The sequence below is a fragment of the Argiope bruennichi genome, chromosome 2 (genome assembly GCF_947563725.1).
Source record: "Argiope bruennichi chromosome 2, qqArgBrue1.1, whole genome shotgun sequence".
NCBI classification, from domain to species: domain Eukaryota; kingdom Metazoa; phylum Arthropoda; class Arachnida; order Araneae; family Araneidae; genus Argiope; species Argiope bruennichi.
In genome coordinates, this window is record NC_079152.1 from 117,841,254 (window position 1) to 117,985,432 (window position 144,179).

The following is a 144,179-nucleotide window of genomic DNA, read 5'->3' on the forward strand; positions in this document are numbered from 1 at the left end:
TAAAAAGGTCCAGAGCATTATCTTCCAGGCAAGATTAATGGAAAATGGATAATGATGTAGATTGTTTATTTTCTATTTAGAGAGTCCTTCACAAATAGATCAACTGGTCAAATTCTTACACAAAAAGCGTTTCAGATTGAAACACCAATCAATTCTGCCATTATAAGAATTAGCCATCGTTGTGGTGTCTATTTCTTCAGTATAATTAAAATACACGCAAAGTGGTCTAAGAATTCATTAAGATAATGCTTTCGGATTTAAAATTGTTTTCTAGAGGGAAAATTTATGATTATTGGAGGAGGCTATCATTTTAATGACACCACTTTGTTCAATGTCTGTAACATAATGAAGTCTTCAAACGTTTCGAAATAGATACAGAGAAGTATCTTTGGGGGAAAGATTGATGAAAAGATTGAGAATGCAAATACCAGTGTTCATTTTTAACTTAGTTCACAGATGAATTTTCTGTTTAAAGTTGAACATAAAAGATGTAATGGAAATTAACATCAGTCAATTGCAAATTAACAAATATCACGGGACCCATTTCTTTGTGGCATCTAAAATGCAGTTGGAGAGCACCAATGGAATAGGTAAAAGAAAATGTCTTTGGTTGCAAAATTGATTTTCTAAAGATAAAACTTATGAAAGGTGGCGAGCCATTTTATTCACTAACCGCTTTTCTGAAACGATAAGATTTTGAAAAATTTCACAGAATTATATTTCCATCAAAAGGTAGGAACAATTGTAGAATAAAAATATAAATGTATTTCTTATTTGCTTTTAACTGTTTTCATAATTGAAATTGATTTAAAAGCGTGCACTCAAAATTATAATATATTATTCCTGCTTTAAGTAAATTATTTCTAAAGAGTCGCTCACTATCAGTTAATAACTGAAATAAAGTAAATTAGAATTTTCAAATTTTTATGTAAAAAAACTAAACCATTATTCTTTTTTTAATAAATGTTTACAGGCAACAGTAGAACAAATTAGGCATGCCGTTAAATAAATTAAGCATTAAAAACAATAGCAATAAACGTTGCTAACTATATTATTGCTGCAATAAAAGGCTTATTTTACACCAGATATATTATTTAATTGGGGGAAAAAGTTTTATCATTGCTTTAATCTATTTAAAAGTTTCCGAATCATTGACATATTTATACTCAACTAAAATTTTAAATGTCAAATTCATATAAAAATGTTATGGAGACATTGAAATTCCTCTGAACAAAAACAATGTGTATATGTATCCATTGGTGCACTAGAATAAGAGTGTTAATTGCAAAACAGCTAAAGATGAACTCAGATGTAGCTTTCTAAAGCATTACTTTGTTTGAAATTCATCCAAATTTATTCTCAGTTTAAAGATTTTTTCACAGTATGAATAATTTGCTGACGATTTGCAACTAAAAAAAAATAGTGTTCGAAATACCTTCCAGAATAGATGGATCATTGGAATTACGAAATGTATCCTTAAAAAAAAAAAGGTTAAAAATAATAAATGAAATATTTTAAATTTTTCAATCCCAGAGGTTTATTCTAAAATCTATAAGAGTAAATAGAAAATAACTAAAATAATAGCAATAATTTCAGAGCTTCAACATTCTCGTTTCTCAACTACTCAATCTTCTCAATTTATCAATCAGAGTTGCCATCTAGTGTCGGTATTTTACATTAATTTCTCAGGTTGTTCTGTTCAATTAATTTTTCTTAGCGTCGAATAACATGTTTTTGGAAATAATTGAACTCTTCAAACCAATGCTGTAGAAAAACTTTTTTAAACAATGAATATTTTTCCGAATGTGTAAGTTGGAAAGAATCAATGATACAGAATTGGTATACATGGGAAAGAAGGGCGAGGGTTCTAATATTATGAAAAGAATTCATCAACATAGCATGTGTGTTTAAGATTAAATCCGCTAGATGAAAATTTTTGATTATAGACGAAGTGCAATATTGAATAATTCAGTTACTTAATTTGGTTCTCTACAGTTATAAAATTAAACACTGGCTAGCATGTTTTATCACGGAATTAAATTAATAATATAATAAACTATTGATCCTATAATTCTATCAACCATTATAATTCCATCATCAGAAATATAATAAAGATAATATCTGAATCATGAACTTTTGAATAAAATACTTTATTGAAGATATAATATTTTGTATTTTATATGCTAAATCAACGTGTATGGTGATAGTAGCCGAAAAAGAATAATTGACTTTTGAATAAAATAATTTGTTAAAGTCATAATATTTTCACGCTAAATCAACGTATGTAGTGATCGGAGCGAAAAAGAATAGTAAGACGTGGACGTTATTTCCCAGTCACATCGCAATCACCATTCTCACAAAACTATACCTATTTTTATTCTAATGCATTTCGACACCTATTTTTTAGTCAAATTAATATTGGCATATGTTTTTTTTTCTTTCAAGCTAAGAAAACTTCATAAAAATACAAGAGAATCCTTACTATTACGACTATATTAAGTTAAGACTGTTAAAAACTATATTAAGCGCCGAAAGATTCTATAACGTCGTTCGCAACAGTTGCGTGAAGAGCCAACAAAGATATATCGCTGCGTATGCGATGGCGTCATATTTTTCAACATATATACAAGTGAAAATACAAGTTGAAATACAAGTGACATTAATTCGTTCTTCTTTTATTTCATAACATGCATCTTTTTTAATTTTATAAATATTCTTATTTTGTACTTATGAGCTTTTTCTCATACCTTACCAAATTCGTTAAATTGGTCCAGTATATTTTTTGCTTTGGTATGATACTTTCAATTAGCACTAAAAGGGTTAAAATTTTAATATGTTAAAGCAAAAAATAGCTTTCTTTTCTCTTCTTAATGCAATTCTGGATAGTTCAATAGACATTAAAATTATCAATAGACATCAACATTATCGTTTCAATATACATTCAATAGACATCAACATTATCGTTTCTCAACTACTCAGTCTTCTCAATTTATCAATCAGAATTATTACTCTAGTGTCGGTAATAATTCTGAGTAGATACTCTATTGTCGGTAAGAGTTATCTAGTGTTAACAAGATTCATTTTAAAAACTAGCTTTAAATCTTTTCTGTATTAAGTTATTCTGCAAGCATTATAGGAACCACATGTTCTTCAAAAATTTGATAGTTAAATATAGCACAACCATTAAAAGCTTTATCCTATTTTTTTTAATATTTGTCTTATGTATTGTAAATAGAAAATAATCTTTTTTTTTTCGATTCAGCAATTAACATTGTGTGAAATATAAGTAAACTCTCTTGGAAATAAGCAAGGACTGTAAAGAAAAATTTATGAACGGATGTAAAATCAATTTGATATATTTATATAGTCACATAATATAATGAAGATAAAATATTAAACCATTTGTGTTTCCCATTTTCGATTAATCACAATTCAGGGATTGTGTCCTGATTTTCGACTTAATTGTTTGTATAAAAAGAATTATATTATATTAAATGTATTTTAACGTTGTTTTTTATTTTATGATATAATACACCTCAATATAACACATATGATACAAAAAATAAGAACATAAGATAAGATATATGATACGAACATAACTCATGTGCTAAGAAGGAAATAGCATATATGATGCAAGAAAATTTACATTTCTTATATTTGATAAATTTAAATATTGAACTTTTTTTATATTTCATAATTTTTATGCCTTAATCGAAATATGCCTAGATATAATTTAAGAATAATCATTCAAATCCTTCCTGTCATAAATTTGATTAAAGTCAGTGAATACGTAAAAAACTGAATTTTGGCAAAAATGTCTTTTTTTTATTATTATTATTATTCAATATTTTTAATTTTTGAACAGTCTTCTGCCTAAAACGATTTGAATTTATTATTTGGGATATAACATTAATTTTTTTTTTATATTTACATAATGTATGTTTTAGTACTATATTTTACATTTTAAACTGTGATTTTCTCAAAATTTAAATTTGTCAAAATTTTCTTACGCAAAACATCGTAAATTAAAATTTAATGCATATTTTTCGTTCAAACATGGTATAATAATTTCTCAATATGTTCTGTAGTTCTTGAACTAAAGAGTAAGTAATTCGTTCGTTTCAAAATATTCTATAGTTATTTTAATGCTTCAGATTGAGAAAAAAAAATTTGAAATTTCATGTTATTTATCAGTTGAATTTCAATGCTGAAGATCAGATAGAAAGGGAGTTCCAATTTTTAGTTCAGGAATTTTGAAATATATTAATTAAGCTGTCTATAAGATTTTGAACAAAACACTTTATAAACTTTTAAACTAGAAGGATTTTGTTTTATATCTCTTAACCTACCTCCCCAATTTTTTTTTCTTCTAATTTTTAAAAGTTTTATGATATTTAGCAAGCATATTTTGGTTCTATTGATGATTTAGCAAACATTATTAAGCAAACATTAAATAATATTATAGCATTTTTAGAAACTTTCATCCCTAATGTAGTCATATATTTTAATACAGTAATTAATATGTATATGACGTCACCTAAAACTATAATGTGATTTAAAATTGTATTATTTTATAAATTATTAAATAATGAAGGATAGATTTAATGGTACATTTTTGGAATTAAAATTAATGAATTAAGCTAAACTGCATGATGGAAAAAACTAAAATTTACATTTCTGTAATATTTACTCTAATGATATGCTTGATTTTGTTGACTTAGATTCAATAAATCTTCTATAAAGTTCTAAAGATGCAAACGTTGCCAGTTATATCTAATATTTATGAACATTTACAATTATGTTTATCCGATACATTTTAATAATAGTTCCATCCAAAGAAATATAAAATCAACTCCCAATTCTTGACAATAAATAAATAATCAGCTTTATGTAATAAAAAGAAGCTTTTATTCCACTCAAAATATGTTCGAAATACTTTCATTGCAACCAAATTAAGGCATCTGTATACTTTAGAAGCCATGATTATCCAACACAGTTGGTTAGTGAAAGGACACATTTATATTTATTAATAAATGGTGGCTTCTCAACGGACTTAATCTATGATTCCACCAAATGAAAAGAAAAATAATCTCTATCTTTAAAATGATATTTAACTAGTCAACTTTACAAAATAATGATAAAAAATTCATTGTAATCAAAGTTTATCCAAAATATTCTTATCGCACGTAAATTATACCACCTTTCCTCGCAATCCTCGAATATAATATCTAGTCACAGGGTCAGGAGAGGAAAGGGTTCCACGGGATAAGCCCCTAAAAACAGAAACGACAGGCGAAGTTCCAGCCAATGGACAGGCAGAAAGCGTGACGAGCTTTACGCAAATGGATCCGTTCCGCTCTGCCCATGGTTCGAATTTAAAATCCATTCTGGTCAAGCATCGCACACTCGATCCGGACTTTTTTTTCGCAAATGATTCAGCGCTTTTACACCTTTAGAGGGTTGTACTGTTTCGATTTTCTGCAGCAGATCGATTAGGATTGAAAATATCAGCTTGAGGTGATTAAAATATAAAAAAAATAAATAAAACGTTTTGCATCTCAGTTTGCATGTCTTTCTGTAACATAAAACTCTACAGTGATTTGATTTGTTATATTAAATATATACCTATAAATTTAGTGCTTAACTCTTTACAATTTTTTTCATTTGTTGAATATTTCTTCACTGCTTTTATGTGATTTGTTATATAATTCCTTCTTACTAATTATTTTTGTATTATTTCATTAGTTAATCATATACAGGGTGTCCCTGAATTCTTTAGCCAAACTTTAAGGACAAGTAAAATACATATAAAGAAGCCTTTTTTTGTATAGCAACGTGAGGTCGGAAAAAACAAAATTGACGAAGAAATGAAAAAAAAAAAAAGCTTTTTACTTATATAATATTACAGTGAGTGAGTGGTGGTACATTTGAGTGCGCAAATGTATCACTACCAATATCGATGCAGGCCTAGTAGTGTCTAGCAAGTGATTGGGGTACTCTTTCGAGGATGCCTGGTGTTTCAAGAAAAGTTGCAGCAGCAATTGAAAATTTTTCAATGAGGTTATCCTCAGAGTAATTGGAATTACTTAGCATTTTCCGCCTTTCCTGTACTTATTTTCCCGTACTTGTTCCGATGCCATATTACTATACAAAAAAAAAAAAAAAAAAACTTCTTTTTATATATTTGACCTACCCTTAAAGTTTAGCCCATGAATTCAGGGACACCATGTGATTTTTTATCAACTAGAAGCTGTGCCCATTTGTGTGTCTGGGTACCCACAGACTGTTATTCTGTTAATAGTATATTAGATTCGATTGTTTCAGTTTTATTAATGAAAGTTGTTAAAGGTAATCTCAGGCACAATGGCATGGTGTTTAAAAAATAAAAAAAGGAAATTTTTATGAATAAAAAAAAACGTTACTTGTGCTCAAATTAAAACTAATAACTAAAATGAAAGGAATAATAAAAAAGGAATGAAGGAAAGTGAAAGGAATAATGATCTTCTAAAGGAATGATGGTCTAATAAAAAATGCAGTGCCAAATACAATATTTAAAAAATGCAGAACTAAAATAGGAAAGGAGAAAGAATAATGTATCAATGAAATATAAAATAACAAAAATTGCAGCCCTCAGCTTATTGAATTTTGTTACAATCCAGCATAAAATAATAAAATAAAATAATAATGTAAATAAAACAGGAAGTTTACAATCCTATAACTAATTTCTATTCATGATTAGCTTTATTAGCACCCCAATAGATCAATCAGTTACTTAATGCTAGAACAGAAGTCGGCATGAAAAGTATGAAAATTTAATTGCTAATCACATTATATAGCACAAATAAAAATATGTACAAAAACTGTGTTCATGATGATATATATAAAATCAATCTATTTAGTAATCAATTTATTAGAAACAACAGCAAAATAAAAAGTCATCATGAATACATCTAATACTTTTTATTTCAGCGTTGAAATTTAACTAAAAATTACATCATATTGTACAAATAAAAATATGTACAAAACCTGTGATATGAAATATGTACAAAACCTGTGAAAAGATGTATGAACAAAAATGTACCTTGTACGAAAAAAAAAAAAACATTTATTTATAGCAACACCATTTATTTAAAAATAGCTATGGATTTTGAAAATTGTTGATGCTTGGAAGATCTAATTTGAAATAAAACAGCTTAAAGTACAAATCAGTATCTTGTAAAAATATAAACGCAAAAAAAAGCAATGAAGGATACCTAAAAAGCAGTTAAAAATTGTCATAATGTGCATTTTATCATTTTGGAATTATCAGAATAAAATAGTGCTATACTCTCTGTTGCACTTACTTTAAAAAGAATTTCTCATTGTTGCTGTGTCCAGAAATTTTTTTCCGTATGCAAACTCCTAAGCATTCCTGTTCCATCAGCATCTACAACTGCATCTACAAATGCCATGCACCAACAGATTTTTTAAAACATGTTAGACTTACCAAAAATTTTAATGAAAAATAAAGAATTAAAAGAATGCCCTGTACCTTCTATGAACACTGCGATAAAATGGAGATAAGTTGTACCAATATTAAATTTATATATGAAATGTTGATGGATCTACGACCACAATTAGGAAAACGAAAAAGAATGCATAATTTCTTCGACTGCCATTTTACCGTTTTAAAATTTTTAATAAAACTCTATAATTAAAAAAAATGAAGTTATTTTTCTATTTTCACTGATATATTTTTATTATTATTTTCTTATTTATAGTGTGGAATTAAGAGGTAGAGAAAAAATGTAATAATTTGATGGAATATTTTTGTGTTGCAAAACCATAAGTTGAAAACGAAGAAATCCTGGTTTGGAAGGATTAAACTGCAAAAGAGCAGTGCTATTTCATAGTTGCATGTAAATAGCAAAGTGTTGATGGAACTTAAAGGTTCTAGAATGCAAAATTTTGAGTCTCATAAATTTAGTAATAGTAATATATAAAATGTAAAAAAGTATATAAAAAATATAGGGCCAGGCTATCATCGTGAATGCTATGTAAGAAATCTACGGGGCAAAAACTTTTGTAAGTTGCTTTCATCAAATAATAATCAATATTTTATATAATCAAATATATTTTTTTATATTATTAACCATAAATGATACCTGCATTTCGATAGTATTGAAACATTGATAATGCGTTTTCTACTTGATTTATAAGCTAAAATAAGCCAGAATGGTTCAAAAGACCATCTTGATTTGATACATTTTATTAAATTTCTCAAAATTATTAGAATTTTCTCCCATTATCTTTGAGAATCAACCCAGCTACTTGATTTAAGAGCTTATAAAAAGAGAGAAAACACTTACTGAATTTTGAGGAAGGCTATAGTGATTCCACAAACTTTTTGATAAAACTAAATTTTGTTTTACAATCATTTACAAGTACACGCAGTCATTACAAAAATTTTACAACCATGCTTTCACAGAAATATATATTAATTTTTTTTAAATTTACTTAGTAAAAATGTGTTTGATTTAATATCTTTTACGCTTTAAATTGCATTCAGTGTGTGAATAGAATATCTTGTAGGATAGCGAGAGGTGGATGACGGATACATGGATACTCCGATTTTCAATATTTCAGATGGAGGAGACGTACGAATAGAAAGACCTAAGCTTCATCTGAATATTTTTAAACATCAGACATCGATGAATAAGAACGAGAAGAAATAAAATAGATACTAGGTCCCGGATTTTATTTGTTTTTGCTATGCCACACAATATTAACAATAGATATACAAAAAGTCATTATATTTAGCTGTGTCTTTTGATTCCATTAATGCTTTATTATTTTTTTATGGTATGTTTAGGAATATTTTCTGTTCAGAGTCGAAACAGGCAATTATTTTCAAGCCCAAATCAGATCGTGTGAACATAAAAAAGAAACTAAGAAAATCAAACAGCACCAAACCATCGCTCTGAGTCCTTCATTCCTCTCTGGCATTTGCCATAGCATTTGCAGTCCGAAAAAGACGCCCCCTCCCCCCTCTTACGCGAAATCTCTCTGTCCCCAAATGCAAACGACCGTATCATTTGTAGCTCACTAAACTCCAGACCCAATAAACGTTCGGCAGAAAGCGTCATTACTTGAGTTTTATAGTGATTGACTCCGCGGCTGAGTATCTTTCCTCTGCGCCACCATTTACCCGGTAATAGCGGGCGAAGGATTTAAAAATGACAAGCCATTTCTTTCTTTTCACTAGGAATAATATCCTTGAAGCGGACATCTTTTCCAAGGCAGGCCGGGCCCTGTGTTCGAACAGGGATATTTACTCGAGTTACATGGGAATAAGATCGGTGAAAAATGGACCGCTTTATGACTCTTAAGTTTTAGAAGGCTTAGATAACTCCAGGAGGAAGGGCATAGATGATGAATGGCCAGAATTAGATAAAGTAGAGACGCTAAGCTCTTTTGTTCTTGCCTGGCCGGAAAGATCTTTTTAATCGCTGTGGAATTTGGGAGAAAAAAAATGGTGTGTCATTTCGATAAAAATAGCGTGTAAGATTTTATAAAAGGCTACATATTCAATCAAATGGTGGGCAATTTTTATTAAATGAGCTATATCTACTGGATATTTTCGTATTCAAGTATATTTTTTTACTCTTCTTAACATTTACTTCTCTTTTCCCGCCCCCCCTAACTTTTCACACTATCTTAAACTATCTCTTTTTTTCCCTCTTTTTTACGTTCTCGAATAATGGTTTAGGAAAGTTTAGTAATCGTCAAAAAATTCGAACGACGAAAATTCGATTTTGACGAATTCCACGTTTTAGACTCGTGAGTTCGAAAAACACATTTTTAGAATATATCTGTCCGTCTGTCTATGACAAATATAACTCAAACACGCTTTGAGCTAGAAGGATGAAATTTAGTATACAGTCTTTACACCAAATTTTCAGATTTCTATCAAATTTTGAGTAAAATATATTTTAAGGAAGGCCAGCTGTTCGAATATAGAGGCCGCGGTGGCCTGGTGGTAAGGTCTCGGCTTCGGAACCGGAGGGTTTCAGGCTCGAGACCCGATTCCACCGAAGAACTGTCGTGTAAAGGGGTCAGTTGCACGTTAAATCCGTCCTGACCAAACGTTCTTCCCCTGGTGTGGTGTGGAGAGGGGGGTGCAGCTCAGGTGTCGTCCTCGTCATCTGACCGCGGTTCAAAATGACGAGGTCCGTCCCAAAATAGCCCAAGTGTTGCTTCAAACGGGACGTTAATATAACTAAACTAAACTGTTCGAATATAGGTTAGCACGATAATTGCAAAATGAAGAGAACTAGATATCAATAATATTTGGTGAACAGATTATAGGGTAAGACACCTGCCAAATTATGTGCCAAAACCAAATACGGGTTGACTGTGTGTCGGCCTGTATTTTCAGAAAAATGTAAACGCACCATTCAAAAACGCAGTGACTTAAATATATCAAATTTGGTATGGGATTTTGTGACGATAAGTGCAGTCTTGTGTCAAATCTTTGTTTCAATTTGTTTAGAAAAGCATTTCTAAAGCATGAATTTTATTTTCAGACACTACTAATCGCATGTCAGGTTTAAACGCCAAAAAACTCGCCCAGAATCCCACGATAGATTCAGTAAAAAGGTTAAATTCAAACCAAAAGTTAATATTTAGTAAATATTGTACGCCACTGCCATGTAAGACTTTCTCTGGCATGACAAGTTTATTAGGGAGTATGCGAGAAACTTTTTTTATAAAGTTAGAATATCTGTATATGAAAATATTGATTGTTTTACAATAATAATATTCAAAACTTCTTAAACGGGCACAGATTTGAATGCAGAAAATAGAATCGTTTATTTATTTATTTAAAAGTTGGAGCGGCAAGAATATTTTGCAAAATATTATTCTTTGGAATTAAAGGACTTTATAAAATTTAAACTATATAACTTTTTAAAAGTATATTTATAGACTGAAATCAACTAAAATATTATTATTGACGTCATTTAAATTCTTTTGAAAATAAAACTGAAAACAAAACAGCGAAATTTTTGTTGAATAATTCTTTGAAATATTATATAAATTATGAAAATTATTCTGTAAAGTATATAAGATTTCCATACCAGATGACTCTGCTTTCAGTATTCATATTTTTTAAAAAAATGCACGATTTCAGTAAAAAGCGTTTTTATATTAATTGCAATTTAATTATTTCTTTTTTAATTTAAAATTGAAATGTACAGGAGCTGATAGAAAACGATATATATATATATATATATATATATATATAATAAAAGTTTCCTTGACTGTTGGATGGTATGTTCTGGCCTTTTCGTTTTTAATTTTAATTTTAGTGCTAGTTTTTGTTTTTATTGTTATTTTTGTTATTGTATTTTTACTTTGTTGTGTTTTTTTCTTCTAATTTGTTATTTTGTATTTCCTTTCTGTTAAAATGGTATATCTCTTGAGCATAATTTCAGGGGATTTTCGGGTCACGAGGAATCATTATTAGACAATGTCTGTATGTCCTCACAGAAAAAAGCCCTTTCTTTGAATGCCTGCCTGAGGGGTGACCCTTGAAAAAGTCTTCAGGCCGGATTCTTTTTTTATATTTTTTTTATATTTTTTTAATAATTTTTTTGGTTTAATTTTTATTTGATTTTTTGTTTTTCCTATTAACTTGATTCTAATACTTTTGTACATACATATATATATATATATATATATATATATATATATATATATATATATATATATATATAGTACAATGAACAGAATGGCTTAAGGCCTCTATAATAATATGAGTGAATTATATGACTATCAAAATTTAAAGCTAAGTAATATTTTCACGATGAAGCTATTAAGAAACCAAGTTACATAAAATATTTGATTGAACATTTTAACAAGCTTTAATACTGGCGAACCAGCTAGTCGTTATAGGCGGTTAGTTTTTAATATAAATAGAGATAAAAATCACAACAAAATTTTTTGCTGATTTATTGTCTGGTATCCTATAAAAGACCTCAGAAATGTGTGAAGTAGAAATCATTTCATGCTTTGCTGGCTATTTTTCGGTGTTGAATAGTATGTTTAGCTATTCTATAAAATGCCGGAATTCAAACTTTACCGGTAATACACATAAGTGATCCGATATTGTGATGCAATATAAGTGATCCGATAGTGAAGTTCATTGAACTTCATGAATTTCATCCTTGATAAGGATTTGACGATAAGTATTCAGTTTATTTATCGATATATATATATATATATAGAACCGAACTATAGAATAGCAAGTTTTAAAATGAATGCAGTTTTACAATGGATTATATTTTAATATTATTAATGCATACACTCAATAGATGCTACTTTTCTTTCTGGTATTGTAAAAATATAAAATATGATAATTCAACAAATAATTTTTATTTTAAACAAAATAGATCAATAACACATTTCTTATCATTTTTATATCAAGTGTTTGGTATTGATTCCAAAAAAAATTAATTCTAATATTGATGTGTAATCCAAAATGGAGATAGTTTCTTACAAATCATATGGTTTTACATTTCAATACTGATAAATTTCTAACATCACTACTTTTTGATAAATATTCCCTGCATAGTAATGACTTTCTTACTTCAAATAATAATTTTGATTAGAAGATTAGATTTGATTAGAAGATTACTACATGAAACAGATTATCCTCATTTATTCACTTGAAACCACTGAGCAAATTTTATCTTGATTCATTTGGAGAATTACATTCAAGAGCTTTCATTTTAATTTTTTGAGAGAGAAAAAGAAAATTATATAAAATTATTTTTCTTTTTCTTTGGTACACAACAATTGTGATTCAAATCTACATGGCTTAAGCAAATCCAGCAAAGTGAAAGAATCAAGTCTTTATTCAGTGCGTCAAGGAAACTGTGCCTCTTGGTGAAACATATACATCTGTACTAATTAGAAAGATGAAAGTGTGTGTGTTGACGCTCTAGAAGCCAAAATGTTTTATCTACAACTATAAAATTTAGCACATTTATGGCTTGTAAAATGAAATTGTACACTTCGGAACTTTTTTAAAAAAATTTTAATTAGAATCTTAATTAGAAGAAAATTGATCTGGATTTTGCAATATGTTCCACTATATATCACTAAATGAAAATAAATTGTACAACCTTTCAAAAAAATTAAAAAAGGTCATTTAAAGTAGGGAAGTTTTTTTTTTTTTCTTAACGATTTTTTTAAAATTATATTATTATCATTCTGTCTAATTTCCAACAGTAGATTACATTGTTGCCCTAAAATTTGAACCGTATCCATTTTTTTACTAAATTTTCCTCGTAGGAACACTATATCTTTTGTTTACCGCCATCTGGCGCTTAATTGATCTTGCCATGTAACCTATAGTCACTTTGTTATACCTAGACACCAAATTTTTGATATCATTTTCACCTTTCTCAAGTTAATTTGAGATAGAAGTATTTTAATGGACATTCTGTATATTCAATTGAGGAGAGAGGTGGGGCAAACGAGGTATCGATGCCCTCAATCTTAACCCTTTGAGGAATGACGCGAAAATACGGTTGAGCCACTAAGTACATCACAAACTGACTACACCAACTCGCTCTAAGGCACGCGGAAAAAAACTGAATGATAGGATCACCGCGAAAGCAAAACAGATGAGAACTGTGGTTGAGTCCTAAAGGCCAACCCTTTCTTTGGAAAGTGCATCCCGTCACTGATGGGAGGTAGTCAACCCCCACCTTTTTCTATACCCATCAGAGAGACGAGAACCAACCACCATACCTGAAGCTTCTCATACTCGTTTTTGAGATGCCCCCCCCCACAAGTGGGAGGCCGCTAAGTGTAACAAGAGGGCAAAGAACAATTGTAATAGTTATATCGTACTCCGCCACGTTTTTTACCACGCTGAGTTCATTAAGGACAAATTATTTATCCAACAATGAAGAGTTATTTCAAAAAGTAAGTGAGCATTTTTTTACTCATATCGAGGTTAAAATCTAAGCATCATTTACAGAACTAAGTTTTTTTATTAAACGTTTTATTAGCTTCATTCGCCTAATCTTTTTTATTATCGCTGATCTTATTTCTTTTTTTTATCAAACATTCCAAAAGAGGAAGAGAAATAATAATAAAAAAAAAAGGGTGGAAGAGAGAGAAAGGTTACGTAATTATCGAAGTTACTTCTACAGTTTACCACGTGCTTCGATTGAAATGAAAAAAGACTACAGCATCCTCTAATCTAGATTTCTATTTTTTTATCGTCATTTTTTCACAGACTTTTAAAGCATTCGCTTCTCGCTAGAAGATACGTTGGTTCTATCTTTCTATCTTTTTCTCACTTTGCTCACTTTTCTGCGCGCATCAAATGAAATCAAAATAACTATTGCGTCTTCTAATCAGTATTTATTTTTTAGCAAGTGATAGATGCATTCAGTTACATTTTTCTTGTTAGAAGATAGATATGTAACTGCCATTTGAGTCAATAATTATATTATAAGTGTTACCTCCGCATAATTACGGGTGAGTACACAAATTATTTCTATATCATTTTTGTCAAAATTCGTTATATAGTGAATGCTTATAAAATACATGGATTCATAATTTTATAAATAAATCCTTACATAGATTACTTTTATATCATTCGTGTCAAAATTTGTTATATAGTGAATGTTTATAAATATACATTGATTCATAATTTATAAGTATATCCTGTTTATAAATTCCTAAAAAAATATTAAATCTCCTAAAAATAAATTGATTTCTAATTTGAAATAAATGTTACATATAATATAAAGGATTCATGTTAAGATAGAACCTATCATTATTTTGCCAGCTTGAAAATCTATTTTATTTTTCAATAATTATTTTTTTTTTTATTTCATTTCATGTCAAGTTTGTAAAACAAAAACGGAAAGTTTCGAAAGCATGAAAAAATTTGCCCATGAGACTTTGATGAAATTCAAACATTTTAGACCTTTCTGTGTCTGAAAAATAATTTTGGAGTTATGAATGTCTGTGAACATGATAACTTAAAAAAGTGTAAATTTGGTATGCAGCCTTTAGAGAGAGAATTACAGATCTATATTAAATTTTTAGTGTAAACCTGAATCGTCCGTCTTTCGTATAAACTTGTCAATATACGCACTAACTCAAAAATGCTACAATCAAGAAATATTTAATATATATGAATATTTAATATATATGAACTTATTATATGAATGAGCATGAACAAATATGAATTGGGCATGTAATCTTTAAAAAGAGGATTACACATCTGTTGCAAATTTTTGGTATAAACCTGAATCGCTCGTATTTCGCATAAGCACATCGATATAAGCACTAATTAAAAATGCTATAATCTAGAAAAATTTGGCATATAAATTTTGCCCCACAATTATAGATGTGGAGCTGTTTTTAGTCTAAATCCAGCAGTAAATGAACTGTCTGTCTGTTAGAATCTATGAAAATATATTAGATGAACTGTCTGTCTGTTAGAATCTATGAAAATATATTAGATGAACTGTCTGTCTGTTAGAATCTATGAAAATATATTAGATGAACTGTCTGTCTGTTAGAATCTATGAAAATATATTAGATGAACTGCCTGTCTGTTAGAATCTATGAAAATATATTAGAGGAACTGTCTGTCTGTTAGAATCTTTGAAAATATATTAGACGAACTGTCTGTCTGTTAGAATGTGTGAAAACATAACAATTTAAAAATTCGACTAATTAAGTAAATGGATTTTATTATGATATCCAATTTGGAATTCTGAAAAAAAGTTTTTTGGTAAATAACATAAAAAATATCATATATGTGTTTTTTTAGAGTATGCGAGTTGTTTATTTAATTTATATGCTGTTTAATTTATGTATGATGATGCAATGGCATATAGCAATATTGCACAAGCAATAAGAAGAGACAAAAATGCATTAATTGATAAAATGATAATATATCTTTTTATATTTTATCATATGATATATAAATATATTTCATATATTTTATATTTTTATCATTTTAATTATAAATGATATATTATTATTAATTTATAAAATAATTCATATTAATTTAAATCAATTTATGAATGAATTAAAAATTACTAATATTGTTAGTTCCAAAACTTTTTATTTCACAGTTTTCTTATTATATTGTATGCTTTAGCTTTATTCAAGAAAATTGTATGCTTTAAAGTGTCAACAAAACATCAAATATCTTACTGAACTGAACTGAACTTACCGAGATACTGAAACCAGCTGTCTTGATGGTAGCGGGCTATTTTTTTCTATTTCCTTATTTCAGTTTATCAAAGTTTTCCACTTAAATTGTCTTATTAGAAGATTAAATTAAAATTGACAAAAAAAATCAGGCTGTGGAAATTGGGGGGGGGGAGGAAAGGGGAGGCAAGATAATATATGAAGAAAACTAAAATTTCTACTATTACGGAAGCTTTCTATTTTTAGCCGTAGGTAAGTTCAGGTGTAATGTATCTTTAAAAAATAAAAAAAGTGTAAACGATTGTATTGGTTTTGATAAATATCACCAACATAGAAAGTAGAAAAAACATTTACTTAAAAATTGACATAGAGATGGCAGCACAGATCAATAAATATATATTTGTCACTCTGCATAGCAGAAATTTGATAATATATGGCGCCATCTCTTGATTTACCATTCAATTGTTTAACAGCATTTTTTTTATTAAATTTTATTTCCTTTATGAACTAATCGAATGCTTATTATAAATACAAATTTTAATTTTGAATATTATGCAATAAAGGAAACAATCAAAACAAAGTTATTTAAGAGAATAAATATAAAAAAAGAAATTAATAAATATTGATGTTAATATAACTCGTTTTACTGATTTAAATCAATATTCATTAATATCATTAAATTTTAATATTGCTGTAATTGTGATATTCCTTTACAAATAATATTTTAAGCCTTATAGTGGATTCTTGTTATATTCTAATTATAATAAGTATATGATTAATGTTTTCGCAAAGTTTTTATTTCTCACTTAAACTTCCTTTTTTATCTCTATGACTTTCAAAGCTTTTTTAGAAAACTCATTTTCATTATTTTCGAGCTGTTGTTCGAAAAATGTTTGCAAAATTTAGTCATAGAAGGCTTTTAAAAGAAACATCAATTACCACTAAACTTAAAAATTCATAATCATTTTCGAACTGTAAGTTTAACCCATAAGCTAGGTTGAACTATCAAATAGGAAAAATGGACAAATACTTAGCATTTCCGCGACCCTAAGGACTCCCAAATTTTTTTAAAGGAAGTTTTTGTGCTTTATGTAGTTAAGAAGTGCTAAGCACTCAAATTCGCTCAAATTAAAATCAAGTATCGCTTAAATTATAGAACAGTATTCTGGCAGCATTTTTAATTAATTACCACTCTTAAGTTTTGTATATTCTAAAAGATATACTGAATTATTATATAAAAAAATGTAATTAAATAATATTTAGATTTCGTCAATTTTTTTTTTTTAATATCATGTTTAAAGTTAATTTTTTTTTTTAATTTATACCATAGGTACTGAAACCAGCTGTCTTCAAAATGGCAGGTTATTTCTTTTATTATTATTTTAATTTACCAAAGTTTGCTATTAAACTGCCTTGTTAAGAGATTAAATTAAAATCGTCAAAAAGAAATGAACCTGATTTTGGAAATTAGATATAAAGGGGGTAACCAGTCTTGCAAGTTCTAAAAGCCATACTTTCAGAGCTTAATCCGGCCCTGTGCATAAGCGGACAGTTACCAAAAGTATAATATATTTTAATATGCATCCACATACCAATGAAAATATAACGCTTTGTTAAATTAGTTACAAGGCCATTAGGAAAGTTTTAACGAAATGAAATGATTCTTTCTATTTCCTTCTTTACTTCTGAAAATTAATTTTGATTGTCCTTATTCTTCCGTGTAAGATTTTTTTAGAAAGATTGGAAAAAGGTTTACATTTTATTTACACATTTCTCGAGATTTCTCATTTAAGACTATCTTATAAAATTTATGCCGCTTTGCAGCTCTATTTCATACGGACACAGAAAGAAAGAACGATTATATTTTGTATTGCTTAGTAAGAACATTATTTTTTTTTAAGAGATATCAAATTATTTTGCGATTCCTTAGTATAATTTATGAAATAAACTGGGGGTTATACAATGAAAAACAAAGCTTTTTAAAATATCCGTTCATTAATATGCTAAAAATGAGAAAAAAACTTTTTCTAATAAGAAATATAAACATCAAAACAAATCGCTAAAGTGAAAGGCGCTGAAAAAATACTATAAAGAAAGAAGCCGTATTAAAAATCTTATGATAGAAAACTATGATCTATAGCAAATATAAAATATATTCAAAATGTGATAAATACTCTATTATATTTAAGATATCTGCCATTTTCCAATGCTTGATTTTGTCTTTTATTCTATTTTTTTTATCTGGAGTACATTCTTGTTTCTAACACATTCATAAATGTGTGTTTTAAAAAATGATTTGTTTTTAAATTTTTATTCCATTTACAAACCAAATGCATTAAAAAAGAATTCTTAATTTCATTTTCATATTATTATATTTTGGGATTAATATTTTACACTTTTAAAAAGAGGAACAAAATTAACGCTCTTGGTTCTGAAAATTGAAAAATTAAAAAAGAATGACAGAATCAAGCTTGTCATCTTTAGATGAAACTTAGATAATAAAAATTTTGCACTGTCATGGATTTGCTGTTACCAGAGACTTTATCAGATAATATTTTCAACATAAAAACTAATCTTGTTTTCATATCTTAAAAAAAATTTATCTTTCATCTGTAAAAAAAAAACAAAAAACATTGCATTATTTATTTAACTTATACAGAATAATAAGTGCCTTTTTTTACTGTACATAAGTTTACATAAGTTTCGTAATTAATTCTTAACTCAAAAATTATAAAAGAAATTTATTTTATTTAAAAAAACCTTTACTAGTTTGACATTTTAGATTTCAAAATAATAGAAAAATAATTATTCATTTAATAAGAGAGAAGTTTCTAACAAATGCGAATTATCATAAGCTAATTGTTATCAGAGATTTTAGCAAATGATTTTTCTATCAAGAAAATTAAACTTATTTTTGATTTTTAAAAACATACAGTATTATTTATTAAGCTTATATATCTTGGTTGTTGCTTTATTTATTGAAAACAATATTGCTATTCATTTCTCCAAATAAAAAAATTGTAAATGTAGTTAACTTTATTTAACAAAAAATATATGTTACTTGTTTTAAATTTTAATTTTTAATATAATAGGAGCTCAGTAAGATGTTTTAGAACTTAAATTAGACAGAATTTTCTGTTGAATGTGAGATCACTTAGAAAAAGTTACGGCTGCATTTGTTACGTAAGCATGTTGCCCCGCCTCTCACTTGTAACGCCCTCTAGCGGTATATGTAAAAAAACCGTCAGTCTTTGTAACATCATCGACGTAGCAGCACGCCAAAAGGCAAAGCTCAACCAAACTCCCGAAAGCGGAGAAACAATAAAATCTTTAAAATACAAAAAAGGTCCGTCATCATTATTGAACCTCTCCAGAATTTATATCTGAACTATGTGATACAATTTCTGTAATAATGAGTCTCTGATATATTATTACATTGCAAAATATATTCAACAGCATAATTATTGTCTGACATAGTACCGGCAAACTATTGAATGCGCTATGCACGATGAAAGATAGTTCAAACTGCTCTACGCTGCAGGCCGTTGCTACATGTCTAAAGTTATAAAATTTGACACGAAGATACTCCTTAGTTGTAGGAGTTTTCTAAGAAATGATTTTTTTTATCTTAATTATATCTTTAATAAAAAATTAATTGATTTTTAAACATTTTATATTAACAACTGATATATTTCATCGCATCGGTGGAAAAAATTACAAGGTTATATTTTCATCATTTTGAAATGCTTAAAATGAGCGTTTCAGAGAACCTGATTTTTATTTTCATGCAATTTCTCCACTACTTTTTAAATAAATTTGCAAAAATATTTTATTTTTCATTGTTTTCCTTACATGCACAAATACTTCTATGAGAGCTGGATTTTTAAAAAGGCAAAGTCGCCAGCTGCGGAAGAGGCCTTGCAACTTTGTGAGGCTCCGTTGACTCGAAATGTTTCTGTCGTATTTTCAAAGTAATTTAACTTTGCCCTTTCATTGAATTTACAAAGAAAAAGCATTCCAGCTTATTCGAAGTAAAATCACGCATCTTTTAAATTTTGGAATTAAAAGCAAATTTTAAAAATAATAAAGAAATAAACGAAACAAGCTGCAATATTCTGGATTAAAGTTTCGAATCTACTCTAAACTTTTCTTTCATAGAAATTCTATAATGAAAATATTCACATGTATACGGTAGTCATAAAAACTTTGCCGATATACGGACCTCAACCTATTCCGCTCAACCTATCTAGATGATATTTCAGATTTAACTACGCAGAGGTATGATCTCGAAATTCCCGGAACGGCAACAAAGTGGCATTGCGGTTATAGGTGCAGGAAATTTAATAATCATATGTAAAAATAAGGCATTAATATAAAGAATGTTTTAATGATAATGTAAAGATGCATTATCATTTAAAAATTTGATAATATAGTCTATAAATGATACAACAACCATTCAAATGGTATAGGCTGTCATATTATCAGTAAATTGCTTCATACGTGGTATAAAAGTCATACAAAGAGAGCTGATCAATGAACCTACAGTAGCTAGCCAAAAGCTTTGGATTATTCGGAACATGCTATCAGTATTGGTTTTCCACTAATTTGGCCACCACAAACGCATAACCAGTTTTGTAGTTTATTTCAGTACTACGACCAAAGAGAATTTTTCTCTGGACTGTAATCCTAACAAGTTCAAATTTCTTCAGTGACGTTAAAGTAAATGCCAAAAATAAATTTCACAGGAACTTATAGGAAGAAATTATAAACGGGACATGAACTTCTTGAGTACACACATCTGGAACCAGTTGCCCGAGTATATTCCCAAAATACAAGTTTCTGCCTTTGCCCTCAATTTAGTCCGGTTCAAATTTTTCTTCAGATGACATTTCTCCAGAAGCGGGTTACGGACATTTAGAATACATCCACTGGCATTATTTGTCTGCCCACCCTAAGTCAGTCAGTCATAATCTACTATTATTAACATGTTTCAGCCTATTGGAATCTGTTATGTTTTTTTTTTTTTTTTTTTTTTTTGCTGCTGTAATCCACAAACTTAATCAAGGTTTGGCTAAATAATTCATGCCATACAATTGTGCGAATAGTGCACCTGGAAACTGACATTCCTGATTAAGTATTAACCTGTGACATCAGTCGATCCTTTGATCTTCCGACGATCAGTTGGAAGACTAGCGGTTATTGTATGTCTAATATGTCGATTATAGGGTATTGTATTGTCTTTCTCCAAGTATTGCAAATGCAAGATTGCCTGCTCTGGAGGAACAACATTGCTGATGCTCTATATTTACATGAATATGTTCCCATACTCAAACCACAACCTTGAAAATTTTTTGGCTGTGCCACCGGCCCAACACTAGGCGGAATTAAAAGTGTCAAATCCATTCATGGATATTTCGATTGTGACCATTTACAAATGGTGCGTACTGTGATCTCCAAATTCCACACCCTTCATATTCCTCAATGATATTGGAGGATTTTGGCAATAGGAGGCCATAGGCACAAAATTATTTTAAATCTCCTCGTAGAAAGGACCTATTGATGGCATGAGAGTTATTGTTTATTTCTTAATATTTTATCTCGTATGTTTATGTACAAATTATAAATAAAGAGTAAAAATAATAAACGATAGTAGTTCTAAAAGAAAAAAATGGTACTACCAAAAATAAAACTGTTTGAAAATTACAAAAAACAATTTGCTCATTCAACTTCAGGGACTTCACAATCTTTATGCGCTGTTTTGAACTACTTGCAGGAAAATAAGGTACTTTCTTTGTTTATCATATTATACAGTATTGTTCATCTTGTGAAATATGTTGAATGCCTTTTTCAGAACTTGCATCAATACTATTTTAAGTCATCACTACTTAGAATGTTTACATTTTTCATTTTTTTTTAATTCATTTATTTGCATTGAAGTTTCCAGTTTTCAAATAACATCTCTTTCATTTCGATGTCTTAAAAACAGATAAAGTTATAGACTTCAGAAAGATGTGTCAAAGATGTCATATAACCTAGCATACGGCCTTTATGACATAACTCTATAGTTATGTAACAAATAATCATTTCTTCATGAAATAATAATTCACAATAAAATATTTCTAGGAAACCACTTCAATATGCGGCTGAATTACTCTACTGGTATTGCTTTGATAAGGAGCTCATTGAAAGATGTTTCTCCAATTAAAAATTGCAACTTTAAGCAAAACATTCTTGCAAATTGTGTCCGATGCAGAAGTTCCATCGCAATGGAGCAAGCAAAACCCTTTAACGAGATTCCAAGTGATCTCATCCTTCCCATCATCGGCACGATTTGGATGTCCATGCCTCTTATAGGTACTTGCATTTTTTTTTTTTTTTTTTCTTTCAAAGATTGTCTGTGATGAAGAATTAGAAAAATTATCTGTGACTAAAATTCGAAAATGAATTTATATATATTATAGTATAAAAAAAGCTTTAAAACTCTAGTAAAGTGAAAAATTATACTACTGGCAATATTCAGCTTGTAGCATGCAGTTCATTTATTTCAGAATATAATAAATAGCACGTTATCATTTTGTATTTCACATAAAATACTTACTTGCACTTAGTTTTTTGTAGAAAAAAATTCTTTAATATCGAAATCTTATATCTTTTTTTCGTGAATATCGAATTTCGTGATACTGAATTCGAATTCAACATTATTTTTATAAAATCGTTCTAATTTTCAAAATTAAGTGGAAATTAAATTTCATTAGAATTTTTTACTCGGAATTCTAATCGAATTTTAATGTCTCGAATGTAAATAATTAAATCACATCAATATAATAGGTCAAAAGGTAAAAACTAATCTATATATTGTTACGAAATTTCCCAGGGTTCGTTTGGATAGTGGAAGTTATATGGTGTGAAGAACGCTCAATCACCAGGCGGCAGTAGAAAATAAAACAACGACGTTTATTTACACGAAGACACACAGGACAGCAGCAAAGACGACAACTATATACTGCACAGATGACGATTATCTTCAGCCGAGACGTGCAGCATACAACAGCATACACAGCAGCATACAACAGATTCTACTGCAGACAGTAGCACACATCTTAGTTCAGCACTAGCTTCACTCCGTCGCTGCTCCGCTTATATCTGGAAGGCCAGTTCTTTACCGTCGGTTCCGACTACGACGATTCCACTGGTCCACGACCACTCTTCTCTGTCGCTTCCGACTACTCAATTCACCACTGGTTCACCACTACTCGGCAGCTGCAGCTCCTTCCTTTTATAGGTCTCAGGAGGCGGGGCTAGGAGCCTCTCAACCATTCAGGAACGTTCGAGGCGTATCTCCGTTCTTACTGGACGGATCGGGAAAATTCTCGACGTTTCGGTTATAATCTATTTTGGCACCAAAGTCGCCAAGTTTGTCGCCAAGCTCTGGGACCTCCTATGGAACCAGCTATGTTGGGAAGCCGCATCAAGGATTCGTAACAATATAATCATAATTTAATGATAATTTTTAAAAAAATATGCCAAATGCAAATTAAAAAATATAATATAAAAAAATATTAATGACTGCAATAAAGTAAAGAATTTCAACAAATAAAAATAGTTCAGTAGCACTGGTATATTAAAATTGTACTAGCAGGCTAAAAAATGAAATGTTAATGCTGTATTAAATCCAAATAACTAAATAAATTGGAGCAAATTTTTTTAAGACTTCCATTTAGATGCAGTGGAAGCTCCACAATGATGGTTCCAGCGTAATTTGTCATCATATTTATATCTTTTCGCCTGCTTCCATATCATTGTTCTCTTACTTTGATAACCAGAAGGAACTTCTATCTTTATTCCTCGCTAAACGGATCCAGATTGGAAATTTGTCCATGTGAGGTAGAAAAAATGCCCGTTTAATTTTCATATTAGCAATTTTTTTTCAAAATTTTAAGAATATTTTATACCAATATTTCACAGATCTATTCAATTAGTAGGGGAATATTGCCGGTATACAATTACTACTACCGGTACTGGAACTGCCGTTGTGCAACAATATACATTTCGAACCTTAGGCCCAACTATATGAAAAAAATCTAATCTTCCAGTTCATATCTTATTCCAGGATATCTTCTAGTTCATATCATATTCCAAGATATGGAGAAGGAACTGAGGAATATTATGGCAATATACAATCTATCTTCACTAAAATACGGAAGTTCACCTTCCTGTTGCTGTAAGCCGTTATTTTAACTTAAAGTTTTAGACAGTCCCCACCTTCAATCAAGATATTAAAATTTCTGATTCTTACATTGATAGGTCAAGTTTTCGTATCAAATCATTGAGTTCGTCTGATATCATTGTTGTGGAACTATTGTGGTATTACTACATTCGCTGTCACTATTAAATTCAGAGTTCTGTACATTTTCTTTTGGAGAAGGAATGTTAGATAATGGTGAGAAAACTGATGTAGAATTGATTTCAAATGAGGATGTTCTCACTTATAGTTTTATAACGATTAAAAACGTCCACTTTCACAAGACAAAAATAATAATAATAATGTTAATCAATATGTCATCTCTACATACTAATACATCAAATTGTAAACTTTTTTTTTCCGCTATTGCGATAAACACTCTATGTAAGTTTCAGAAATTTTGTGAGGAGCCCTAGGCTTTTCTTGGTCACTTAGTCGATTGTGACTGAAAATATTCATTAATATTTGACTTGTTCAATCTTTAATGAGATAATAAATATATAAATAAGGCAGGCAAAATGAAAACATAAAAATAAATCAACAACATACATTAGTGGCAGAAGGTTAAAGGATATGATAAGGATATGCATTATTTCAACAACAAAAAATAGAACTAACTGGATAAAAGTTGAAATAATTTTTATATTTACAGCTACAAGATATCAAAATCCGTTGAACTTTATTATTAATTGAAGAAAAAAAATTCGTTGAGCAGTCTAATCACAATTAACTAAATCAAATCTACATAGAATAAATTTCATAAAAAATAATTTAATAAATTTGGAATCATATCTACTTAGATTAAATTATTTGTCACATGAAATGAAATCAAACTATTATGTGATTCTAATACCAATTGGTCAGGAGTATGTAGCCAAGTCCATAGTGAAGAAAAATTATGATGTATCTTCTATTGGTCGAAAGATGTTGAACCACAAGGTTGCAGACTGACTTGGTTTCAATATATTCAGAAAGGTAAGTCCCAGTGGATCTTTGACATCCAATTTTATGTAGATTCACCAAGTAACAGATCTCTCACAAGTTCATCGGATAAACATGACGAAAATACCACCTCAAGAGAAGACCTCCAACCTCGATCAATCGTCATAACCTACCAAAAACAAAATGGTTCCAATGATTGAGATCCTTTGAATTTGTGAAGATCTTTCAGAAGACATCAACTTACATTTATGTTTTGCTTAAAAAAGATTCAAGAGTACTTCCAGCAATTTGCTCTCGTCTCTGTGATCAAGGTTAAAATATTCATCTGTTTGCCAAGTTTTGATAGTACTATTTAAAGGCTTACCGAGTAAATAATAAGTCATAAACGCTAGGTCTCTTGTTTGCACTCATATAATTTGTACGACGATATTCTTAATACATTTATTTTATTATTTTGTAAATTTAATAGATTGGATTTCAGATTTAAATCCTACTCATTATAAAGTGCTTATCCTTCACTGTGAAAATTCTAAAAACATAATATTTATCTTATATCTCCATAGGTCGGTATAACTCTGACCGACAGCAAGAAATGAATCATGATAAACGAGTACGTCTCGGGGACATTATACGAGAAAAACTTGGCCCAATAGATGCTGTGATGTGCTTTCGAGCTGAAGATTTGCAGGAGCTTTTGAGAAACGAAGGAACTTACCCTCACAGAATCGAATTCAGCACTCTCAAGGCCTACAGAGAATCCAGAAAAGAATGGTTCAAAACTTCGGGTCTCTTGGTTGAGTAAGAAAATTCAGCTTTTCTGTTACATTTATATAAAATGTCATTAAGCAAATAAAGCATCGATTATCAGATCTGACTGGGACCCTAATCAGTTCAGGTAATCGAGAGCACGATTAATAAAATCTAAATATTAAATAATGACTTCTTTTTTATCTACAAAGTCCAAAGTTGTTTTTATTCAAAATTACAAAAATAAGGTTTCGAGTACCACCAAATACTAACATTTTTACAAACTCTTTTCCGTTGATACTTTAAGAGTACTTCCAAAAAGAATATTTTTCCCTGCTCAACAACCCGAAACTTTCTGAAACATTTACAGTGTCATTTTCCCATTAAAATGCTTCACTTTATTCACTTCTCTACAGAAGAACTTCTTTTTGTTTTCTTCAAATGAGATTCCACACAAAAACGACTTTTTTAAATGCAAGTATCTTGAAAACCGTCTCCAATGGCAATAACGTCACCCTTCTCTGAAAAATTCGATGATTTTATTAAAGAGCAGTTCGATTTTCAGGAAACGACTCTGTTGACAGACATCTGATTGATAGATCGCGGCTCTATTGCCACTATTTTTACATGAAATTGATCGGAAGTCTTGATGGCCTTGTGATATTATCTCAATTTCAGGCTTAGAAGATCATATGTCGGTGATACATTTTCATGGAAGTTTTTTCCAGTGTATAATTGATGTCTAGGCTTCAAGGTCAGATGATCGCAAGTTCAAGGTATAATTCGAAGGTCTGTCCGGTGACCATCAAATATGCAATCCAGAATCAAAAGCCCTCATATTTCAAATATCTATGAAATAGTAAAATAAAAAAGAAATGTATAAGAAAATTTTAAAAATTTGTCAGTACGTCTTTAGAGGGACGGGGAGAAAAAACACAATCAATTTCACCAGAGATAGATGTATTTGATGAGTAAGAGGTCTTCTTAATTTTAGATAAACTCCACAAAGAAAGGAATACATTTCGTTACAATGTATATATGTATATTATAGCATTTATGAGTTCATTTCAATATTTAAAAAAAATGCAAGGGGATTCGAAACTATTGTTCGAAATATTGCAATGTGACAATGTTTCAGGAGCGTTGATTTATTATTTTAAAATTTACACTTATTATCGTACTTAATTTATATTAATTACGATAATATTTCGAACAAAAAATGTATTTAATATTTGTCGCTATGTACAAAAATATGAAAGTTCTTTCATACATAACAGTTTATTTTCACGTTAAATACGAGGACGACACATGAATAAAGAGACAGTAAAATATGATTACAGTACAATGTGGCCATGGATATAGAATATCATCTACAGCCACGTTACTATTTACAAAAAGGCAAACTCTGTGGCATCAGAAATAAAACTGTTTGCCAGATATAATAGCAATAGTTCTTTTTAGTAGTGTAATATAAAAATAATAAAAAACACACTGGGATACAAAAAAGAAAAAAAGAAAATACCATTAAAATACAAACATATCCAATCAAATATATATATATATGCAACATTATTTGTTGTGAAGCAGAATGCAGTTTGAAGACAGTGAAGATACTTTTAATTTCGTGACGTCGTTTTATTTCATTTTGAAGAAGCAGGCATATGTACAAGCGATGAGCACACAGAACGACACAGAAAAGGAATGTGGAAAAAGCTCTTGGGCATTTTATCCCTGGTCTTATATAACCCATGATTTTGATAGTGAAAACATTTCTTCATAGTACTAATATATCATTAAGATTCTGATAGGGATTTCTGACGCATGTCAATCACATGTAAAGGAAACACTGGGATCTTTTAAGAAAGAATGTGCTTACCGGACATTTTTTACCCTTTCACGCTGAGCGTGTGAAAGTATCGGCGTATAGCCGAGTCAGCAATTTTATAAAGCTTATCTTGAATTAATTAAGTAGAGAAAGTGGAATTGGATCACGAAATAAGAGAATATTTTTAGAATGAAGTTACTATGGGCTAAATTAATATAAAATCTTGGAAATTAATTAAATTGAAATTAAGGTTAAAATAATATTATATATATATATATATATATATATATATATATATATATATATATATATATATATATATATATATATATATATATATATATATATATATATATATATATATATATATATATATATATATATATATATATATATATAATGAAAAAAAAGTGTGATTAAGTTGTGATCATGTAACTCTGACATATAGGCTCCATCATTTTATTAACTAGACTTTTAACTTAAATACAAAAAGTAAATTCACTCAAAAATGGAAAGCCTTATGTGAATTGTTTCGAATTGTTGGATGAAATATAATTCAAACTTTTCATAAACCATAATGTTGTTTTTTTATTTATTTATTTCAGACAAGGCAAAGAGTGGCACGAGCTAAGAGCAAAAACTCAGAAGCATTTACTGAAGCCTTCAGCCATCAGAGCTTACTTAGACTCCATGCAAGATGTTTCAAGAGATCTGGTGCTAAGAATTTTCGACTTGAGAGATGAAACTAAAGAGATCCCAGACTTGTTACCTGAGCTTTATAAATGGGCACTTGAATGTATGCTTATAAATACTGATATTTGTATAAAACAAAATTGCTTTACTGAAATTCCCTCTAAATATTAATTATAATCTTTCTTAAATATTTATAACATCCCCGATGAATTATAAATAAAGTATTTCGTTTTGGTAATATCTAAAAGCATTATCAAATTGAACAGAGAGTAATCATTCACTTCAAGCAGAAGCTTCTAGAAATAACATTATCTTAAGCATTAAATTTCCATACATTAGTTTTTTACACTTTAGCATTATCTTTTTAAGCATTAAAATTATTATCTACTTAAACATTAACTTAAAGAATTATTACAATAAAGCATTTTTTTAATTCAACGTTATCTTTTTTTAAAATTTTAATATAATTTTAAGCTCCAGTTTTATCGATGATATATTTTTTTAAGCATTTTCATATTAAGCCTTAACTTAATGCTTAATTTTTTTTTTCCATTCACTATTCCATTTTGGCTACAGAAATATTCTGTGATTCTATCAATAATTTTTTTTAGATATAATGGGGGGGGGACGCTAGGAAAATGAAGAATTCATTAAAAAATAGCTAAAGGTATTTATTTTTAAAATCTGAACAAATGCTTCATATTAAAACAAATTTCTTGATTGCTTTTGTATAATAATTTCAAAGATTCCTGTAGAAACAAAAGCCGTCAGTTTTTTACGACTCCATAAGGCAACTGCGTGATTTTAGATGGACTCATTGCCATGGTTTTCTAAAACCTTGGAAATAAGTAAACCATAACATTTAGAAGACTTAATGCAGATTAAGTTAGATTGTGTGAATTGTTTAAAATTCTTTAATTTTCCCTTGAAATAAATTATCTAAATGTACGGATTAGACATAGGAAAGATAGTTGTAAAATCTTAATATTAGTGTTGATAGCATTTGGAATAATTACTAAAATTAACTTTATATTCAGTTTCAAAACAGCAATTTTGCCCCGTTTCCTCTTATTTTAATTAATTTTAACTTACTAAATTATACATTTTTTCTATTACATAAATAAGGCGTTAGTTCTAATGAAATTTGGAAGAAAATTGGCGAAAATCTAATTAAAGTATTTCTAAATCTTTGAAGGAATAGCGGAACTCAGTTACTACAAAATCAAATTGATAAAGTCTTAAAAAGCTCCACAAAACCAAGTGAGAATAGAATAATTTAAAGACATCTACGTATTAAGAGAAAATCTTATGGGGGCATACAAAGTGAAATGGCGCAATGTAATGTTAAGTTAAATCCGAAGACCATTCCGACGTCGACTGCAAGAATCTGGTCTAAAAGCAAAAAAAAAAGCAATTAAACTAAAAAAGCAATTTTTAAATTCGAAACAAAAGTTAAAAAGATTAAACTGGGCAAAACCCATGTTAAAAGGGGAAAAAGCAATAAGATAATGTGATTTGGAGTGATAACACTAAGGTTTTTTTTTTTTTTTTTTTTTTTTTTTTTTGTAGTGATGGCATAAAATACTTAGATTTCCATCTTAATTACATTACACCTTTGTTAAACACTCAGTTAGTGTTATGAACTGAAAATGTATGATAGAAACAGTTGTAGGTAGAATTTTATGATTAATGGTAATATAAATGGTTAAAATTACATAATTGAAATACTCATTTCGAAACTGCCACCATCCGAATTCGATCAGTTTCCAGACAGTGAAGAATTTATATTTCAATTGGATTTAGCTCTATGCCATATTGCCTCTTATGTAAAAACAAGTTTCAAGGTAATAGTATGTCACTTCTAGAATAACTTGAGAAAAATGCAGACCTGTACCCAATTTTAACGCCCTTTCGAGCAAACTAAAGAGATTTTTACTCAGAAAAAAACCCAGCAATTAATCCAGTCAAAATGAAACAATAGTTCAATCATGATATTATATTATAACAATTGAAGAACTATAGACATTAGTGAATATTTCACGGCCGTGATTGATTCTAAAGGTTATCCAACTAAGTAGTCATTACCATAAGTGAGAATTTTTGTATAAATCATTAATTAATAGGTTTCTTATTTTATATCAGTCATTCCAATACAAATATCCATTATAAAAATTATTTTATTAAATTTTTGGTTAAATTATCCTGAAAATTTTAAATAATTTGTGATATTTCTCTTTAAAAAATTGTTGTTATGAACTCTCAAAACGCAAAAATGGGCTTTTCCCAAAGGTTTCCTCTATTTTGAGCACCACAGTAATTAGTTGCCAGATGTCAAGTTTTTATCAAACATATACGTGTATTGTACTTGTTGTTTGGTCGGTTATTCAACAATAGTCGTGTCACCCATTTTTTTAATTATCTCAATCAGAGCTAATTTTGGGAAGAAAGTTTATGTTGCGAGTATCCTGATAAATCAAAAGGGCTTATTTTCGAAGAAACATGGTAATATTGTTGTACAGGTATTTAATACATTTACCTATTTCTCATTCAGTTCCTGCATGCCTAGGCAGAACGGGCTAGTCTGATTCTGAGAATCAAGTACATATTTGCTTAAATGCAGAAAAAAAAATTGAGAAAAAATTAGCTCTGAATTAAAATGTCGAATTTTATACACGATCTTCTTTGAACAACCACAGCTTCGTTGTTTATAATAATTCTTTTTACTTGTTAAATCATTAGCTGTATTCTTAATTAGGGTGGATAGATCATCCTTTAAAAACTATTATTAGCTTTCTCTTAGCATTTTTAGGGGTCGCGGTGGCCTGTTGGTAAGGTCTCGGCTCGTCAGCCGTAGGGTTTCAGGTTCGAGGCTCGATTCCATCGAAGAACCATCGTGTAAAGGGGTCTGATGCACGTTAAATCCGTCAAGGCCAAACGTCATCCCGCTGGTGTGGCTTAGTGTGGAGAAGGGGGTGCCACCTCAGGTGTCATCCTCGTCTTCTGACCGCGGTTCAAAATTACGAGGTCTGTCCCAAAATAATTCTAGTGCTGCTTAAAACGGGACGTTAATATAACTAACTAGCTTAGCAATTTTAACTCTTTTTTTTTTCCTTGCAGCCGTTTCTTTGGTAGGACTAGACGCAAGGCTGGGGTGTCTACAAAAAGATCTTCCAGCTGAATCTGATGGAATGCAGATGATAAATTCAGTACTGACTCAGTTTCAATGCATGAATAAACTGGAGGTGTTTGCAGGGAACATACCATTTTGGAAGCTTTTTCCAACACCTACATGGAGACGATTTGTAAAGGCTTCTGATATTTATGCCAAGTGAGCAAATCTGTATTACTCAGTTGTTGATAAATAATAAAAAAAATAACAAATTCATTATGCAGTTTTCCAGAGAAAGATATAAAGTATCTATATTCATGTATAATCGTGTTTTATACTTTAAAAATTTGCATTAAAAAGAATGGGAGGTGGCAATGGATGGAGATCATGGTGAATCATTTCCAATTTCCGGAAGGATGTTTTTATAAATTCAGTTGATTCATCAATACTGATGACTCCTTAAGTACTTGATAATCATTTAAAAATGAAAACTCAAAATTTTTCAAATATTAAATAGTAATAAATTTGGGGAGTTTCAAATAAAATTAAATCTATTACTAGAAGAAAATCATTGTTTCGGGCTCTTTTACGTACATATATTTTACTTTGATTTTAATTTTGGCCTAAGAACGATACCTTTAAGAGCATTTTGTCATGAAATCTGGTGATTTCGAGGGTTACTTAAACTTACAAACTCGGCTTATCACTTGATGTTCAGTAAAAGAATCAAACAGGAACATGTTGACTTCATGTGCAAAGTAAAACGACCATTCTGCATGAAGGTGACAACAGGTAACGCATGTCTTTCCTACAATACAGCACAATGGTCACGTGATAGCGTAACATACCTGCTGCAATGGCTGTATAGATTTTCAAGTCAATACAGAACAATGTTATTCAAAAAATAAAGGTAAAGATGGGTGATAATCTGGGAAATAAGTTTACAAGAATTTATGATATATCCTATATTCCTAAATAACTTGGAAATAATAAAAATTGTAAGCATTGAGAAAATTTTATGCATGTATATTTTAAAATCTGTTCAATCGTCTACTTAAATATGTAGGATAAAAATATTGAACTGAGCAAGGAAATAGTATGAACTTGAAAAATCAGCATGAGTATGCTATTATTTCTCATGCGATTCAATAAAAATTATCATGAAATTATGTAATTTATAAAATTTTATTTCTTATTCATTGATAGCAACGATTTACTTGAGGCGATGTATCCGCACTTAAAGGAATTGCCATTCTATGGGTTTTTTTTTTTCTTTCGTCTTGGGCGTTTCGTTATTTCTTTTTATTTCTCTTAAAAGATGCTTGATAAGGCGAAATCCATCTTCTGCACAATAAACTACCATCTCCAAGAAAATTTCTAAATGAAATATAATAATAAAATTTACAACTTCGCATAAATCATAAAAATTCCGGAAATAAATAAAAAGAAAGTAAATTTTAGAATTCTTAAAATTTAAAAAAGTTAAATCGAATTTTAAAATATACAATACAATATATAAATAAATATGAAAACATTTAAAAATATAGATAAAAATTTAATGGATTTTAAAATATAATACATGAATAATGATTTGGTGTGCATTCTGGCCTCCTGCTTGCTAGCGTGTTCTTCTCACAGAGGATCAATTAATGCTCTAAAGCAAAAAGGTTGAACTGGATTTCCTAGATTTCTGTTTGATACTTTGGCTGATGAACAATGCAGAGCAAAAAATAAACTTTCACTAATTCGTGAAAAAGTAATAGCGAATATATTTATACTTGCTCAAGCCTTCATAAAGGCAAGAAGACACCTGAGGCGCAATCTATTCCAGTTTTCTTAATTTGCATGCAATAGCATCGATCATAAAACCATTAGAATATTTCCTTCTTTAACAATGTATCAGTTTGTCAGATACATTTTATTTTTATTCTTCAGGATTTCTTTTAAATACATAAATCAATCTCTCCAGCGTCTGAAAGAGATGGAAGAAACTGATGAAAAGAAGCTTACATTACTACAAGCTATGTTAGCGAAGAAGGATTTAAGTGTGCCTGATGCAATGGTTTTTGTTGCCGATATGCTGATGGCAGGAATTGAAACTGTAAGAGCCTTTTTGAGTTATCATCTTATGTCAAACTTAAAGATTTCCGGTATTTTAACCAGAAATATTAATTTTTAAAATTTAATTTTTGTTTTTTTAACTGCATTATTTGTCTTTTTCTCCTTTAAAAAATAACACCAATGAAAGCAACAAGAGAATTAACAATATTAAAATTCTGAAACAAAAGAAAAAGGAAAGGTCATTTTTTTTTTCCCCTTCTGATTTTGATAATTTTTTAGAAATATTTTTTGCCACATTCTGTACAGTATATTTATACAGTCTACATTGTTGCATTGAATGACAAACTATTTTTTGCTGTTTCACCAAATATTTCGTAGGGTTGTTTACTTCCGTTTGTCAATACCAAGAAAGAAAGATTCTGTCTTTATCTACTCTATTTACTGGAGAAAAAAAAATGAAATTTCAGAACTGAGAAAGACAACATGCAATTAGAAGATAGATCTCAGCAGTTGGGTTTTTAATATGCCCATAATGCCATGGCCTTGACTTCATTAAATAGGTTCATACAAAAAGAACATACACAAAGTTATTAAAATACTATGACTTTTATCATTATCACAATTTAATGCTCAAAATTTCTTCTCTGAAGGAATCATGAGCAGCAAATTATGTATAAGAGATTTAATCAAAATTAACATCATCAATAATTATGTCTGTCGAGTCAATTTGATGCTAAAAATAGCTGTAGATAATAATAATTTCTTTAGCTCCATCCATTTTCGATGTTGCGTTTTTAAGAATGTGAAACAAAGGAAGTAGATTCCAAGCAGAAATTCCATTTTTAAAATTTGTTATTTTATTTAATTTTATTTGTTACTTAATTTATTATTTTAAAAACATTGCATTGAGTTAGAAGTGTTAAAACGCTGGACTTAAACAGATTACACAATTTTATATATATAGAAAGGTATTGGACGAAGTCCGTGAGTACGGGTATGAGGAAAAATACATGAATAAAAAAAATGTTTTGAGACTTGTGGTAAAATTTCATAAAAACAAATTAACTAAATAGGAAAAATGATTCGAATACAATTCGTATATACTTTTCAGAATTCTTCTTTTTCTGTGATAATTCAAAAGTACATCAATTTCTTTTAATGATATTTTTTATTTTAGTTGTTCATTTCACAGAGATATTTTGATCAAAAGCTATTCGGAAAATTTAATTGATCTCACCGTAAATGCCTAGGCTGTAGATTCTTTATACAGTCCACTCTAATCGTAGCCCATTAGCTCATTTCTAAACCGTTACAAATAGACATGTGCTCCTAGTTTGAAATATGTTTTAAATATTATAAAGAAATAAATTTTATATTTTTTGAGACAATAAAGATATTCCTGAAAGAAATTGCGATGTTTAAATTTTTATGAAGTCCAGTGTTATTAGCTATATTAGTCCTTTCGGTCTTATTAGCCTTATTTAGTAAAATATTCTTGACACACTAACACTTTACAAAAAAAAAAAAGTCTGATTACATTCCTGAGTTCATTTTCCGTCATTTAATATTGAACGGCCCCTAGTGGATATATTTTGGAGATTATAGTAATGTCACATGATAACGACGTGTTTTGCTCTGAAGATACATATTCGATTCGATTGCTAAATTTGATTTTTAAAATTAAGAGAATAAAAATTCTTTTTCAGACATCTCATTCTGTTGGCTTTCTACTCTACAATTTGGCGAGAAATCAAGATAAACAGGAAAAACTACATCAAGAAATTACTAAATTTCTCCCTACAAAAGATCTAAAAATCACCTCTCAAATTTATGAAGAAATGCGTTACCTCAAAGCTTGCATCAAAGAATCAATGAGGTAATCTAAATTACTTTCATTATTATTGTGTCTCTTTCATTTATCAGTTTTTGCTTATATTTTTCGTGTCAAGTTTTATATAATACTAGCCGCCTTTGGTTACCAGTCGGTTCGCCAATCTTACTGTTCGTTTAAATTTTAATAATTAAATATTTGACGCAATTCCTACTTTAATAGATTCTTCATCAAAATATTTTAAATCTTCAAATTTTGACAGTCATATAATTCACTCATAATATTATAAAGGCCTTCAGTCATAACGTAATATGTATTTCTCTAATTTTTTGTTAGCTCTCGTAGAATTTATGCTTTAAATTAAAGTGGAAAGAATTAATCTGCAATTAATATAATATTTTTTACTGAAACAAAGCATTTTTTTATAATATGATTACTGATAACAGAGTCACTGAGCGCTTAAATTTTATGGACACTAAAGAATATCTTTCTTAATTTCTCAAGAATTTGTCAACAAAATTTTCTCAGATTCATCATGAACAGATCGATTAATTAACAATGTTATTAATTAATCGATTAATTAACAATTATATGTTTAAATGCATCAAACGCTAAGAAAATAAAACGAATCGTTTAAAATAATCGGTCGAAAACAGGTTTTAAACAACTACTTAAAAAACGATGTACTTAAAACTATAAGCATATGCAAAAAATATGTAACTAACATAAATGCAATTTAATTACAAAAGCATGCAACTAACCTAAAAATAATTTAAATCAAGAATCATCCGTTGATAATATTGTCAACAATCAGAACACAATGCGCATGAGTGAATTTTCAACGCCAGTATGGTAACGCAAATGCGTGAATTTTTCTACGCCAGTTGGGGTAACGCTATGCAGATTAGAAATTTTTAATTTCCTTTATTCGGTGTTATTTTAATTCAAAAGTACTTCAGAATGAATCTGAAAGATCGATTCATTAACAATGTTTAATTTTAAATGCATCAAACATTAAAGAAATAAACAGAATCATTTGAAATAATTGGCCGAAAAATGCTAACCCTAGCCTCATTACTGTTGGGAAAAAAACTGAAGCCTTACTCATTTGGCGTTGGAGAAAATAAAAAGATTTTTTGGCTGGAAAATTAGTTTTTAATTAATAATTAAAATTCTATTAAAAAATTCAAAAAGGGACCCCAGGTACACATTCCCAACCTCTAAGGTATACATGTACCAAATTTGGTAGCTGTAGGTCAAACGGTCTTTTCTGTAGAGCGCCAACACACACACACATTGAGCTTTATATGTAAGTATAGATAACGTCCATTTCTGATATCCTACTACACTTTTTATTAACTTTGGATTTCAAGAAACAGAAATTTCTGAAGCTAAGAATTATATGTTCATGCCTCTATTGCGGTACTTCCCTGAGAAAATATTTCTTAAAAAAGTTTAATTAAGATCGCACAAACCGATATGGGTACTGGTAGTACTTCTTGGTTGCAACGGCGATCAAAAAGGGCTAAGAAAAAAAAATTTCGTATTTAGCAGTTTCAATCATCAAACTACATAGTATGTGATTTGCACGTTTTCCTAATAAATAATAATGCATTTAAGTATATTTTTATAATTTGGCGAAATTTTTTCTTGGCGCTTTTTTGTCGCTATTAAAACTGAGTTGTACCCAGGTCTGGTTTGATTTGGTTTGAAAAAGCTTTTTAAGATATCGACAATGCTATTAATAAGTAGCTATTTTGCTATTGCAAAATGCTATTTTTCATTAGTATCGACAAAATACTATTAATAAAACTTCTCTAATTACCAAAATACTAGAACATCAGATTCTTTTAATCCGTAAAATTGATGATATGGAACTAGGCAAATTTGCTTGTGTGACAAAATAACGCTTACAGTTGTAAGAAAATAATTTTAATAAAAACTAATATTTACAAAAAAAAAAAAAAAAAAAAAAAAAAGATTTCGGAAAGTGTTTTCTTAAATTATCGTTTGCATTTTTTCAAAAAATTCTGAAGTTGAGCTGTTTAAATTAAATCGTGTACGCGACAATGCTCATTTCAGTTGCTTTATCTCAAACTATGCAGGCACAAATAGAAATTTGTTAACATTTATTAATAGTTAATAAAATAAAAATAGTCCAGTCTTCAATAGACTATAACAATAACATACGAGCTCATTTGCAGAGCACAGGAAAAAAACTCGAAACGGCAAGCGTCCAATCGGCTGAGATTTTAGATCAAGTTCAGTAGTCGCAGTCAAAAATACTGATGATTGCCTGCCCTACTTATTCAATGAAATCACAAAAGCAACTCTTACAAAATTCCAACATCACTTATTTTCTTAAGACACAATTTTTTTAATAACCTTAATTTGTATATTAGATTCTTTCTAGTTTTCAGATTATATCCGATCCTACAATTGTAACAATATATCTTGCATGAAAATATATCTGTAATTTTTAATTTCACAATTGCATGCATCATTTAAAATGCAAATTCATTTGAATGAATTTATTAAATTCTGTTACTTATCAATTTTTTTTTTCATTTGATTTTCTGAAGTACAAATTTTAACGAAGCATTAATAGCTTAAATGCTTCACATTTCAAATTTTTTTACATTTTTTAAAATTTTATAAATTAACATAATTTTCCATTTACAATTTTTTTTAAAATAACTTATATATAACATTATTTCTTGTTTTCAGATTGTATCCTGTGATTGGCGGTACAGCTCGTACCTTAGCGAAGGATGCAGTTTTGAGTGGTTATAAAATTCCTGCAGGAACCATGGTTTTTGTTCCTTACGAAGAAATATTTACAGACGAGAGGTACTTTAAAAATCCGAATAAATATCTGCCAGAGCGATGGTTGAATAAAGCAGAAAAACCTCATCCTTATTCATGCATCCCATTTGGATTTGGACCTCGAAGCTGTATCGGAAAGAGACTAGCTGAACTAGAAATGTGCTGCTTTCTAACTGATGTAAGTGTAATGCATTTTAAAAAAGAGAAGACATTGCCTTTCTATTTGTATTTGTATTTACAGAGGAATTTCAAACAGACTTAAGGAATAATAACAGTCCATAAGACCACCCATAAATATACAAGTATATATTGTTATTGAATTGTTGCTCAGAAAGAAGTCCCACTGCGGAAGGCATAGGGGAAAGTTGTTGAAGTTGTAACCTTTAAAAAAATCACCGATTAAGGTATCCGACTAAGCTAAAAACATAAATTTGGATAAAAATGCGCATTTTTATTAATTAATTAATTTATTTTGAGTTTCAAAAAATAGGTACTTTCCTGTTTTCAATGATGTATTTATTTTGTCTCTATGACAATTAGAAGCCAAATTATAGCAAACTATTGACATATAATTGATGTTTATTTATAAGCATTTAACAACTTAAATGCATTTTCTGAAGAACAAGTTTTTTTCATAATTCTACTGTACATTAAAAAATTAAAAAATAATCAAGACCTCTTTAAGAAATTTATAATTGCTGCTAGTTATGTAATGAAGAATAATGCAATTGTGAATTTGTGAATTTGATGTAGGATTCTCTAGAAGCGATTTTATGCTTGTTTATGTAAATATTGTAGAAAAAGATTCCAGAATCTCATAGATAATTTCATATATTACACACAAAAATTTTATTTTTAAATATAATTCTTAGATAATAGTTTAAGATATATTATACATGTAATGTTGCTAAGAAAAATAAAAAGTTGTAGAAAAATAGTTTTTCTAGAAAAACCCTAATTCTTTAATAAAGTTTTGAAAATAAATACTAAAATTTACACTAAAATATGCTTTTTCTTCTAAAGTTGCATATATATTTAAATAATTTCACTTTTATTCATCATTTCATCCTTATATTAGGAAAAAAAAACTTTGTACATTTTTTTTTGAAAAGAATCCCCTTCTAACCAATTCGGATACTTTAATTAAAGATTTAAAAAGAAAAAAGAAACAACTTATTATCACCAAACTCTTAGTAAAAATCATTATTGTGCACTATAAAATTAATCCAAAAAATATATGCATTTTGAGGAAAATTACAAATTTTATGAAATCAGATTCAAATATTTATTACAATTATTATTGCTTGAAGAGCAGCGATTTCAACATTGGCATTTTCATGGAACAAGTTTCTTTTTCCTTAATATTCTAAAATGATCAATTATTATAAAGTAAAATGACAAACAATCTCACCATTTTTAACCTTATCTTCACACTATGTCATTACTTTATAGCATTTAATCATTTTTAAATAAGAAAATTAATATAACATGGATTTTCTTTTTCTTTTCAAATTGTAGGTTATCAGAAATTTCAAAGTTGAATACCATTATGAAGAAATTGGCATATATTCAAGAATGGTTAATACGCCAGACAAACCTTTGAGGTTCCGTTTTCTTGAGAGATGATTTGAAGAAGAATTTTTGCATAAAAAATGTTGTAATTGTTTTTGATAGAATCACATTTGTATATTAACTGCATACTAATGTCGAATTCATATAATAAAGTATATATAAGAACTAATGTACTTTATAAGTTTGTTCGGTAAAAAAATATATCAACATTATTCCGGCTATTCATTTTATATCCACATATTGCCACTATTATTATATTCCTAATCACAACACTACAATTAAGGCTGAGCTTATCTAGAAGTTTTATATATATAATCTCCATAAATGTAACAAGAATGTTGCATTAAAAAACATTTATCTATTTGTTATTTTTAAAAATTCAAATCAGATACTGTGTAGAGAGCCTATATTAATATAGAAACATCACCTTTAAATCTTAACTTCTAAATATTTTTAAATAAAATTATTTCTTTGAAATAAAGAAAATATAGCAGGTATAAATCTTTTGTAATATTTGCTGATTAAATGATAATCGATCAATAAATTAATTTTTTATATTTTAGTTACTGAATATGAGTGAATACACTGAAATAAACTGAAAAAAAAATCCGCATATGTGCAGATGCAAAAAAGAGAAAAAGCAATGAAGGATCGTTCGTAAAGCAATTAAAAATTACTATATTAAGCATTCACTTTTTATGTTATTGTATTGTTAACTGTTGTTATTGTTTGGTGAGCTACTTGTTCGCTGAGAATATTGGTTACATTTAATTTTAAGCCAATCGCATAGATATAGCTTCATGTTCGTGATTTCGAAAAATTATCAAATAGTAAAACCGTGTTATTTTAATTGTCTTACATACCCTTCTTTAATTTTGTATATAAACCTTATTAATGGAGACCAATCCCATGACACACCAATACACACATGAGTGCGCCTACATACTCAGGCATATTCATCTCTATTACTGTGTGTGTATGTGTGCGTGTTTGTGCTACCATTTTACAACCAGACCATTTTGCCTAAAGTTACCAAATTCGGTACTTATATACCTTGAAGGGTGAAAATGTGCATCTTGGAGCGAATTATTATTAGTTAAAAAATAAGCTAGATCTGGATGATTTTTCACTATTACTTCCTGAGATATTCCCGCACAAAAATAAATTTTACACCGTTTCAAAATTTAAAAAAAAAATGTCTTTTTATTGATATAAATTCAATAATCGTACAATTTTATTTATTTATTGTTTAACTTTTAACAATAGATTATCTTATCGCCCTGAAATTCAAACCGTTTTCATAGTTTCAATAATTTGCATAGTTCAAACTAGTTGCACGATTTTCTTCCACTGTCGAAAATTAAAAAAGAAAGGTTTTATTTGTGTAATTTGCGGGACGGATAAAAAACTGTATGTGCAATACCGTGAAATTTAAAAAATGGAGGAGCCAGACACTTACGTTTTTAAAAATGCTATGATGACATAGGATTGATCTCCATTAGAAAGGTTCATCCACACAGTAAACAAAACGTTAATAAGATAATTAAAACAGTAAAACTTTAATATTTGTTAATTTCGCGAAATCATGAACATGAAATCAGGTCTATACGATTTAAATAAAACTAATTGCGACCAATATTCCCTGCGACTGTAGTCTTTATTATAAGTAGATATAGAGATGATGCTATCCCACCTCTACTGTGGTAGGTTTGAGTACTACTTCTCTACTGGAGTGTATTTTCATAGTCTCATGGCATATGAAGAAACCAACGCCAAGTTTTGAATAAGAAGCATTGGAGAGTCGCCATAATCTCTTCTCCAAGCAAAAAAATGTATTGGATGATTAAATTTATCAGTGAAAATAGATATCTTTTCCTACCATAAACATCCAATGTCACACATTCAAAGAATTAAAATTCATTCCACATTCATTGAAATGCATTGAAACATTCCACATTCTCCACGATAATTTGCTGTTAATCTCCATAATTATATTTTAAAAAGATATTTTCTTTGTTAATATTAATCAAATTATTTTTATTGTTTTTTTAATTGTTTATATATTTGTCATATTATGATAATTCAGTGCAATAAGCACGAACCGGATTACTGATTTTTTTAATTTGTAATATCGCTCTAATTATTATTATTCCAGATATTTTTGCTATCCTATTCCAAAATAGAAAATTATACTAAATTGTTGTTCTTTATTATCATTTTTTATATGATCGTAATTTCTGTAAATACTTATTTCTGTTATATTTTTCGTAAATATTTTATTTTAATAAAATTTTCGGATCATGCCCATCTAACTATTCAGTGACCAAAATGGTTACAAATACAAGGATATGAGACGGATTTCAGATCTGTCCCCACCTCATTCTCCTACACTCAAGAGCACCAAGTATGAAAAGCTTCTCTTCACATTCTGAAAATTCCTTCATATATTTGTCAAAGATTATACAAAGAAGATCAAAGAATGTTGTAAGAGAAAACTTGCAAATTGTTTATTTATATTAGTTGATTACTATTACATACTATACTCCTATATGACTGATTTAAGAATTTGTATTCATCAGTGACAGCTGACCTTTAGAAAAATACACCACGAGAAAAATAAAATTTCTGAAATTCATAGGTTTCCACTAATTTTATAGGTACATTAAACTACCATGTAAACAATTGACATAATGAATGATTAGTCCAAGCAGCATTATTCATGCTATTATGCAATATCAGTAATCCTACAAAACATATTACGAAGTGTCCTAAAAAATATCGTAATGCAAATAAAGAAGAAAGTTTTCGAACCTTGTTTTTTTTTTTTTTTTTTTTTTTTTTTTTACATTTTAACAAAATTTTGGATTTGATTGTCTTTCTGATTCTTAGTAATTAGGTAGTCTATTTCAAATTCGTCGAACCAGTAAGGGGAAAAAAAAAAAAAAAATACCAGTTCTTAAATAAATGGATAGAGAAATGCAATAATTAAAATCCCATTTATTATATTTAAAAAAAGTTTAATACTTAAATTCTTTGGTACACTTTTATGAATATAGATTGTTTATATTCATAAACAATCTATATTCATTCTTGTTTTTACATATTAAGTAAATTTCTGCAGGAACACGTTCGTATAATACTTTTTCGCATTCATTTTTTTAAAATTTAGTCGAATAGTTACGATAATGATTCATTTTGAATGAGCATAATCTCCTGGTTAACAATATAAATTCAGATAAGCCTCTCTGTGATTCAATAAATTGAATCCCTTTCGACTATTTTGTTCTAAATTGTATGGCATAAAAATTCTTGTTGGCAACTGCCGTGACAGTATCAACTTCGCGCGAATGTGGCTAATTTTAAAACAATATGACAAAGTTTCGGTTTCGTTACCGATGAGTATGGAAAAATTACAAATCTTTTGTCGTCTTAAATTTATTTCTCAAAATCGAGCTTTCTACTCCTTCGTATTCTCCCATATTATGAAATTCAAAGGCAACAAGTGGTCTTAAAGAGGCCGCGAGGGAGATTGCTCCCTTTTTGGTACCTCCGGATATGTTGGGAGAAATGCATTCATACAAAAAAAAAAAAAAAAAGTATAGACTTTATGGTCCCCCTATCCTTTGTTGCTTGTCTGCTTATTTGAAAAACAGATGGGTATTTGAAGTGAAGCATTCCTTTTCGAGTTTTAATCCCGGTGAGTTCAAAATATGTTTCGGAAAAAAAAGTTTTTTTTCATAATGCTATGGATTTTTAAAACTCTAAAATAATAGAAATGATTTCAGAAGTTTGCAAATTATTATTTTGTTAAGGCAATAAAGATCTTTAATTTACATAATATTTTTTTATAATCCATATTAGAACAAATCATTATTTGCAGCACCTCAATATTGTAGGATGTTCTGAATGATGTTAATTATCATATCTTAACAATAGTTTTGGACATCTTTTAGTAATAAAGAACTGTTTATTAGTTTTGTTTCCTTACCTACAGTTTAATGATGAATGTGTTACTGTTGTTTTAGTGTCAGTTTTCATCTTTCCCACTGCAGTTTACTCTTATTCGCTTTTATTATTTTATTTTTGAATATATATATTTTTTTGCATATATAATTTTATATTTTCCTCATTAATTTAACTTTCACTTTCATGTTTTTAATATACCTTCTTATATTTTGCTTTGAAATTTGCCTACGTCTTTTGATTTATATAAACTTTTTTACTTAATTTTATTTTAGCATTGAAATTACAATTTTAATTAAAATCGGATTATAAATTTTTAATTTGACAAAGCAAATAAAAATTCCTCATTGCTTATATTTTGTATTTTTCTTTAATAAATGGAATACAGAAATATGTTTGCATGTCTTGTGTAATCATAATATGGATATAAATTGACTCATATTTTTAAATTTAATTTTCTGATGCATTTAATATTCTAATGAAACAGAATGAAGATTGTCTTGAAGATGAGATATTGCCATTCTTTTTCAAACTGGATTTCAGTTAAGAAATCCTTCCAGAATATCTTCAGTAAATCTTTAAGGTGGAATTCAAGTGCTCCTACCAGAGAAATTGATGCACATTCCGAATGGATAGCAGCCAAGCCCTTTTCAGAAATCCCAAGCTTGCCAATGTTACCTTTTGTTGGCACAAGGTGGCATTATTTGCCCATCATAGGTCAGTTTTAACTTTTATCAGATTTTTGATTTATATATATAATATAACATACCTGATAAAATGCTGTTGTAACCTAAGAAATGACTTATAAATGTTAAAAATTAATCTTTGCCAAAATATAGTTTGGTAACAGTTTTTTAAAAAAAAAAAAAATACTTGATTTGTTAATTAAGTTACAAATATGAAATATCTTTTTAATTATCTATCTTGTCTATAAAACAATCTGTAAATCGAAAGTGATAGAACTGCATTACTTAAAATTAATATCAAAATGGATTGTACTATTTGTATTGCTCATTTGGTGAATTTCCAATTTTATTTATGCCTTATTTTAATAGTGGGAGGGTAGATGTTATTCTGTATTTGTTATTATGCATTAGTACTAAAGGAAAAAAATTAAATTTGCTTTTTTTAATAGTTTTATTCCTTGCTAAAATCATTGTATTTAATTTTATTTAAATTTGCAAAAATTTAATATTTTTACAAATAAAGTTAATAAAGTTTAATAAATTTACTTTATAATTAATACTATTGATTTAACAAATAATATAAAAATTGAAAAAATAAAAAGATTAAGAGTATATTAAATTTTAAAAAATTGAATTTTATATATTTATGTGGCTTTATATTTGTAATTACTATTCTAAAATCTTTATATAATTTAATAAATCTTATCTTTTTAGGAAATTATCAATTAGATAGACAACATCTTGCATACAGAGAAAAAAGAAAACTGTTTGGTGATATTCATCGTGAAAAATTTGGAAAACTTGATATAATAATAACTTTCAATGCAGATGATTTTCAGACAATTCAAAGAAATGAAGGCAAATATCCATATAGAGTACAAATCGATTCTGTCGTAGCTTACAGAAAATCTAGAAAACAATGGTTCAGTACTGCAGGTCTCATGTCATTGTAAGTTTCTATTGTAATTTTTATTGATAAAATCTTTATTTTATGAAGAGAATATAAATTGTAACAAACTCTTAAAATAAAATATACTTATCTTTTTAAAAAATTCATTTAAAACAAAATAATTGCATTTTGAAATTCGGAATTCAACGTAACTGGTTTTAATAATCTAACCAAACTGCTAATCTAATATAATCTTTACATAGCCTATTAGATTTTTTAATAGCTCAACAATATATTAATTTAAATTGTTTCATGCTTTTTAACAGTTTATTCTTTTTTCTAAATATATTACAAATATTTAATTCTTTAATTTTTTTTTTTTTTTTTTTTGTATTCTTTACTTTGTCATATTTTTTCAGATATTTATTCAAAATCTTCTGTTTTAATCTAATATTTACTGTATTTTTATTTAGCTTTTCTTAATCTGATTTTTTATTAAAAGATAGTAAGTTTTATCTTTTTGCTTTGTATCAAACTTTGCTCCATTTGTAAAATTGTCCATTTGCTTTGAGTGTTGGTTTGGATGTCTTTATAAGATCAGTGTTCTAAATTGATAGATCATTGTTTTGTATTTTAATTAAAAGTTTAAAAAAATAAGGCATTTAAAGTATTTTTATTTAAATTTTTTATTGATATACTAATTATATTTTATAATTACCTGAAATAAATAAAAATACAATTCTATTGATTCTAAAAAAATATTGATTTTATCTGCATGTCTTATCAGTGTCTTCAACATCATAGTATTGCCCAAAATGTATTTCAAAAAAAATTTATTTTAAATAAGCATTATGTTGAACCTTTATTATTTACCTTAGCCAGAAATTTTCATCCAGATTTTGATTGTATGAGAAAATATTTTCAATTTGGTTTCAGGCTTTTAAATTAACTTATGTTTTTGTATAAGTCAGTAATATTCTCTCAAAAGTGAGATTTCATTATTAAATTCATCTGTTATGGGATATCTCAATAGTTGGAAATAACAATGTCGTATTTTGGTTTAATGAATTTAATTGTATAAAAATAGCTGTAGTGATTACTGCATATTAACTATCATATTGATTTTGAAGAAATCTGTCAGTTACAAATTATCTCCCAACTATTTTTGTCTTATAAATAAATTATTAAACTTTATTATCTATGTTCTAGATCTAGTATGAAATAAAGTTAATCTAAATGCTTATTACATGATTTATGTAAAGTTGTATCTTATAGACGGGGAGAAGAATGGGACCAATTAAGAAAAAAATCTCAAACCCATATTTTGAAACCAGGGCTTGTTATTAGATACCTAAATCTCTTGCTTGGAGTAGCTAAAGAAATGGCTGAAAAGATTTCAGAAATCATAGATGCAAATAATGAAATTCCAGATTTCAGCGATGAATTATATAAATGGACACTCGAATGTAAGTTTTCCTTTTATCTATAGATTATCTAAAAATCCAAATTTATTACCTTGTTTAAAACTTATATAATATAAATAAATGTATTATGGAAATAGCTTTAAAATTTTCTTTAGTAGATTTATTCCTTACAATAATATATCCCATATCTGCATCCATTTATTGGATGTTTGGCATCTGAAATGTCCTTTATGTTCCTGAACAAATCAATAAATTCTCTAAACACTATTTTCGAATCGAAAAGGGAAAAAATTCATTTTTAAAAAATTAATTTTAAAATTAGTAATATTCTTTTCAAACAAGGATCTGCAAGTTTAATTTATTGACTGCAGTCTTCATACCTTTTTATAATCCATTTTGAGGTACCGGCTGGCATGTCTGAAATCGTAAACATTTAAAATCAATTAAATCTCATGTTCTTGTTAAAATTTCAAATTATAATTGATATTTAATCTGGAAAATTTTAATGTTAAATGTGTATACTACTTCCAAATTAAACATCTAAGATTCTTCTTGTAATTTGAACTAAGGACAGTAATCAACATTATCATAGAACTAATAAGAAGTGTTGAATATTTTCATAATTTTAACAAATTAAAAAAATAATTACAATAATAGAAATGAGGAAAATTTAAGTATCGAAATATGATAGGAAACAAATAATTTAGAAATTCCAGTCCTTATGAACTTAATAATTATTACATTTGAAAGAACAATATTAAAAGTTCAAAATATTTGAAATTCTATTATTAATGTTTTTAAAAAAATTATTGTAATTTTAATAATAGTGGAAGTGATTGAGTGATAGAAATTTAATTTTTGTTACAAAAATGCATTTTTATTACTAACATTGAAAACTAATTTGAAACAAACAGTTTTTTACACAATTTTTAAGGTTATTTTTAAAATAACTTTTCAAAATTTAAATTGGTATAAAAAATTAATTTTTTAAAGTTATTTTCCAAAGTTTTCACAGATAAACATTAAATTTTTGGTGAATTTTTAATAATAAATATAATTGAAATTTTGAAAACCTACAAAGTGCATTCCTACCTTCCATAATATGTGTCAAATTTAATCGTTTTAAGTGTATTAATCTGTAAAGTACTAATATGAATTTTCTTTTATTATGGGAATTATTTATAAAATATTTTTAAAAATCCACCTTATAACTGCTAATAAAATCTTAAGATATTCATTTTCCTGTACCATTTGATCTTATATGAATTATCTTTGTCTTGTTTACAGTAACAGCCTATTACCCTATTTTGCAATATAAGTATTTCCCAGGTAAACTACAAACTCAGTTTCTTATAATCTAAATCAAAGGATCGTTTGTGTATCCTGAAATAAATCCAGAGGAAGATATTTATGAAGATGTATATCTACTGCTGTGATAATTAAATTGTGCTCTACCTGATTTTATATATGTCTCGGGCTGTTTAGGAGTTAATTTCTTAAATATTTTACTATATTTTAAGTTGGTTCAAATATTATATTGTATTGAAATTAAAGAACCTTTTTCCTTTTGTTGTTAATCTTTCATTAATTATTTAACAAAATTTTGCTTTACTAATCATTAAAATCTTCCTAGCTGTTTGCTTAGTTGGTCTGGATACTAGACTAGGCTGCTTGGAAAGAAATTTACCTGAGGATTCAGATGGAATGAAAATGATAAATGCTGTGTTGAATCAGTTTGAATGCATGATTAAATTGGAAGTATTTTCGGGTCATATACAATTCTGGAAATTTTTACCATCTCCAACATGGAGGAAATTTGTTAAAAATTCAGATATATATTCAGAGTAAGAATTTTTCACTTCTTTTGACATTTTAATTTCTGTGAAATTGAAAATATATTAAAAGAATTTTTTTTATATTGCTTTTTACTAACATTTAATAATTTCCATTTTTCAGGATTGCTTTTAAATATATAAATAAAGCTATGTCCAATTTAGAATCTATAGAAGCAAATGAAGATAAGCCTTTTACTCTACTTCAGGCAATGCTAATAGAAAAGAAATTGGATATTAGAGATATTATGGTTGTCATTGCTGATTTCTTGATGGCTGGTATTGAAACGGTAACAAAATTTCCTCTGCTTACTATTTTGCAGAATTTCTTATTCAGAAAAAACTTAATTAATCTGATTTGTGACAACTTAATTATTTTAAAATGCAATGTCAACATTTGTCTGATAAGTTTGATTTCTAATTGTTAAAATCTATATAAAAAAAACTTAATACCTTGTAAAAGAAATTTTATGTACCATGTTTCTGTATTTAATAAATTTAATGAATAATTTGATATATATATTTTATTTTGACAATTGTTTTGCCTGCATTATGTATACATAATAGACTTAACATTCATTAATGAAAAAATATTTATTATATCTTTTTCATTTATGATGGAATACTGATATGATAATTCATTTATTGAATAAAAGGCTAAAGTCAATATTAATCATTAATAACTGATTATTTTAATCTAAAATTCTTGTATTACTTATTAACTGAAAATTTAGTTAGATTAAAGATTTAGTTTTACAGTGATTTAGCATGACAATTGCATTTATTAAATATAAAGTGTTTGAGAAGTATAACTAATACTTAATGGTAAAAATAGTTTTTATCTTTTCTATTTAGACAGCACATAGTGCTGGTTTTCTTCTCTATCATCTGGCCAGAAATCCTGATAAGCAAGAAATTTTGTATCAAGAAATTGTGAAACTTCTCCCAAGTAAAGAACATAAAATTACTGAAAAAATTTACTCCGAGTTGAAATATTTGAATGCTTGCTTTAAAGAATGCTTACGGTAAATTTTTATGCAACTTTTTACATACTTTAAGGAGAAAAAAAATTATACATAATTTTTATATTTTTTTAAGTAAAAATTTAGAAATACACAACCCGGTATAAAAAAATGACTTTGTAATCTTGAAAAAAGTAATCTTATAAAGGGTGTAAAAAAAGCTTCATTTTATATTGTATAAATTCAAAATGTATTTGATGGAAGTTAGGGTTATATAAATATGTTTAATTACTTTAAAAAAATCTTGTGCAGTATTTTTAAGCATTTATGTTGCTAATATAAAATGCATTCTTTACTAAACTGGTAGATTTCCATTTGCTTCTATCAAAATTAGCACTTATTTGTTTGAATATTTAAAAGAATTTATAATCCTTTTAATACTTAAAGGTACTGTTCATTAACATAATAAAAAATGCAGTAATGGATATCATAGTCTCTTATCTAGATGTATTTTAATAGATCTCAATTCTTAATATTTTAATCTTGGATCTTAATTTTTTAATAGATCTCAATTTCTTTCCATCTTTTGAAATACTTTGTTTTTCTTTCCATTATACAAAATAGCAAATCAATGACCTAAAACAATATTAATTATGCATTTGTCATGTTTTAATTTGAATGAATTTGTAAACAAAGAGAATTTCTTACTCAGTAAATCTAAAAATTGGTTCATGCTTTTCAATAGTATTTCATGTTAATTGGAAATTATGACTGAAAACTTTATTTAATGTTTTTACAATATACTATTTAATTATAGTTATAATTTGGTTTGCATTAAAGAAGTTCATTCAAAGGATGTGAGAATCATCTAAAAGTTAGAATTTTCTCTCTTGTTTAAATCTCCAGTGTGGCATTATGTTTGCTTTGTGATTTTGGGAGTTTTCATTTGGCTTTTCTTTTCTTTTAAAACTGCTACCAATTCAAGAACAAATAATCTAAACAAGAATAGTATATTAAAATCAAATATGGCTGATACTTTCTCTGTTCACTTAACTGTTGTAAAAATCCTGCATGCAAATGGTTTTTTCATCTTTAAAACTGGAACAAATCTGTTTAGCTATAAGCATGATTAAAAGTTTTCTTGTATTTGTGTATTGAAATTCCTGTTTGTCTGAAGTATTTTTAAATTCCAACATCTATATTTTTAAAACTCAATTTTTTTAAATGTTTTTTTCTCAGATTGAACCCTGTTGTTGGTGGAACTGCTAGGACCTTAGTAAATGATTGTGTATTAAGTGGTTATCAAGTTCCTGCTGGGGTAATTTATTTAAAAAGATATTTTTTATATTATAGAAGTTTTATTCATTGTTGGCTGCATGAAAGTGGAAGATAAAAAAGCAATATGAATTTGGATTCTTTAATTTTATGGATGTTTAATTAACTAACTCATCTAAAAATAGTGCAATAAAAGTGTTGTCAGTGATAAATTTAAAGTGTCAATGATTGCAATTGTGGAGTATAAATGTATTATTTTATGGAAACTTTATTGTTAAGAATAACAACGTTTTTGTTTTTAATCAATTGTTTATAAAATAAGCATTTATTGAAAGTTAAATTCCAATTAAAACATAAAAATTCCATTATTTGCTTTGAAGTTTTTTTTTTTTTCTTTCTGCAATTTTTTTTATATGAGGGAAGAAAAAATTAATCCTATATATAAATTTGATCTGATATATAACTTAGTTGTATGATTTATTCTGATAAATTGAAGTCTAGCTTTTTGAATGATGATGAAGGAAAACAGAAGCATTTATTACCATAAAGGCATTTACATTTTGTATTGTATTAAGTCCACAAGCACATTTATAAAAATTGACTTCAAAAATATTTGACCTACAGAGAGAATTGACTAATTTCAAAATGTTTGCTTTTGTTTTACTCAACCATGTACAGTCTAATAAATTGCTTGAGGATATTGTACAGTTTTAAATATTTTCGTCAGATACCTGATCAAAGCTTAAAGTAAATTTAACTTTGAATAAGGAATGGCAGATATTTTTAACTTTTTGTTAAGTGTGGCGCTTTATAGCAAAATTTTCATACATATATATATATTTATAGATTATTTTGCATCTTTTCAAGAGTTCAGCAGTAGAAGAAACAAACTAAAAAAATATTTGATTCTTCAAGTTTTCAATCTTTAAATATTAGGGTATTTAAAAAAGAATGCATAGAATATAGTATATTTTGTAAGATATGGATAGAATGATTTTTTTAATCAAATAATTCTAATACAAAATAAACTAAAATTGCATGAATTGAAATTTTTAAAAATTCAAGTTTCTTTTTACTGCACATTTCTCCAGATCATGTTTGATGAAATGTACTTATAAGAAAATATTATATTTGGAATAATTGTAATCTTTTTTTGAACTGGCTTAAAAAATACTCATGTAATTTATTCAAAGATTACAATAAACTTTTCAAACTCGGTTTTTTGTAAACAAATGCATCATGCTCTTTTTTTTTTTTTTTTTTTTTTTAAGCTAGATTCTTTTACATTTGATAAGATACAGATTTGCAGAACAAGTTGCCTGCTCTATTTTTCACTCTAGTCTTTATTTTTTTTCTGTTGAATTGACTGAAATGTTTATGTTTCTTTATTTCATGTTTTGATTTTCTTCTAATTTGAAATTTTATATATTTTAAGACTTTAGCTACAGTACCTTATACAGAACTTTTTACACATGAAAGATACTTTGAAGAACCATTTCAATTTATTCCTGAGCGTTGGTTGAACAAAAAGAAAATGCATCCTTATGCATTTATGCCATTTGGATTTGGAGTACGGAGTTGCATTGGAAGAAGACTTGCTGAAATGGAAATAACTTTACTAGTTGCTGAGGTGTGTAATTTTGATACTTTGGTAAAATTTAAAATGGGAGGTTTTGTATCTATTTTTCCATAATATGCAGGATGACCAGAAAAATAACATGTTTGAAGCTTAATTATAAAAAGTGTGTTCACATGATTATTTAGTCTATATATTATTAGTCATTAAATTTGGATTTATTAAAAATATAAATTTAATTGCATTTAAAAAATATTTTGTTTATTTAAATTTTTAAAAAGCACTTTAACTTTTATATGGGTTTCATGGTTTTCTATGATTCTCAGGGTCTAATTTCTATAATTTTAACTGCCCAACATTAATTTAGTGTCCTATAAAGTTCATGGACCAAAAAAAAAAAAAATTCTTACCCCACTACATTTTATTAAAATCCCCTTATAATACATGGTCCCATCACATTAATGTGACCATCTGTCAAAATCCAACATAACCACCTTTTGCAGAGAGGACAGCTTCGAGACGTACAAGAAGAGAGTCAATTAGGTTCCTGAAGGTGTTCACTGGGATGTTGAGCCTTGCAAACTCCAATGCCATGGCCAGCTGCACTGGGTAACGAGGGAGAGGATCCATGGTGCGAACAATCCTATCAAGGTGGTCCCGCAGATTCTCGATTGGGTTCAAGTCTGAGGAATTTCCTGGCCAGGAAAGTACTGTAAACTCGTCCTGGTGCTCTTTGAATCGTGCACATACGTACACTGATAGCTTTATGATATGTCACATTGTCCTGCCGGTAGATGCCATCATCTTGAGGATAAACAATTCACATATAAGTGTGAACATACTCTACAAGGATAGATACATTCTTGTATTGTTCCATCATGCCTTCCACAATGATGAGTGCACCCATAGAATACCGCGAAAACATTACTCGGACCATAATGCTCCCTCCTCAAACTTGGACCCTTCTGGCAATTGTTACAAGGTATTTGTTTTCAGATATTTCATGTCATATACACCAACGTTCATCTGTCCGAGGGAGCATAAAACGTTATTTATCGGAAAATGCCACCTGTCTCCATACAGTAAACAACTCACGAAAACAATAGTGAGACATTACAAAACTCACCTGGAGACAGTCCAAAAATTTAAATCAACAGACGAGGTTGATAACTTCATTGCTCACCTCACTTCCTTAATTCATAGTACTTGCTTCTCTTCTCCAACGACAAACTCAAAACCACACTCAGTCCCCTGGTGGGATTCTGCACTCGAGACTCAACGGAAATTAACTAGAGCGCTTCGCGCACGATACCAAAGATGCCAACATCCAGTGGAAAGAGCTAAACGACGACAGATCTTCAAAAAAGAGGAAGCCAAATATAAATGGTTGATTGGTACAAAGAGTAGACTAGCCCTTGAGACTCTCTGTGTAGAGGTCACTAAATTCAATCCTTTTGACCTCCCCTACAAAATCGCCAAAGGCAAAATCAGGCCGCAAATGGTAATCCAAACCGTCAAAAATCAAACAGGTCAATTAACCTCTAATCTGCAAGACTCTATTCAGGAAATCATCAAAACCCTATTCCCAAATGATCACCTGTCGGATGAAACTCAAACACAGAAATCAATCAGGGAAACTAATAGTCAATACTTTTCTCGCATCTCCGATCCTGATTTCACACGCCAAGCGATCCGCCAAGTGATTCATACACTCTAACCAAAAAAGGCTCCTGGTCCGGATCGACTAACATTGGAGACCATTAAAATCCTTTTCAAACACAATCCAGGCGTCATTGAACTGCTGTTCAACACCTGCTTCAGGCTAGGGCACTTACCTTCCTCTTCGAAGGCAGCTAGGGTTGTTATTATTGAAAAACCGGAAAAGAACCCAATACTGGCCAACTCTTATAGACCTATTTGCCTTCTTTCAATCTTTGGCAAAATTCTCGACAAACTTATAACGCAGAGAGTCGCGTTCCTTCTGCATCAAAAACATCTGCTGCACCAAAATCAGCACGGTTTCAGAATAGGCCGCTCTTGTGAGACTGCACACTATCAACTTTGGCAAACTATTCAAAATGCCCTCCGGCACAAAGGCAAGGTCTGCATCTTGGCAGTGGACGTCAGTGGCGCTTTTGACAACGTCTGGCGAGAAAGCATTTTGCACCAGCTGACTCTCGCTGGTTGCCCACAAAATCTCTTCAATCTTATTAAAGATTACTTCCGCCAACTTCACGGCACTGTTGAAATGCAGGGAAATTCCTGGTCCTTTCAAATTGAAAGAGGCGTTCCGCAGGGTTCCTGTAGTGGGCCGGTCTTCTGGAACATAATTGTTGACACCGCCCTCAATCTTCCGCTTCCACCTGGTTGTTTCATTCAAGCCTATGCCGATGACCTTGTGGTTGTCATTGGGGGATCAAGTAAAACTGATTTGGAATCAAAAGGGGCTGATATCTTACGCATCCTTACCCAATGGGGTAAAACTCACAAACTCGCCTTCGGTTTCGACAAAATGGTCTTAATGCCAATTACCTTCGGTAACAGATTCAACTTAGCTGACCCTCCGCGCATATCATTCCAAAGTTCCTCCATCAAGGTTTCCTCATCCCTCCGTTACCTCGGTGTCATCTGGGACAGCAAATTAACCTTTATCGAGCACTTTCGACAGGTCAGACACAAAAGTGACCTCCTTATGTATAACCTAAACACAGTGGCAAACAAGTTCTTTTCAAGACACCACCATCTACTTAGACGTATCTATTCAGGTGCTTTCGAACCCTATGTCCTTTTCGGCTATGGGGCTTGGGGTCACCGGCTGAAATACAAACAAATAAAGGGAACTTTTGAAATCATCCAAAGGAGACCACTAGTCAAAATTTTGAAAGCTTATCGAACAACTAGCACGCATGGCCTCCAAACTCTTGCAGGTATCTTGCCTCTGCACGTTAGAGCCAAGGAACTTTTCGCCAACTTCCTAATCAAGGTTCAAAAGATACAAATTAAATTTAATGATACAGTCTTAGATCCAGACCTATACGAACCGACCCTTAACCCTTTCGACCAACATCCTTGTGAGTGGACCACATATCCTTTCCGGAAAACCCTACCATCAGGCGACGGAGTCGAAATTTTTACTGACGGCTCCAAAATTAATAACAGGGTAGGATCAGCTATTGCCTGTTACTACTTTGACAAACTTATCCATGTCGACTCACATAGACGGGAAGATCATGCTACAGTTTTCCAAGCCGAAGCCTATGCTTTTTTCATGGCTCTGGAATATATCGACAAAATGAACTCATGGAGCAAGGCTTCAATATTTTCAGACTCGCTCTCGCTTCTGACAGCTCTCGCATCCCCAAACCGCAAAAGCTGGATACTAAAACAACTCGCGGACAAAATTAAAACGGTAAATACCCACCGACGATTCTCTTTCTATTGGGTTAAAGCTCATATCGGTGTGGTAGGCAACGAGGAAGCGGACAAGCAAGCCAAACTTGCCACGTGCAAAAACACAATAGATTCACCTGTCCCTAGGTCTCATAATACTTTAAAAACAGACATACATTGTAACATCATTGACGAATGGCAAAACGAATGGGCATCCACCACCAAAGGTCCACAGACCCATCAATATTTTCCAACAGTCTCCACCAAGAGAAAATCTTTTCACCCTCTCATTATTCAATTCCTCTCTGGTCACGGCAGATTCCCGTCCTATTTTAAAAAATTCGGCATCACTGAAAATCCACTCTGTGATTGTGGTGATGTCGGCACCCCGGACCACTACATATTTGAATGTACTTTCACACATCTTTCAGACGTAAACTCAACTAGACTCCAACAAAAGTTCTTTTAATTCAAGATCCAAATAACCTTCACGTAATCCACCAAATTTTATCGTGGGTTAACGATTACTTTCCTCGGCTCTAAGTAACCACCGCTGTTTGCTCTGGCAAACGGGTGGGTTGGGTGTTTCCCTTGGTTAAGACCCATGTGGGTAGCTTATAGTGGATAATTTTTCGGATTCCACCAACGATGTGCTTCGTGCACGGTATTGGGGTGGAACTCCGTACCCCAATGTCTCCATACAGTAGAAGTCAAGTTGCGGTACTGGGTGCAAATTCCAGCCTTTTTCGCCGATGAACAGCGGAAAGCATAGGTGCATTATCCAGGCTGCTGCGGAGGCCCATACGCAGCAACGTTCACTGGACCGTCGTTGTGGAGACACTGTTGGTAGCCCCTTGGTTCATCTGGGCGGTCAGTTGCACATCTATTTGCCCGAACGCATTTCCGCAGACATCGTTCACCTCTGCCATCTATAGCCCATGGTGCACCACATTTCCCATGTCGCTGATTTTGGATAGTGCCATTTTGCCTTGCATGTTATACTTTTACCACGGCGGCCCTCGAATAGTTTACAAAATTAGCCATTTCGGAAGTTCTTGCATTCTTTTCCCGAAAGCCAGATTATGCCCTTTTGGACGTCGGATAAATCTCGCCGCTTCTGCATAACTGCAAGAACTGAAATCTTTTCCGAATGCCTACAACACATTATATATCCACCAAATTTGCTGGTAACACATGCCTTCTGCGTTTGGTTATTTAAAGTTGATGTCAAAAGTAAGAGGTAGTCACATTAATATGACTGGACTGTGTTTATGGAACATATCCCCTTATAAAACATGGAACATATTTGATAGCATTTGTCTAAAAACAAATCTACAATTAAACTCTAAACACATGCTATTTTATTTCCTCCTTCCTTTAAAACAGTTGCGTAATTTTTCATTTAATGTTGATGTATATTTCTTTAATAGATGTAAAAATGTAGAACTATTAGCAATTCATATTAGTGAATAAATCTGCAGAGATTAACTTTTGCTTTTAAATACAATTCATTTGCATATGCTTTCATGGAAAAAATCTATTGACCACAATTTGTAATTATTATAAACTTTCTACATGTTCACGTAATACTTTTTATATAAAATGTAGAGTATTAATATAAATAATATTATTGCTTTTAGTCTTGGAATCTGGCAAATATTCCTAGTAATGTTTCTCTAATTATGTTAAAGTATTAATGATGCAGCTATTTCACTAGTTTCTCAATAGCCTAATATTACCTTTTTTTTTTTTTGCTTTTAAATTAGAATATTTGGTTAGTTGTTTTTTTTATATATTTTTAAATTTTTAACTCTATTGAATTTTATTTCATAATTCTTTATCCTTAATTCATCAATTTTTAGATATGATTAATTTTTATTTTGTTTCAATTCTTGATTATTTTTCCCCCTAGATAATAAGAAAGTTCAAAGTAGAATATCATTACGAAGACATTGGAATAAGAACATTGCTAGCATATGTACCCGACAGACCTTTACGACTTACTTTTATTGAACGATGATTTTTTTTCTTTCAATAAGTTACTCTAGTTCAAATATTCATATTGTATTTATTTTGTTCATTGCAGTAATTTGTAAATTGAATTATATGAAGGGGAAATTGTAATATAAACTAATACTCGCTGATCAATGCATTCATAAAAAAAAAAAAACATTTTGCCTAATTGTTAATGGTGTCTGTAAATTATTCAGATGTTTACACATATGTAGAAAAATTAATAATAGGTGTCATAAATCCCATTTATATCTTATTTAGAACATGTTTTGGAAGCTGAAATTTGCATATTGAAAATAACATTAAAAAAAAACTTTTCAAGCCAGATGTTGGTTGCAGTGTCACTTCTAATACAATAACTGAATATAAGAGTGTACAATGCATAGAGTTAGTAGCTAAGATAAATCTTGTTTGGGAAATTCTTTTGAATATAGTTGGAAAGCGTCTTACTGATTTTCATGCATGTTTGTGATGAAAAGTCCGTAACTTATGTTGTTCAAATTTTATAATTTTCTTAACTACATAACATAAATAATTAGAACTTTAAATTTAACAGCTGATATGTTTTATAAAGAATTATTTATTGCTCTCAGATAAACTTCATTTCAAGATGGTAATTATTTAACTTGTGTAGTCTTGAAAGGTTTATATTACTTCATTATATATTTTTTTCAAAATAATTTTTAATTTTTATATTATTAAAGAAATTAATATTGACAAATTTTATCATTTTTAATTTTAGATGTGTATTGATATGTTTATTATTTTAACTTCTATCAATACATGGAAAGCACATACATTGGATTTTTGTAAACTGTGTTTTAAAAATAAATGTTTTAAGTAAAATATTTGTTAAGAAATTTGTTAAATGCTAACATCTTTTTTAGTAATGATTCTATTTATAATCTAACATCTCAATTATTGCCAAAATAATAAAGGAAAATTCATTAAAATTGTTGTTGTTTTTTAGTAAACAAGAATTTTATAAACAAATAGCTTTTTTAAAAAAATTTAAATGAAGATGGTCAAATTATTATGCTCTTCTCTATTTTTCAATAAAGGAATATGGTAATTGAACTTGTATATAAAAATGTATTTAGAATTTAGGGGAAATTTATTCTATTTTATCTTCTGGAATTTGGTGAGCTTATGCAATTATAGAGAATTAATGTCATGAAATATTTATGGTAAAATATCCAAAATAAAATATGTGTTATATATATATAACACATATTTTTTAAGCTGTTTTATGGTCAAATAGAGCAGACACCCTTTAATTTTTAAATTCGATTGATTCAATCCAAGGAAGCATAATTTATGTATAATAAAGAAGCATTGAGACACGTCAGTCCATAACACAAGAGAAGAGTTAAAGACACCAAAATATTTTTCCCTAGTGATTTTATACTATGTAATTCTGTTAGGGATTCTTTGATACGTGTAGACTTTGGAAAGGGAAATATAGGTATCTTCTAAAAGAATTTGCTTAGCTTGACAGATTTTTATCTCTTCACTTGGAGCATGTGAAAGTGCTAATTAAAGTAGTTTTAGAGAGCTTGTGTAGCATTAATTAAATTTTAAAAAAAGATGGAATTAGATCAGGAAATAAGAAAGCACTTTAGAATGTTAATATGGGATAAATTGAGATAAAAATTTGGAAATTAAGATTTAAACTGGATTTTAAAATATCATTACATATTTTAATATATTGAATAAAACCTCCCTTAATGATTTCACCACTGGGAGCATTTATTAAACGTTCATATAAAATACCAAAGTTTATTTTCACTTCCACCGGTACAAGGAATTTTCAATAGCATTATATTTTAATGTGCAAATAGTCAAACTTTGCTTACCGAGCAAAATGAAATGTAAAAAAGGAACTCGCTTAATGAGGAAGATTCGCACTATGAGTGGGGGGGGGGGGTGTCGTTATTCAGGCAGGCATAAAAAATATCTGTAACATCCTCATCTTTATCGTGAAACAAACGCTGGGAAGCAATATTAAATTCGCAACAATAATAATTGGGTACAACGCATGAATGTGTCGCGATGTTGAAAAAGTAATTGAGAGACATTCTGCCTCAATTGGACTGATTTTATCACTTTGAAATACAGCAAAGCAGTCGGAATGCTTTCTCATTATTATACATAATTTAAAACAATTCTTTCTTTTGCTTTAATAAGACGTAATTTTTCAAACTTAAGCGGTATGGTTACATTAATCTTATAAATACTAACCACTTTCGGCGACCATTTTAACATAGGCAATCTGTAGAGTGAGTGTATGGTAAAAAGCCCAACAGCTTAATAATGGATACCGATGCTTTCTTCCGTAAGAAAACAGAACATACTGAAATCAAAAATATGAACATAAGCAGCAAACCATTATTAAACAGCACAAAGCGTGTAGAGAAAATTCTTTCAATCACTACTTCTCGTTTGTGCGCATCCACTTCTGTAACAGAGTATGAAAGTTTCGAATGAACCTGTATCTTGGCTAGTAGAGAGATTTTTAGAATTCCTACATTTTCAAGAAACTGTGCAAAATTGCCAAGTTTTCAAAGATGGGATTCTTAACGTATCCATTAAAATATCTAAAACTCTTTTACTTTCTACAAGAGTAACTGCTCTGGGAAACAATATTATCTATTCATAACACTATTAATGACATCAGTATAGTTATGTCGACCAATTTTGAGGAAATTCCTCGGATTAAAACAGAAGAAAGTATTGCTTTAAATAATAATAGAACATTTAGATTGATTAGCTTTGCTCGTAAGATGGCGAAATTAATTGACGAAGTCGGTGTAGTTTTTGAAAATAGGGTGGGGTGGGGTCTGTTTAAAATTTGTCGCTTTTGATAACCACTTCATGAAGCACTTTTGATAACCAGTTGATCCGCTGGAATTATTGGTTATTTAATTGGAAATTACTCTTCCTTAGCAAACTTTAAATTTCAATAGTCATGTGACTCGAATTGCTTTAAGAGCCCCCTTAAGTTCCTGACATATCGGATAAAATCTTTACTTTAATTCGAAACAGGAAATGATTAAACTTCAACTAATCTAGCAACGCGTAGGCTGAATCGAAGATTTTCGTTAAAAGCACAAGAGCAGAAAAAGAATTATTCATTTCTTAAGTTTTGTATGTTTCTGTAGAATCTTTTTCGTAATTTATATAATAGTATACCGAGAGATTATTCATTGAAAACTTCTATCTAATATATAAAAATCTCATGTCACGGTGTTTGTGTTCGAACTCCTCCGAAACGGCTCGACCGATTTTCATGAAATTTTTTATGTGTATTTGGCAGGTATGAGAATAGGTCGTAATTTCACAACGCTAGGTAATTATGGTGTTTCTATCCATGTTCATTGAGGAGATTAACGCTTGCTTGAAATCATCGCCACTGTGACGTAATGTTGAAAAGGTCCAACTAAGAATAAACGCGTGTCCAAATGCTACAAGATCCATCTGCTGACACATTCTAAGACCAATTGTTAGATATCGGTGATGGAAAATTTGCTGTCTATGAAAATACTGAATGCATAAAATTGCCCACTAATTTCTGCACTATCGTTGATTCACAAAATGCTCTCATTGACCGTATATTTCCCGATGTACGCACATAATACATAAATCATGCGTGGCTGGCAGAAAGAGCCATTTTGGCAGCAAAAAATGGGGACGTCGACGATTTAAACTTCAAGATACAGCAGTCGTTGCCAGGCGACTTGGTATCATACAAATTGATCGATACAGTTTGCGATGCTAACGAAGCTGTAAATTATCCAACAGAGTTTTTGAACTCACTGGATTTGCCAAGCATGTCACCACACTTCCGACGACTGAAAGTTGGATCTCCGGTTATTTTACTTCAGAATTTCAACCCACCACGGTTGTGCAATGGTCATTAAAAAATTGATGAAAAACGTTATCGAAGCCACCATTTTGAATGGTAAATTCCGAGCCGAAAATGTTTTGCTGCCACGAATTCCAATGATTCTCACAGACGTGCCAATCGAATTCAAACGAGTTCAATTTCCTATTAGATTCGCATTCGCAGTGACAATCAATAAGTCGCAAGGCCAAATGATGTCTGTTTGCGGCTTAAATTTGGGCACACCGTGTTTTTCACACGTGGCATGTTCTCGCGTGGGTAAACTATCGAGCTTATTTGTGTTGGCTAAAGACGGACTGAGAAAAAAAATCGTACACTCAATTGCTCTTCGAAATGAATATTGATTTTCTTTATTTCATTTTTATACTTTAGGACAAAAAATATATTACTTTTTTCACTTTACGTTTAACTTTTAAGAGATCAAACAATGTATATGTTCGTGACGTTAATGAAATACATTGTATTGAGAAAATGAATAGTTGGTGTTTTTCAGTTTTCATCGGCGATCATCGTCTACAGTGCTCTATTCCTCTTTCTGTCATAGATCCCATCCCTACACACTTACAATACATTCGTTAACAACCAAAATATTCAATAGAAATAATTTATAAGGCAGAACAACGTTTGCCGGGTCAGTTTTTTTTAATAAAAACAATTAAGCGTACTACAAAAAAAAAAAAAAAAAAAAAGCCCAGCTAAAAGACTATTATAAAAATTTTAATAATATATGTACTTTAAAAATATTCATTGTTTTTTACTTCTGAAGTTAAATTTTAGCTGCAATTGCCACAATATAAAAAAAATTACTAAGCTTATCTCTTATTGAGGCATCCTTAACACAGAAAAGTAAACCAAATTTTCATATCTTCATATAATCGAATTATCAGAAAAAGGCATGATTATAATATATGTTTCTTGTAATATGTAACATACTCTTCATATAAAAGCATGATTATAGTAAGCATATTAAAAGCAATCATGAAAGTGATTTGAATTTCATTTTTGCAATGGAATATATTGTTGTAAAATATACGTACAATATTTTTTAAAAAAATTAATAAAAAATTGAAAAAAATATAGTTCGAAAAAAAATCGATATATTTTAAAACAGATAATTGTTTAGATTTTAAGAGGATGTAAAAGTCATATTTGCATCCATAATAATTTCGGAAGTCACGACGGAAAAAGCATCAAAATGTCACTCAACTTTTAATTAAAATTTCGAAAAAAAATCTTTTCAAGGTGCAGCTTCCAAATTATATTTCTGCCAAATCTGACAGCTCTAGGTCTAACAATTTGTTATATAGATCATAAATAAGCTTTCATCCTTATTATTAGTAGAGATATGTCTCAAAAATAGAGGCAAGGAGGACAAACCGCCATAAACTTTCATATGAGATGAAAAGTGAGAACGATATTTTATTTAATGGCTGTGATTAAAAAATTTTGTCAGGAAGTTTCTCCTAAGAGAAAGTTTATTGAAGTAGTATTTTTCGAAGTAGAATCTCTCAAAAATGAAAATGATGATGTATTTAAGCATTTATAAATTTCATAAGTAATAAAATGGTGTAATCTGTACCGACATTCACATTGCGGATAAGTTTTTTTCTTTTAATTTCTAGTATACGTAGTGTAGAGAAAATATAATCATCGTGAAAAAATTCGATCGCGAGATTTCGACGAATCTTCACGTTTTAGTCCTCCATGAGTTTGAAAAACAAATTGTCCGTTTGTCTGTGACAATATGACTCAAAAACACTTTGAATAGAACGGATGAAATTCAGTTCGGTCTTTACACCAAATTTGCAGATTTCAGTCAAATTTTGAGTAAAATCTCATCAAATAAAGTCCGTCTGTTCGTCTATAAGTTATCATGATAGCTACAAAATGAAAAGAGATAGATAGATAAAATTCGGTACACAGATTTAACATCTATAGTGTAGATATCTGTAAAAAGTTTGGGCCAAATCCAGCTACAGGTTGACTGTACCTTCAGAAACATGTAAACGAGATAATTAAAAAATACAATGACTTAAATTTTGTATGGGATTTCGTGACAAAAAATGCAGTTTTGGCCAAATTTTTGTTTTAGTCGGTCGAGAAAAATGTATCTGAAATACAACATAGAAACTATTAACTCATACCGCAAAAACTAGCTCTTCCAAGTAACCAAACTTCTCTCTCTTTATCCGCATACAATGAGCTATACAGAAACAGATTGATGAAAATTATCTAAAATTAGGTAAAATATCTAACTTTTCCTTCCATATTGTACCAATTTTGGATTGCCACCATTACATTGACACATTCTGGAATTATTGTGGAAAATATTTCTTTTCCCGATAGATGACTAAATGATGTAGTTAACCTGTAGAAAAATGATAAATCTTTCATTTTAAAAACAATAAGTGCTTTTTTTTCCTTGAAAGATGAGATAAAGGCATATACACTCAATATAAATAAATGAAAAGAGCTCTAGGGTGATATGAAATAAATATACTAAGTCACTTCTGAAGAATCCACTTAATTTGAGAAACATTTCAACTCTACAGTATAACCGCTGTCATTTAAATTTGTTTACATTCAAATAATTATTCAATCAGGAACTTCATGTCATAGACCGCGCCTTTTAAGTATGTATAACGTGTTTGGTTTTAGCAATTTCTTGAAGTGTATTCATATGATTTTTTTTTTGATGTTATGAAAATTTCTAAACTTTTCTTATTGAAACGGAATTTTATTTTATAAGAGCATATAAATATTTGTTCGTATATCGTCTGCTTAGAAACATGTTTGTGTTTTTATTAATTTTTTTTCGCTGTCCTTTACTCTTAAGAACTTGCTATTCTAATAGTTTTAAATAGCTAAATTTCCCCTAATATTTTCTTTTTCTGTATTAATTTGATTGAATTTTAAAATATGTCTGCTTAACTTTAAATCTGAGTTAATAATTTTCTATCGCAAGTGATTAAAATATTTTATTTTGCAGAACTATGGATTCAGATTCTGATTTTTATATATCTTACTCTTGTCCAAGTGTTTACAAAGTAGACCTGACTTCGTTCAAAGATATGCTCCTGAACTACATTGATATAATTGGAGGAGTTGCATTTTCAGGCATTGAAACATCATTTGTGGAATATGTAACCAGTATAGTAGAGCCTGTTGGTTGGAAAGCTGTGTGGAGATCAACAAAAGATACATCTCCCTTGGATGCAGAATATGATTTTATTGCAGAAGTAATTTTATTCCCTTTTTATTGTTATATTAAAATAGCCAGATATCCTTGATTACCTGGGATACAAATTTTCCACTTTTTATCTGAAGCTAAGAGAACTACAGTTTTTTTCAAAATTTGCACTAAATATTCCAAACATCTTACTAGTGAATTATTTATAAAAACAAGAATCTGGTGGATTTAATTTGTAAAAATATTAGTATCTGAGAAATTCTTTCAGAACTCTTCACTACACAGACAGTATGGTACTACTGAATTATCTTTCAGGAAAAATAATATAAAAAAATTTCCATATTTTTTTTCCACCTTTTTTTTTTTTTTTTAGATTTTTAAGTTTTATTTATAAATAGTAAGAAAATAGTTATATATTAGAACCTATACAAAAAATTAGTTGTCATCTATTGCTTTCCTGTTGTATCTCAGTTTGATAACAGAAAACTCGTACTCTTTTCACTTTAATTGCATGTAAAAGCAATTGAAAGAATTTGCTTTAAAAATGGAGAATGTATTTGAGATTGTTTCTAAAATTATTTGTTTTTATTCATTTAGAATGAAATTTTTTTTGTCTAATGAATCTTTTCACATGATAGTTATTTTTTACAGGTGACTAATGTAAGTTTGCAATCATTAGAAGCAGATATTTTTGTGAAGTCCATTATTGTTGATGATGGAATCACTCACAATTTAGATAAGTTAAAAGAGGAAATAAATGTTGAGAATCCAAGAACAGTTCCACTTACAGAATTATATGTAGTGAGTGAAGATGACTATGAAACTCAGTTTGAAGAAACAGCTATTGCTATTGAATATGTGAGGTAATTTTTTTAAGTTTAAAATATAGTATAGAATCGTTTAGTTTTTAAAATAATTTAACTTTCAATTCTTTAGACTGTTAATTTTTCATATTTGAGTATTATATTTAATAGATAGGTAAATTTGTGAGGCAAATAGATTAAAACAAAGCAAACTGGGGTGGATCGCAGCCCATCTCTTGGCGTCTTTTTGAATTCTCGCCAAACGAGTGGCGATAACTTCGCCAATGTAGCAACCTAGACAGGGTTTTTTTTAACTTATTTATTTTATATTATATTAATTTAATTTTATTTATTTATTTTTTATTTTATTATTATTTATTTATTTTTTATTATATCTATTATTATTTCTGGCCTTCAAGTATCGTTTTTTAATTGAAAAATAATAATAATAATAATAACAAATATTCAATTAGTAGTCAACTTGGCAAGATTTCAAATAAGTCGCCAAGAGGTGGGCCCATCTAGGATTTTACAGCAAACTGTCATCAGTAATAATTTGTAAAGTAAAAATATAACTGTTTCTTTCTACAGAAATAAGAATTTATTCTTAGAGGAAAAAAAATATTGATAATTTCTCATGAGATACAAATTAATAAGAATAATGAACTTTTTTTTTTTTTTTTCCTAATCTGCTTGCATATTGTGAAATCTTTTTGATTTCTGTCTATGTCTCATTTTTGATTGAGATTATACTCTTTTTTTTTCTTCCCTGTTTAAGTTTTAAAAAAACTCCTTTAAGTTTCAAAAACAATTTTTGTTTTGCTTCTATGATGTTCAAAAGAATTGACATCTGAATTAAATTTAGTTGTTAAAAATAAAATTGTAAACAATAATAAAATGAAACATTCTTCAAGACTTTAAAATGCATTTTTGAATATTGAATGAGTTTTTTTTTATTCCATATCTATTGCATTTGGCATCTGAAATATTATTTTGGAATATTTACAACATGGATTTTTATGTTATTTGTGGCATTATTGCAATTTTTTTAATATTCAGTCATCCTTATGTACTGATTTTCTATTTCTGAACATTATATATTTTCAATAACATTCAATATTTTCTTTTCTCAACATTCTATACATTCTGAAGAAATATTTAAAACTATCAATGTTTATATATATATATATATATATATATATATATATATAGCAGATCATAACAATCATTGAGATGAAGAACAGAAGAAATCCAGCAATTAAATTTTAAAAAAATAAGCAATAGTGGAGAGAAAGACAGAAAAAAAAATATTCTAAAAATATCAGAATATGATGACTCCTCTCTCCCTCTTTATCCAATTGTTTTTATGCAGAGTATTTGAAACAAATCACATTTAATACTGCAAAATTCTAAATTAATAAATAAATATTTGAATCAAAATAGTTTTTTATATAATTTATTAATTTAAATGATATTTAAAAGATATTGCATCAAATTTCAGTATTAAAAAAAATATTTCTAAGCAGCAAATAACTTGAACTTTTTAAACTTAATTTATAGCAAAAAAAAAAAAAAAAAAAAGACACTTACAAACTAGTTCTAGGTATTCCTGCAAGTTATACTGATACTCAGAGCAATATGAAAATATAGAATATTAAGATCACATGCTGTTTTCATTAACCAATTATTCACTACTATATTAATGATATTAATTTAATCATGTCTGTCAATTTTGATAAACTGCATTATTTCACACAAAAGAAAGTATTAGCATATATTTCTGCATATAAATCAATTTATTTTTAAAGCAAGAGAGCATTTTCCTCTTTATACAAAATGCCAGATGTCAACAATGATAATTTTAACTCTAGTCTTTTTTTCTCATTCGTTTGCTGTGGCGTACAGTTTTTCAAATCTGTGCTGACTTTATTTTCTATGCCATTTTATAACTTTTTTTTCTTTGAAAAATGAGCAGAATGGGAATTTGACAAACTTTGAACTACAGGCAATCATGATTGAAGAAAATTCTAGCATCTATTTGGCAATCCCGGTTTCAAAATATTTGGCACCTTTTCCTTGTATCTATTGTACATTGCTACATGTGCTTAGCCCTTAATTAAATAAAAATATTCGTGTTTTTTTTTAAACTTTTCTCTGTGCTATTTTCCTGTCAGCAAATGTGTACAAATTTTCCAAATTATCACTTGGTGACTAGTATTGTGGCACAGGTTGCACACCCCTGGAATTGGCCTTAAATATTTCTAAGCAGCAAATAACTTGAACTTTTTAAACTTAATTTATAGCAAAAAAAAAAAAAAAAAAAAAGACACTTACAAACTAGTTCTAGGTATTCCTGCAAGTTATACTGATACTCAGAGCAATATGAAAATATAGAATATTAAGATCACATGCTGTTTTCATTAACCAATTATTCACTACTATATTAATGATATTAATTTAATCATGTCTGTCAATTTTGATAAACTGCATTATTTCACACAAAAGAAAGTATTAGCATATATTTCTGCATATAAATCAATTTATTTTTAAAGCAAGAGAGCATTTTCCTCTTTATACAAAATGCCAGATGTCAACAATGATAATTTTAACTCTAGTCTTTTTTTCTCATTCGTTTGCTGTGGCGTACAGTTTTTCAAATCTGTGCTGACTTTATTTTCTATGCCATTTTATAACTTTTTTTTCTTTGAAAAATGAGCAGAATGGGAATTTGACAAACTTTGAACTACAGGCAATCATGATTGAAGAAAATTCTAGCATCTATTTGGCAATCCCGGTTTCAAAATATTTGGCACCTTTTCCTTGTATCTATTGTACATTGCTACATGTGCTTAGCCCTTAATTAAATAAAAATATTCGTGTTTTTTTTTAAACTTTTCTCTGTGCTATTTTCCTGTCAGCAAATGTGTACAAATTTTCCAAATTATCACTTGGTGACTAGTATTGTGGCACAGGTTGCACACCCCTGGAATTGGCCTTACTGTTTGGTATTTCTGTAGATGGAAAGCAAGTTCAACTGTCATTTTTCTGACAATGCCATAAACAATCAATAATAAATAATTTTAGAAATAAAACAACTCATTTACATAAAAGCAGTAATTAATTTCAACAAAATAAAAAAAAATCATATTAAAAAATTCATAAACTGTAAGCTATAAAAATAAAGGTGTTATGTTTGTGGATATTTAGTAATTTATTGCTTGTGCCCAGTTAATGGAAAAGTACGCATGTTTTCTGAAAGGTTAACAAATCTGCATATAAGTCACCCCCCCCCCATTATTTAACTTTAGAAAAAAGTTCCAGAAATTCTCTTTTTAAAAACAAAAATATACAGTTTTAAAACATACTTGCACAATAATAATAATAATAATAATAAACATGATTGTTTGCTATGCTTGCAAAGTGACCAAATTATTTCAAATATTGATCTTGTTTTTGAGACTGGAATCTCTATTAGAGTTTTATTTTGTGATATCTCTAGGAAATGAAGAGGGGGGAATGAACACTTATGACATATTTAGAGGTCTTTAAATTTCATATGAAGTAAAAACTGTCAAAATCAAACCAATGGTTGGGGCCAAGGAACTGATTCTTTGATTTTCTCAATTATTTTAAGAATGCAGATATTTCTCCAGTTATCTATCTGGCTTCATCTTGAGGAGTTTTTATTCATGAAAATTTAAATTAAGGTAATTCTTTTTGGGTTTGTCAGTTTCAGATTTTTGAAAATGTATTTTAATAACCTCTTTAGTAAGACCACATATTCCAGCATCTGCAGCTTTGTAAATGCAGTAAATAAGAATTCACATCCATATAAAGAGACCAAGTTAAAGGTGCTGGCAAATGTGCCTTTTATGAAAAGGAATATTGATTTTTATATTTTATGTTTTTTAAAAGAAATACGCGTCGAAAAATAAGTAATAATTTATTTTTTAAAGATGTAAGCATTTAAAAAAATTATTAATGCAGTTAATTATTAAGTTGTGACAGAAATATTTAAAAAAAAATTTAAGTATTAAAATTTATAATTGTGACAGAATTAACTATTTTTTTCAAATGAAATTGAATATGTAATTATTTCAGTATTGTGATAAAAAATGTCTACTTAAAAAAAAAATGCTATTAAAAATTAATATCATTTGACTGGTGCGCTATTTTTTTAAAAAAAATGTAAATAGAAATATATAGTTAAAATAAATTTTAAAAAATTTCATACTGTAATTATTTTTGTCATTCTGCATATATTTAATAAAATGCCATAAGTATAATTACCTGTAAGACTTTTATAGTTGAAAAAAAAATTAGTTATTTTAAATTGAACCCCCTCTTTTATTTTTACCTATTTACATACTTTGAACTTTTTTAGATTTTTAAAAAAATTTGTACTATCTTGTTATAAATATAGTTTTGCAATTTTATTTCTTTAATTTATTGTTTATTCTTATATTCACTTACCTTCTTCCTTATAGGATTTTCTTTAAACATATTTGTAGACCATGGGACAGTGAGGAAGAGACTGTTTATACCGAAGAAATTCTTAAATCCCGTTTGCAGCTGTAAGCCTTTTAAACATTTTAAAAAAAGTCTTATTAAATAATATATTTAAACTAAAGGGTAGGATGCATAGTAACATGAAAAGTGCTAAAACTGAAAAACTATTTTTTGAGCACTCTAAAAGTGTTGAATTTTTTTATGGAAAATATGATTTTCCATATGGATTTTTAAATCTTGTGATTTGCTACAGTACAACTGTCAAAAAGAAATAATATTCTTACACCATATTTATTGAGATGCAAAAAAAATTAATATTAACAAAATAAACATAAATTATATTAAAGGTTTCTTGAAACATTTTTAATATAGGATGAAATATTAATTTATTTTTTCAATACATATCCTCTAATTTTTGATATAAAACATGAAATAATTTTTGTTGTGCTTTAAAATTTTTTGATTATACTCTATTTTTCCACCAGGGCTAACATTTTCAGAATTTTTTCGTGTTCAAGTTAACTAGTAATTTGTTAATTTTAAGGAGTGCTTAAAAAGATTATATATATATATATATATATATATATATATATATATATATATATATATATATATATATTGTTACTCTTATCTAATTTTTTGGTAATGCCACTTTCCATTATTTTATCACCAAAAAAGATATTTTTTTTATTTTAACATAAAAGACAATATTGGGCAAATACAGGAATAAATATTAAAATTTAAAAAAATGCATATCTAAAATTAAAAAAATATTTATAACAATTTTTTTTAATTATAAACAAAATTTTATATTTATTTTCCATAGAAAATATGTGGATCTACGTATGTACTTGTAAGTACTAAGATACTTAAAAAGTACTTACTTTTTGCAGCAATTTCTGACTATGCATTCTTAAGAGGATAAAAATCAATAGAATATTGTATTATAAATGATATTAGAAATATTCAGTTGTGTTGGTCAGTGTGTGGCCCCTCTTCTCTATATTCATCTTTAATCTATAGCATGATAGATTAGATCAACTGAATTGTAAATTATATGGTAATTTTTTTTCCCCCTGAATCACAGCTCTCTTATATTTGTATGCTTTCATTTTAGATATTTTGATATGAAGAATAATGTATTACCAAAGACTATGATTTCAAAAATAAAGTCAATTCTAAAAGAAGGTTCAAGAATTGTAAAAGAGTTGAAAATGCTATATTCAGAAATGCATGTTAGTGATTCTGAAGCAGAAATAAACGAGGATGATTTGATGCATTCGCTAACATTAAGAAAAAAGTTGGAAAAGCTTCAAGCCAAAATGGAAATGTTAGAGAACCCAGTTATAAGGTATATTAAATTTATATATTTGTATTAATTTGAATTTATAATGTTAATGAAAGATAATTTGTATGCATACTCATTAAATTAATTTTTAACTATAAATTTCCAATGATATTTTGCCAGTTTTGCAGTAATATTTCTAAATATATAAATAAATACAATGAAACCTCTTATAATAATAAACTTGTCTATAACAGTAATTTCTTTGTTTTCAGAGGAATTTCTATTTACTTTGAAACTCCCAACAGCAATAATCACATTTTAAATGTGCCTGTCTCAAATGATAATTTTATTTTAGAAATCTGGTGTAGTGCAATATCCTCACTCCTTTTATTTATTTTTTACTCCTTGGAAAACAATACCTAGAGGTCTGAAATGTCAGGTGACTGGGAAATTGAGGGAGTGCATGCAAATGAAGTCTATTATAGCGGGGGGATTGGGGGGGGGCAGTATTTTGAATGTGTTGTCAGATCAGTTTTTCACAGTTAGCACTTCATACTGACTGCATGTTCCATGAAGTTTATTTTCACTGTGTTCAGTCTTCACAACAGCAAGATTTCTTCTTTGGCTTTTGAAGAAAAGCTGAAAATGATTTTAGAAATTCACCAAAAGTTACAGCAAATTGATGTTATTAAAAAAAGTCTCAGTCAATGGTTGCTAATTTTTGAAAAATTAGAAAAGATATTGTGGATATCTTATCTAACAGATAAAAAATGATTTAAAGTGCTGTAAATAATAAAGTGTGCAAAACTTCCCTAAGTTGGAAGCTAGGTAAGAATGTAAAACTTGCCTATTAACAGACCAATTATTTTTGAAAAAGTGAAAAAGCAAAAAAAAAAAAAAAAATCTAATAGGGAATAATAACTTTAAAATTAGTAATCCTCTTTCTATCTCTTTTTTTTTAAATTAGAATTTATTTTGAAGTTGTTAAAAAATTTAAACATTTTGAAGGTTATAAAATTTAATTTTATATCAGCAAGTAATCATAAGATCAATATTTACAAGTACATATATACATACTTAAACTGTTTCTAACAAATATTTTTTCTAGGTCCCTACAGTGTTGTTTTAAATTGGTTTTTATTTTGTAAATAAGTATGTTAGATTTTGATTTCACTTTTACAGTAATTTTAATAAAGTTTTTCTTAATTAAAAAGTTACTGAAATTTGTCTTTTTGATATTAACATGTTAATTAAATCTATTGGCCTAACCTAGTGACAAGAAAGGGGAAATTTATACATTCAATTTATAAATCAGTTAAGGCACTTTTGAAATATGATCTTAAAACTAATAGGGTGGATTTGTATCAATTTTGGACCAAATTTGTCTTTATACATGATTTATTTTTCTAATACATAATTTTTCTTTGTTATATTACTAAGTTAAACATTGTATTTACAAAGATGTATATGTTGCAATTTGTTCTTAGAGAAAATATTATATGGACTTTTATTTGTCTCTGTATCGAAAAAAAACATTTTTTTTTTTTTTTTTTTGATTATTGCATTTATATTTATACACACAAATGCATAATTTTACTTTTTCTCTATGAAAATATGAGACTCGTTTATTTATATTTTTGTTATCATGGTTATAACTAAAAGTGCTGTAAAGACTTGGGAAAACCAAAGGCAAAACAATATAGTATTAAAACCATTATCATTGAACTGTAGATTTATGTAAAAATAATTCTTTTCTGCCATAAATACAGCTGTTGTTTCCAGGAAACTTCAAAACTATGTAATAATAAAGCATTATTTTATTTAATCTTAGATTATGAAACAAAATAATTTGATTTTTTTTATCATTGCTAATTGAGAACTTGAGTTTACCTAACAGACATAATCATTTTAGCCCATGTAATGAGTAACTTTGTTCTTTATATTGAAGTATGCAAGAAGAAACTGGGAATATGCTCCTGAGTTAATTTTTAAAGGAATAGCAGTTAGTAATATTCTCTTGAAATTTTTTATAAAAAGCTTGCAATTATACAACATTTTATTTAATATTTTTAATTAAAACACATAAAAAATTATTGGAATGTTGTAATATTACAAATTATAGGAAGTGTGAATTTATAGGGTATACTCATACTTATGGTTATACTTATGCAACTATAAATTTATTTTGACGTATTATGTGTATTATGTCTAAATAATACAAAATAAGAAATTGACATATTATATATTATATTCATTATTTTATATTATATTTAATCTTATTTTTAATTAAAGGCTTTTTCTTTCAATTTTCAAATTCAAAAATCACAGAACTTCTTGCCTTATTATTTTTAAGTGAACCTACCTATATGATTTTAAAAATGCTTTTCATTTTATTGAAACAATATGTCTTGCATATTTTAAAACTGTTAGTATTATAATTTTTTGTTGACAGTAAATTTACAAAATTATTGTATTTTTTATTTCAAATAAAATTTCATAAATTTTTTAGTATTTAAAAATAGCATAGAAGATGCAAGATAAGAAATATATTTTTTACATTGTTGTTACAGATCAAATTTTCATGTTATGAAGATCCTTAATCATTTAAAAAGTATTAATTTGAAGTATTTCCCCTTGTCTTTGAAGAATTAATGTTAGTGTTATCTATATAAATAAAACATTAATGTACATGGCAAAGAAATTGCTCTTATTACTTATTATGGATTGGTATTAGTAAAATATAAACAAAACAATATACGGACATTTCAGATGCTTCATTTAGCACTTTTACAACTGCATTTAATTTAATACATTGCTAATTAATGGGTCTGAAAAATATTATTATTATAAATTCTACTCTTCGTGCCAAGTACTTAATTCAATCAGAGGAAAGAAGATGTATAAGAAACCAAAAAACAGATACCAAAGAGAAAGTTTAATTGAGGACAAAAATAGGCTTCACCATAACTGCATAGATAAAAATTATGACTTACTTAAGGAAATAGATGACTATATCTTCCAAAACTATTAATCTCACAAAACTGGTTTTTGCATTGTCATAAAACTAAAAAAATTACTTTGAATGAGATTGATTTCATTTCTGAACAATTTTTTCTTTACTTTTAATAAATTTTTCAATCTTAAATTACAGTTATTTTAAAGTCATGAAATTCAAGTATCAAAACATTCAAACACATGGCTTTTGCATTCATTAAAATTAAGATTTAAAAAAATGGATATTAATTTTGATTAATGTCCATTGGATTTTAATTTTTTAACTATTTTTGGATAATAATTTTAAAGTAAGATTATCACTTCCATTTTTATTTTGCAGTATATACACTTTCAATTTGTACCCACAATAATTTATTGCAGATTGATTTAATTATATTCATATTTTTAAATTGTGAAACTGATATTTAAAAAAATGAATTAATATTAATTGTTTAACAGTCTAAAAAGTGAATTATCTGGACGAACAAGTTGGTTGCCAGGGGCAGCTCATTTTCTTCTGTTTTCCATTAGTGTCTTTTCTTAAAATATATATATATATATTGTCTCAATTCATCTGTCTTCCAGAAGTAGCTGCATTTGCGCTCTCTAAATATTATGAAGTTTTTCCTGTTCCTTTTTTGGTTTTAGTTTGAATAAGAAATAGTTGCGATTCCGAAACTATTTCGTTTAATTTTTATTTTGGTTTTGTTTTCAAAATATTTCTTACTTTAGATTGGTTATATATATATATATATATATATATATATATATATATAATATATAACACATATGTAAAATTTCTTTATAATGTTGCATACATTTAATTATGTATTTTGCTGTTGATACATTTATACATTTGTAATTCAATTCTATATTCAAAATAATATTACATATATTATAGTGTATTCAGGCAACACGAGTCTCATTAAGTATTTTTAGTTATTACATTTAAGCTAAATATTTAGTTATACTATATGCAGGGATATGTATCATATAGTGGGCTTTAAAAAGGTCACAATTTTCTGTGAATGCCTCTATGCACAAGTGGCAGATTTCAAATAATTGTATGTTTTTGTTTTTATCCCCTTCTTTCATTTTTATCAATTTACAACATTTCCATTGCATAGTGATATATCGAATATCGACACTCAATCAGGGAATTTCTGATTGAGTGTCTGTTGGATTACTGACATAGTCTTTCTCTTGAATTATTCTGAGAAATTAAATGCTAATTTTCTCAGAATATTCTTAGAATCCCCTTGTGTACAATCAAGAGATTACCAGTTGGATCGAACGATTCTGCTTCAACCTGATACTTTATATCAAATACATAGAAGTGTCAAATATTCCAAATGGACAGAGAATAAGAGCATCAGATTTTCAACATAAGTTTTTGAATTAAATTGATAATCTTCTTGACCTCATTTCTCCTCCCCCCCTTCTTCATTTGGGTGTTATTGTATCAATCATGAAAAGTATGAAGTTAGTATAGTTTTCATCCATCCTGCCTATGCTATTAGACTGTATGATGTTTTTGTTGTTGTTGTTTCTAATGGCACTTGTCATAGACAAACCCACTGACTTTAGAAGTCAGTGATTTTAAGTCAAGGGTACGTCTCTTGTTTTTTACGTAGAGCCATCTAGGGCCAAGAGTACGACTTAGCTACACACACGTCACAACCCTTTTTATGGGGCGGACTTCATTCATGCCTTTCATTCACTCATCCACAGATCATAATTTAGACTTGAATCAGAGAATGATCACCCCTAATCCAGTACCCCCAATGATATTACTCTCGAAATGGAGGACTTTGTGACCACGACAGATTTATACGTGCACCAGTCTGTATGATGTTTTTAACTATACATATTTCATTCCTAGTCAGTACTGTCCCTTTTCCAACATTTATCAATGTACTGTAGAATCCCTGTCTTCCCCAATTTTATCAACAAAGCTCTTCATTTCTTTCTTATGTACTTGCCAATCACTGTCAAAACCAAAACCACTAGCTCATCATCATCAAGCATTCATCTGAAGTAGCAAAATCCCAATTTGGAATTGTATTCTTATCTGCTACCTGCCTTTGTGCAAATTGTATGACCATTGAGCAATGAGCTTCCTTCCAGTGTGATTAGGAATTGGCTGAATGAGGTTCATTTGATTATCAGTATAATTCTATACCATATATAGTAAAACAGGATATCAACTCAACCTTAATCACCAATTACATCTGCCTGTTTGATTCCCAATATCTATCTTCAAAGATGACCAAGAAAAGAAATTAACATTCCTTTCTCAACAATAGGTTGTTAATTGTATGTTACATAATACTATCTATTTATCCAAGTTTCAATTTATTATTAGAACTTAATGTTTAAAATTGAATTATGTTATAAATATCAAACAGGGGGTTGTTAATTGTATGTTATATAATACTATCTATTTATCCAAGTTTCATATTCATTAATTATTAGAACTTAATGTTTAAAATTGAATTATGTTATAAATATCAAACAGTGGGCATAGATTACATGTATACTGTGTAAATTAAAATTTATTTACTTTTTGCAGAACATTTGTTACAAAAAAGTATACGCCTGGCAGGTCATTAAAAAAGCAACCAAAATCATCTCCAGTGACATATGTGGTAGCAAAAGAATTTAGCAAAGAAATTGTAAAAGTATGCATTTTATATATTATTATCATCCCCCCCCCCCCCCGTTTTTTTTGTCTGATAGTTTTTTAAAACTGACTTACTAATATCTTTGAAATGATTATAATTTTGTTTAATACAGAATAAGAATTTATTTCACATCTTTTTCGAAAATTCGAAATTGATATTATTTATGAAAGAAATCTGATCATTTGTATTTGCTGGCAGTTATGAAGAAAGAGTTTCCATTTCATTTTTAAATGAAATATCAATAGTTTAAAACTATTCTAAATAATTTCCATTAGTCTCATAATGCAACAAATAATGCAATGATCCTCTTCAAAAGATGAACTGCAATTAGTTGCTTTGCTTTGATTGTTAATTTTTTTTTATTTTGCCTTATGAATTAACTCTTTAAACTGTTATTTAATTTGTTATAATACTACAAAAAATTTAAGTACCATGAAATTTGCATTTAAAACTTGATTAGATTTTTGGAATTTGACTTAAAGCAACTAGTTTTCTTACAATAGAAAAAAAACTATTTATTAGAAGGAAAGCAAAAGAAATTGATAATTGGTTCAAATGGCTGAATAAACTCAATTGCATATTCAACTAAATATGACTTATTTTTAACAACTTCATTTTAAAGATTTTTAATAATATATTTTGAATTTCAAAGTTCCTTTTCAGATTTTATGAGACTCTTAAATACCTAGAAATATAGCAAAATTTATCATTATAACATAAAAAAATTAATAAAGAATAAAAATGTTTTATAAAGATGATATTTTTAATAATATAGTATTTATAGGTTCTTTTAAAATATAAAGTGATCTGTTAAAGATATCAACTTGTGCTAAATACCTTTTCAAAATCTGAACAGTTCAAAGTGCTGAAAAATAAAATTTCCATTATTTTAATAGCTGTGTTTTAAATTTACATATAATTGTTTTTTAGGTTTGAATAAATACATTTTTTTTTCCTGTGAAAGAAATGATAAAAAAAGTAATTTCTTCTTATTTTTCCTATTTAGAAAGTGTTATCACTAGAATCCACATCAGTATTAGAATTTGAACATCATCCAGAAATTGCTTTCAAACATAGTACAACTGGAGACAAAATATTCATTTTTCCAGGCATTTATGAATGTGATAATTTAGGATGGTTAGAATGTGATATTTCTGTTCAAGGTAACTTTTTTATTTTCGTCTTATTTTTAGCAAGTGTTTATTTAGATATGCAGTTATCTTCTTAACAATATCTCCAAAAGTTATTGTAGAAAATTGCATGCATATTAGCACAATACTCAAAGAGGGGGGGGGGTATTATTTGTAGTTCAGCGTAGATGTAAGTATATGGTAACATTAAAAGTTTTGTTGCTTTATAGCGAGATCTTCTCTACCCACAATGTTCACGAACACTAAATCAACACTAATTACTGAAATCTGTTTGAAATAAATAGTGATCCACTAATAGAAAGAAATCAAATATGACACAATCTTGGAACAACAACAAAAACTGAACTTCATAACATGATAAACTAAACACCAAGAAATAATAAGTAAAATTAAATGATTGAAATTATGCAAAATGTTTTTGACATGTTAAAATATTGTTGAATCATTACAGAAAACAAAAATAATCTATTTCAAAAATAATAATATTTTATATCAAATACAAAATAAATAAATAATGCTGAAAGAAAATATTAGTTATAACTTTCAACTGAAGTTAGAATGTTATGAATCTTCAGACCATGAGTTATTAACCTTTGCTACAATGCAACATTAAAAAAATATTGAAGTTTGCAGTCCCATAACTATATAATGTTTATGAACAATTAATCATTACAAGTGGATTGAAACAAGTGGATCTGTTAAAAAAAAAAGGGAGACATATCCAAATACAGAAAAAAAAAGAAAAAAAAATGCTGAATAGAAAAGAAAAAAAACCCCATAATCTATATGTTTTTACATAAGCATTTTCAAATACTGCAAGCTACATAATAAAAACTAGTTATTCTTCATGACTGCATTTATTTTTCTCACACATGGAAAAAAATTCGGTTTGAATCGCTATGTGACAAAACAGAAATTGGCTAGAGATCAAAACAGGATTTGCTGGAAAACTGTATATACTGATATCAATTAATTTTAATTTTTCTCCTGAAATTAATATTTTATTTTATCAATTTCCAGATGAGGTGAAAAGTTAAAATTTTGTGAAATATTAAATGGGAAAATATTTGGGAAACATTTTGATAATTTAGTAATTTTTAATCTATGACTATGTATGGTCATATTATTAGTTTTGCATGCCCATGCAAAATAAAAATTATAATACTAATTGTTTGTATTATTTTATGATATTTATAAGTAATATATATTAAAAATTGAGAGCAATTGAAATATAAGTATTATATTTTACTTCCAATTTTTAATTGCTTTTTTTTTAGAAAATCTGTCAGTTAGATGTATATTTTAAAAATCATCAAATTTTTATTGATATTATTAATAGGTGTGTATATATAATGGTATTTTTAAATCTAATTTAAATATTAATTCATTTCCTAATTTTATCTTAATTTAGCATATAGTTTCATTCTAAAATATTCTTATTCCACCTTTCTACCCTTTTTTATTTAATTAATCCTAATTGAGCTCTGTGATCAGCAGGTTCCCACACTTCAAATGAAGGGATAGAAATCCTTAACGTTTACCACATTCTTTTAAAGATACCTAGATTTCCATATCCTAAATCTATACATGTCAAAGAAATCCCTATCAGATTCTCATGGTATAAACTTCCTGAAAATGTTGGGATCTTTCGCTATTTTGCATTTGTATCGTGATGTGAATGGACGCATTTTCCTTGTCACTTTTTGTTTATAATATGCCTTCCATGATGGAATAAATCGAATTTTAAAATTTCAAATGTCTCTTCTATTCAATTACGCAACTGCTAAAAAAATATGTTTAAATGCATATATATAAAATATAAACAAACATGTTTTAAAAGCTGTGTGTCCGAACAGAAGAGATTTTTGAAATTTTAACTTCGATTTATTTCATTCCAGGAAGCATATTTGCACAAGAAATAAACGATCATAAGAGATACATCAGTCCATATCACGAGCAGAAGGAGAAGAGGCAGAAACTTTTCTTTACAGTGATTTTAATATGAGATCTTGATAGGGATTCCTTTCTGCATGTCGACTTAGGATTGGGAATCTTGGGTATCTTTAAAAGAATGTTGTAAGCATTTGGAATTTTTATCCCTCACTTGGAGTGTGAAAAAATATTGAAGTCAGCATTTTTATAGAGCGCATGTTGAAAATAATTAAATAAAAATTGGGGATTGGATCAGAAAATAAGGCACCATTTTTGAATGAAGTTAATATGGGCAAAATTAAGATAAAAATTAGAAAATTAATTAAGATTTAAAATATTATTATATTTGAAGCAATTTATAGAATTTTACTAAAATTATTTTGTTGTTATAGGTATAGGTGTAGCTGCAGACATTGTTCTTGAAGCTACAGGAAATAGTGATGTTCTTCTAAACTGCTTAGCTGAGAAAATAATGATTGAAAATATTTCTTTGGTTGGAAAATCGGGACTTCTTAGTCCTATTGTTGTTCATCATGGTGAAACTCATTTGAAGAATTGTGTCATTGACAGCAATGGAGCCAAAATAGGCATCTTGTTACTTGAAGGTGTGGAAGCATCATTGGAAAACACAACTGTAGCTAATTCTAGTGTAAGTATTAACCCTTATCGTGGCAAAATTGTTTTTTTGAAGAAAAAAAAATGTATATAGTTGTGTGTATAAATGCAAGAAGTATGTATAAATGTAAAAAGTATGTATAAATGTATGCTTTTTTTGAAGAAAAGCAAAAAAAAAAAAAAAAAAAAAATTTATATAGTTCTATGTATAAATGTAAAAAGCTGTATGTATGGTATACTATACAAAATGAACATAAGGGTTAATCATCATTTTATTTTGATTTCTCTAGCACTTTGCAATTTTGTTTCTCTCATGTGTAATGAATTTAAATTTATTTTTATATTTTCTAGTAATTATTTCATTATTTTTAGAAATTCAAAATCATTGAAATAAATATTATTAAATAAACATTAGATAATTGTAGAACATTAAGTAATTGATTTTAATTATTTATTACAAGTTTATATAAATAACACTGAAAATTCAGTACAAATCTCAATGAATACATCATCACCACCATGAATACATCATCACCAATACATCACCGTGTTTATGAAAAAAATATAACATATCTGCTGATAACTGGGATAACTGACACAGTCTGCTGATAACTGGGATATCAAATAAACTATGGTTTCACTGCAGAATACAATTAGTATCAAAAATGAAATCTAATTATTCAGTAAAAAAAAATTGTTGTATCATATAAATAGGAAGTAAAAAAAACCCATTTCAGTATTCCAAAAATATATAAGAAGAAATAAATTATACAAATTTATTTCTGTTGTTTCTGTATAAAAATCTTTTTATAAAATTTAGATAAAATTTTAAAAAAAATGTTTGACTGATAATTTAACATTTTAAATATTTATTTGGAAAAAAATCAAAGGATCATCCAGTTATATGGCAGAAATAAAATTAATAATTCTACTTAAAAGAATATTTGTTATTTTAGTGTTTAGAATCTAACATTAGATTCTAAACATGAAAATAACAATTTGAATTTTGCTTTTACTCTTTCGTTTTAATGAATTTTTCAATTGTAATAATATTACCACATTGCATATGGCGCTCTGTGCGCTCAACATGTTCCCAGAGACCTCACATTTTTGAATGTTCAAGAAGCATGCTTGGCAGCCAGTAGCATGCATATATGAATATTTTTAATTTACATTTGGTATTATATTTACACAAAGTATTCTTAAATATTACTTATATATAATAAATAGATGTATAAAATATAATGATTTTCTACATTTTACAAAGCTGTTTGCTTACAAATTGAAACTTGAACATTGAAATAACAAAATGTAAATAATAAAACACTTTATAAGGTACAGTAAATGGTCGGCACAGATCTACCAACGTACTGTCTATACTGACTGATTGTTTCCACATGTTTGGAATGTCTGTACTCCGTTATTTTGCTAATCATTTGTCATAAGAATGTGTAAGGCTTTATCACCCTGGTAACATAACAAAAAACCAAAAATAACCAAATATTTTGGTTGGTTATGCATTGATTCAGTTGAAAAAACAGGAAAACGAGATATCTTGTAAACCGGCCACAACATTTGGCCAGCTATAAACGAGAAATCTCATGACCTCTACGCAACATATTAAGATACTCTTTGTATTGCTGATATGTATTAATTTTAAGGATGCCATTTAAATTTTTTTTCATCAAAAAAATAATTTTTTTAAAAAGTTTCATCTTTTTGTTTTCTTGTAAGACCTAATGTTTGAGGAAAACTATTAGTTAAAATAAAAGAGAAAGAAAGAAAGAAATAGTTTAGATTATGAAGTTCGAATCTAAATTGCATTATTAATTTATAGGTAAAACTCTTGTTTGGGTTCTTGTTCCTTATGAGTTTACTTTAAGGTAAAAACAATAAAAAGAATTGTACATAAAAAAATGAATTATCATAGACATAGTTCATATCTAACCTTAGTATATTCTGTCAAAAGTAGCTTTAGGTATATGATGTCACTCCCCTCCTATATGTCTTTGTTTACTACACTAATTAGAGTATACACCTGTTTACTATAATTAGGAAATGCCATTAGTAACCTATGGTGCAAATTCTTTTTGTTCAGTTGAAAAGACAGGAAAACGAAATATCTTGTAACTGGAAACAACATTCGACAAGCTAAAAACGAGAAATCTCGTGACCCGTATGCAATACGTTAAGATATTCTTTGCATTGCTAATATGTATTAATTTTAAGGATGACATTTTAATTTTTTTTCATTAACAAAATATAATTTTTAAAAAAAAAGTTTCATTTTTCTGTTATTTTGTAAGACATTATGTTTGAGGAAAACCATTAGTTAAAATTTAAAAAAAAAGAAAAAGAAAGAAAAAAATAGCTTAGATTATGAAGTTTGAATCTAAATTGCATTATTAATTTATAGATAAAACTCTTGTTCTTGTTCCTTATGGGTTTATTTTAAGGTAAAAGCAATAAAAAAAATTGTATATAAAAAATGAATTATCATAGACATAGTTCATATCAAACCTTAGTATATTTTGTCAAAAGTAGTTTTAGGTATACGATGTCACTCCCCTCCTATGTGTCTTTGTTTACTACACTAATTAGTTATGTGTCTTTGTTATTACACTACTAATTTCTTGTTTCTAGTATGAGCTGATTAAAAACAATTCATTTTTAATCTCAGTATTAATTTAGCAATTCAGTTTGATCAAATTGACTCTAAGTCTTTTAATTCTATCTATTTGTATTTTTTTTAACAGGAAGATGGAGTACAGATGAGATCATTAAGTGCTTGTTCTATCAAATCATCAAAAATCTTATTTTCAAGAAGGCATGGCATACAAATTGATGCTGAATGTGCATTGTCACCTAACAGTTTTACTAAAATTGTGATAACCGATTCACAGATAACTAATGTTGGTGGCTACGGCATCTTTCTCAATAATGTGCCAATAGCAGAGATTTCTTTGCAAAGGCCTTCTGGAGATTTTAATGTCTTAGGATTGTAAGTTATTCTTTATTTATAACAAATCTGATGTTTATTTATAATATTGAAAATTAATGTCTTTCAATATGTTATAGAACTGATTTTTTTAATTTTGATGTAATTTCAATAATGTGTGAATATAAGTGACTATTGAATGTGTATTATTGAATATAATTACTTTGTAATAGTGGTGGCTTATCTAGAGTTACAACATTCGTGATTATTCAAAAATTTTGTTTTTAAACCTGTTTGGTTATTTTTCCACTTTTAAAGTTCAATAAGCAATGAAAAAATTAAAAATAAAGAAAGAAGGCAGAAAATGAATTAACAGTTTGGTGATATGGAATTAATATTTGCTTACTACACAATAATAAAATTTTAACAAAACAACTAAAAGTGCCTCTCATTGAATTTTATGTTAGTTGAAGTCATAGTTTGGCTTATACGCTACTATATGATATTACTTTTATTTTCTCTCTCCCACACAAGGCTCACATTTGCTGTCTTGATTTTTTTTCCCTCATTATTTTTTATGCTGATTTTGCTTTCATATTGCCCCAACCAAAACTCATCTACTTTAATACTTGCATACATTTTCTTTTACTAGAAACCATTCATTGACAAAAGATACATTATTGATTTTTTTAAAACAAAATACAAATGATTTAAACTTAAAAGTAAATTTTTTTTTAAGAATTATATTTTAGCTGCATTCTCTTGTGAAATATTTTTATAAAATGATAGTTATTTTACAACAGAATATATAAAAGGGCATAAAATTTTATTATTGTCACATTTTATCCATTAATTTATACATTTTCAGAATTTCTATTCTTTTCTTTTCCTTTTTTTTTAATGAAGAACATTGCAATAATTTAATTCATATCATAAAGCTTTTAAAAAAAAATTCTCAGTAAGAAATTTTTAATCACAGTTATAAGGATTGTTATATATTGTAGAAGATTTAATCATTTTTTTAAAAAATTTTATATCTCCCATTTTATTTCTTATACTTTGCTTGAAAACCTTTAATTATTGAATTAGTAAATTCAATTTTGTTTACAAAGTAAAATATATTTAGAAATTCAAAGAGTATATAACAAGTGTTTTTAAATGAATTAATTTAAATGCTTCTCATACATTCATAATTGTCACTGTCTCTGAATAAAGAAACAGCATTTTAACTGTCCATGAAATTAAATCAATTTTTCTGCATTCCATGTTGAGCTTCAAAATAATAACAACAATAATGTTTTTTACTTAAAATTTCTTGAGTATATAAGTGAGTAAAGTATTCTTAAGATTTCAGACATTCAATTACATGCCAAATAATGTAGTTTATTTGCTTTAAAAGACCTATTCTCTCATCTTAAAAGTTATTTTATTGAAATAACTTGCTGGTATAAGAGTAGGGAATATTTTTTAAGAGAGCGTTTTTCATCTGTTGGAAGAGTGAACTTATTTGTATGAAAATGAATTTATTTTATCTATAATCTAAAACTAAACATATCATGTCAAAGAGGTTAGATTATTTATTATGTTTGCAGCATTTTTAGCTGAAATGGTTATTAGCAGTGTTTCACAAAACTTAGTTCCCTATTTTAGGTTTTAATTTTTATAATACCTAGTGGCAATAATTTTAATTTGGTTATTTTAAACAGGTTGCTTTTTAAATTTATATGCTACATTTTAAATTTATTATAAAAATTTTGTAATATGAAAAATATTTTATCTAGTGATTTTTTTAAGAAAGAATATTGGCATATATGAAATAACTGCTTATGAATTGTGCATGAAGAATGGAAACAGCCTGTTCAGATTAATATCCTTCAGTATTTTATTTATCACTTGTCAAAAAATTCTTTTGCATTCATATATACTTTGTTATTTATCATTGTTATTATTATTATTTTAATAAGCCTATTTCAAAGTAAAAAGATGTATTTTTTTTAGCTTCTGCAGTTTTTATTTATTTTGTTTTCAAAATTCACTGTTATTTATTTAATTAAAAAAGTAAATGGTATGTTTTCACATAAAACTATTTTGTTTTTAAAGATTTTTTTTAAATGAAACATATTTAAATAACCATAATTTAAAATGAAACATATATAGCTTTTTAAAAATATTAATTTTTATTTTTTAAAAATGATAACTCAAAGAAAATGCTTTTTATTTTTTAAATATTATTTTATGATTTTGAATCACTGTTTAGTTTATGTGTGAAATATCTCTTATATAGCTGTTACACCTTTTATAGGTTTCCTTGGATGAAATACCAAATAGAAGATACTATTTTGGAAAACAATGGTGAAAATGGTGTTGGAATATCTTCATCTTGTAAAAAGCGTGAACAGTTACAATCAGAGTCTTCTCTTTTTGTTCCATCTAATTGCAGCTTAACTGATGATATGAATCACTCTGCATTAAGCGATCTTTTAAATGAAATTAATATAAGTATTGATAATCTTGAAACTAACTGAGCATTTTACAAAACGTTTTTTTTATTAGTATAGTTTTAGCTATGGACATGTTTATAGAAAGTTTTTTTTTCCATGTGTGTATGTGTGTGATATATATATCTAGAGAGAAAGAGAGCAGCTATTGTAGAAAGTTTTACAAACCTTAATTTTTAATAATGCCTATTATGGTAGTATGCCATGATTTATCTAATCACAAGCATTTATTTATTAAAATAATTTTATCTGGTTGATAATTGAAATGATATATATTTATTTATTTAAAGAAAATTGAGAATTAAGGAAATCATAATTTTGTACAGAGTGAAAATTTTATAATATGATTTTCAGTCTCTTAATTTTTATATTGTTTTATGTTACTTTGTTTATTTTTAAAAGTTAAATATTTTATTGGTTTTAGTTTTAATATATTTAAAAAAATGAATTCCAAAAAAGTTGATAATTCATCTTATACAAAAGCTGAAAAGTTGCATTTACTTCCATCTTGTATTACATAATTCTTTTTCCTTATTTATATTTATATGCTAATGACTTATTTCAATTTTTGTCTTTATCTATAGCAAATTAGTCTTTCAGCTTCAAATATTTATACATTCAAGTTCATTTGAATTATTTTATTATATTTTATGTTATACTATATATTGATGCTATTGCCATGACATTGCAATAATATTTCAATCCTCAAATGTGCAGACTTTTTTTTTTCATAAACATATAGTGAAGATTGTTTTTAAATGAGTATGAAATTACAATTACAATTATACATTTGAATTTCAAATAAATTAATGTTAAATATGTATCTGGAAAATTATGAATTTTTTGCTGTTTATGCTATTTTGTAAATATCAAAAAAAAAAAAAAAAGGTTAAATGTATCTGAAATCATTTCTTATTTGCAAATGATTATTTAATTAAATAATTTCTCTTATTTGAATTTTTATGCAATATTTAAGAATAATAATAATATGTAATCGTTTTATTTCAAAGTTTGTAAAGGCAATTAAGATGTACTCAGTGTGGATATTGGTCAGTTGAGCTTATTATGAACAAAATCTGAGATAGTCACTACATTGGTTATAAAATTTTAAATTGTCTTTCTTTTCCTGTTGTAATCTTTTTATAAAATCTTCAGTTAGTGTTTTTTTTAAATATTATTTCTCTTAAATGATACATAATAGAGCAAATTTTGCAAAAATAATACTAATTTTTATTGATTTAATCTGTTTCATTCACAATTTTTTTTTTTATTATCTAATGAACTGTATTATTATATATTTTTTCAATGACAGAAATCAATTGAAAGGAGATATTATAACTCCAAATTCTATTTGTATACTAAAAATAATAAATTATATTTTAATAATTTCTTTTACATCTTTATTTCTTTGAATATCTCAAAACTTATTGATATATAGCTTGCTTGCATGGCTACATTGTTACTCTATTGTTTGCTGAAATATTATTGCATCGAGTTTAACCCTTAATTGGTAATAAAATATTAAAGAATTTGCACTCCTCAGTAACACTCATTATATTACATATCAGTTTATTGTAAGTATTGTGTAATTATTTATCGATTTATTGTAACTCTTGCATTTTCCTTTCTACTACTCTAAATTCTGGTCCAATCTCGAGCAAATCCCTGCTGAAGATCAATTTATTGCAATTCGAAGCAGTGGGAGTAATTAGATGGCTAACAACAAAGTAAAGAGGGTGATATTTTGAAAAGAGAGAGAAATGCAGATAAATAATTACTTCAGTTAATATCATAGTACCACACCATGTACCAAAGCCTACGTAGTTAACATTGGTAAACATGTATTTTGTTCCTCATTAAGTAATTGGTGATACTTATATTTTAAGGGATACTGAAAAAGAATATGATATTAAAAATATTTCATCATAACCCAGATTTTAAAAAAAATCAAAATCACGGAAATCTTAATTTTATAACATTTATTTGATACATTTATCATACGAATTTCAACATTTTAATATTAATAAAGGGATAAATAAACACTTACACAGTTTTAAAATTAATATAAAATATCAAAAAATTGTATTGTTTAAGAATGTTTGGAAAAATTATTTAAGGAAAAGAATTATATTTGTAAGAAATTCCTCAAGTTTCATATTTTAATCAATATCTTAACTGTAAATGTTCTCTAATTGATACAATTAGTTGTATCTCTTAAACGGTTCTGACCGTAATCTTTGAGCATATTGTTCCACCTGCCTTGTTAACTTCCATCCATTGAAGAAATATTCTATTGGAAGTACTCCACATGCTCATCATTTGCAGTTCTCATTACTTTCAAAAAGAAACATTTAAATGTAATGCCAAGGAGGAGGGGATTTCTATGACATTGAACATCCTAAATTTGTGATTTTTTAACAGGACATTAATTAATTGTTCATATTTAGGATTTCATTTATTTCCTAAGAGATTATCATAGCATTTAAAAAATTTATCTATGTTGTTTTTTAAATGTCTAGCTCAAATCGTTTTTGAGTTATCTTTGTCATAGGCAGACAGCCGTATATTTTCCAAAAATGTGTTTTTCGAACTTGGGGGTGTCTAAAGCGCGGAGATTTATCAAAATATCGAGTTCCAATTTTTAGATAATTACAATAATTTCATTGTACTGCTTATACGAGAAAGTAAAAATGTGTCGGTGGATCAAACATGTATAAAAGAAAAATGTAATGTAGATATAACTGCCGTATAATCCAAAACTTTAAACTGTTTAGGATGCTGCATGTCAATAAATTCTTTAAAATATTTAATACATCAAGAGAATTGATAAATAATATTTCTTAGAAATACAATATTCAAGTTTTTAGAATATATTGAAGTGATAAGATGTTACATTTTTTCCCCCCATTTAGCCTTGAAAAAGTTCTCATATATACTTCTTTTTTTAATAAAATGTCCTTGATAACCTTTTAAAAATTATTAGTAAATTACTCCATTTCAAAAACTGATTGAATGAATTTTGTTATTTAAAAATTAGCTCCCGAAAAATTTTCTTTCCTAGCTCTACTATACAAAAAAAACTGTAACCGAATATTAGGAATGACAATTTAGTATTATATTTTCTTTGATCTTAATTATTTTTTGTTATGTGTATGCTTATATAATCGCTAATGTCAATGCATCGTTTCAATCAACTTTGTTAAATCTTTTTTTTTTTTTTTTACATGGAGACAATAATTGGTCATAAAAGATGAAATATTTGTAAATATGCTGTTTATTCAGATGTACAATCAAACCTAGCTTAACGAGCACCTCTCATAAAAACGCTACCAAAGTTTATTTTATTCTCCAGCGGCACAAGGAATTTTCAGTAGTATGATATTTCAATGTGCAAATGCAATCAAACTTCGCTTACCGATCAAAACAAAATGTTAAAAAAAATGACTCGTTTAATGCGTGATATTTCGTGGAACGAGTGGCGAGGAGACATCTTGATGTCACACGCAGGATTGGCTTGTATTAATTTGTAGAGAGTCTGTTTGAAGAAAACTTGAATGTTTATATGGAAGAAATTTTTATCAAATAGCGTTGTCGAACGCAACCTCCAAAGGATTTGGACAAGTGAATGCCAATCCTTGATCGACAAAATTTTTTCTCTGGCCAAGTTTATGGAGTTACAGGTTGATAGCAATGAGCTGATTTGAGAACTTAGCCAGAATTACCAAAGAATTTATGTAGCTGTATCTTGTATCACAGTAAGAAACTGTTAAGCACTATTATTGCACTACAAATTCATTTAATCATAACGCTATGTTTTATCTATACATAGTATGAAATGAAATCTCCTGAAAGCGTCTATATGTTTAAACCAGAAGAACTCGAGAAATAGTTAACTGATATTGGAGATATTTGTACCATTTTGTTGGGCATTTATTGAGGAATGTTTTAGTATATTGAAGTCATATCAAAATTTAAAAAGGAGTTTTATAATTGCGATTTTAATTATTTTCCTAGCATGCGCAAATAGCAAAAGCTATAGTATGCATATGCGATACTTTTCTTTGTTTACGTCTGATTTTAAACAGCGATTCAAAACTCATTATGCTCCAAAAAACTGATATTGGAGATATTTGTACCGTATTGTAAGGCATTTTATGATATTGAAATCATATATATATATATATAAAGGAGTTTTAAACTTACGATTTTAATTATTTCAAGGACAAACATTTCGCATTGCTGGAATTGACTTAAGAGAAGAATGTTTTTCTCATGGACAACTTTATGTGGCACATTCTAGAGTTGCATCCATACAAAATCTTTTTGCCTTGGCACCAAGAGGAAAAGCAGCCAATATAGTTTAAAAAGAAATATTACGAAGCAAGCTGAATTTTATTTTGATATCAAATTATACAGAGTTGATAAACAAGTGTGGAACAGTGGGTATAATGAGTTAGTTGTATATTTTTAAATTTCAAAACCGCTTTTCTATTGTATATTTTTAGTGTATTGTTTTGTCCATGAACGTATCCTATTTTTACCTTTTTAACAGTCTAAATATTTCGGAACAGCTTTGAATTATAGCCATTTTCGCCAAAAAATTTATCGCCAAATTTTAACGAAATGGTAGAATGTGGCGCGAAAGGCAGTAGTAGCGTAACGGTAGCAAAAGTGCCACCGTCGCAAGGCGTCAAATGACTGTTTATCAAAGCTTAACCAATATTTCTGAATGTGTGCTATAAAAAATCGTTTTCTACTTATTTTTTATTATTTCTAAATATATATATATATATATATTTGACGACAACTTTCGAAAAATAAATTTTATATCATCTTAAAATTCTAAAAATTATCTTTTCAATCATGCTTATTATTTTGGCGCACAGTTTTTTAAAACTTTTAATTTAAAAAATATTTTAAGTATATTTTCCAACAATATATTTTAGGCAAAATAAAATTTAAACTCTACGAACTTCTTATATTGGAAAAGATTAACCTTTATCAACATGTTGTTAACCCTCTGACAAAACTTCTAATAAAAAGATCAAGTTAATTCTCACTGCAAGCTAAACCTAGAAAAGTATAATTTTTTGTACTTATCTGTATGAAATAAAATAAATTTGTAACACGTTATTTTTTTAGGAGAAAAAAAAAGAAAATGCTAGAAAAAGGTTTCTGTGATTTTTAAAATATCTATATTATTAATTCAATAATTTCCTGTTTAACGCACATATTGTTTAATATTTACAGGGTATTTATTCTCTTTAATCAGGGCCCAATAATTGTTTTCTTATCCATTAGTAATTAGAATTCACTTCTAATAAGAAAAATTGTCTAAATGGAGTAAATAATTATATTTTATATAGTTTGAATCAATAAATATTCTGATGATGTAACGAATTTTATACAGACTCTCGAGAACCTGTCTGCTTATGAGTCAAATTTAATAAAATATTCTTGATATGATCATTTTGAATAAAATAGACCCACTCTTTTATGACTGAAACTGATTGAGTTAAAAAAAATCTGAATATCCTTATTTTATAAAAATGTACGTTTTGTAGCACTCCATTTTGGAGTTTCCTTATAGCGTATTGCTCCAAAATAAGGAAATTGTTGATTGTTCTGAAGTACTGATAAGATCAAAGCTTCATATCTCGTTAGATTTTATCGGAAAAATTGCAATGTTTTTCTATTAAGTTAGAATGTCAAATATATTTTACTAAATATGATTTATATTTTTTATTATTCTAAAGCATTATATAAAATTTAGGCCATATTTTTTTCAGAACATTTATTGATTGAAACAAAACAAAATATTATTATTTACGTTTATAAACCTTTTTGAAAATATAATTTAAAACTGAATTTATTTTGAATCAAAGAAATTTGTGTTTAATAATACTCTGAAATATTGCATTAATTAATGGCAGAAATTAGTATCCTGAATATTGTACAGATTAGTATCCTGAATTTTTTACAGATTAATAACAGAAATTAGTATCCAGTAACTAAATAATCATATTAAATTCTTAACAATGAAAAGTAACAATGATATAAATCTATATGTATAAAATGCTAACGTACGTGGCACTTATTACGGAATGGCAACAATGAAATACAAACATATCGATGTAATTAAATAAAATTATTCTATTACAAATGCTGCTTGTCGTGTCAAACACTTCATTCAATCGGAAGATACAAAAAGAAATTAAGAAATAAATTTTAATTGGAAAGTTTAATAATCGAGAGTGAAAATAGGCTTAACCATGAATATGGATACTCGCTATGACTTACTGGAAATAGATGACTTTCAAAATCATTAATTTCTCGGAAAAGGTTTTTGCATTATATTAAAACTCAAAAAATTATCTCTTTAATGATATCGATTTCGTTTCTATACAGTTTTTTTCCTTTACTTTTAATAAATTCCTTATGTTTAATTTACAATGTTACGATGTTTTTGATGTTAAGCTTGGTTTGATTTAGTTCTGTGTGAAAAGAGCTGTTTAAGAATAATGCTCACTTCAGTTGCTTTTTTTAATGTTCTGGAATTCAAACTCATCCATCAAAATATTCAATCTTGTGCTTTTGCTAATGCTAAAATTAAGATTTAAAAAAATTACTTTTTTTTTTTATCATTTATTCCGAAATAGGATTTTTACTTCCGCTATTATATTTCATAATATATACACTTTTAATTTATGCCCACAATAATTTGTTGCAGAATCTTTCAATTAAAGTCCAATTTTTAAGTCGTATCAAATAAACTGAATTTTTTTTTAAAAAATGCATTCCATATTTATCGTTTAATAAGCTAACAACAACAACAACAAAAAGAACAATCTTGGCGAGCAAGCTGGTCGTCAAAGTCGGCTAGTATTTATATAAAATAATATTTGTAATGAATACTATGATTTAACCCTTTCTAAGGCCATGGGAAGTATGCTTCCCGCCAAATTTATCAATCTTTGTATGAAATTATGTAGGTTGGCATAAGTTCTGACAAATTTTTTTAGAAAGATAGAAACAGATGCTTCAGTTCTTTATCTCACACAAAATGATGTGTCTTGGTTTGTCACTTAATTATTAATTAATCAAATTAAACTTATGTAATAAGCTAAATGAATCCTTTTTCTTATTCTAATTTCAAGCCTAAAAATATTTTAACATAATATGACTAGAAAAAAAATGGCCCTTTAAAGGGTTAAAATGAATGCTATGACAGTATATAAGCATAATAAACAATATAAATAATGTTAATCACAACATAGCGACATAACTGTAATAAAACTAATATGACAATAATTCAATAACCGTAATTCATTTCGAAGTGATAACAAAAACAATATATATGTTTGAAAATAAAATATCAATGGAGAAATACCGATTTCAATTCATCTCATACGAAGCACGACTTTCATCTATTTCCTACATACATAATCAACGAATTCTCATCTCTGAAAATAACTGCACGGGGTATAATCGAATTCCCATTCTTAGTCCCCCTATTACGTCCAATTAGTTTGCAATACGCCCCCTGTTGTGCCCACTGCTTTCCTGGAGCGGCTCGGGGCTTTGAAGCTCTCCCCCTCGCGGAGCTAATACCAAAAATCGTTTTCCTATACCCACCCCTCTATTAGAATAGATGCAGGAAGCATTTCCCTTCATAGGAACTCCCCGTTGATCCGAATAGATGTTCTATCGACTACGCCTCGAAGATATGAATAGATCGTCGTTCCCTCACTGACTGAGTGTTCCAATCGTAGATTCGAGCAATGGAATATTTATTCGTGTTTCCTGATTTAGAGCATTCGGTTTCCTTTTTGGGAAAGGGTGAAATAATTAAATTATGGGACTCCTCTTTTTATAAATTCGATAGATGGAAACTATATAGAAACTCCATTTTTCCTAACAGTCATTATTAAATGTAGTCACTCCCACAATGCATTATGTTGCTAACAGGGAACAGCTAATATTCTTTAATTTTAATAGCATTTAATATGATAATAAATATAAAATATATTTTTATTAGTTATTAAAAAGCAGATATATTTTGTTAACAAAAATTCTAGAGAAGAAATTAAAATTCTAAAAATATGAAGCACTGATAGATTTAAAATGAAATTTATTTCACATTCATAAAATAATTTAATTTTTACTATATGTCTAGGAATATTTTCTCTTACCAAATTCATTGTGGTTTAATTTTCTGGTCCTATTTATTGTCTAATCATTTTTCACTTTTGTGACATTTTTTTTTATCGCAAGATCTTTCAAACTTATTTTAGTATATTAATATGTTTTAAAAGTTTTTTTTTTAAACAGACCATGTTTTTAAAAGGTTTACATTTTTTTTACTAAATTAGTTTTAACTGGTTTAGTTTCTTTTTTAATTTTCAAAAGAGTAAAAATTTCTTTTTTTCCCGCTTATTTCTTTTTAATTCAGTATTTTGATCATTATAGAATATTGAAACCAATTTGTCAAATTATCATTGAACAATTTGAGCAATTATTTGTGTAAGGTAAAAAAACACAGATTCAATCAGATGTTCGATTTCTTTTGCATGATTTTATATCTAGTTACAATAGACAAAAATTTTTATCTTAAAAGTACGATCTACATAGAAGCGGTTGATATTTTCAGTCTTTGGCAAACGTTTTTTTTTTTTTTTTTTCCTGTAAAGTTCTTTTTTTTTTTTTTTACTAGATTAATTTTAAATGAGTTTTTTTTTCATTTTTAAAAGACTACACATTTATAATTTTTAATCTTTTATATGTTTGATTACACTATTTTGATTATGATAGACTTTTGAAACCAGTTTATCAGTTTTTAATGAAATTATTCCAATAATTACTCCTAAAAAACACAATACAGTTTCAATTAGATGTTCGAATTCTTTCTTTACAATTTTATATACGTATGTCTTCTTTAATTTTACTTTCTAATTTTAAAACTACCGTCTGCTCAGTAGCAAGCGATGTCTTCAATATTTGACAAATGCTTTTTGTTCTGTTGTTAGAAAAGTTTTAAAAATTTTACAAAATTAGTTTTATTTTAGTTTTTTAAATTCTTAATGGACTAAAAATTTCTAATTTTTAATCTTGTATAATTAGAATATTGAAACCGGTTTATCGATTTTTCATCAAACTATTCTGTCCATTACTTCTAAAAAAATACATAACACAAACGCAGTTAGATGATGGAATTATATCGAACTTTACTTCGAATTCATATCTGTTTACAATAATCTTAATTTCTCACCTTAAATACACGATCTACGAAACAACAGTAATGTTTTCAGACTTTGACAAATATTTTTTGATCTACCAGAACAGTTTATAGCTGATTTTGGAAAAACAACGCCTGAACTGTTTATTTATTTTCGAATAAAAAAAACCAATCTTGAAAAAAGATTAATGAAAAATTTATATGAAAAGTAATTTCTTAAAATATTAAAATAAGGCATCGCCATTAGACATTCATATTTGAGCCTAATTTTAGATCTATAATACATCAGGAAGGGGATAGAAATCCATTACAAAATTCCATTTGTAAAAATATAAAAGAATTCAAATAATAATAATTGTATAGAAAATGTATTGAGAACCTTTGTTTATTACATAGAGGAGATAGATAGTCTTTTCTGTGATCTATGATTTGTTATTAATAATAGCATTCGCTTAAAAATAAACTTTCGTTAAGGGGGGGGGAGGTAGAAATTTCTAGTTCGAATGAATATAGCTCTTAGTTATTCTATAGCAACGAAATGCAACATAACAAAAATATGCGTTTTATATCGTCGCTATCCGCATGATATAAATTAGTAACTAAAACCATGAAAGTATTATTGCAAATTATACTAAAAACTTTACTTATTTATTTTAAATTTATTAAAAATGGAAAAAAATTTATATGGAAACAAAATTGGAATCACTGAAAGTGATGTGATTTGAATTTGAAAGTGGTATAAAAATGGTTTTCAGTAATAATACACTACGAAATTATTGTAGAAAAATATTAAAATTTATAATACTTTCTAATTAAAAATTTAAATTTATTAAAAAAGGAAAAAAAGTTATATGAAAATAAAATTGGTACCATTAAAAATTTCATATTTTGAATCTTAAAGTAGTATAGTCAAAGTCAAAAATGTTTTGAAAATTGAAAGTTTTTCTTATGGCTGAAACGAGGTATAAAGCTGAAACATTCTAGTTTAGAAGTTTATCAAATGATTTATTCAAAATATTACAGTTAAAAAATATGTTACCCTGGATTAAGAAATAAGCCTGTATTTCTTGTTCCCTTGTTCAATCTTTTAATTGCTGGGGTTCGACTGACATAAAACATGAAATTTTCAATTTTTTCCCATTATGAAACATTAAAACTCCATTAACTGTAAAATCTTTTTAAATAAAAAGCACATTTTATCAAAATTGGACAAAAACTGCAAATTTGTTTTTTAAAAAAGGAATATAAACAAACATCTCAATATAATAACTATTAATTCAGTCATATAGTGTTTTTAATTCCAAAATGTGTACTTACCCACTATTAGAGCCATGTCATTTCAAATCAAGAAAAATTTGGTAACTACAGAAACACAAACAATAAAAGATTGTAGTTTAGCTAAAATTCTGATTGAACATCGCATTTACATAATTTCCGAAAAAGTAGCTAGAAACACTTAAGAATACGAACACTGGCAAATCCAGAATGAAGAATCATATTAGGAAACTTTTGTTTCCGAACGCAGTAATATCTTAAACGAATGTACTTTTTTTGGTCTTTTTATTATCAAAATTTATTTTTGGTGTTATTTATTATCAAAATAAAAAGAATAAACATAATAATTCTTTGAATGTCAATACTTATCTAAAATATCCTTAATGACATTTTGAAATGTCTTTTAGTTAATTTCAGAATATGCACAATACATTGTACATTTTCTTTTAACTTTATATTTTGCGATTTTCTTAACATAACATTTATTTATAAGTATATGGACATATTATCTATAAATGGTGCCATGTGATTGTATAATAATAAAAAAATTCAATCAAAACGCTCTTCAGAAAGATTTGCTGGACCTACTGGAACTACCGAATGTGGCATATAGTTATTTCCTAGGTAATAGGTATGCACTATGGAAAGGTGTTCTAAACTTAAATCAAACTTTTAATTCAATAAAAAATAATCGATATTTTAACGTTTTCTCACAATAACTTCTAAATATATCATCATAAAAAAAAAACATATTTATAGCACTTTAAAATTCAAAAGTAAGCTTTGCATAAATGGAAATTTTGTTTTCGTACAATTTTTTTTCTTCAATTTTAATAATTAAAAAAAATATTTTGCAACAATTTTTTCATTATTTGAATTACTGTATTTATACTCACGTGCGGTGTAATATAGCAGGCCTCCACACGGTGAACCGTGGTTAACACTAAATCTGCCACGGCTTTGTTTCCTTCCTTGTGTCTGTGACATTTTACTGAGTTTACTGTAAAGTTTTGAGACTGCTTCAGTGGAATACTGGCGGCCACTCAGGCTCTTTTCCGCCTTACTACAAGCCATGACCGTTTGCCCGTATACGTGTATTGGCCTGGACTTTGTGACTCTCCCTTATGTCCTCTGTGTGTACAAGGTCAAATTTTTGATTCTACTCAACTTGATTGGTGCTCTGTACTTTTGTTTGTAAAATTCTGTAAAATTCTGAAATATTGGAAGGCTAGAGATCTAATAGCGTCATAGCCAATCTTCTGGGCATTTGTAATGAATAAATACTCATGTGCGCTGTGATGACGTTAAATGCGTTTTTTGTGCATGTTTTAGGAACTAAATAATTAAAAGTAATTAAAAAATATAGTAAAAATAGACAAATGAAGTTTAAAACGTTATTAAGGGTTTAGAAGTAAAAATTCAAATTTTCTTTCGATTATTTTTTTTTAAACTTTTAGTTTATAAGCATAATAAATTAGCTTAAAAATACAGGAAAGATAGTTAAACAATTAATTTTCAACTCAATTTTTGAAATAAAATTTTTAATGAAATCATTGAGATTAAATTTTAATTTCTCAACTAAAATCTTTTCTCCTTTACGTTTGAAATGTAGTTAATTATTTGCAAAAAAATCATTCAAAATTTATTTAAAAGAAAAGGCAAAAATGGGATGATGATTCAAATATAAATTACTACAAAGTGCCACATTAATTAGCACTGAATTGCTTGAAATTTTGAAATTCTGTAACTAGTGGCACTTTATAAGTACTTTACGGCCTTAGGCAGAAGGCATCATGAATCCCTCTTTCAGTAAATTGGTCGATTTAGTTTCACATTTCAATATATCTTTAGCATAATAATGATTTCTTTTAGATTAATCTTTTTTTATCTTATTAAGTTTGAGAAAATGTATTTGTATTGTATATGGCCACTAGGCAGTTGCTTAATCGGAAATTTACCACTAGCTGCAACTAATCACTGTGTTTTAAAAATTTTCCTTTCTTTTTTTTCCCGGTATAATTTGTTCAGAAATTTTATGTTATTACAAAAGATTAAAAACCCATTTTGCTTTCGGAATGCCTTTAAATAGCATTAACTCCCAAGGTATTTGTTTAATTAATTTGTAATTAATGTTATGCCAATTCCATGGTTTTAATCTCTTGCAATGACGGTAATTCATTAGCGATTATTGCTCAAGCATTCACTCTCTCTAAAGACCAAAATTAGAAATTACTGGGGGTTTTTTTATGCCCCAAAAATGAATATTTAAAGGACACATTGAGATAGTAGGATAATAAGGAACTCGGTCCCAGTTGTTACTTAATCTCGTTAACAGCGGTGAGCAAACTTTCAAGATTTCCAAATGGAAAAGCATCATCCAATTAAAACAGTCAAACCAACTGGAAATTGATTTTCCTCGTAAGGGAGAAGGCATCTTCAGCTTTGTTATGTAAATACGAAAAGACTCCACTCATGCATATAAAGCATGTTATTAAAAGTGCAATTTTGGGAGTTGGCGAATTGAAAGAAGTTCTTTTAAATATGCGTTATTAAATATAGCAACAGAAATCAGTAATTTAGCGATCACGTGATATTTACAGTGTAAAACTGAAAACTTCCTAAATGGGTGTGAATGCAGAGAAGATGATTTCTATAATGATGTTAGAATGAATAAAGGTTCAAAGGAAAAAAAATTATTTAGTATTTTCTAATTACAGAGGCAAATTTAGACATTTTGCAGTCAAGGTAATATATAAAATGAGGACCTTCTTTTAATAAATTGATCGTTTTAATTTCGCATTTCAACATCTTTTTAATTTATTGTAATGTTAATAATACTAAGTGCTTTGTTTAAAATTCTTTTTTTTTCTTCTTAATTTTTGTAACTTTATGAAAATGTACATTTTTTCGTGACATATGACAGCAGTTTTCATGCTTGTTCACAAGCATTTTTTAAGCATGAAATTATTTGGTTGTACAAATAATTTCCCCATTAACTGCCATTTGTTTTGAAAATTTTGGCTGGATAAGTTATATATATACACAAAAAGTTGTGCAACAGTATAATGATATTAAAATCATGCTTTGTCTTGAAAATATTTGATATTTTTTATTAAAAAAAAGGTATTGTTATAAAATGATCAATAAAATCATTTCAGTCAAAAAAAAAAAAAAAAAAAACCGAGTAAGTAACAAATTGTTTACTATAACTTTTAAATTACATATATGTACAATATTTTATTATAATATAAAAACCAAACCCAAAATATAATTTTTTCAGTATGACAATTCTGTTCCGTTCAACTTCCAAAGTAAAGAAACGAAGCACTGACTGCACACTTTTTGCTGCGCATAATATTGACTGATGTATATAAAATGAAATTAAACTGCCAGTCATACCAAATATATTTTTGGCGCTAAGTAGTGTATATAAAATTAAAAAATTCCAAATGAGGATCATGGTAGCTAATGGGTTAAATGAATGTAATGAAATAGATAGATGAATAGAAACTTCTCCATTTATACTGAAGCAAGTTTTAGTGTAATCCTAATATTTTTTTATTCATATAATTTGTAATTTGTACAAATTTATCTATTTGTCAACCAGATGAATAGCATTCTTTTAATAACTATGTGGCCACCTTCAGTTCCAGCGTTCCAAGTCAGATAGTTAATACGCCTCGTCGGAATCTGCCAGTATCTAATTATAATCTTGTTATTCATCGAAAGTCAAAAATAACAGTTGAAAGTTTAATTTCAATATGATTATGAATATTCATTTTGAGTCCTTCTAGAAGTACGAAGGATATCAATGTGGTACGATAATTCATTCCAGAACCTTTTTAAAGCTTCCTTTCTGTGAAGCTTTGAAAAACTTCAGATATGCGTGTCTTGAGTTTATCAGAGGCATCTGGCAACAATGGATTAAACACCTGCTCACATTGAATACTTATAAATCCGTTGAATTTAAACTTCCAACAATCATTTTTTAAAATTTTATTTTTGTTGCACGAGGTGAATGTTGTTTTGTTTCCTTTTAATTCCTCTGCAAAGTTGGAATATTTATTTATGCACATCCTTTATATTAAAAAGCAAGATTTGTACTTAAGATTAACTTAAAAACTGTATAATAAAATAAATTTTTTACTGATATATATTAAGAGTTGAAAATCATTTACGTTTTTAAATTATATTACGTTTTTAAATATATTATTATAAATTATTTTGTCTGTTACAGCAGTAATTACTAATTAACGCATATTGGAACTTTACTTGATGTCCTTATTTATAAACTATTTATTTGTAATTTACTTTGATTTAAGTAATCACTTGTTACGAAGAGTAAGATTTTCATTGTTTCAATACGCTTCCCCCCTTTTTTTTGGCGACAAAAAACGTATTTTAAGCATTATACGTTCTTGAACAGAATGAGACTTAAAAGCAAACAAACAAACTGACTTTTTTTATTTTTATAATTTCTGCTTTTTTTTAAGTCCGATTCTAGTCGAAAACAATGGAAAATAATTAAGATCTTAATTTGATTCATCTGCTTTGATTGCATCAATTACCTATTACATTGTGTTTGCAAGAATCTTTGTATCATTCATTTAACACAACAACAACAAAAATGCCAGCCTGAACACATTATTGCGTTAAAAACATCCAGTGATTTGAAATATGTTAAGACCATAGCATTTATCTTTATTTAACTGATTCAACGTGGATATTGTTTATATTTTATTTTAGATAGATCATTTAGATATTACTTCATATCTATGATATCATGAAATTGCCAGACATTAAAGATGTGTTTTTTAAATGTCTTACACACTCTCCATCATTATCTATATGAATCTTTGTAATAGATACAATTTTTATGACATCAATAGCACATTTTAAAACGTAATAATGTAATTTATCTGCCTGCTAAATTTCATGGTATTGTAACTTCATTTTTAATATTCGTCATATAAACTGTGAAGATATTAAATATGTTCTTCTTTAGCTTTGAACGATGCAAGAAAATCATGCTATCAAATATTTGATGAAACAATGAAAGCGGTTTAAATTTCAGAGCACAAATGTAATAATATACTGTTGGATATTAGGCAAAAAAAAAAAAAAAATTTTTACTAAAATTGCCAAAATTTAGAAAAAATTAACACGATTTTTAAATTGGTATCCTTAAAAAGGTATTTTTTAAAACCTTGAAAAAATATAAAACTCGCTATTGTTAATAATATTTTCGGAAGCTATCACGGAAAGAGCCAAAATTCAATTAATTTATTTTTAATTGATTAAATTTTTTAATTAAAATAAATCCTGATTAAAACGTAAAAAGCAGCTTAATTTTAAATTAATTAAAATTCTATTTAAAATATTTTTCAAGGTACACATTACAATCCTCCGCAAACGATCTAGAATGTAGAGCTTCTACAAAAACACATACGCATTCGTTTTTATTACTAGTATAGAGATGAAGGTGTATCTTTGGATGTTTGTGTGTTGACACTCTAAAAGTTAAACCATTTGACCTAGAGTTACCAAATTAGACACATTTACATATTTTGGAGGGTGGGAATGTGCACCTTGAAGATATTTTAAAAATTAATTAAAAATTAAACAAAATTTTGGCGTTTTTCCACAATAGTTTTCGAAAATATTTCAGTTCAAAATTCCTCTTAAAATTAAAAATAATTATCTTTTCAATAAAACTAATGTTTTGTCGTTTAAATTTCTTCTATATTTAACAAATTAAAAAAATATTTTAAGAATATTTTCCAACAAGAATACAGAGACGCATAAGAATTCTGAACGAATATTAAATGAAAAATTATATAAAAACGTAAAAATTCTGGAAGAACACCGAAGCTATTAATAAAAGTCGTTACTAAAGCTGTAAATCTTTTTTAATGTTTGTTTTATAATCTGAATTACAATCGATATTAATACAAGAAATGATGAAACTGACGAAATAGTGTCTCAATAAGACAGGGTTTAAAAAAAAAAAATTAATTTTTGTTCTCTGTTATTATAAGCTTTGTCATTTCAATTTTATTTCCGTACACTTTCCTCTCATTTTAATAAAATTTTAAAAACATGTTTAAGTATTTTATTTATCAATTTATACTTAAATATATTTGTAGTGTGCATGTTTCTCTGATATGTATTAAAGAGAAATTTTAAAAGTTAAAGAAGATAGATGAAACAAACCAGCAAAATCATCATGGTAAATTGCTTTTGATTAGAGATTCGAATCTCCCTTAAATTCTCTATTTCAGTTTTTAGTTGTTTTTTTTTTTAAAATATTTGAAATGCCAAACTTCTGTAAAAGATAAGCAACACATATTGTTTACAACTAAAAGGACCCCCCCCCTAAATTTTTGAATTTAAAACAATAAATAAAAATAAATATGTTTCTGAAAATTCATTAAAAGGAAGAAGACACCAATTCTAAACTTTTCAATTTTCGCAAAATATTTTGTGATATTGTATGGAGTCTAGATAAACTGCATTGTATGCGATCATTTCTCGAACTTCACTTGAGAAGTGAAATATGCCGTGAACTTTGAAGTATTCACCATTTATACGTGCACTGAACTGTACTGAAGATGATGGATGGAACTTTCAAAAAATAAATATATACATTGTGTATCGCTTGGAGGTGGCTAGATGGTTTTAACATGGGGATAGCATCGTTACAGAAAGAATAAGTTTTGATCCTGGAAAGTACACAGTTTATTTGAGAGACACCAATATGAAGAGTAAGCAAAATACATTTCTTCAATATTTTCTTAGTTATAGTAAGGAGACCATATGTTCCGTGAGTAGACGAAGCAGTCCTGAATTTTATTTGTTTGTCCCACTTTGAAAAATTGTCCTACATTTGCTCCTCACTTTTAGTTGAATGTCTCGAAATGTTCAGAATTTTGCATATAAATAAGCAGCTTACATTAAAAAAATATTTACTACATTTAATTTTAAAAAAGTTGAGTGATAAAATAAGTATTTAAATTCTCAGATTTGCTTTATGTATAAAAAAAATTGCACATCGTGTATTAGCCATTACAGATCTGATATTCGTTTCTTTGACCCAGATTTAAAAAAACAAAAACATCCGGAATAAAGAATAGTTAATATTTTTTTTAAAAAAAGAGAAAACTATATCTAATATTTTTGAAAATTAACCTTAGAAGAATTTTTTTTCTTAATTAAATTTATACAAAAAATATGGCTTCCATAATGGCAGTTCATCAATAAGGAAATAAAATAGAGCAAAAAAAATCGTAAAAGTGATATTAAAATATATTATTTATACTTTTTTCATTCATTCAGATTTTTAGAACATATTATATAGTTAGGTATTCTACGGTTTTCGATTCTGTAGAATTTTATTGCCGCCAAAACCTACCTAGCCAATGTTCCAAACTGAAATTTAATCACTTATATTTTTGCAGCATTTAATATAATAGTTTCAAGCAATGAATTTAATCAAACGAATAGGTGAAATATATATTATGCATTTTTAATTAAAATTTAGCATTGGTTTGTCAAATTAATTAGAGTTTAGCATAGTCATCGTTACTATGTAGTAATCACCATATATTGTAAGCAATGAGAATTTTCAAAAGACGTCATAAGAAATGCAATGCAAAAAAAAAAAAAAATAAGGTATTAGGAACAAACTTTCCCAGAATTCTAGAAACCATTGGCCATAAAAAAAAGAAAGAAGGAAAAAGAAAAAGATAAAAAACAGATTATCTCAGGGAAAAACAACGGAAAACGAATATCATCTTTCGAAAAATACAAACCTGAAATTTGAGTTTCACGTCAAATATATTATACTGAAATCCTTGTACAACTTAATAACATTTTTTTTCCTGAAATAGGAATGTGTCTTTTTGGATTGCTTCTACTCATATTTCACTGAATTCCCTCTTTCCCTATCATATTAATCAAATGCGATTAATCGAAATTTTTCTTCAATCAAAAAGAACTGCATAGGGGGTCATAACTCTTGTTAAAGATTATATCTCGTTCTTTTTAATTCTTTATTTTTTCTACTTTTTCCCCATCTTCGCACATGATGATCTCGAGAGAGTGATGGAGAGGCCTTCGGGGTCTCCATAAAATCCCCTTGTAAGAGTGGAATTCCTGCAACGTGTTGACACAAGTGATTTATTTTCTCTCTCTTTGCTTTCTCAATGACGCCTCATGATCGTGCTATTTCTGCCTCCGGTCCAGATTAACGCAGTTAGGAACGTCTTCTACTTGGATGAGTGTCTATGAAATTGGATAAAAGAGTGCTGAGGGACAGGCGGATAGTATAAGTTTTTCTCGGATTCAGAGAGGTGAAAAGGGGTATCATTCTAGATAGGGCAAAAAAAAAAAAAAAAGATCAATATTATAAAAACTATTTTTTAGGCATAGCTCTAAAAGTATTATGAGAGTCTTCGAATATCTAAGAGGTCGTTGTACTCGAATTTTCTGTACGTTGTTTTTGGATTATTTCAAAAGCGCTTTCGGAAGTTAGACAAGCTGAAGCATTTAGAAGGAGTATATTTAAGGTATCCGACTAGGTACCGAGAAGAATTTTTAAAAAATGATATATAAACATTTTTTATTGTACCAAATAGCTAAAACAGACTTGAAAGGTCACTATTAAAAGAAAAAAAATACGCTTATTGTCTTTAGTTTATGAATAAACTGCTTATTAAATGAAAATTTAGCAAAATTTTCAATATTAGGGAAAACAGAGTAAGTTAAAAAGTAATGGAAATATCTAAATTTAATTTAATCTGTCTATAGCTCAAACTACATAAAATATAACCGAACACAAGATAAAAATTATTTTAATAAATAAAACTTTTAGGAGCATTTGAAGTTGCCGTTAAGGATTTTTTTTGTCAAAATTTGTCTATGTTTTGAACTTAGAGTGTTTGTAAAGCATGTCTAAATGAAGCTATCTTAAAATTCGCTTTCTATCACACCTTCAAAGGTTTTGGACATACGCATACCAAATTTCATGAAATTTTATTGAACTGATTTAGATATCATGTTTCCGTGATAATCAAATACTCATTCTTCAGAAAATGCGTTTAGATATTCTACTTATAATTCAGTTCGTTCAAATGCGCTGGAAACAAGTGTAGCTGTTTTAATAGAAATGCCAAAAATAAGCAAACTGCGGATATCGTAAGTAGAGAGTTAAAACTATTTTGGAGAATTTTACGGTAAAAATAAAATAATTTACTCATTTTTGGTTAAAAATACCACTGCTTCCAATTTCATTTTTATTTGTTGTGCATTATTGAAACTACAGTATATATAGTTCTATTTTTGCATATACAGGGTGTTCATTAATTATTGTCGTGGTTTCCATACCTCATAACTTTCGAATAAAAAATATTACTCAAAAACCGATTACGTATTCGTAAATTACAACTCAAAGAATTTTATTAATGATATTAAAGTGTAAAGCTTGCACAATTTACACTTTGTAGGCATTCAGCTGAAGACGATTATGTATTCGTAAATTACAACTCAAAGAATTATGTATTCGTAAATTACAACTCCAAGAATTATGTTTTCGTAAATTACAACTCAAAGAATTATGAATACGTAAATTACAACAAAAAGAATTATGTATTCGTAAAGTACAACTCAAAGAATCGCCTTCAGCTGAATGCCTACAAAGTGCAAATTGTGCAAGTTTTACACTTTAATATCATTAATAAAATTCTTTGAGTTGTAATTTACGAATACGTAATCGGTTTTTGTGTAATATTTTTTATTCGAAAGTTATGAGGTACGGAAACCCCGATAATAATTAATGAACACCCTGTATTAGAAACAAAGTATACAATCAATCTACAAAGTTTGGACTTTAATTTCAAATCATAAAAAAATATTCAAATTTTTCTGGAAAAAGCATTTTACAACGTAGTTGGATAACTAAAATAGGAATAACAATTATTCAAAATTATTTTCTGTGCATTGTTTTCTTATTTTATATTTATGATTTAAAGAATTTCTGGTAATTTATTAGTAAATCTGTTCTGCTTGGAAATTTTATGGAATTACCAGTAATAGAAAAAGTCGGTAAGCTATTAAACAGACTAATAATGGTTATGTGTTTAGTAGCCTCTGACCTCAAACAAGTGCTTTTAAGGAGAAACTTAATAAAATAATCCAATTTGTATTTCTTTTACATTAAATTTAGTTTTTAAATGCAAAATTTTACTTGCATTTGTCCTACAAATTTATTTATTTATTTCTCGGAAATATTGTATATAATTTTATGTTTTTGAAACATATATGCTGCGCAAGATAATCAAACGTGACTTCAGAGCCATCAAACAAGTTATATTCAAGCTTTGATACGTTATATCCTGATAATCAAAGTATCATCCACATTATATTGAAAACAAATAAAATATTAATTTTTTACTTGAAAACAGGAAACATTTCTTGTCTCAACTTTTATGGTTTTATAGAAGCGTCACGTCAAAAGCTGTTAAATTTATTATAGTTTTTAAAGGTTTCACCACCAGTAAAGTCAAAGAAGGTTCATATTTTTCTCTTCACCTTTACTTTTTTCTTGACAACATAGCAAAACAGTATTTACAAATGCAAATCAATAAATAAATTTAAGAGTCGGAAGCAAGAAATGTGATAAAAAGAGGATGAGTGATTTTCAAATAGCTAATATTTTATTCAGTATTGTTGCTTGACTGCTTTTTGAAAGTACTCAAAGATTAAAAATAAAGTGATTGTTGATTTACATTTTACAACATGCATACAAGTTTTCAACAGAAGTAACATTCAGAAGACTGTGCAAATTCTAGTGTATTGCCAGCAATTTTTTTGCAAAGTTTGTAATGGATACAATCCTTACAAACGATTAAGATCGATGGTATCCAACAGACATGGTAGTCAGGTTTTCTGAAACTAAATTCCCGACAAATGGGGGAATTAAACAGTTTGATAGATTGATTAAATTAGAGTCCTAAATTGAAACCACATAAGGATTAATTGGAGCAATCACAGTTTTGAATCTTAGTAAGATTACACCTTAGTCCCATTACACCTTAGCCCATTTACAAATTTTGACAACAGAAGGTAGATTCTGACTTCGGTGGATTTAAAGAGCGCATGCCAGACATGAATGATGAAAATTTAACAGAACCAGATCTACAATTTTCATCCTTCAGTTGATTGAATTAAGATGATATTCCCATCCTTTTAATTTTTGTCGAGATCTTGGAACAAGGCATTTGAATCTTTCAGACATATGGTCGTCGGGTCGCTGTTCAGATAGAAGAAATTCCACAGTAATACTCAAATACTTTAATTAAAGTAGCTTGTCATTTCATAAGGTCCTTAAAGTATTTGATTTTATCAGTTTAGCAACATATATAAGTGTAGATTGGATCGCAAATAGGAGATATAAATTTTTAAAGTTTCTGTTAAGTAATTAATATAACAAACAAAATTAATATTGATTTGGATTAATTAACTGACAGTATTTTAAATTGAAGAATTTCAGTTTTCAACTTTAATAAGCTAGTATTATTTTAATATCAAAGTCTATCGGTTTTATGTTTTCGAAATGAAGACATCTGATTGATGTAACGACTTACAATGAATTCTTGGGACCAATTGCCGAACACGAAAAAGAACATTCACCAAAAAGAAATTGAGTTATTGTACTACTTTAAAAAAAAAAAAAACTTTCGAATTTTCTAATTTCACAAAAAAGTATTGATTATCCAGAGTTTGAGGATGATAAATATAAATGCTTCAAGATGTTGATTTTTTCACATTATTTCATAAAAAAATGAGCTCTATTTTTAGCAACAAACGAATCACGAGAAAACGATCTTTCTAAGAACATTAACTTCTTATTTATATATTTTGATTTCAAGCTCTGATATATTCTCCAAAATGAATACAGAGTAAACAACCCTGCTTGAAAAGTGCAAAAACATCCTTATGTAAACGGAAATGTAATGGATAGATGTTTTGCTCATGTAGACCACTTCATCAAGCTTCCACCTACGTATCCTATCATTACAAACAAGATGCCTAGCATCTACATGTCTACCTGTCATTGATAAACTTCTGCAAAAACACCGCAAGATGCATCGGATGAAGAAAAATTGCATTTCTAACGGGATAAGATATTTGTGATAAAAGATCTTGTCATCTTTGTTGTTTCTTTGTGCTGTTTTAGTGGAAACAGTATCGTGGGTTGGTTGGGAAAAGAAGGAGAAGATTTTTGAATAGAAATGGATTTTCGTATTAAAAAAAGAAAAGAAACACTTCATTACATGCGCCATGATCGATGGTCAAATGCAAGTAAATAGACTTATTTAGAGCTAAAATAGAAGAACCAATTGAGACGTTTGGGCTATGACGTCCTTAGGAGATAAAAACTTTGCGTGGGTCTTGTCCTAAAAGGGCAATAAATAAGTTACATACATTTTAAACAGTCATTTGAAGTGAGGGAAAGCTAAATGCACTAGACTCCAACAGAATATGCTATTTTAAGTGTTGAAGTGCTCTTTTTAAACGTTTTTTTTTTGTTTGTATGTCAGTAAAGTCAACCGTGAAGGTCAAGTCACCAGATTGCTAGACGTTCGTTAATCCATAAAAGTAATAAGTGGAAAATAAAGCAATTGAGGAAGAAACTATTAGTGTCAGAGAGAATTTTCAAAGAATTTGAATAAAAGAAATCTGAATAAATTTTTCACACTAATTTGGTAGTTATGAAACTGAAATTCCTACATTGTAATTTCCTTTTACTTAAAACTTATTAATATATTTTTTAAAAGTTTCAAAATTCAATATTTTTTTAATATTTTATTCTCAATGCATCATGAAGTTGCTTTTTCCTATTTTTGAAAAAAAAATGCATATACCATGGTTGCAATGAATTTTGGCAAATGAAAATTGTGTAAAATTTCATTCTAAATGGGTTATCAGTAAATCGAAATTATATCACTGAAATTTCCGTTGAAAATTTCAAAATAATTTATTTTTAAAATTTTGTTTATATTTATATTCTCTTGTTAACATTTTGATTTAAACATTTGATTTCATTCTTTTGAAAATGAGTGTGAAATGTCAGTATCTAATGGATGTTTAAAAGTCGTGGTTCCAAAAAACAAAAAAAGTATTTTTCTTGTTTTTGAAAATAAAATTAAAATGCATAATTCACAAATGCATTGAATGCAGTGTTGAACTAAGCAGAAATTTCATCCTAAATTGGTAATTATCAAATTAAATTTCTTTTCCTAAAATTTTAGTTTAAATCTTACAAATAAGTCTTTATTTTTAAAACTTATTCTATGTTTGTCTCGATATATGGTTCGTTAAGAGTTAATTCTCAACATGACATTTTTTCCATGCTTTATAGCGGATAATTAAAGACAATGCCACCAAATATTAATTGGAATTAAAACTGAAATATTTTCTAAATTTTAATTTTAGCAGATATTTAAAGACTATGCCAACAAATAATAAACGAAATTAAGCCCGAAATATTTTCTAAATTATGCTTTAAGATCAGGTGTGAATGAAGTGTGCCATCTTATACTAAATTTAATGTCATTGAAATCCAGCCTTACAATCGCAATTATACGATTCAAAACCAGTTACCAATTTATAAAATTTGGACTTACATTATTGTAAAATGTAGCTAAGTGTGTTACATGAAATAATAATTCGAAGTACTACAGACAATTTGTGATGCAATAATTCTTTTTAGAAAAATTTATCATGCCAATATTTTCTGTAATGCTCTGTAAAGATAACTATATTTCAAATTGCGTGTTAAATTAATTTCTGATTGCATAACTACTTTAAAATGGATTTTCTGCATCTTAAATTCAATAGGCAATAAATTTTACTAAGTTTATGGTGCAATAACATTTACATATGATAGTGGTGAACGGGACCAAAGGTGGTGGGTTAGCTTCACAATAGATCTACAAACCAATTTACATCTACCGATGTGTATTGATCAGCTGGAAATTGCCTACTTCATTTTGGCTATAAGCACTTTGAGCATAAAGGGACGTATACTGTAGTAGTTAGGTGAAGGGAAATGGTACACTGAAGTCAGTTTAGATTAATTATATTAATGTCCCGTTTCAAAGCAACACTAGGCTACTTTGGGACGGACCTCTAGAAACGAATTCAGATGACGAGGGCGACACCTGAGAGTATATCCCCTGTCCAAACTTCCACACCACACCAGCGGAAGGATGTTTAGTCCCGACGGATTTAACGTGCACCAGACCCGCTTAAAAGACTGTTCTTCGGTGGAATCGGTTCTTGAACCTGAAACGGTGTGGTTCTGAAGCCGAGACCTCACTACCAGGCCACCGCGGCCTTAAACAGAAGTCAGAAGTTCACTTTCCCGCCAAAAAAATCTTCCATTTTCCCCACCGCCAACTTTTCCGCCAAAAAAATCTTCCATTATCCCCAGCGCCAAACGAGAAAGGCTTCAGTTTATTTTTCTCCCAACAGTAATGAGGCTGGGGTTAAAAATTTTCGGCGGATTATTTCAATCGGTTCTGTTTATTTTCTTAATGTTTGATGCATTTAAAATTAAACATTGTTAATGAATCGATCTTTCAGATTCATTCTGAAGTACTTTTGAATTAAAATAAAACAGAATAAAGGAAATTAAAAATTTGTAATCCGCATAGCTTTACCCCAACTGGCGTAGAAAAAATCACGTATTTGCGTTACGTAACCGGCGAAGAAAATTCACGCATGCGCATTCTGTTCTGATTGTTGCCATGACAACGTTATCAATGGATGATTTAAATTATTTTTGGGTTAGTTGCATGCTTTTGTAATTAAATTGTATTTATGTTAGTTATATATTTTTTGTATATGCTTATAGTTTTAAGTACATCGTTTTTTAAGTAGTTTTTTTTAAAGTAGTTTACATTAAGATTGGCAAACCGGCTGGTCGCCAAAGGCGGCTAGTAGTAAATAAAACAAAGTAGGATCACATGAAACCTCTTGCTTGCTGATATGTTTAAATAAGAACGGTCAACTTCAGAATAATCTGCCCTTTGCTCAAAATGAAGAGACATGTATTTCCTTGACGCTTTTTCTTGTTTTAAATCAGAATGTTAACTCAGTTAATCGAATGAAATCATATTGCATTAAATTTTACTTCAAATAACAATAAAAAATGAACATTGTTTTATATCTGATTGAAATAGAGAACAACGATTTGAATAATGGAAAAATTTAAAGAAAAGTCAATATTTAAATCATGACATAATAATTATTATTAAACAAGAATAATTTTCAATTTTAAGTGAACAATCTTCAGAATTTTTTTTTTTTTTGCATTATTTAATTTTGAACATTTTTGATATTTGATCTGGAATTAATCTATAATATTTGTCATATATCTTTTGCTTAATATCACTTAAAAGCAGTTACAAGTCGAATACATAATTTTTCTCCATTCCATTCACCAAACCCGTTTTCTTACTCTAATCCCTTTAAAAAAATATATCTTGCACTCATCTCAAATTAATTAACCCGATGTAAAGTCCAATTTCATATGAAAAAATGGAATCACAGTTAATTATTGAAATACTCCAAAGTTTTATTCAACTTAAGATTCCGATTTTAAACCTCTTTTTTGAAAAGAAAGTTAATTGCTCGTTGCCCACACCCTTTTAAAATTACGAGTTAAAGCACAAAAGAACTCCAACGTCTAATTATAGTTCTTTGATCAAGCATTTAATGTTAAACTTACATTTAGGAGTTGATGATTTATGCCTTGAAATGGCTGATTAAAACACTTGGATTCTTATCGGTAGAATTCGGTGCTTTTAAATCTAGAGTTAATGACTGTCGGGTTAACTCTCGGATAGATAAAAGTCCACTTTTCAACCTATTTAGATCATTTAAACATTTCTTTTGAAGGTTTTTGACTAATATAATTTTCCCACAAAGGAATTATTTATGCGCGGGTCGTGTTTAAAAATGATGAATGCATCATGACCATTGCGTTTCAAAAATAACCGGTCTACAATTATTTTCTTTGAGAATAAAGCACTAAAATTTGGGTTGAATATTTATTCATTTTGATTAGGAGTTGAAATTATATTTCACTTAAATAGAGTAGATTTTTATTTTTAACTGCTCACATTCCTTAATATAAATACGTGCTTTATGGGTTTCTTAATGAATAACATTTTTAAGAAATGCTGATTTTGTTTTCACATATTCGAAATGTTAATTATGCTTCATAATAAAAAGAATCAGTACCAAAATAAGTATTTGAAAGAAATTATTTAAAGCCCTGAATGAACCATATGATTAAATTTAATTTAGGTATTAATGCCTGCTTAAAGCGCTTTTTAATTAAGCTTAGGATTATTTCAAATTTAATAATGGTTTATTTATCCTGTTATGCTTTATGCATGTAAATTTGTACATAAGATTATAGAACTTTTTTATAATCATTTCTAAATATTCAATTCTTTTCCTACTTAAATCAGATTAATATATTTTTAATCATAAATGTCATAAAAAAGTTCGAACGGTATTTTTTTTTTTTTTTTCGTATCGGAAAAAATTAATGTCAATAAATGAAGCTGAGAATAAATTAAAGATTTGAATTGGTGAAAATCAAATGAATTGGCTCGATATTTGCGATTAATCGATTATGATATTTTGAAAAGAGGTCATCACCACTTTTATAAAATTGATTGGATAAAAAAAAATTCCATAATATTACTAGGAAATATCAGTTACTAGTCAGTAATTGTGTACGATTATAAGGGATTAAAAATAATGTAAAGATGTGTACATAGCTATTTAGGGTCCTTCAGGACATCCAAATTTTTTTTCTTATTGAGATGACCTGTTTTAAAATTAAACTATAATTTGCAAAAAAAAAAAAAAAATCCATTTTAACTAAAAAGACGATTATTTTTTCTAAAATTCGAGATAAAAAGCAAAAGATATTGCAAAACTATACTGGTTTATATGTATCAGTAAGGTAAATGAGACAGGAAGCGGCTCTCTCATTTATCTTACTGATATTACTCTTTGCTCACAATATTTGCGGCTTATTTGTTTATTATTTATAATAAAATAATAAAAGTGGTTGGTATTTTTTGGTTAGTATATATAAAGCTTCTCGATGTCTATTGATAGGAAATTTTCTTTGTAGATAAGGTATTTTCTGGATTTAAGATAAAAGTAAAGTGAAAGTGTTTTTTTTTTGTTTTTTGTTTTTTTCTTTCTCAATAACAGAAATGGTTCTTCTAAGATGATAATGATGCACTGCTTGGTTATCACAATTCTTGTATTCTTATTGGTGCAATGGAATTCATAATATCCAATCATCGTAAAATAATATTTTTATAATTGATAAACAACTCTTTCGTAAATTTGAAATCGAAAATTTTCTTTTTACTTTCTCGTATAAATAGGATAAAGAAAATATAGTAATCATCAAAAAGTTCAAACTCGGAATTTTGATGAATCTCCAGGTTTCAGATCTTCCCGAGTTCGAAAAATACATTTTGGAAAACGTCCGTCTGTCTGTGAAAAGGATAACTCAAAAACGCTTCAGTTAAACGGATGACATTTAGTATACTATCTTTACTCCAAATTTATAGATTTCTATCAAAATTTGGACAAAATCCGTTGAGAAGTCTGTCTGTCTGGTTGTTCGAATATAATTTAACACAATAACCACAGACGATGGAAACTAGATGGATAAAAGTCGACACCTAGATTTCACATCTATAGTCTAGACAGTTATCAAAATTTGAGCCAAATCCAAAGGACGCGATAGGACATCTGTTGGTCGGTACTTTTAGAAACACGTAAACGCGATAACTCAAAAATGGAACGACTTTAATATATCAAATTTAGTATGTAATTTTGACACTATAAGAGCAGCTATGTGTCAAATTTTTGTTTCAATCGCTTTTGAAAAAACATATCCAAAGCACAAATTCGATTTTTGGTTGCTATTAATTGCATGAAAGGGATTCATCGCCAAATAACTCGCCAAGGACAGACAATAGATTCAGTAAATATGCTGAATTCACGCCAAAGATTCGTAACCTATTGTACGCCAATGTCAAGCAAAACGTTCTCTGAGACAACACCTTTATTAGAGAGTATGCGAGAAAATTGTGGAGAGATCACACCCGCTAGTTAAAAAAGGGCGATCACCTAGTTTTAAAATCGGCTACACATCTTGCTTCAGTGGACATTACTTGTTCGAGTTTAGCGATATGAGATGCGTGAGGATAGAAACTGGGACCTTGTGGTTAGCAGTCCAGTAACATGACCATGATACAAAAGCATATGCTCGTGTAGCGTAGTTGTTAACTGGCTTATATGTTATTCACCACAGACTCTCTCTCCAGTGAGTCGGAGGTGAGACGAACGATATGACTGTTGAGTGGTGATGTATTTTAACTGTTGTCTAATGGGCTTGTACCTAGTTGAGTAGCGCCAAGCGTTATGGCGAGCGTGTGTGGGTGAGTGGTTGCTGCGTCAAGTGAGTATGACGACTTTGGTTGCGGGTAAATGGCGCCACAACAGCTGTACGAAGATTGAAGGTTCATCGTCCGAGGTCATCAATTTAGGGAATTGAGATGCACGAGGATAGAACCTGGGACCTTGTGGTTCGCAGTCAGTAACATAACCAGGATACAAAAGCATACGCTCATGTAGCGTAGTTGTTAACTGGCTTATATATTATTCACCACACGAGTTTATTTGTATTTTTAGAGGATTCTCTCAAATTTAGGTAGTCAATTTTCAGTCAATCTGCATATTTGTAGTGGGAGGGATAAAAGTTAGAGTAGATAGACTATTTTCAAAATGAGATGCAGAATAAGATCTATATAAAATCGCTTTAACGAAATAAATATATATTTTTTTCATATGGAATACACGAGTCAATACTAAAGGAATGTGAAACAACTAAAAAATAAATTATAGTAGATGAATAAATAGAATATAAATAAATAGAATAAATAGAAGATGACCTCTTTTCAAAATAATCGATTCATTTGCATTAATAATACTAGGAATAAATAATGAAAAAATGAAGTTTATTATGAAGCATAAAATAATTTCTAGATTTCCAATTAAGATTTCTTATGAAAAAATAATCTTAAAAAATTAAGCTTTAAAAATTACTGTAGTTGTTCTAAATTTTAAGTAAAAAATCCTAATTTAGAATTTTATATATAACTCTCTAACAAGCAGGAGTTCAGAAATAAGATAAGATAAGATCTTTGCTGTTGGTTGACTAATTAACAAGTCAATTGGCAAACTTTGTGTTTGAATATTTAGAATGCTTTGAAAAAAGCTTTGTTATTTTTTTTTTTTTACTATTTTATTTAAAATTATTTTTAGTTTTAATTTTTTTTATACTTGAAATACTGAAATCAACTATTTTGAATGTAACAAGCAATTAGAAGTGTTTTTTATTTCCATTCTCCATATTATTTGTTTCTTAAAAGTTGCTTATATATATAGTAAAATCAATAAAATAATTTGTTTTGGGTGAACAAAGAGGGAATCGCGAAATTTGTCTCCAAAAACCCCTACAGAGCTAAAGCCAAGTACATTTAAATTCTCCTTAATTTTCTATACTCTTTAAAAATAGGAGTAATACCATCTCAAAGTTCATCCATAATCGAATAGAGGCACTGAAATTTGAAGAATATAGACAATAAAAGTTTAAACGAAAACTTACTTTCTTTTAAATGCAATCGACTGGTGCCTGCATTCCGCCCAAGGCATTTTCTCTGCTTGTCTGCTTCTCTCAGTCTTGTCACACCGATGTCCAGATGGCAAAGATGAAGTCACAATGGATGACAAAAGAAGTTAATTCGGTCCTATTCAAAATTTTAAAGAAGCGCGAAAAATCGACTTAAGAAACAGTAATTTCTGAATTTTCAGTTCCTTCCACACCTGAAGGCTTAAATATGACGGAAAAATGGCGGTTTCCTTTGATAGACGGCCGCTTCACCGTGGTATCATATACCGTTAAGTGCCAACACATTTCAAGGTAAAGACGGCCATGACAAGCTGTCTTACTATTCAAAAAAATTATCCCTAAAATCTATACTGCTAAGGTTTTGAGAAAAATTTTTGACGGAAAACTTCGTATGCTTTTTTAATGAGAATATACGGAGTTGTGAATATATGATAATATATTATTGTGGTCCAATAGCTAATTTCTAAACCATCAGTTATATACATATAGTTCTTTTTGAAAAATGCTTTAAATGGTGGATAAAATTATGGTTTATGTTGTTTGAATCAATAAGTATATTTCTCAAAAGGTTACAAATTCTAATTTTTTATATGATCCCTCAATCCTTTCAATCATATTAGGAAAATATTTTTGTTATTATAGCATTTTAAACATAAAGATTTAAACATCAAATTGTTCCTTAAAATGATTAATTCAATAGCAGTAAATGGATGTCAGTAGGAATACAAAATATGAAACGATTTTTAAGAACAAATTATGAGTAAAAAGTGAGAGAAGTTAAAAAAATTATGACATAAAATTTAAAAGGATAACATTTCTTTTTCAAGCATATGAATTCGTAAATCAGCAAAATCTTTACTGAATCTGCATTTCACACGTTCCATTTCTTCTTTCGAGGGACTGCTACTTGGTATACGGAGAAGAGTGATCATTGCTGTTTTAGTTCGATTCTTACATATAAAGTACAGATTCGCCGGGGGGGGGGGAGGAAATTAAGATACACATGAATATATACAAATACAAAAGAATCACACACTGATATAAAATGTTACCTAGAATAATATGACACGTGAAATGAAAAATCAATTTTTAAAAACTAAAATATACAAAAACAGTAAATATATGTAAATAAAAAAATACAACAGGGGGGTTACTTTTACGCAAAACGCTTATATATACAGGTTAACAGTGTCTAAAAGATATTGGTTCAAAATAGCGAAAACATGTTCTTGAAGAAAAAAGAAATACTTGAAAATGCATGCATAAGCCAAAAGTTCTTTACAAATGATAGTAGAGGAGTAGTTGCACACACATATGAATTGCACTCTAGAAATTTTAAGAATAGCATAGAATAACATAATAATAATAATAATAAAAAACATATGAAATAAAAATAAAGTTAACAAAAATTTGCGAAAAAAAATTCATGATGAAATAAGGTTTAAAATTAAGAAAATTCGTTAAAAAAATAATTTGTATTCGGGTAATGATGGCATATATGGGATTCAACATCTCCGTCGTTGTTCATTGGAGAGAATGAACTGCATCAGGCTGTACAATCTTCTTCTTATAAGTTACCCGCAAAAGTCCGGAGACATACATCGATTGGAAAATTTTGCCATCAATACTTTTGTCATCAGTAGTTATATTGCAAAGTAAAGGTCCTGCACAAGAACCCTGAGAACAGCCTTGTTTTTGCAGCCAGAAAAACGGTTCTTCGTTGGTTTGCAGCATGACTTTATGTTGTCCAAAATAATTTCTGATATCGATTTATTCTCAAATTTAGTTGTTTAAATCCTTCTCTTATCGCTAATGCTGAAGATCGTCTAAGGCTCCCTTGATATATATATATTGAGTGTATGATCGAATACTTATTATTTTGTTTTTTTCTTGCATTTTATTTAGGTGTTCGAGAAAAGCATATTTAATCGACCTCAGAATTTTTCTCGGAGTATAAACTGTAAAAGATGCAGCGAACGTTGAGATTCGGAGCTGAGAATTCACTCTCAGTAGAAGTTTTTCAAATACCTAGCATGAAATTGGAAGAATAGTGATTGCCTTGATTTGGCTGGAAAGGGATTTGATTTGATCTTCTTTTTATGATCTTTTATTATTTATCTTATAATTTAAAAAAAAAAAAGGTACGTTACTGCAGAAGAATCTCAAAATCTTGATTGAAATTTGAATCAAAACTATGAAATTATACATTTGACTATAACACTGTTAAATTATCCTTCAGCATTATTTAAAATAACTGTTCCGACTTGTCACTGTGCTGCCCTCTTGCGGCAAAGGGAAAAACACTTCAGTGTATCGTGTAGCGTTAGCGAGTGTGTGTGCGGTAGCAAGGCAGCGCCTGCTAAGCAATGATGACCAGAATAAAAGGAAAAAGAGTCCAAATTTATTCTTGTGTTGTGATTTTTTAATAATGTGATAGCTATCGACATAAATTTAGTGCGTGTGTGTTCAATAACATCGCTCATACCTATGAAAAATAATGCATTATCCCTGAAAAATTGAAATGTTAATTATTCCGAAAATTCAATGCTAATAAATTCACCTGTCTAGCTTTGTACGAAGTTAAATAATTTGTTTCACTCAAGTCGCCTTTTTTTTCCAGTTCTTCTCTAGATATACTTATTCCAAGAGAAGATATCACAGAAGAGTCATAGAACTTTTTTTTTTATCCATTTGGAACTTTCAGCTTATTTTCATTTATTATTGTCTTTGAAAGTCAATTTAATAAGAAAAGTTTGATGGAAACGTAGAATAGCGTTTAAGATCTTTAAGATATCACTTTCCAAAACACATGCAATAATTTAGAACTAAAATTATTATATATAAGAAATATACTAAACAAAGTGATTGCCAAATTTAAGTAATTTAATGATTTGAAAATAAAGCCATATTGTAGTATTTTTGTTAATATTAAAAATAGTTGATGATAATAGCCTAGCAAATTTACAGTGAAAAGAAAAGACATCAATTTTTGGTAGAAATTGGTTATATATTCAATATTTATTCTCTAATTATTGGAGAGTAACCACCAGCTATGAAAACAAAGATATAGAACGAAAAGCAAAACTGCTTTGAAATGCTATCTTGGATATTATAATCATTTGGTGACTTCATCGACATCACATTGTTTTATAAGAAAGGGAAAGTAAGAGCCGGTTTTATTTTTTTCATTACGACAAAATTTTATCTAGGTCATTCTGGTAACTTAAAACATTAACTTCAATCAAGAAAAAAAGACACTCTGAATAGCTTAATTTACAGAGGCAAGTTATCAAATAACTGAAAACTAAAATCAAATATCTGCTCCCAGTGTACAGTTGAAAGCCTTTAGAAAACTTTGCGCTAACAGAGTTCAACGAGTTAACGAATCTCTTTCATCTGACACCAAACTATCTTTTAACGACTTTCATCAGCAAAAAAAACATGAAACGAAGTATAATCATAAACACTTTTCAAGGAAACTAACAGCCAAATATTGCAATTGGTTTCCACATTGATGCGTTAAAAATCATGATCTAGAGCCACCTGCTCCCGGCTGTGATGCCAGCTGCAGCGTGACAATATCCGTAAAAAGTTCGTGACAGTTATAGGTAAGCTATGTGTAGCTGGGAGAATTGCATTTTGGTTGAATGAAATATGTATAAAAAAACACGGCTGGGAAAAAGGGAGAGAGAAAAGGGAAAGTGGGTTATCATAACATGAGTGGTGCAGTTGTTTACTTAGCCTTTATTTTCAAGCTGGGAACTGAAGTGAAGTAGAATAGCTCTTCAGAGGAAATGAGGCTTTGGTTCCGTGCCAGATGATTTTTACATTCACTGAAACGTTCGTATTAAAAACATTTCTGTTATTTGATATGTTTTTTTTATGAATTGGCAATTGTTGATGTGTTGCCATTTTATTTATAAGAAATACTGAAGATGTGAAATATTGTTGAATACATACCGAGATGAATTACAAACATTCCAAATACTTAAATTAAATATTCTCTTTTATTTTGCATTAAATTTAATGAAATAACCCAATATCCTAATAACCTAATTAGTAAATTTGTCACTTTCTTGATTGCTAAAATATTTTTTTTTGTTGTTATGATTTTATTTTCAATTACCATCGATAATAATATTTTAAAGAAATTAAATTAAAATAAGGAGTTTTTATTCTGTTCCAAATATCCGTATGAAATCTATTTTTAAATATTTTTCGTGATAACATAGGCGAGAGCGAAAAAAAAAAATGATAATATTCTTTCAATTGTTTATTAAAAAAATTAAAACTATTATGATGATATCAAGTTATTTTTTAAAGAAAAATAGCATTCTTTTTCTTTTTGGGAATATGATTTTAAATTATTCATATTTAAAATATAAAAGAAATATCTTTAGATCTCCAAAACTTTGGTAAAGAGTTACAGAAAAAATAAATAAATAAAACTGGATAATGAAAAATGTGCTGATTTTTTTATTTTTTATTTGAAATTGAGATAAATAGGCTAAAATATGGCGATGTGGTCACTTTAGATAAATTTAAGAAGAACTGGACTTCAACTGAATCTACTTGTTTTGTAACTGTATGAACTCAAGTTTCGGATTATCAATGTTTTAAAGAAATTTGTGTGTTTATAAAATGCTATTCGATATTCTTTCGTAGCCTTAAGTAACGTTTAATTTCCTGAATTTGAAAGATATCCTTAGAATCGCTCCCCTTCAAGATCTTGTGTATTTTCTTTTAATTTTTCTTTTCTGTTATTATGTAAACTGCATTTTTCGTTCTATGATAAAATTCGTAAATCAAACTATCCACAAATTGCCCTACCCTTAGCTTATAAATTTTTGTACGTTTTCATTATATTCTGCAGTTAACAAAATTGTTCATTACGAATAATACTCAACAAGACCAGTCGATATCATATAAAAAATATTCTGTCTGTCAATGTCTGAATTATAAAGAAACCCCATTTCTTCGTCTTAATGTGTTATTCAAAACAGCGATGAAATTTCATGCAACAAATATCATAGCAAAGTTCAATTCACTTCCTCTTCAGCTCCCGCTGAGTTAAGTTCAAGATAATCACCTCAATAATCACATAACGACCTGCACTTCCATTATTCAATTGATATAAATTGAGTGTAGATAAACTGCTATGATTCTCTGTCATTACAGATATATCTTTTGAAATGATTGTGATGTGATTATCTTTGAAAGCTGCGGAGATCCGAATCGACTTGTTTTGCAACTGTATGAGCTTAAGTTTCGGATTCTCAATGTTTTAAACAAATTTACGTGTTTATAAAATGTTATTCGATATTCTTTCGTAGCCTTAAGTAACGTTTCATTTCCTGAATTTGAAAGATATCCTTAGAAGAAACGTATCAAAAGGATATTTAACACTCTTGCAATGGTGTCTTTGACGCCCATTTTACATTCAGTTGATCTTATCAGTATTTATTAATATGAAGTTTGAAAGGGTGCCGTTTTTATTGCATTTGATAAATAGATCACTGAACCTAATATGAATATTATTGGCCGAATCAATGTCGTTCAAAGTTCAAGTGTCTTTTCTTTCTGGTAAAGAGAAAGGTAATTTCCATGTTAGTATGTAGCGACAGTTCATGCAAAATTTTATGGGCAGTTTATAAATAATTTTTCTTTTATTAAAAAAGCACTTAAATGTATTGAAGAATAGCACTGTTAGTTGATTTCGATATAAAAAGATTTTAAAAAATCAAATCGCAGCATTCAGAAGCAAGATAAAAAAATTACATGGAAATACTTTCACAAAAAGCACAATTGGCTTAGGACATCATTCGCATATTTATGTATATATATTTATATCAAGGTACATTTAAAAGAAATAGAACTTTTTTATGTAATTTCTTTCCTTATTTTGATTAAAGAGAAATGGATCAAAGTAAGGAAAGAAAAGAAAATTAATAAATTAAAAGTAAAAGAGCAGAAAAAATTATTATCATCGTTATGTAAAAATATCCATTTTTAGAAAATTCTAGGATCTGCTCATGATATATAAATTTAAACACGAGCATTAGTTCGGAGAAAGTAACATTTTACTTTCTTCGTACTAATAGGAAAAGTATGCAAGTTCATTCTAAAGGCATGAGACAATTTTGAGGTTATTTTTATAGTTAAAAATGGCGCACCTAGAGTAAATAATGATCATTAGTAAAATAAGTATAAGAAACAGAAATAAGTAAGAAGTAAATCTAAAGTTTACAAAACGTGTTAGCTTAAACGCATAAGGAGAGAACAAAATTACATATGCCAAATTTAGAAGCTTTAGGTCAAACTAAAACCACCACAGGCTTACAGACACAGACACAGATACACACACATGCATACACATATCTTTATTAATAGTATAGATATATATATTGACACGGATTAAATTAAAAATTATCGTTATATTTTTTTCTGCAATTTTTTTAAAAATTGTATAATTGCAACTGCAAATTTTTTCTAATTTTGGATCACTTTTGTTTTAATTAGATTTTAGTGAGCAGTTTTGATTTCAGTGTTCATAACAGTATGGATAGAGGATATTCTCATATATATATATATACATATATTAAGCATTATGCCAAAATGTGCATGATATTTTCTACTGAAATTTTCATTATTTAATCTATGAAAGTTAGATTTGAGATATATTATTAGGAGGGTAACAGCCATCTAGTCGTTCCATTTTTAGTTATTTCAGTATCACTGTCTATAGTATAATTCAAATAAAAAAAGACTTCTAAATAAAATGACCATCAATAAAAATTTCCACAGTTAAATACAAAACAAAGAAGAGCGAACATGGATGAATCATAGAAATAAGGGTGCGGATACAATTCAGAAACAAAAAATAGTGAATTTATATAGAATCGACAGGCCTGTCACATAGAAATGTTCGCCAGTGTGAAATGTTTGTACAAGATTTCTCAACCTATTTTTCATCAGAGAAGTAATCTATGAAAAAATGAATTGCGTTAAACAAGAGGGACTCTAAAATATATTCCAAGGAGCGCTTATAAGAGAAATCTAAATATGAAATACATCTTACAAGAGGTAAAAAGAAGTTTTTGTGAATAAATTTTGTCTGAGATTTTTTTTTCCTTGTAGGGGTTCTCTAGAATTGCGAAATAGGGAACTATAAGAGTTATAAGAATTCAGGCCGATTGAAATAATTTTATATGATATGTTCTTAACATTATGTGTTACTCAATAATTTAAAACTTTATGTTCTGAACAACATGTGTTAATGCTCAACAGAGCAGATCGCTTGACTTAGAGCTATCTAGCAAGTAGGGTACAAATAAACTTTTAAAATGTGCCCTCAGACTATTTTTTGAATTCCAATTAAAATCAGCTAATTAAAATAGAAGCGAAATTTTATCGGTTTCTCGCTTTTGTTTCTGAAAACACTACAGCACAAAAATTGTTTTCACACCATTATTTAATAGTATTTTAATATCGCTTACACCGTTATTTAATATTATATATTTAATAATATCGATTTAAATGCAGTTTTCTCCGTTGAATTTTGACAATTTCTTATTTTTTGCGTACTTTTCATAGTTTCATCAGATATTTAATCGTTTCATTTTTTCTATTGTTGAAAAGTTTACATGAAGAAGAAGAAGAAACTGAAGTTATAATACAGAGAAAAACAATGTATATTTAGAAGATAGATTTTCAGAGATTGCGTTTTTACTAGAACTGTGATGTCAAAATAGTTCATTTCCTTCGGAAAGTTAATTGCCCAACAAATGGAATAAATGTAAAGATCACACGACAAGCTATTACGATAAGTCAGACATAAGGGAGATACAAGAGATTAAGTCAGACATAAGAGATTTAACTAAAACTAAACATAACAAAATTCGCTGTCCAACTTGTTATTCTCAACAAGCTCCCATAATAAAATATTCGATATTCATTTCCGAATTTTCGTGATTTTGTTCTTTCTGAATTTAAAGATAAGCATTTCTCTTGAGAATAAATTGAAAAGTTAAAAAAGATATTGATATTCTCTTTCCAAAAGAAAATATTTCATCCCAGAAACAACAAAATATCCAATTCATCTGTGGAAGCTCACCAGCTCATAATTTAGCAGAACTGCAAAATAATTGTATTTGTATTTTATCCTTTTCAAAATCAAAATATTTTCATTCAGTGTCAGATATTAATTTTACTGCGTTTAAACTACTTTAATTAAACAGATCTAGTGAGTGTTAAATCTCTTAATTTCGCAGTTAATACAGATGAACTTATAAAATAAATATTCAAAAATATGTTTTCATTTTCCCTCATGTGAAAATTTATCTCTGTTTAAATAATTAAGTTAATACAAAAGAAAATATTTAAATGATATTAGCAGACTGGAAGACAAGCATATATATAATAGACAAATAATCCCACTGCTGATAAAGATAAATGTGGGCATTACTTGTATTTAGAGACTGCAATACCGGACCAAAATTTCAATACCGGTATTCGGTATTTTTTAGATCTTAATACCGGGATACCGGTTTTAATACCGGTATTAGAAATTTTAGAAAAAGAAAGAAAACACGGGTGTTTTTTGTTTTATTTGCCAGTTTTATTAGAAAGGGTAAATATCACAAAAACTAATTTGTAATTTATAAATTATAACAGTATATAGAATCCCCCAAAAGTAAAGAAACAACTTATTTATTTAAATCCCAAAAAATTGTAAATATCACTATTCAGTCTGTGGTACTATTACAAATTTTTGAAATGTGATCTTAAAAAACATAATGCATCAATTGTACTGTCATTGAGCCTGAAAAGTAATTTTGTGCAAAAATTATTAGCTGTCGAAAACGCTCTTTCGGCATTTATGATAGTTGGTGATACTGTTGGCAATGCACTATGTACTTTTTCCTAGTATTTACCTCTAAATCCCTCATCTTCAAATAAATCGATTTCTTATCGGATGGTTTTGGATATAGCTGATTTCTGTATTGTATTTTGGTTCGTTGAAATTTTCTTATTTATTGCTAATTCTAATTTTTGTTCAAGAGACAATTCCTTTTCACTATCAACATTAGTGTCATCGTAATCTTAGATAACTGAACCGAATTCTTTTGAATGTGGATAGGTTTGAGGGTAAAAAATGTTAAGAAAATTTACTCTAAACTTAATCAGATTTGAATTGGTTATTTTATTTTCTTCTTTTTCATTTCCATTTTTTTATTCATTATAATTATGTAAATACCATAAGACATTTTCTATTTCGATATGTCTTTCTTCTGTGCGATTTTTCAATGTAATATATAATCTTCAGATAGTGATGTGTGCTGTTCTAGTGTGATGTGTGCTGTTAGGAGTGAACGGTTCCAACATGTTTTAAAATCTGTTATTAACATATATTCTGTTTTATTTTCAGTTAGTATGTATTTTAGTAATATGTCATCTTTTATAGGGGAACGTTTAAATATCTTAACAATTTTTCGAACTTTATAAATTATAGGAAGCAATTCTTGATGGGTTAATATTTCATCCTCATTAGCAATATCTTCTTCAACAATTACATTGTCATTATCTTCATTATCAATATCACTCTCACTCTTACTCTCTTCAAAGTTGGAACCCGAAGTTTCTATATCCGCAGTATTTGGATTCTTCTGTTCTTTATTTTTTTGGTATAATACATCTATTACTCCTAATTGAATTCCATGTGCATAGCACAATTGCTGATTTACACCAATCAACTTTCCAACTTTTTTTCATAACTGTTGGTCCATCAGTCATGATGGATACAATTGCTTCTTTCAGGGATAATCCATGTTTCACTAAATTTAGATTTAAGCCATTAATTAGTTAATTAATTTCACCCGTTAGGGAGACATAAAAACAAAAACGTATACTATTTTGCTATGTTGGCGATCCCTGAACATATAGTGGAGACAATTTTAAAAATGTCTAATAAATACCGAAATACCGGTATTTAAACTTGTGAATACCGGTATTACAAAATTGTACAAATGGCTCAAAATACCGGTATTCGGTATCCCGGTACACCGGTATTGCAATCCCTACTTGTATTGTTGGCACTTTACAGGTTTGACTTACAGCTATAAAGTTTAGCATATATATGCATTTTGAAAGATGAGAATATGCACCTTAGAGTAATTTTTTAAAATTCCAATTCTTAATTACAGAATAAGTAGAAATTTTAAAGTTTTTTTCTAACATATTGAAATGATTACAGTAAAAAAAATGTTTCTTGCATTTCCTTAAATGATAAAAAATTATTTTTCCAATTATTACAGTTAATATAATTTTTTTTCTATTTTTAATTAATTTAAAGAATTATTTTTAGCATATTTTGCAGCAATATATTTCTGAACGGAACTAAAATCATTTTCTTTACTATCAGCTTCGTTTTGTATTTCCTACCAAAATTTTTATATTGCACATGTTTAAGATTTGAAGATTTGGCTTTATTTTCCATGTTGAGTAGGTTTCAGTACAAAGCATGTTTTTAATAAATCTTTTAAACATTTTGTTATACTTGCAATGAAAGCTTAATTTCAAGACTAAGCAGTTATAAAGGATTTTATAGTATGTCCTTTTTTAATCACTGCTGTTCTTTCTTATGATTTCATATGTACAAAGATATACACAGAAGATTAGGGAAATGAATAGCACAATGAAAAAAAAAAGCATAAGGATTCTAAAATATATGTGTATCCAAATTTAAAGTTTAAAACATTTTATTGAGGAAATCTTTAAAACCAATTTACATAAAATATGTAATTAAAATTTTTAGTAACAATTGATCCCGGTGCACCGAATATGGCTAGTTAGAAAATAAATCCAAAGAAATCAATTAATGTGAAACAAAAAAGAAAGTGAAGATGGTCAATTTCTGAACTGCCCCATGATTAGGGATTAACTGTTTAGTCCTAAGCATTCATTCTAAAAGATTCATCAAGCAGTTATGAATTGCTAAAAGGAAAATCTTTAAATGTTCTTTGGAAATGAGGTAAGAGCCCACGAAAATATAAGCTTTCAAGTTTAAATTCCAATTAAAGGATGAGATTAACAAGTTATTATTATTATTTTTTGATTGTGTAAGTTAATCGAAATCTTAGTAAAGAAATTTCGGAATATTATATAAAAGAAAAAAGAAGCAAAAAATATTATAGGATGAGATTAACGAATTATTTTTCTTTTGATTACGCAAGATAATCAAAACCTTAGTAACAAAATTTTGGAATAATATATAAAAGAAAAAAGAGCTTAAAAATATTTTTTATATGATTCCTTTCAGTGCTGTAATTCTATAGCCTTAATACATGGGCTGCCATTGCTTCTATAACAGTGGAATTTATAAGTACCAAAGTTGAAAGTAGCCCAGTATAAGCGGCTAGTATATGTACTGCTGAAACATGTATAATATATATAAAAGTTTAAATTGATTCCCTAATGTAACAAAAATTTCGTATAATGATATGCATTAAAAACTATTCTGAAACACAGTTTGTTTTTTAGGACGAAACTGACTATACAACGCATATTAATGATACAAATTAATCATTCATTATGTAAATTCTTTCATTCATAATGTAATTCATTCGTTATGTAAATTCATTCATTCATAATGTAATTCATTCATTCATTATGTAAGTTCATTCATTCATAATGTAATTCATTCATTCATAATGTAATTCATTCATTCATAATGTAATTCATTCATTATGTAAATTCATTCATTATGTAAATTCATTCATTATGTAAATTCATTCATTCATAATGTAATTCATTCATTCATAATGTAATTCCTTCATTCATAATGTAATTCATTCATTCATAATGTAATTCATTCATTCATAATGTAATTCCTTCATTATGTAAATTCATTCATTCATAATGTAATTCATTCATTATGTAAATTCATTCATTCATAATGTAATTCACTCATTATGTAAATTCATTCATTATGTAAAAATTCAGAAAGCATCCAACGTAGAGAAATTAAACAAAGCATTTCCATAAATTAAAGTTGCCAGTTTTTAAAGAAGATTTTTGTTTTATTTTAATTGAGTAGTTTTAAAATTTCCATTGTTAGCAAGCTTAAAGTTTGTACACGAATAAGAAATAGTGTCCCTATTGGAACAATAGGGTTTTTTTTAAAGTCAATTGATGATGGATAAATACGCAAAAATAATTCATTAACATCAAAAAAAGCTAGTTTGAATAAAAATTAGAGTAATTTACAGTATTTAAGTAATAATTAAAAAAATATTACTATAATCTGAACACTTTTGGTGACAAAAGTTTAAAGGAATGTTGGAGACGCCATAGGAAGTTGATTATAAAGGGAACTAAAGTAAAATTTATAAAAATCAACAGCTTAACTTATAATTCATAAGCTAAACTTGTAATTTTATTGAAAAATTATCACAAAGCTAAAATACTTATTTAGAATTTGAAAAGTAAACTAAGTCAATTTTTGCTACTTAAGAATATATAAGAATAAAATCTCTTAGAGGCCAAATCTGTCAAAAACATAATTATACGACAAAGAAAAACGTATAAATAAACTCAAACTGTTATATTTTAAGAAGCCATTTTTTCAGTTGTATTTTAAATCAATTTTAGTTTTTTAAATCAGATAAATGACCTTCAAATAAAATAAGATACGAAATTACGAAAATGAGGCAGAACTATTAAATAACAAAGCAAGAGCTAATTTTTTTTTTAAAGTTAGGAAATAAAAATTTATTTAAATAATGAGGAGTGATATGATAATAACCAAACATTCCAATGTTCCTTATGGCACAATTTTAATTATTTATAACATCATATTTCCATTTTTTTAATGTAACTCTGCTCCTATCTTTGTAAGTTAAAGTTTTCATGTCATTAAAGCACGGAGAGTTTCAATGACTTCAGCCTAGTTTTTCAGTTTCTGAAACTGAGTTTTACCGAAAAGAAAAATAGGCTATCGACTTTATAAGCACAGCACGAAGAGAAAATAAATATTATGAAATGATGTATAAGAAATATTGAATTAAAACTTTTAAAATTCATTTAAATTATAGATTGCAATTATATTAAAGCACGTGCGAAAAAGTTATTATAGTTCACAATGACCTCATTTTATTTTATTATTTCCTTCATAATAAACCTATTTTTTATTTCTTTGTAGTAAGTTATGTGCCTCGTTTTATTTAAAGACACATTTATTTCATTTTTAAACATTATTTGCATTTTATCTTGTGAAAATGCATTTTTATAACATAACTTTCTTAGTCACGCACATCAGTAAAATTTATTACTTTTACTATGCGGCTTTATATGAGTACAGAAACTTTTTATATTATGTGTATACAAGTTTAAATGATGAACTCTAAAAATAAATTTCCTACTGATCTTCAGGACATCCTTCTACGATGAATGTAGCATGTTACGTTACTATCATTTCTCAGGATTGTTGAACAACCGAATTATTGTGTTATTGATATTTATTTAATTAAAGAACCATCATCATTTTGCCATTTAACGTGAACTTAACTACAACCAATCAGGAACGTTCGAAGCGTATCTCCGTTCCTACTGGACGGTTCGGGAAAATTCTCGATGTTTCGGGTATAATCTATTTTGGCGCCAAAGTCACCAAATTCGACGCCAAATCGCCAAATGATCGCCAAGTTTGTCGCCAAGCTCTGGGACCTCCTATGGAACCACTATGCTGGGAAGCCGCATCACAGGTTCGTAACACTATGTATGCGGATATAGTGCAAGCAGTATTAAAATTAGGTTTAAAAGAATACAACGTCGTCAATAAATACCTTTGATAGCTTAAAAAATTTCCCTTCGAATTTAAAAAAATTATGTTTTTAATAAATTTGCCTAAACAGAGAACGAGAATTTTCCAACAATGTTAATCTTTCTTTTTCACAATATAGCATCCAAGTCGAATGATAATGCATTTTTAATTTCTCTTATACGAAGTATAGAGAAAGTACTATAGTAATCGTCAGGAAATTCGAGCTCGAGATTCTGATGAATCACCATGTTTTAGACCTTCCTGATTTCGAAGAACACATTTTTAGAAAATGTCTGCCTGCCTGTGACAAAGATTACTCAAAAACGCTTTGAGGTACACGGTTGAAATTTGTTATAAAATCTTTGTATCAAATTTGCAGATTTCGATCAAATTTAGAGGAAAGAAGGAGGGAAGGAAGGAGGAAGAGGAAGTCCTTCTGTCCGCCTGTTTGAATTTAATTTAAAATTATAACTACAAAAAGAAAAGAACAAGATAAATAAAATTCGATACACAGAATTAATATCTATTGTGTAGACATCGTACAAATTTTGTTCCAAATCCAACAAGGGGCTTATTGTCTGTCGGTCTGTACTTTCAGAAACATGCAAACGCCCGATATCTCAACTACGCAGTGATTTAAATATACCAAATTTGGTACGGGATTTTCTGGCTTATACTTCTATGAATTATATACTTATATGAATACTTCTTCTTGAAATTTTATACTTCTGTATGAAATTTTTGTTTCAATTGTTTGAGAAAATCGCGTCTAAAACACAAATTCGATTTTCGGATACTTTTAACCAGGACTATTAGGAATTCATCGCCAAATAGCTCGCCAAGAATGACACGATAGATTGAATAAAAATAATATATTCATGCCAAAGGTTAGCATTTTGTAACTATTGTACGCTAATGCCCTGCAATGCGTTCTCGGGTTCGTATGCGAGAAAGTTTTAGGGAAACCACTCCATCTGATTTCTAAGAAAATTGTTACTATATAATTAAAAAAAAATTGCAAAACGTTGAAGACAAAAATAATTGCAGGCATGTAGAGTAGGGTGGAATGAAAATGGCCTTTTTTTTTTTTTTTTTTTTTTTTAGATTTTAGTTCGGTAATAGTGAGGAAAAGCTACCTTTTAGTGTCAAGATGATTTTAAAAAATTTGTTTGAAATATTACATTATCTTGAAGTGCCCGAAAGAGCTTAAAATTTGTAAAAAAAAAAAAAAAAAATGAAAAATTTTTAAAACGGGCCTTTAAAATTTTTTTTTAGATTTTAGTTTGGTAATAGTACAGAAAAGTTATCGTTTAAGTTCAAAAACATTTTTAAAAATTTGGTTTCAATATTATATAATCTTAAGGTGCCGCAAAAAGCTTAAAAATTTGTAAAAAAATTGGAAAAAAAAATGGAAATTTGGTTCTAATACAACAATATCTCAAGGTGCCGCAAAGAGATTAAAGTTTGAAAAAAAAATTGAAACATTATGAACTTTGATAAAATATTTTTATGAATTTTTCGTTCATTTAATGTTACAAAAGATGATTTTAAATACATATATAATCATTACAACGGAAAAATTATTAATTACAAAGTATAATAATGATAATAAAAATATTTTTAATGTCAAATTATGCGTTTCTCACTTCTGTATTCTTAATGATTACAAATGTTACTGCTGCAAATTGTTTGTTTCTATTTCTCTGCCACATTAAACTGTTTTTTTAATTAAATTTTGGCCTATTCACTCGTGAGTCAATCTTTGCCCTTATGTAACCTTCTCTTGCGATTGAATCACAGACATTCTGAGCCGATTGGGCCACCAATTCCACAGCTCTTTCCGCTGCTTGCATGTGACAAGGAAGCCAGGGAAAGTCGATATTCGAGTTCCCTATACTATTTGGTTCAGTTTCAGGTGCCTTCCGTATAAAGTCCTTTAGAGAGTCACTGGAAACATGTTTTAACAAGGCAGGTTCAGTTATCTCATTTTAGAGCCATGAGATCATGTCGATGTAATCTTTTGCTTTGAAGTTTATCTTTGGAACTTTAAGCTTCCTGACTCTGTCTTTACTTTCTTTTCTTGCTTTTAAAACACGTCGTCAACGAAGTTCTCTTTGAATTTTACAACACTTAGCATGGATAAAAGGATATTTTCTGAAGCAGCAAAGTACCCATTTCGTTGAATAATCTGTTCTATAACGTTCCTGAGATCGTCAGAGAGATAGCATGAATATGAGATAGGGTTAAAAAGATGTACATGTGGGTTTAACTTAATATTAAATCACACGGGCAACTCTTCTTGTCTATTTGATGGATCCGGTTGGTTTGCCTCTTTTTGTAAAGAACACTGTTGTACTTCAGATTTACCACTTTCGCCAGTAATCGTTTCTGATACACAAACATTTTTTGTCCCTTCTTGATAAAACTTAATTAATCTGTGTAGTTTTTTGCTCTTTCTTGCTTCTTTTTTCCTCAAAGCTCTTGCGGTAACAATATCAATATTACCTATAACCATTTTCCTGTTAGAGCGTTGATCATTTACAAACTTTTGTTCCATAACTGGCATTTTTTTTTCTTTTATATCAGCTATATCAAATAAACATTTAGTTTTTTTTAAAATTCTGTGAGGTTGGAATCAAACTTATCGGAACATTTTCTGCTTTTTGATTCTAATAAAGTCCTGTATTTAACATGATAAGCTTTTAACATTTGTGAAATTCTTTTGCTAAAAGCAACAGGAATAGAAGCTCTTGACCATATTTGCTCTATTACGGGAACTAAAGTGTCACATATTTCACTTACGGAAGAATCATTCTCTGGAGCAATTTGGAGGTTATGCCTAGTTTAACAGTAGCATTTTATAACAGATTCGTAAGTAGGGAGTTCAACTTCAAGCAAATCACTAAATTTCCCAAAAATAGAACGCTCCGACATTTTTCTTGTTTTCACTAATTTAGACTGAACCCTTTTTACTCACAACAAAGCACACAAGCGCACAAACTAACAAATCAGTTACACAATAGACGGAGTGGAGACACCAACACAACTGAACTCGGCAAAGTTACTGATTTGAAACAAGGCCTGTCCTTGTCATCGGACCTAGACAAATCTTCGCCTTACCTCAATAACAACCGCTCCGGCAACGACTCAGTGCCATGCCAGTGCAATATTAAAACTGTTTTTATATTTTTAATCATATGAAAACGCCTATTTAAAGCTGTTTATTTCATAATCGAAGCAAGCAGAAATCCTTAAAAAGTTGCAAAAAAATGTGTTTTTATGAAATTTTAACGTGCTTACGGCATCTCAAGATGCATTCTAATATTTTTCCTATTTTTTTTATTTATCTTATTTATATCAAAAGGCAACTTTTCCGCGCTATTAAAAATTAAAAATCAAAAGTTGATTGTTTCGTAAAAAAATATCAAAATGTAGCAAAAATTTCAATTTTTCGAAACTTTAAAATCTTTGCGGCACCTCAAGACCTACTCCAATATTTTTCATATTTATAATTTATTTTACTTTTACCAAAAGGCAACTTTTCCGCACTATAAAAAATTAAAAATTGATTTTTTCGTTCCACTCTAATGTACAGGCATACGTTAAAATGACATGCGCAATAGAATCTGCCGTATGTCTTTTGAAAACGCACAATATTAGCAAAAAGCCTGATTCCTATAACTATATATCTTATTTACATCCTATTTTCTCTCTTATTTTAAAATAAGTGGAATGCAGGTTCGTGATTAGAATGTTTCTTTTAATACAAATTTTGATTTCATGATAACTGTTATTGAAATTGTGATTTCAATTAAGAACTACATCTCTCAAATCCAATTTTATTTCAAGGATGTCAAATAGGATGTTAATTATTTGAAAAATTCGAAGACGGAATTTTATTTCAATTGCGAAAAACTTCCTCAAATTCTTTCCCTTCCTTTTCCTGTCTTACTTGTTTTAAAAGTGATTTTCTACTTTTGAAGTTAATAATGTATTTGCCAAAATGTTCTTAAAACTTGAAAATTAAAAAAAAAATCCTCTAAGTTTGTATGTAATTATTATACTTTATTATTCATTTATAAATGAGTTATGCTTTATTAAATTTATTGTTTTTCAGATTCTTTTAAATTCTTGTTTAAATTAAAAATCATGATGTTTCCCATATTAATCAATTTTATTAGAAGTAAATAAAATGTAGACGATTATCCTCGAATTGAATGCTAAAACATGTCTTCCAATAGTTGTTTAAATTACTGGCAGACGATTGTTCAAATATATAGTTATTGGAAGAAAAAGTAAAAAAACAATTTTTACAAAATGAAACGCAATATTATATTAATAGTTAACTTCAAATAACTTCTTTTATCTGGGAAATATTAAAATATTTTCTTTTATTTTTCAGAAATAGACTGATAAACAAATTTATCTCTAATATCAAATTATATAAATTTGAAAGTTGATTTAATCGTTCCTTATCAAGCAATAATTTTCTATGAATATTATTGAAATAAATTTCTATTTGGAATTTTTTAATAGTGCCATTTACTTCCTTAAATATTATCTGAATTACAGTAAATATTGAGTAAGGAATTCTTACGACGATTTTAATTCGTAAATGTCTAAATACTTTTAATTGAAAATATTTTGAAGCTGCCGCAGGAAAAAGAAATACAACTATCAGATAGATACTGTTTATGATAATGATGTATATACTCATTATTCTCAATACTTGATAATAATGTATTGTATTCATTTGTTGAATTATTTTATTCTACAATATATTGACTGCAAATCATGCTTATTGTACTACTTTCATCATATTTAGATTTATTCCATCATGTTTAGATTTATTTAAAAATTCGATCATCATATTTAGATTTATTCCATCATGTTTAGATTTATTTAAAAATTCGATCATCATATTTAGATTTATTCCATCATGTTTAGATTTATTTAAAAATTCGATCATCATATTTAGATTTATTCCATCATGTTTAGATTTATTTAAAAATTCGATCATCATATTTAGATTTATTCCATCATGTTTAGATTTATTTAAAAATTCGATCATCATATTTAGATTTATTCCATCATGTTTAGATTTATTTAAAAATTCGATCATCATATTTAGATTTAATTACAAATGATTTTTTGAATGCAAACTTGTTTCTTTTTGCATGATTAGCAAATTTTTAGAATAATTAATTGCAGATATACGATATTCTTTCCTTTATTTGATCCTTCAGTACTTGTAATTAACATTGATTAAAAAGATTGTCGTAATTTAATGAAAATTTTGCTGAGTTATAACTCATTGTTAACTATTATTAACTATTGGCATTAACTATTGATTCGTTCTGTAAGTATGGGCAAATTTTTTCTAAAGAAAAAAAATGCTGTAATTTTTTTTTCGGACAAAAGGTTCTTAATGGAGAAGTTAATGACAAATTCTTGGTTTAGAACAAGATAATCTATGAATGAAGTTTTCCATTATATTCTGACTGGATTCTGCTGTCATTTTGTACTTACTATATCAAATCTTTTTGTACTACTGAAACTAATGTTAGTTCCCTTTCTTTCATTCCTGTCTTTAAACTTGTATTAGTTCATCCTCTTCATCGTATTGGCCAGTGCACGCATTTCGCCCTACTATCTAGCTAATAGTGAATATAAAAATACTATTATTGAAAGCAATAAGAATAATTTATATTAATTTGTGAACTAAATGAGTTCACTTAAAACTTTTCCAGGAACTAAAATGTAGGATTTTTCTTTTCTGTTTACAATCTATTTTTATCATGCCGAATTCATATTTACGTGTAGTATTTATTTGTATTTTGTTCATGCTTTGATCTTTCCTACATAATTATAATATCAATGTCTACTCTAAGTTTTCAGCTTTAATAACCTTAGCTTATAAAAAGTTGGAGATTATTTGAGTTTTTCTTGTTAGTGTAACCATTTTATTAGTTGCAAATTGAAAGTTTCAGTTCTTTTATGACATGTACTGAAGCACTCAAGAATAAGTTTCTTATGTCCATTATACCACGTCATTCTGATACCAGAGTCTGTTTATGTCTCGTTGGTAATGTTTTTTGGTATTTACTTGTTAAAGGTTCAATTAAAGTAATTTTCTTAGTCAAAAACAAAGTAGAAACGTTAGGAAATCGATAAGATTTTTATGGATAGTAAATAAAGTTCTCAATGCTACATTATCAGATGCCCTGATGTATCTTGTCAGTGGTTCTCTCAGCTATTTTTTTTATCTATGTCTTTCTGGCCGGTATAATTACCTTCGTGGTTAGAGACAACAAAGATACAGAGTAGCGTTATGCCATTTTGCAATGAGGTTCACTAAGGTGAATAGACGTTCCTGGATTAACTGAGAATGTTCTAAATTCAACAGTTTGCCTTTGATTTAAACCTTTCTAAAGCCATGGGAAGTATGATTACCACTAAATGAACCAATCTTTGTGTGAAGTTAGTTAAGTTGGCATACGTTCTGATAAATTTTTCAATAAGACAAAAAAAAAAAAAAACCCTAGATGTTTTGTTTTCTTATCACACACAAAATAGTTTGTCTTGATTTGTTACTTAGTCATTAATTGACCAAATTAATCAATTAATTAAATTAAATTTATCTGATAAGCTAAATGAATCACTTTTTTTAATCCTAAAAATATTTCAATATATCAAGACTAGAAAAAAAATCTTTCAAAATGTTAAAAAAGCATTCTGTTACCTTCCTGAATGGCTTGATAATTACTTATCCATAAATAGTTCATGTTAAAAAAGGATGAAATAGCTAAACATTTATTTTCAGCAGAATTCTCCTTTCTGATATTTACTATATACTTTAATACAACTTTTATGGATGAATCACAAAAATGAAAAGTTATAATAAATTATTTTAGTAAATAAATCATACCAAAATGTATTATTTATAATGTTTTTTTCCTGGAAATTCTATTCTATAACTAAACAATTTTATTGTTGATATTTTTGTTTTATGTTTCTTAATTTTTCGGATTTATTCAATGTTCCTTTCTACCTGTGTTCAGGATTGTGTACTCATTTTCAAAAGTGTTAAAGAATGAAATTACTTTTCTTAAACTTCAAGTTGTGTGTTAGTATTTAAAACACTAACAAAATACCCAACTTTGACCGGTACTTTATTAGTATCAAAATAACTCGAGGCAGAAGAAAAGGAAAAATATTTTATCAGCGTAATAATTCAACTCGCACGTGATTTCTTTTGTTTTGTTGAAGAATTCTCTGATTTTCACTATTGTAGGAATGCTTCAGAATATTTTACAAACATTTCTGAAATTCGAAGTTAGTAAAAAGTAGAATTGAAAAATATTTTGTATTGTTTCGAAAAATATTCTATAATAATAAATGCTTTAGAAACTTTCTTGAGCCTGTAAAATGCCAAAGGAAGTCTTCAAATTTACAAAATGTGATAGTAATTGTAAATATTCTAAAATATTTCCAGATAATTAAGAATTTTCTAAAAATTTCTAAAATATCTCAGAAGGAATAACGGTATTAGAATAATTTATAGTTTTCAAAAAGTTGTATAATGTTATATAATGTTCTATATTGTTCCAGTTTCTTAAATGCAGTGATAAAAATATGTGAGAATGATCTAGAATGTCCAAAAAAATTTCAAGCTACTAAAATTAAATTTTAGCAAGCTCTACAAAACATAACAGATTTAAAAATATTCTAAAATAATTCCGAAATTTTCTGGAATTTTAGAATAATATTCTACGACTCTCAATTCTCAGCCCTTCGCAGCTGTTACTATAAGGATATTTAATAATAACAATATATTTTCTCCATTAGTAAGTAATAATCATATGAAGTTGATTGAATCAGTGCTTTGATTTAATAGGAAATTCAAAACATATTTTCACCAAAATGATTTTTATTTATATTGAGATAAGCGATTAGGTTTTCTTTTAAGAAGTTTTATCGATCGGAAGAAAAATGAGCAATCACATTTAAAAAATATCGTTATAAAAGCATTTGAGAGAACATAGATCATTCCATGCTTGCTAGATCATGAGCTGAATTGATAATGCGGAAGTTTCGTTTAAACACAAACGCTATAAAGAATATCAAAATGAACACTTTACAGCTTGAATTTAATGCGATCGGGCATTTATATTGCTAAAGACCGCACAACGTGTTTGAATAACAAATTGCTCGTCAACGCTCATCAACCTACAAATCCCTTTTTACTTGCCGAATACATACATATGATCATTTTTTATGATCAAAACCGGATGATAAGAGCAATGAATGTTTGACAGTTTTAAAGGGAAATGTATTTCATTCAAATTCATATCTTTTTGTTTTGATAAGAAATTATATTCAGAGATTAACTGCTTTCGATAACAAAACATTATATGAGAGAATTCGTTAAAGAAAACCGCGCCATCAGAGCCGCGCGTGAGCAATTAGACCATTCTTTTTTAAGAAAATATAATTAACCTACTGAACTTTTTCTTCGAATTACAGTCTGAATAGCTTTTATTGTTTTGATGTCTTCATTAACCACCTTTAATGGCTCAGTGTTGAAAATACAAATGAATTCTGAAGGTTAAAAAATAATCTCCTATTAAAAAATAGAAGCACGTGAGAATGAAAATAAAATAGATTTTTTAAAGTCAATTTTACTTTATTTTATTTTTTTCAGAACATAAAAAACTTAAATATCTCAATGTTAAGAATGCTAATGAATTCTCTAAATGAAAAAAAATAATTTTATGATAAAAACTAGAAGTGTATTTGTACGAAAAAAAATCAGGATTGCTTATGCTTAGCTTTTTTATATTTCGGAAAAGCTTATAAACTTCGGATTTAGCTTATTTTATGTTTCGGAAAATATTTCATATTTTATATAAGTTGTTCATTATAAGTCGGATTGGGGTAGAGAATATATTCTTAAGATTTTATAAGAGATTATTGTGAAGAAAATTTAGTCATTTATGGACAGTTGTTTCCACAGAAATTTTGGTAATAAATAAATTGTGTTGCCAATGCATTTTAAAATAATCACCAACAAGTTCAACAGGGATATTTTATTCAGCATTTTATATTATTTTGATTAATCTGGAATGAAATCAGCTCATGATCACATGATGTAATCAACTTTTTATGATATCAATTATACATGTTGTTGGAAAAAAAAGGTCTTTATATCACAAGATAATGAGGAGCTATATTAGCAATGACGTTTATCATGTGACTGATATGAATTTTGCATTGAGTAATCAGATACGATATGAATTTACATCTTTCATATAATGCTTGACTTGCTGCTATAAAGCTCCCATCTTAGATTCAAGATTTTTTTCTCTAAAAATTCCTAAGAATTTCCTAAGAAAATTCTTGGACCATCGAGACTATCTTTTACTAGACTTTGTGGCATTCTTCTATAACTGGAAGATGTGCTTATGTAGACGTATGATTGTTAACTTGTTAACAATAACAAACGAACTAAAGAAAGTTGTAGAAGAAAATCTCGTGAACATTAGCAGAGATTTTAAGAAATGAAAGAAATATTATAATTTGACTTTAGATGTACAACAAGGAACATTAGAAGTAACAATAATTAGTAGCATTAGAAGTTTGGTTCCCTTGAAATGGAAGCTTCTTTGTCCATAATATGCAGGATTACTGAAATCGGGTTAAAAGAAACGGAGATCTTCTAATAAAATGATTTAATATCGAATACAAAATTTAAAAAAAATGCTGAAAGAAAATATTGGCAATAATTTTCGATTGGGTCAATGTAGGAAGAATGTAATGATTTAGCAAAAATATAAAATAATGAAAATTACATGTCTTAACTCCTTGACTATTTCTATTTATTTATGCTTAGGTTTTTTCGCACGCCGATGAATCAGTCAATTTAACATAAATTAAGACTCGTCTTAGTTATCAATGCAGAAATTGGGATTTCGCATTCGATGAAGATACAGATTGGAAAAGTGAGGATATTTTTTATATCTGCTGAATATTACAGACGGTGGTGGATTATTTCATATATTGATATGGTGCAATCTGAGCTCAGCTGTATCGTATCTTCAAGTTTGCATTTTGGAATATTTTTCTTTTGTATATTTGGACCCATAATGTGATACAGATTTATATTTCTGGTATAAAGATGACGTTTTAAAATTCCTTGATCTAGATTAATATTTTTTTCAGTTAGTTATAGATTGAGGGAAAACACAACACGAAGAAAATCATTTTGTTGGTGGTTTGTTCGAAAATTTGATTCAATTTAGATTGAGTGATAAAAACCGCGACTTAAATTCCTTCTTTTTACTTTTTTTTTCAAAGGTTTTCGAATTATTATTTTCAAATACAGACGGATGCACAAATTTCCCATCAATGAATTTCATTGAAAAATTGATATATATTCAATAAGATAAAAAAATAGATACACGGAGCATCTTGGTATCTCTTAATAAATTTTTAAATATAAATAAATGGAATTTCCAAATCCTACATTGGCAACACTAGATGCATCTTTCCTACTAAACGAAACAATGGTCGATCATACTAGAACAACTGAGAAGATAAATTATTCACGAAAGGAAGAAATTTTGTGTCTTACAAATCGAGACAATATTCTATTCTAGGTAATCTGGTGAAAGCAATTTTTTGATTACAATGAATCAATTAGATCACTTAAAATATTACACCAAATATCTTTAATTTCTATTTCATTTTAATTCATTTATTTGAGAATAAAAAAGATATAAAATGATGCACAGCTGCTACATTTTAATAATTGATTTAAGATTCAAGAGAAGATGACAGGATTGGCAAAATGTCTGAGTTCCCCGATCCAATCCAAGATGTAATAATTGTAAAGGCACATAGATATTACTACTGCCCTATTTTCCAAAACTGAAAGATGGGGAACTATTTTAAACATTTTCTGGGGTTACAATTTAGTAATGCCGCTGATCTAAAAAAGAGAAGGAAGAAAATGAGAAAATAAGAAGAAAAAAAAAAAAAAAGGCTAAAAACCAGGTGGAATAATTTTCTGAAACTTTCTTGTATGTTCTCTTATAAAGGTATTATTATCGCCCCACCGCATAAAATCGGGGATATTGAGTAAAGCAGCGAATGCCTTGTATGGGAAACAACAATTAAGAAACATTTAACTTTAATTTAACATTTTTACTCAATCTGTCGTATGATCCTCGGCCATTAATCTTTGGAATGCGGTTAATACCCGAGTACCCGAAAATCGAATGTGTTGATAGAATTTTTTTTCCAACTGATTGACTTCCAACTAATTAAAACCAAAATTTGGTTTTAATTAGTCAAACACAGATCACAATCAAACACAGAGCTACAATTGTAGACACAAGAGCACATATTAAATTTCAAGTATTTAAGTTATTACGCTTTTGAATTATATAAACATGAGTTTACATATCACATTTGCATGCGGATTTGGTTCCAACTTTGAGGCATAACTAGACTTTAGATATTAAATTTGTGTACTCAATTTTATCAATCTTTTTGTTTTATAGTTATCGTATGAACTTATATTCCTCCAACCGAATTGATTTTCTCCTAATGGATTTTCTCTGAACGTATATATTTCTTTTATATGAGGATAAGAAATATACTGAGAAAGTTGTTTAAATTGTGAATTGCAGGTTAAAAATTATTTTTATACTGTGAATAATATATGTTGAAAGTTGTTAACAGTAGAATACATTTTATATTATGAATTTGAAATAGTTAAGTATAAGATGCCGGTTTTTGTGGAAATCTCATCATCCGATCATAGCTCAGAATTATGAGGTCCATTTGAAAACAGCCCTTATGTTGATTTAAAAGTAAATTAATCATCCAATTGCTTAGGTCGAATTATTTTATGATTACAATACTTTGCTTAATTCGTATATAAGTAAGTAAAAATTCGTCGTATCTAACATAAAATATTCCCAATTTTCTTCGTAGTAAGTTAGAATTTTAATAGTTTAAAGATTATCTTTGCCTTAATTGCCTTTAAGGATTATGTTTGCCGAGGGTTTGGTGCTTCAATTCAAATGAATCAAGCAGCTAACTGAAGCAAATTCTATTTCCAATTTTGATTTTTTTTGAAAATATCGCTTTTTTTTCTCTGCAATTCAAAAGATTATTGCTATAATGAATTGAAGAATTTAAGTCCGTTTATAATTAACAAAACAAGAATCTTAAAAAAAGCTTATTGTTGCTAATGAACAGAAAGATATGCTAAATAAATAAAAATATTAAAACTTAATTCATGTGATTTCACTATATTAGAAAGTAAATTTAATGTAACTTTTTAAGTAAATTTACTATCTCTAATGAATAATCTAACTTGTTTACCTAAATTTATTTTTGTAAAAAAACATTTTAAAAATTATTATTACCCGTGAAGTTATAATAAAGTATTATCATTTCTTTATTTTTTTATTATCTTTTTTGCATCAAAATATCAACTAACGAAAACAACATTACATGTATTTTACCCTTTCATTTGAATAAATATATTGAAACAATTAAAAAATAATAATTACAGTTACAAAATGGTGAATTCAGTATTCCTTATGAAAATTCTTCGTCACTCAAAATAGAGAGATTAAAGTTACTATTAATTTCAGAGTAATAATAAAAATCCAACTTTAAATTGGTAATTGTTTAATTCTATATCAAAATTATACGTGACATAAAATTAGAATTATTTAAAATAGCATCAATGCAAACGGGAAATGTTTTACTTCTAGTATAATCATTAAGTTGCAGTTTTGACTTAACGTGTTCTCAGATTGACTCATATAAAATCAATTATAGTCTTTCGAGCTATTGTATGTCTAAAACGTGAATTTTCAATAAAATGTTGAGATAAAATTTTTTGATGATTGCAATACTTTTTGTATATTTCATATACAAATTAGTAAAAAGTTTATTGTTAGCAAGTAAATAGAGAAATAAACACAATCTACAATAATTATATATATATTTTTGTAATCTATTATAAAACACCGATGAGTGAATATTGTTTATATCATTTTCGAAATATAAATCTTTATCACTAATAAATAAAATGACTTACTTACCAGAATTAGTTATAGATGCAAATTAGGTTTTTTAATAATTACTACCTTGGAAATAAAATTTTTATTTTTATTTTTTCATAATTTTCTTTTTATGATAATTTCCATCAGCGAAATTACCCTTTCATCTGAATAACCGTAAACTCTACCCAAACAATAAGAGCCGCTCCAACCTACGAAATGGTAATTTCGAAATTCCACATGAAAATTCTTCGTGACTTAAAATGTGGATGTTTGAGTTGAATTTTGGATTAAACGAAAACGCACAAGATATTACTTCATTCTCACGTGACTCACTGGTTCATCACCCTTCGCATGAACTCTGCAACCTCAGCAA

At 28.2% G+C, this 144,179-nt stretch overlaps 2 protein-coding genes across 2 annotated transcripts; both read left to right on the forward strand.

Annotated features, from left to right (window-relative positions):
* The first annotated feature begins 14,281 nt into the window (after positions 1–14,281).
* LOC129962303 (uncharacterized) lies at positions 14,282–58,721 on the forward strand. Its single transcript, XM_056076050.1, has 18 exons — positions 14,282–14,535; positions 22,354–22,584; positions 25,978–26,212; positions 28,592–28,782; positions 31,797–32,007; positions 33,724–33,889; positions 35,556–35,725; positions 38,408–38,684; positions 40,025–40,128; positions 44,529–44,758; positions 45,442–45,676; positions 46,892–47,082; positions 48,674–48,884; positions 48,997–49,162; positions 49,728–49,897; positions 51,074–51,152; positions 52,545–52,739; positions 57,988–58,721. The coding sequence occupies exons 2-18, from the start codon at positions 22,368–22,370 to the stop codon at positions 58,093–58,095; spliced, it is 3,156 nt and encodes a 1,051-aa protein (XP_055932025.1). The 5' UTR covers positions 14,282–14,535; positions 22,354–22,367; the 3' UTR covers positions 58,096–58,721.
* A 5,836-nt stretch (positions 58,722–64,557) lies between these two features.
* LOC129961034 (SHC SH2 domain-binding protein 1-like) lies at positions 64,558–86,916 on the forward strand. The gene is made up of 10 exons (XM_056074831.1): positions 64,558–64,625; positions 64,982–65,231; positions 65,834–66,045; positions 70,473–70,559; positions 71,612–71,845; positions 77,349–77,457; positions 78,467–78,623; positions 80,936–81,192; positions 83,915–84,159; positions 86,399–86,916. Exons 2-10 carry the CDS (start codon positions 64,986–64,988, stop codon positions 86,619–86,621), a joined length of 1,770 nt encoding a protein of 589 aa, XP_055930806.1. The 5' UTR covers positions 64,558–64,625; positions 64,982–64,985; the 3' UTR covers positions 86,622–86,916.
* The last annotated feature ends 57,263 nt before the right edge of the window (positions 86,917–144,179 follow it).

Bases quoted from the DNA above. Each gene is read 5' to 3' on its own strand.
- LOC129961034 (XM_056074831.1), top strand. From the start codon at position 64,986: ATGGATTCAGATTCTGATTTTTATATATCTTACTCTTGTCCAAGTGTT. The intron at 70,560-71,611 runs GTAAGCCTTTTA...CTTTCATTTTAG, and splicing joins CTTAAATCCCGTTTGCAGCT to ATATTTTGATATGAAGAATA. The intron at 81,193-83,914 runs GTAAGTATTAAC...TTTTTTTAACAG, and splicing joins CAACTGTAGCTAATTCTAGT to GAAGATGGAGTACAGATGAG.
- LOC129962303 (XM_056076050.1), top strand. From the start codon at position 22,368: ATGCGGCTGAATTACTCTACTGGTATTGCTTTGATAAGGAGCTCATTG. The intron at 33,890-35,555 runs GTAAGAGCCTTT...ATTCTTTTTCAG, and splicing joins TGATGGCAGGAATTGAAACT to ACATCTCATTCTGTTGGCTT. The intron at 49,163-49,727 runs GTAACAAAATTT...TTTTCTATTTAG, and splicing joins TGATGGCTGGTATTGAAACG to ACAGCACATAGTGCTGGTTT.